The sequence below is a fragment of the Camelina sativa genome, chromosome 12, assembly GCF_030686135.1.
Source record: "Camelina sativa cultivar CO46 ecotype springtype chromosome 12, ASM3068613v1".
Lineage (NCBI taxonomy): Eukaryota > Viridiplantae > Streptophyta > Magnoliopsida > Brassicales > Brassicaceae > Camelina > Camelina sativa.
This window is the reverse complement of record NC_141891.1, coordinates 14,976,234-15,116,951: the sequence shown is the minus strand read 5'-3', so window position 1 is coordinate 15,116,951 and position 140,718 is coordinate 14,976,234. Positions and strand designations below refer to the sequence as shown.

Genomic DNA, 140,718 nt, shown 5'->3' with positions numbered 1-140,718 from the left:
ACTGCCTATACCAATAGCTGAGATATATTGAGATCTAATGACCAATTAAAATTTCTAAAATTTCTGATATAATAACGTAACTAAGACCAATTATATAAGGGATGTACTGACCAATTATAATCTTTTCCCTCACGAAACAATAAGATTTGATTTCTGATTTGTAATTTTATTTCTCCATCAATTACAGACACTTATATTATTAAATAAAACTAATTATATCCAAATTAATATAATTCTCCTTAATAAAATACATTCTAGTATCTCCTATATAAAATACTCACGCTTTATATCCCATTTTATTATTTGCCCTTCTCTTACTATATTATTTACATTAAATTATCATTAGTATAACTAAGTAATATTTCATTCAATAATTGAAGAAAATTACAATTAAATGACTTGATTCACAATAACCTAATCAAAAATAATAAATCGTTAAATTCGTGTATCTCAAAAAATGAGTTTCAAATCTGGTTGTTACTAATATATAATAAAACTAAATAATTAATTTATGAGTATTATAATGTATATTGTTATGGTTTCATAAGAAACATGCAATATTGTTATTGTTACTCGATAAAATATAAAAATATAAATTTGATTATTAAGACATATAGTCATAAATGGGAGTAATATTTATTACTTTTTCCACCGTGTTAAAAAAATATCATGTTCACATATTTCATGGGTGAAAGGTATTCTTACATGGTTACGCTTAGATTTTAATTTAATTATATATTTCTTAATGATTTTTACTAATATTCCGTCATTTATAGAAAATCTTAACAAACCGAATAACTCAAAAAATTTAAATAGCATATGAAAATATTAAATTATTAAATTAGATTATCTCAGAAAAATGAGTTTCAAATCCGATTGTTACTAGTATATAATAAAATTAAATAGTTAAATTATTGAATATAATATATGTTGTTATAGTTCTCTAAAAAACATGCAAAATTGTTATGGTTACTCGATAAAACATAAAAAATATGAATTTTATTTTTAAACCACACAAAAAGACATGTCATCTTAAGTAACATTTGATCAATATTTTCTCTATCATCTTAAAAAATTTCACGTTCAAAGATTTTATGGTTGATACATATTTTTAGACAAAAGAAATACAAAATTAAATAAAACAAAAAACTTTAATTACATATTTTGTTTGACACAAACGAATCTTGGTTCCTAAAAAAATAACTTTATTTGAATCAATTTATACTTCACATAGTGCGGATTGTAACCTAGTAGGTGTATAAAGTAAAGAATGTTGAGTAATGTGAACCAAAAGAAATATCAAAATGGTTCTTTTTTTTTTCGTACGCATAATTTGATTAAAAGTCTTGTCGTCTTGCTGAGCACAAAAAATTATTAAATTATCTAATTTTGGTTAATACATGAACTTTTAAGTTTAAGTCAAATAAACTATAAATTTTGTGAGAGACCATTTAATACATCAATTTTTGTTGACTAATGATTTAAAACACTAAAATATTGTTGATGAAGCCAAAAACAACATACCATTAAACAACAAAGTAATGATGTTAATTGTTCAATTATTTTAATTTAATGATATATGTATTTTGACTTAATCAATAATATATAATATTTTAAATGGCTAGTCAACAAATTTGAGGTTCATGGTTTTTTCTTGACTAAATCTCAAAGTCAATGTATTAAATGATATTTTTGGACTAAATTTCAAAATCAATGTACCAAATGATATGTTTCCCGAAATGAAAAGGCTTTTTATATGTGACATTTCACGTTTTCTCTCAGTTCTTTCCCAGAGAGAGATAGAAACAGAACCCACCGGAGATTCTGAGTCACGTCCTCAATCTTCGTTACTGTGGTGGTGGGGTTTTCGAGGCAAGAGAGAGAGAGAGAGATACAAAAAAGGATGAGTTTTAAGGATTTAAAGGCGGGAAGAAAAACATCATTAGCTTCTTTAATGAGCTTCAAAGGTGGTGTTGGTGGTGGTCGACAAGATACGACTCAAGCTGTTGCTGCAGGTGTCTTTAAGATCAATACATGTGTTTCTACGTTCCATCGTCTTGTCAACACTCTTGGTACTCCTAAAGACACCCCTGAGCTTCGTGACAAGCTGTAAGTACTAAGTACTTCTCAAATGTTTTCTCCTTTTTCTGGGTTTATAAGGTTCTTGGAATGTAAAATGGTTTCTTAATATCAGTAGTTGTAAATGGTTCAATTTGCTTGGTTTGTGATGTGTGTGTGTGTGTGTTAGGAACAAGACGATATTACATATCGGACAGCTTGTGAAAGATACGTCAGCTAAACTTAAACAAGCTAGGGAAACTGATCATCAGAGTGGTGTTGATGTGAGTGATTCTGATTAAAAAATGATTATTTGTTCATCTCTTCATTTAATAGGGAATTTGATGGTTTTGTTTATATGTATATATATTGGTGGTGGGTTAGCAAAGGAAGAAGATTGTGGATGCTAAGCTTGCAAAAGACTTTCAAGCTGTATTGCAAGAGTTTCTCAAGGCTCAGCGTCTAGCTGCTGAAAGAGCATCTCTTCCCTCAAGGTTTGATAATGCTCATTCAAGAGTTTGAAAATGTTTTCATGTTTATTTTGTGTGGTTTTGGTGTATTGATTACTTGGCCTTGGGTGAGATTAGCTATACAGCCAGTGAGGCACCTGTGAATGCTGAGAAGGATCTGGATCTTCTTTTGGAATCAAAAAAGTAAGTTTTGTACAGACAAAAGTCTCCATATTTGTTTGGATTCATGACGCATCTACTAATTGGTTTGTTGTTGCTCTTGTTACAGAAAAGAACTTGCACTTTTGGACAATGAGGTTGCGTATAATGAGGCTTTTATTGAGGAAAGAGAGCAAAAGATACAAGCAATGCAGCAGAAAATTGGCGGGGTGCACAAAATCTTCAAAGACATGGGAGTGTTGGTACACGATGAAGAAGCCGTGATTGGTAAAACTGATTCTAAATCCTGTCATCCCAAAATGTTTTGTTTACGTATGTCCTCGTATCCTTGTTCTAACACTTTCTTTTCATAGATGTGAATGCAGAGAAGGATCTGGAGCAGCAGGCTCTTCTTTTGGAGTCAAAAAGGTAAGTTTTGTACAGACAAAAGTCTCCATCTTTGTTCGGATTCCTGACGCATCTACTAAATTGGTTTCTTGTTCCTCTTGTTGCAGACGAGAACTTGTAATTTTGGACGATGTGATTGCGTATAATGTGGCTAGTATTGAGGAAAGAGAGCAAAAGATACAAGAAATGCAGCAGACAATTGGCGAGGTGCACAAAATCTTCAAAGACATGGCAGTGTTGGTACACGATGAAGAAGCCGTGATTGGTAAAACTGTTCTAAATCCCTTTTATGCACATCCCAAAACGCTTACTTATGTCCTCGTATCCTCGTTCTAACACTTTCTTTTCATAGATGAGATTAATACTCGCATCGATAACTTTCATGCTGCACAAGGAAAATACCAGCTCGCTAGAGCCTTTATGACTCAACGATCAAAATCTTCACTGGTATAATATTCAAACTTTTCTTACATATCATGAATGGGTTTTTGGAGAATCAGATCAACCTATAAACTTCTTCTTTCCATTGTTTCTTTCATGCAGGCTTGCTTGCTCTTGGTAATTTTTGGTATTGTGCTCCTGATTGTCATTATAGTGCTTGCGGTCTTGATTATTCTGAACGGGAACGAGTTATTCAAACGATAAAAATAATTATCTAAACTATTCCTAACTAGGTACTAACCCGCACTATGTGCGGGATAAATCGATTTAAATAAAATATTATGAGCAAAATTATTATTTGAGATTTAAGATTTATTTTGTGTAAAACAAAATATGTAAGTAAAGGTTTTCTTGTTTATTTGCGTTTACTTGTGAAATATTTGAACTTGGAAAGGAATTTTAAGGTGGTGTGAAAATTTTTGATGTGTTTTTGTGTTTCTAAAAATCAAATTCACATATTTTATATTTAACATTATCATCTACATCACTATACCATTAAATAGATAAAAAAATCTTTTTTAAACTAATCGATTTAATTTAAACTAATCATAAGTTTAAAAAATGCAATGAGAAAAATGTATAAAAGTGGTAAATAAATGAATATTTTTTTATTGTTTGTGAAATGTAATTTATTTCTAATAATTAAATATGTTAAAAATTTATAATTAAATATATTTCTGGATTTTAATTGTTGATTAAATTTTTCATTTTTAAAAACTTATAGAAAAGAACATTTGTCTTATATATGTCAATGATTTATTTATGTAAATAATAATGAGGTGAGAGGAGAGGATTGTAGATTTGATTTTTTTTAATAATAAATACAATGGCACGGAGTTGTAAATAAGTAGATGTTTTAAGGGTTATTTAGTAAAAAGTGTCCTGAGCTTTGTAACGCTGACACATCAACTTTTTTCTCAAGTGTGCTTCTCTATTAATATATAGGGGATTATCAAAACACAAGATGAGATAATAAAATTTAATTTTAACTTTTAAATATAAAAAATGGATACGATAGAGGAACATATTGTATGCCGAGATAGTATTTATAAGACACTAAGACACTAAGAGTCTCAGTGATTAATAGGTCGTTTTGTATTGTGTTTTATATGCAAAGATATATATATTTTTAAAAGGTTGACTATGCGACATGTAACCAGTTACTTTGGAACGGGTACTTTGAAAATTTTGGATATTTTTGAAAATAATTAAATAGTTTTTTTGAATAATTTACCGGAGAATTCGGGTATGCAATCTAAATTTTTGACCCAATCTCTATTAATAAACATTGTCTAACAAGTAATCATTTAAAAGACGAAATGAAACGATACATGGAACAAGACGGAATGGGATAGTACATATGGGACATGAGGGGACGTATTTTCCGTTCTAAAGTAGGTACATCTAACTTATATACACACAAAAATCCAAACTAAAACCAAACTGAAATATGATATTTGGATTTAATACCAATATTGTACAAATACTTAATTTATGTATTTGAAATAATAAAATTCTAACTTACTTTTATGAATTTAAGTTTTATATAATTTTTTTTTTCTGTGTTGTAGCATGGGTTACTATACCTAGTGTCCATAAAAATGTAATTATGGAATTTCTATCACATGTATATTATTTTTCTTTGTTAATAGACAATATTATTTCACAGAAGTAAATATTATTTTTAAACATTTTTTTTGCTTTTGGAAAACATAAAATAATATTACATCAACAACTTTAACAAATCACCTCTTAAATAATATAGAAGATATAAGAATGTATTTTAATTACATAAATAGTAGATTATACAGTTTAAGTATAAATAATATCTACGTCATGAATATAATTCATGAAAATTTGTTAAGTTTAAAATATCTTCAACTCAATTGATGTAAACAAATCTTATTATATAAAGTTGGGTTTTCAAAGTTAGCCATTAACATGATCATGACACGTGTCAATTATACAGATGAGATGTTGACATGTGTCAAACAATTATTTATTTTTCAAACAGCTAATTAAAAAAATAACATTAAATCTACATAAAATTTATATGTTTATATCTTAAAAATTTTCCTAAATCAAAAAGGAAAATTAACAAAACTAATATATTTTTCATTGTACGCTAATTATATTATACATTTTTCTTAATTAGATTTTGACATGTATATATAAAAAAATTCATTAAGCATGTATATTATTATTAATCAATAAATAGTTCTGTTAAAAAGAATTATTAGTTTTGATACATAATAGGAAACCTAATTAAGAAAATAATATTATATATACATAAAAATTATGTTTGTGAAGTGACCAGTGCAGTGACTATTGGTAAGTCCAACTGTAGAGGGCACCATCACAGCAGGGATCGAGTTCCGCTCTCTACAAATGTAGGGATTTGGCTAATGGGCCGGCCTGTTGTGGCTCAAATTTTGATAAAAAAAATTATATATTTATTTTTTCTCCGCTAAAGAGGGTTTTTTTTCCTTCAAAAAAATTATGTGTTTATATCGAAAGCTTTGATCTTTGATTTTTTTTTCCCAATATAATTTTGCTGATCTATTGTGTGTGTCTTTGATTCGTGCAAGTTCTTCAATGGAAGCTATTGGATGCAATGAAATGGAATCAAAGTATATAAATCCCGCTAATTTAATCGAGGATGGAAACACTGATGGAGGTTCCAAAAGTGTTTCTACAATTAGTAGCATTATAAGTTTGGAAGATTAGTCGGTGATTGATGTTTCTGGTTAAAATTTAGAGTTTTCTCTTCTGAATAATGTTGATGATTCCGGTACTGAAAAAGAGCTGCTTGATCGAGTAATTGAGAAGCGGTTTTCAAATTTCAGAAGTTGGAATGGTAAACCATTTTAAAATTGGGTTAGAACCGGATTTATGTGGTTTTCTATCGGATTTGGTTTGTAAATCGTTTAAACCCAGGTATATGGAGAAATATATGAGAACTTTTGATTCAGATAGAAATAAGTTGAGAATTTACTATTCGAGAATATTTGAGACGAGGTCATAGTTTTAAGTAGTTTTGGTACAATATGATACTTCTGAGGAGTAAATAGGTCGTCGATCCTTAACGTGATTATGACATATGTCATGTTTGGATTGTTTATAAAGTTTCTATTTTATATATTTGAATTATCTAAGACTTATATATACCATCGTGATTATAATTTTCAAATTTTTATTTTTTATTATGTTATATTAACTTTTTCTCAGTTTCTCAACTTTTATTAGGTTGATCATAAAATCATTGTATAGAGTAGATAATTTTCACCAGTTGTTCATCCAAACATAAAATCATGGTTAAAGAAATTATGTCACAAAACAATTTTAGGCAGTGAATGGTAACCTTATAAAAAGCGTATTTGAAGATTTGTTTTTAAAAATGGGTCTATGTTACCATTCACGTGATTTCACCTGATATGCGGTATTCTACAAAAAAGAAGAAAACATTGTATGCATTTTTTGAGGGTGAACAAAATTTAGTGGACCGCAGTTAGTTTTTAAAGATAGCTATTATCCAGCGTTATTTACAATTCCGCACTAGACAAAAAATAATTCTATTCTATGTTTTGAATTTTTTTTTAATTAATAAAAAGAGTATAATTAACATAGATTCTAAGTTTCAACAAATGGTTTTATGCTATATTTAATTAAAACTGTTAGAGATTTTTGTTAATAATTTACCTTTTTTGAAGTGTTATTTTTAAGAAAAAAGAATAACTAACCCTATTCTTTTTTTTTGTGCACCTACTAACCCTATTCTTTTATAAATTATGTTATAGGAAAATCAAATTAGATGATAATAGTTTTTCGTTATGGTATATATTTATGATTAAACAGTTGAGCACTTTTTTGATTTAGAAATATATATGTCAACAAAAATTACTTAGATCAATTTGAGTATTTAAAATTTATAAATATATGAAAATATTTCTTTATCAACACAACTAATAAAACTTTACAATTATACTAGTTTTTAATATACTTATTTTTTAACATATATATATATAATATGTAATCTGCCTTTTCACTAATCAAATATTATTCTACTAGTATTTGGCCCATGCATACGCACGGTTTTTAAACTGCTGAAATCATATAATATATTCTTAATTATTTGCTACTAAATATTGTTTTTGATAAAATTGTGACATAGCAAGCAAAATTATTTGGTTAAACTTTAATCAGTTTTGTTTTTGTTACTACGCATGGTTACTGTTGGCTTTTCTTAATATTTTATATTATTATTATTATTATTACTATAAACTTAGATCAAAGTCTATAAACTTAAAATACAGCCAAATATATGTATGTATGTAAAAATCTAGAACGGTTCAAAAACATAATAATAAAAAACAATATGTATGTATTCCCGAATTTCTTCTTTAAGTCTATTGTAATTTTTAAATAACACATGCTTCTTCCAAGATTTGATTAGTTTCTTTTATGTTTTTTTTGCTTGGAATCCTGTCAAGATCGTAGACACCAAGCAGTTGAACAGACGTTTATTAGTTCTTTGAAAAACAAATGCCTCATTATAACTGAACTATTAAGGAAACTTGGAAGTAACTATGTCTACTATACCAAAAAAGCATCGAGCATGAGAATTGTTGTAAACACCTCTTAAAGTTCTCTTTTGTGGATTAAGAATTAATCTTCAGAGACATGGATATATCAATATGATGCAAGTCAAAGATAAAGTGAAATAAAATTTGTTTAAATTTATCATAAAAACAAAGCTTGTTGAATTAGGCATACTTTTTTACTCTTGAATTTGCTACAACCTGCAAAAATGATTGGTTAATGAGAACTTAACTTATGCAAATGAGAGTTCATTAGAAAATCCGAACAAAAAAGAAAAACTGAAATGAGTTTTTGATGTTATACCACAAACACTTATAAATTACAACAATCAACTTGAAGAATTTCTCTGGCTTTATACATGAAAGCTAAGACTCTAGTTGGTTTCCGTGTCACCCATTTACTCCACTCTGCAAAAATAGAGAAAAAAAATTGATCATCAATCAATTAAGTGGTTCTAAATTAGGATAGGGACAAAGTTTTCTATCAGGCTATTTCACAAATAGTTAGTAAACAGAAACTCAAAGCACAATAATATAGGGATATCAAACTTTCATCATCGATCTTGAGGCCATTTTTAAGATCACACATAATATACTCATTGCAAAGTATCAAGGAAAGAGAAAGAAGTCAAATACCTAAAATCGTTATAGGGTGTACTCTTGTGAACGGTTCTTCTGTTAAATGCTCCTTCCAATTCTTAATATTGATATTTAATTCTTTGATTGCCTAAATTTATATATGCAAAAATAAAAGAAAGAAAGATGACTTTTGACTATAAAAAGTGCAAAAAACACAAACCTCGTAGCATAACACATTTCCGGTAGTCTTCACGGCAACTATATTTGTAAATTCAGTGAAGACTTTTGTTGCAGAATAGGACAGTGATACTCTCCTATAAGGACAGCAAAACAGATTTGTTTCAGGCTCATCTCAAGGATAAAAAATCACAACGAATCATATAAGTAGATAGATAAAGCAAGAGAAAGAAGGAACCTTCATAGTACATGTGAAAGATGAGAGGAATCAAATCTTCTCCTTCCAATGATGCTCTTGTAACTGGATTTTTACCAAATTTGCTGATGTAAGGCACATTTGTTCTGCACATTCAAAAATCCAATTCCCAAAATCAGTAAGTAGTAAAGAAAAAGTAATGCCCAAGTAAAAAGTTCAGTGGAAGTAGATAAATATACTACTCACGTTATCTCGAAAACACTCTCGTGGCTTGTTTGTACACAAACGTAAGCCTGAATCAGAGGAATAGATTAATTAATATGAGGGACTGAAGCCAAAATTGCAAACGAAATCATATTGAGTGGTTATTATCGAAAACAATTAGTACTTACTTGGATTCCTTGGATTTGTTTGATCACAGCCTAGCCTTTTTTAGAATCGAGAAGCAAATAGAGGCTTTTAGAGCTCTGATATTCCATGTCCTGGCTATTAGAAGTCTGATCTTCTATTCTCTTTTTAAGAATTTAGATTAGAGAGATGAGTAAACTCGAGAGGCATGTTGCAACTGAAACAATAGAAATCAGAATTAATATGCGTTGAAGAAAAAAAGTAACGAATATGAAAAAAAAAAAAAAAAGGAACTTACCTCCGTGAGAATTGATGTTTTCAAAGGAATTTACCTTTGTGAAGTTGAAAGGGATTTCTAACAGAACATATGGATCTGGTGGGACATTGGTAATTGAAAATAAAAGATGTTTTCAGGTGCATTTTTTTGCGTTTAGAGAATGTTGAAGAACATTTATATAGAAGATGAGAATTGCTGTAACCACCAATAACGTGGTCTGTTAGTGGGAGTGAAATTAGGAATGATTTTCAGTTGTGTTTGTGTGTTTTGCAGTTGCTTCTTGTCGAGCAGAGGAAAGGAAGATGAAAAGGTGAACCACACGTGTTTTTATGCTTCGGTTAGGGTTATTCAAAGTATTTTTGATGGGCTTCTTTGTGGGCTTCATATATTGTAAATAAGCCATAAACCCAATTAGCCAAAATGGTGAACGACATTGTTAGTTTTGTTTAACAGAATTATCTATCCCACGATCGCTTTTTTTTTTTTAATTATGATTTTGGTTTTTTTATAACAAATCTTTTTTTTTTCAACCAAACATTAATTAAATTAAAATAAAACTCCAAAATTAGTTGCCCAAACCGGAGGATAAGAGTTTACAAAAGAAATTGGCTAGACAATCTGTCCGTACATTGAGCTCTCTAGTGATCCTGGTCAGGGAGAAGGAGGGGAAGCATGATATGAGCACCAAAAACTCCTCCAACAGATTCGAAAAAGCTGGCCAATCGTCAGGCATCTCCACCATCGCCACCAGTTCTGCACAATCTGTCTCGAAACTCTGATAATCCACTGCCGCCGCCAATAGTGACTCCATAGCCCAAATCAAGGCTTGTAGCTCTGCATGTAAGGATGTGGACCCGCGCCTTTGGCTCCGTGCTCCCAGAAGAAACGACGAATTTTCATCACTACAACACCACCACACCAGTCCCTGCAGAGGATATGAACCCTTCCATGAGCCATCAATCTGACAACGAGGAAACACCCCCCGGTCCTCCAGCAGAGGCGTAGTATGTAAATAGCTATCTGAGTAAGATTTGGTTTCTTCCCACAATAGCCTATCATTATTCGCCTGAAGTAAAATCTCCATCGGCTCTGCCTCTAACCCCTGAAATACTTTTTTATTCCTGTCTTTCCATAGTGACCAAAGTATCTAGGGAAGGCGGATAGCTACATCAGGATCCCCTGACTGGGAAGCTGCCCACCAGAAAATAAAATCTAAATTTGCATAGATTGAAGCATATGGAAAACCATCAGGAACTACCAAAACCGGCGACAAACCCCAAACATCGCGCGAACGAGGACAGTCAAAAAGAGCATGGTTAATCGTCTCTGGTGCAGACTCACATCGTTTGCAGAGAGTATCACACCGGACACCCCTATACGCAAGCCGTTCCAACACTGGGAGAGTGCCCAAAGCAATCTGCCAGAAAAAATGTTGGACCTTCGGGGTAACGTCAAGTTTCCACGATTGGGCCCTAAGGGCCATACAAATCGGCCCGTATTCGACATCCGTCAATAATTCTCTGGCTAGCCGATATCCTGATTTAACCGTATACTTCCCTGACTTGGTAAAGTGCCATACTAAACGATCCGGATGCTGGACTTTACTGACCGCCATACTCCGAATAATCTGTATATCCCCCGGATCTAGAAACTCCTCCAAAGTAGGCAAGTGTCAATCCTTTATAACAGGATTAATTAAATGATTCACCATCAAGCTCGGTAACCAGTGTCTTCCCCGACCATTTGATGGACGTAGTTGAATATCCGGTACCCATGGATCACGCCAAACCGAAATAGAACAACCCGAACCTACCGCCCACCGCGCTCCATGTTCCACCAATTCCTTAGTTGAAAAAATACTCCTCCAAGCGAAGGAGGGATTATATGGTTTTTTGGCCATAAGAGGGTGTTTATTTCTAAAATATCTGCCCTTCAACACCCGAGCCATTAAGGACGTCGGATGTTGAATTAACCGCCAATACTGTTTCGCTAACATAGCATCATTAAATTGTTCCAGGGCTCTGAAGCCTAGACCCCCTTCACACTTATCCTTACATAATTTATCCCAGGCCACCCAATGTAGACCACGAGTCCTATCATTGGATTTCCACCAAAAGGTGGAAATAGCACCCGTTAATTTAGATGTCAACTCCTGCGGTAATTTATAGCAGGACATCACATGGTTAGGAAGTGCCAGCGCCACTGATTTAATCATAATCTCCTTACCACCTTTCGATAAGAGCTTTGCATTCCAACCATTAACTCGGTCATCCAACCGATCTTTGACATAACCAAAAACCTTCGTTTTTGATCCTTGGAGACTTTCAGGAATGCCCAAATACGAGCCCATACCCCCCTCTTTAGAGATACCAATAACCGACTTCAACTGATCCCTTCTTTCAGAAGGAACCTTCTTGCCAAACATTATAGAAGACTTCTCTAAATTTACCTCTTGCCCTGAGGCTTTGCCATAATTTCTGATAATATCCATGACCGTCTGACATTCAGCCGCCTCTGCTTTATAGAAAAACAAGCTGTCATCAGCAAATAACAAATGTGAAATGGTAGGACTATCGCGAGCTATTGAGATGCCCGTTACTTTCTTTTCCTGTTCCGCCTTTTTCATATTCGCTATCAGAACCTCCGTGCAAAGTATGAACAAATACGGTGACAAAGGATCCCCCTGACGTAAACCTCTCCGTGGTTTAATAAAACCCCGGGGTTGACCATTGAAAAGAACTTGATATGATACCGAGGAAACACACCACATGATCCAGGAAATCCATTTCCTATCAAACCCTAACTTAACCATAACCGCTTCTAAAAAAATCCCATTCCACACGATCATAAGCATTACTCATATCCGTTTTGAAGGCCAGAAACTCCGACTTACACCTTTGATTAGTTTTCAACCCATGAAACATTTCCTGCGCAACCAAAATATTATCTGTAATCAAGCGACCCGAAACAAAAGCTGACTGAGTCTCAGAAACCAGGGATGGGAGGAACCGTTTAAGCCGAAAGCACAGGACCTTAGAAATAATTTTATAACTCACATTACAAAGGCTTATAGGCCTAAATTCCGCCATCCGCTGTGGCCGATCAATTTTAGGAATAAGACAAATATTCGTCTCATTCAAACGTGGGTCAAAACTACCTGATCGGAAAAATTCTCTAACCAGAGCCACTAAATCCCCTTTTAAGGAGGACCAAAATCGTTGGAAAAACAAAGCCGTCATGCCGTCAGGTCCTGGAGTTTTCTCCGGATGCATAGCAAACAGGGCTTTCCGAAATTCCGCTTCAGAGATATCCCGAATTAGATCTCTGTTCATAGCTTCTGAAATTAAAGAGGTGATCTCCTGTAACATCTCTGAAACACCTCGGACATCCGAATTTTGAAAAAGATTCTGAAAATATTTTGGATATCTCCCATAGCTTCTTTGCTGATCACCCTGATTCTTAGCCTGATAACTAAAAGCACTCTTTGAGCTCTCACCCATACGCATTTGCTGGTTATCCCTATCTCGGTTTGATTCTGAATTAAAATCCAGAGATCGCTTAGCAAACTTTCTTGGTTTTTCCCAACCACCCTCAAAATGTTGAGCATTCGGTTTTAACAAGGATTGTTTCCACGGACCACCCCTCCTATCACCCACCTCTCCCTGACCGCGACCCCCCTCACTTTTTCTTAGCTCGGGACAGAGTTTCACATCATCAATGGCTGCAAAAACCCAACAACTTCTCATACTCTAGCGAGGCCACCACCTCATCACCAGTATTAAACGGAACCACCAGGTGAAAGATAAGAGGATTAAAACCATTGATAGTCACCAGTAAACTACCAGTTTCCTCATCTACCTCACGAAGAATACCTATCTTCTTATCAATGGCCTCAAGGGTTGCAACCTCCCAAAGATGCATAGGAATTCCCGAAGCTTTAACCCAGAAATTGATGGCAGAAGGATAGGTATCTGAAATAATAGGCTCCCAGCGAACCAACGATAACATCCAATTATCAAAGTGGTAAGGACCGTTCCTCAACACACCTTGCAGATCCTCCTCCGTTTGAAAATTAAACTAAAACGTATCTTGACCCAAGTCTGCACCTTCAACCCTCTCCTCGAGTTTCCAAATCTTTGGCAAATTAGCCACCAAAGATTCCATGCGTTGAACAGATGGATTCATCAATCTCCCAATGAGAGTGAGAGAGAACTGTTGAATACGATGCGCCATCATAGAATCAGAAATTCTCACCGTTTCTGTTCGAACCAAAGCCGCCTTACCCTTGTTGAGATTCAACTGTGCCATGGTAACCCTGACAATAACCGACACACCAAAAGAACCCTGAGACCAAAGAGAAGAACACCAAACGAAGAACTTGGAAACGAAAAACCCTCGACTGAAAATTGATATACCGAAACAGGATGAAGAAAGCTCGATGATAAAACCGTACATTCCAAGAAGCTATTTAAATACCCAAAGACCTGAATCGGGAGACACTAACGCCATTAAACAGAGAATCCTCACCCCATCCACCAAATCGCATAACAGCAATAAAGGGGATATTTGCTTACCCGAAACTGATTGAAACCAAATCCCACTCTTTCCAATCTCACACCCGATATGCCCATTAAATCGCCATTCAAATCCCGAAAAAACCAAAGCAATATCCAACCAAATCGTATCCACCACAATCTGGGGTACGAAATCCCTCAGTCCCCACAAACTAGCTGCCTGATCCCCCTGAAACAGCACTGTCACCGCTGGAATCAAAGGAAATTGCAGATCCCCTGTCCGAAGATCCATAAACCCAATAAAAGAACCCCAATCCCCATCTTGCAATCCACCGCCGTCAACCATGATAACAGAAATCTCATTGATCCACAGGATCAAGATGAGATGCGTAATGACCTGAACCCTCAGAAAAGGAAACCTCAAATCTCCTCGATCATTAACGCAGATCCCACCAGTGGGACAAAATAACCACAAAATCGTACTCCTCTCCCCATGAATCCTAATCTCACACTGAATCCTGATCTCCAAAACCCACGATTCCGCAGATCCCCCACATGGGGCCAGAGCTGAAATTAAATTACCTCGTCGATTCAGTATCGAAAATGGGAAACCAAATCCATCCCGATATCTACACCCACGAAGAGCAACCGACAAACCATCTCTCGTCCCTCTCCCCGAGCCGCCGTTAATACCCATCTCAGACCAGAACCCAAAAAATCGCTATCGCCATCGCCATCTCTCGTGAAGTGTTTTTTTTTCGTGGTGTTTGTGTGAAGTAGCTAACTTGTTTTGTTGAGTTAATTTTTGTGGCCACTAGATTAACAAATCTTTTTAAAATAACTGATTTGGCACAATTTTACTAGACAGGTGACTTGTGCTTTATAAGATAAAAGATAATTATGCCAAAATGAAAGTAAAGCAACATAAAATTTATTTAATTTCTTCAGAAGATATCTTATAGGTGGTGATAAAGATCATACTTTAACAATAAAATAATTTTGGGTGTAAGAACATATTTTTAATGGTAAAACATAGAGTAAAATTGTACATGCTTACTAATTAGATGTTGGTTTGATAAACTTTTTGCATGTAAACTATTTTGTAAATAAGTTGTGTAACATTTTTAAAATTTGACAATAATAATATTCGTAATGATAAGTATTTGGCAAAAAATTTGGTGGGACATAATTTAGCTTTAAATTATTGTAATAATTTTTAATAATATATTTAAAACATATAAATATAAATAAATGTATAAAGGTAAATACAAATATGATTTTTTCTCTAACTAAAATTATTTATATATTTAATTCAGGAAATAAAATTTCTTTTTATATTTTCAATTTTTTTTAAGATTTAGGATTTATTTTCTTCTACAATTTTGAAACTCGCACATCGTGCATGCCCTTATCTAGTAATACATATTTTTCAATTCTAGCCAAAAATATTACTGCAAAAAATATTTGTTGCACATGTACAAATAACATTAAACTGTATAACAGTCAAATTAAGCTTGATTTTACATTATACATGTATAAAGCAAATAATGTTGAGTAATGTAAACTAAAAGAAATAATCAAAATGCATTCTTTTTTTACGTATGCATAATTCCATTAAGAGTCTTTTTGTCTTGCTGAGCACACAAAATTATTAAATTATCTAATTTTAGTTTAATACATGAACTTTCAAATTTAGGCTAAAAAAATTATGAACTTTGTGGGAGGCTATTTAATACATTAATTTTTGTTGACTAGCCATTTGAAACACCAAATATTGTTGATGAAACCAAAAATAATATGCCGTTAAATGGGAAAGCAACCGTTGTTATTTGCTTAGTTATCTTAATTTAACAACATGTGTATTTTGCCTTGGTCAATGATATTTGGTGTTTTAAATGGCTAGTCAACAAAATTTGATGTACTAAATGGAAGTTCATGGTTTTCTGGCTGGAAGTTCATGGATTTCTGGCCTAAACCTGAAAGTTAATGTATCAAATGATATTTTTCCGAAATGAAAAGATTGTTTTTTGACCTTTTATTTTATTTTTTTCTTCTCCTTCATTACAGGTAATGTGACATTTCACGTTTCTCTCAAACTCTCTTTCTCCGCCGTTCACGTTTTCTCTCAGTTCAGGATGGAGTTACTGTTCACTCCATACTAACATGTATTTTTTTGGTCTGCACTTGGTCCGACATTAGTATGGAGTTTTTCAAACAAGTGCGTGAATGATAGAAAAATAGCGGACTGGTCCGATTTTAGTCCGGTCTAGAGCATACCAACCAACCATTCAAGGTTTTAGTCAATAATATTTAATATTTTAAATGGTTAGTCAACAAAATTTAAAATTCATGGTTTTTTCTTGACTAAATCTCAAAGTCAATGTATTAAATGATATATTTGGACTAAATCTCAAAGTCAATGTATTAAATGATATCTTTCCCAAAATGAAAAGGTGCTACAGGCTTTTTATATGTGACATTTCACGTTTTCTCTCAGTTCTTTCCCAGAGAGAGATAGAAACAGAACCCACCGGAGATTCTGAGTCACGTCCTCAATCTTCGTTACTGTGGTGGTGGGGTTTTCGAGGCAAGAGAGAGAGAGAGAGATACAAAAAAGGATGAGTTTTAAGGATTTAAAGGCGGGAAGAAAAACATCATTAGCTTCTTTAATGAGCTTCAAAGGTGGTGTTGGTGGTGGTCGACAAGATACGACTCAAGCTGTTGCTGCAGGTGTCTTTAAGATCAATACATGTGTTTCTACGTTCCATCGTCTTGTCAACACTCTTGGTACTCCTAAAGACACCCCTGAGCTTCGTGACAAGCTGTAAGTACTAAGTACTTCTCAAATGTTTTCTCCTTTTTCTGGGTTTATAAGGTTCTTGGAATGTAAAATGGTTTCTTAATATCAGTAGTTGTAAATGGTTCAATTTGCTTGGTTTGTGATGTGTGTGTGTGTGTGTTAGGAACAAGACGATATTACATATCGGACAGCTTGTGAAAGATACGTCAGCTAAACTTAAACAAGCTAGGGAAACTGATCATCAGAGTGGTGTTGATGTGAGTGATTCTGATTAAAAAATGATTATTTGTTCATCTCTTCATTTAATAGGGAATTTGATGGTTTTGTTTATATGTATATATATTGGTGGTGGGTTAGCAAAGGAAGAAGATTGTGGATGCTAAGCTTGCAAAAGACTTTCAAGCTGTATTGCAAGAGTTTCTCAAGGCTCAGCGTCTAGCTGCTGAAAGAGCATCTCTTCCCTCAAGGTTTGATAATGCTCATTCAAGAGTTTTGAAAATGTTTTCATGTTTATTTTGTGGTTTTGGTGTATTGATTACTTGGCCTTGGTGAGATTAGCTATACAGCCAGTGAGGCATCTGTGAATGCTGAGAAGGATCCGGAGCAGCTGGCTCTTCTTCTGGAATCAAAAAGGTAAGTTTTGCACAGACAAAAATCTCCATCTTTGTTCGGATTCATGACGCATCTACTAATTGGTTTGTTGTTGCTCTTGTTACAGACAAGAACTTGCACTTTTGGACATTGAGATTGCGTATAATGAGGCTTTTATTGAGGAAAGAGAGCAAAAGATACAAGCAATGCAGCAGAAAATTGGCGAGGTGCATGAATTCTTCAAAGACATGGGAGTGTTGGTACACAAAGAAGAAGCCGTGATTGGTAAAACTGATTCTAAATCCTGTCATACCAAAACGCTTACTTATCTCCTTGTATTCTCGTTCTAACACTTTCTTTTCATAGATGTGAATGCTGAGAAGGATCCAGAGCAGCAGGCTCTTCTTTTAGAATCAAAAAGGTAAGTTTTGTACAGACAAAAGTCTCCATGTTTGTTCGGATTCATGACGCATCTACTAATTGGTTTGTTGTTGCTCTTGTTACAGAAAAGAACTTGCACTTTTGGACAATGAGATTGCGTATAATGACGCTTTTTTTGAGAAAAGAGAGCAAACAATACAAGAAATGCAGCAGGAAATTGACGAGGTGCACGAAATCTTCAAAGACATGGCAGTGTTGGTACAAGATGAAGAAGCCGTGATTGGTAAAACTGATTCTAAATCATGTCATCCCAATACGCTTACTTATGTCCTCGTATCCTCGTTCTAACACTTTCTTTTCATAGATGAGATTAATACTCGCATCCTTAACTTTCATGCTGCAAGGAAAATCCCAGCTCGCTAGAGCCTTTATGACTCAACGATCATATTCTTCACTGGTATAATATTCAAACTTTTCTTACATATCATGAATGGGTTTTTGGAGAATCAGATCAACCTATTAACTTCTTCTTTCCATTGTTTCTTTCATGCAGGCTTGCTTGCTCTTGGTAATTTTTGGTATTGTGCTCATGATTGTCATTAGAGCATGGCCATTGCATATCCTCAAATGAGTGTCTCTATCTTTTAATAATATGAAAAATAATACTAATCTCTTCACATCTTTGTTTTTAATTTTTGTCTTCTCATTAGTCATCTTTGGGTGTCTAAATTTTTTTTTAATTAAAAATCTGTTTAAAGTATATTTTATAATGTTATAAATGTTGGTTATATAATGTATGCCAAACACATGTTTTCCATAGTTAGATGATGAACAGGGTTGATTAAGAAAGCTGAGGCAATATCAATAACAAATAATAGAAAACCATGTAAACTAAAGCATCTGGGATAGATTCAAAGACAAAACATGTAAGGAATATATATATATATATATATATATATATAGTTGTGAAAACCAGCAAGGAGATGCACATATGAACGAAACTTACAATCATGTAGAGAGAGCTAGCAGCCAAGGCAAGAGGAATAGCAACGGAGGTGATCTTGTCCATTGGTCCTTTCAAGTAAGTGTGCCTTTGAATGAATGCTCTGGAACAATCTCTGCTTCTCAAGAAGCTGTAAAGGTATAGAGAACGCAGATCTACCAAACCGCTTGGAAACGCGCCAAGCAAACACTTTTATTCAATCTTGTAAAAACCTACGTTTGTTACAAGCTATGAACCTAAGCCTACTCTCTTGTCTATCTATCACAACACCCTGTGTAGATCTAAAAGAGTAAAATGAACCTAAGCCTACTCTCTTCCAAGCTCTTTTTGATTGTTTGAAGGTTTACAAATCTCACAACTTTTATCCCACGAGTGCTACCTCTTTTTGCGGCTAGCCCTCGTCTCTTTATATCCTACACAAACGATCTCTAACCTAGATCTTTGTGAATCCCTAACTAAAAGGAAATATTCCTTATCCTAAGAAATATCCTACCTTATCTCTCTCGATCAAATATACTCTCAATATCTTCGTGTATATCTTGATCCTCTTCTTCCTTCCTTCTCACGCTTCTTGTCACGGCATCCCATAAACTTTCTCCACGTCAGCTCTTCTGCCACGTCAGCATATCAGCACTCTGAGACACTTCACAAGCTCTTGTCACCTTCAGAGCTCTGATGCACTTTCAATCTCCCCCTTTTTGACTGAATCTTGCCACACAAGCAACCACAACATCAAACCTGAAAATGCACAAACAACACAGCCAAGACAAAACACAACCGTACTAGCAAAATATTCCAGCAATCAACACAAGACGGTTAACCGATAAGGACTTGTTAAAATAAATTGTTCAAAACCAAAACATAAATAAAATAAAACAAGTCTCAAGTTTTAACAGGGGAGAAACACATATAAAATCAACAAAAACTGTGAGCAACAAAAACAACTGCTCCCCCATAGCTTAATCTCCCCCTCAGGCCTCTAAATCAGACTCATCTCCCCTTGCTTGTTTGGCACAGTTTAGTCAAAAATACCAAGAAACTAAACCAGAAATTTGAGCGAACATCAAAGTGAGAAACTACTTACCAGCTTCCAAGGCATCTTGCAGGATCTTGATTGCCAACCGGATGGCTTTGCGCTCTGCAGATGACCCTTTTGGAGAAACAGGTTCAACAGGGACGGATGCTGTCTTCTTCCCCTTTGTCTTTTTTGCATCTTTTGATGACAAACTAGGGACAGGTCTCTGAGAAGTCAGCAACTGATAGATGAGACTGGGAAACGGCAACCGGAAGCCAGACTGAGCTTGCAGTCGTAGATCATCCGTCCAAAATTGAACGAAATCCCATGCATGATCATGTAGATCACCAGAGTCCTATTCGTCGAGATGTACCCCGTGTTCACCGTGGGAGACCAGTTGCTATAGCAGATCCGATGCAGATCCTTGATCACTGGGTTCTTGATTGCAGTGGACACCAGCTGCTTGCAGGATTTGACCCTTCCATCAGAGAGAAACAGAGCCAGATCCTCCTCCAGAATTGCAGTTGTCTGCAATCTCTATTCACGCACATCCACAGACCTCAGACCAAACAGGGCATTGATACGGCTTGGAGAGAACTCATAGACCCAGTCTCGGACAAGCACGTCGACAGACTCCCCCTCAATTTTAACCGTTGGGAGATTCGCCTAGAATTCATAGACCACCTCTGAGTCGTACGAGCCAATCTGAGTAACGGTTTTAAGCAGCCCAGCTTTGTCTATGAACTCCCTAGCCTTGTCTGCAGCATCTAGTGGATAACAGACCTCTGGAGCGAGCGTTCGAGAGGCAAAGAACCCATATCGTCGAACAACTTATGAGGAGATGAACCGTTTGGCATCGAAGTCCTTTGACGAAGCTCCTCCAGATGCGGTGGATGTGCCCTTATCTCTGTGAAGAGATGGGCGCTTGGAGTCATGACTGTCGAGATCAGCAGGCGGTTGTCTTTTGCGTAGACGGGATGAGACTCCCTGAGATGGCAGAACAGGTACAGGCACATCACCGGTAAGATCTACCACCGGAAATCGAGAAGTCACCTCTCTTGGCGCAGAAGACGAGGAGTCGCAGGTCTCTTGATTCCCGTGAGAAGGCGAGGGAATCTGATCCACCCGAGTCGGAGATGCAGTGACAGACTCCTCGCGAGGCTGGTAAACCACCATGGCAGTCGCAGGATCGATCGGAACATGTGGAGTTGGCGGAGGCAACGAACACGGTGGAGTGTTGAGCTCCTCATCTGAGCTGGAGTCATAGTGGAAACCACTAAAGATGGACTTCATGATGGTTAGAGGGTTAATCGACAAGAGAAGAGAGAGATTTGAGCAGAAGTTTAATCGACACAGGATTGAAATCGCAGAGGTGATGAGGAAAACGCCAAAACCCTAGCCGCTCCTTTTTATACACATCCGTGAGTCTCAATGGGCTGCACAAACTCAGCCCAAAGAATTAAAGATTTCCTGAAACCACTCAATTAAACATCCGTGTACACCACATCTATTTCCTCATTTGACTGCATTCAATCGTTAATTCATTCAATCACAATTAATACCAGTGCATTAATAAATCTCATTCTTCCTCTTTTACAACCCAATTTAACAGATTCATGAATCAAACACACAGATACACACAGCCACTAATGATAGATTCTGAGGGACCCAGACCGAGAATAAACACACATGAGCATCAATATTATTATTTTATTTTATTTTAAATATTAAACAGTGCAGAAATCAGAACACTAACCAGACCTTTGTCGTATCAGCCACTTGTTCAGAACCTTCACTAGAAACTATCACAACCTCTTGAATTGGCGAAGATCAGAGGACTGTTGCATGTGGGTAGTCTTTCACACTGGCATGCCTTTAGCCTTCAGTCCATCCCAACATGTTAAAGCAGCTGGAGTTCATCTCTTTGAAGAGCACACAAATTTTTTTTTTGTTTTTTTATTTTATTTCTCCAAACAGCCTTATGATGACTGCTTCAGCATCTTGAGCTTCAGTGACATCATTTAATTGTGTCAGCCACTGATTCGGAACTCATCATTCCTTAGGTTATTAAACCTTAGAATGACTGTGCATGTCTCTTCACAGCTCTTTGACGTCCTTAAATCATGACAACGTTTAACAGGATGGACAGACCGGCATGACAGGCAGCTATTTCCCACACTCTTTCAGATGTTGATCTTCTATATATTCTAGGATTTCTATGATCTGTTGTAGCTCCAGTTTCTGCTTTAGACCAACACAACTCAGAGAAATAGTTAGAGTTCACAGACACCAATAGACTTCCTCAGATTTATGAATCTGTTGAAGTCCAAAGGCTTAGTAAACAAATCAGCCAGCTGAAAATCAGTGCTCACATGGTCTATCTCAATCAGTTTCGCCTCAACAAGTTCACGAACAAAGTGGTGTCTAATATCTATGTGTTTTGTTCTAGAATGCTGAACAGGATTCTTAGAGATGTTTATTGCACTCAAATTATCACAAGGAATTAACAGAGTATCAGAATCCATACCATAGTCAGAGGACATTTGACACATCCACAGGAGCTGTGCACAACAGCTGCCTAAAGTAATGTATTCAGCCTCAGCGGTTGATAGTGAGACACTGTTCTGCTTCTTGCTGTGCCATGAAATTAGGTTGTTGCCCATAAAGAAGCATCCCCCACTTGTACTTCGACGATCATCCACAGAACCTGCCCAATCAGCATCGCAGCATCCGCTCAGACTGGTGTTGGTATCCTTGGTGAAGGAAATACCAAAGTTCACTGTCCCCTTGACGTATTTGATGATCTTCTTGACTGCTAGTAAGTGGGACATCTTGGGCTTGGCCTGGTACCGTGCGCATATCCCCACTGACAGACAAATGTCAGGCCTACTCGCTGTCAGGTAGAGCAAGCTTCCAATCATACCTCTATATAGTCGTTCATCCACATCCTCTCCTTCCTCATCCTTTGAAAGCTTGTCATTGACTCCCATAGGTACCTTAGCTTCTTTACTCTTCCCTAAACCAAACCGCTGTACCAATTTTTTGGCATAGGTGCTTTGAGACACAAAGATCCCATCAGCTGATTGTTCTACTTGCAAACCCAGGAAGTATTTCAGCTCTCCCACCATACTCATCTCAAACTCCTGTGACATGTTTTTCACAAACCTTTGCACCAGAGATTGACAGGTAGAACCAAAAATGATGTCGTCCACATAGATCTGAACAAACATCAATGCATTGTTGCTGTTGAGAACAAACAATGTCTTGTCTACACTTCTACGAACATATCCTTGATCCAGAAGAAACTTAGTTAACCTCTCATACCATGCTCTCGGAGCCTGCTTGAGACCATATAGCGCTTTCTTCAGACGGTACACATGCTCAGGATGTTGTGGATTCTCAAAGCCTTTTGGTTGTTCTACAAACACTTCTTCTTGTAAAATCCCATTCAGAAATGCACTTTTAACATCCATCTGATGTAATGTGAACTTGAGAGCACATGACATACCGAACATGAACCTGATGGATTCTAGCCTTGCTACTGGAGCAAAGGTCTCATGAAAGTCAACTCTTTCGACTTGAGAGTAACCTTGAGCCACAAGTCTCGCTTTGTTACTCACAATACATCCATTGGCATCACTCTTATTCTTGAAGATCCACTTCGTTCCCACTACATTGACATTAGCCGGCCGTTTAGTGAGTTCCCACACAATGCTGCGCTCAAATTGTTCCAGCTCATCTTGCATTGCAGCAACCCAGAACTCATCCCGAAGAGCCTCTTTGTGATTCTTTGGTTCCATAGTGGAAACAAAACAGGCAAATTGAACGATCTCAGAGTCCTGAGAGACAGTGTCTGGAACTACAGTCTTCTGTTTCTTTCCAGCCAGTTGAGCAAAGTCAATCTGTTTGCCCCTGGTAACTCTATCCCCCTGAATCGCACCGATAACATCGCCTGAGGAGTGATTCCGATGAACTTGAGAAGATGGAGGAAGCTCATCTGTTGACAATCCAGGGCTGGCATGATCACTAAGACTCCAGAGGCTTGCTCAGACTTCTCATCATCAGTTACCAGATCCTTGGCAGAGAGAACATGCACCATATCAACTCGTTGAAAAGAAGTATCATCAAAAACAACATTTACCGTTTCGTGAACTGATCTTGTGCGTTTGTTGTAATCACGGAAGGCAGTGATGTGTCCTGAGTAACCAAGAAAGATCCCTTCATCACTCTTTGAGTCAAATTTACCCAACTAATCATTGTCATTCAGAATGTAGCATAGACAGCCAAACACATGAAAGTAGCTTACAGTTGGAGACTTTCCTTTCCATAACTCAAAGGGAGTCTTGCTGGTCCCTGGTCGGACATACACACGATTGATAATGTAACAAGCAGTGTTGACAGCTTCATCCCAAAACCGATGTGGCACTTGATTCCCATGCAGCATAGCTCGCGCCATCTCTTGCAGTGTTCTGTTCTTTCGTTCGACAACACCATTATGCTCTGGGGTTCTTCGAGCAGAGTACTGATGAACAATGCCCTGATGCCCGCAGAATTGATCAAACTTGTCATTCTGAAACTCTCCTCCATGATCACTCCTAATAGCTTGGATGGAACATTTTTCACTTTTAATCTGCAGGGCAAGAATGCGAAAGCATTCAAGGGCATCAGCTTTTTCACGAAGAAATCACACCCAGGTGTAGCAAGTGAAATCGTCCACCATGACAAAGATGAACCGTCGCCCAGAAATGCTCTGAACTTGAATTGGACCCATCAGATCCATATGTACCAACTCGAGTGCATGACTAGTGCGAATATCTATCACTGGCCCATGAGACGACCTGCTTGCCTTTGTTGCAAGGACCACATATGAAATGTGGATCACCTTTCAGCTTAGGAATTCCACGCACAACATCTTGATTAGCCAATTTCATCATTGTGCGAATATTGAGATGACCAAGTTTCTGGTGCCACAGCTCTGTGTCCAACTCAGCAGTCGTGTTAAAACACTGCATTGATGATTTCCACATGTAACAGTTGTTACCAGATCTCCTGCCTCTGAGTCGTACTGACCCTTGTTGATCAACAGCCTTGCACCCCTTCTTGGTGAATGTGACATCCAGACCTTCATCACACAACTGGCTGATACTTATCAGATTTGCCTTCAACCCTTCGACCAAGAAGACATCCTTAAGATGTGGTTGAGAATCACCGCCAGTTGTACCTTTTCCTCGGATTGTACCCTTTCCTCCATCACCAAAAGTAACTCTTCCTCCAGCAACACCTTCTAGATGTGATAGATTATCAAGGGCACCTGTCATATGCCTGGAGCATCCACTGTCAAAATACCACTTGGCCTGATCAACCTCTGTTTTTTCTGCTGTGAAAGCCACATGACAGTAGAGATCATCTTTCCTGACATATCCCTGTGTGTTTCTTCTTACAGCTGGATAAAACTCACCGCGTTGCATCAGGCTAGACACACGATTCTGGAACTGATAACACTGGGCGTTGTAGTGAGTTAGATGCCCACAGTACCAACATCCTCTCCTTCTACTACGCTGAACAGGTCTTTCAGCCGTCTGCCAAAACCCACTCGAGGCATATGGCGGCCTAGTATTCACTTCAGGAAACACCACCATCCTTGGGTTTCTTGAATTCTGCTTCACAGGAACCTGATCATACATTCTAGTCGTTCGAGGGAACTTCCTCTCCTTCAGCTCGGGCTCAGACTCCACTCCTTTGACAAATTGAGTGGTTGGGTTGGTGTTTGTTCCTTGATAATCCAGACCCCATTTCAGATTGCTGGATCTTCCAGTGCTAAGCAGTGTATCCAGATCTTTGGTTCCTTTATTCAGCATTCTGATATTCTTCAACTGTTCTTCTAACTGCTTCTCAAGTCGCAGAGTCTTTGCCTTTTCTTCACTTAATTCTTTAGAGATCATTGCAACATGAAGCTGTAAAGTATCTCTCTCAGAAGTTAACTGTGTGTTGTCTTGAGTCTTCTGTACCACCATCTTGATGAGAAGCTCTATCTGATCTTCTACTGACAAATCAGCCTCTTCTCCATCTGAATCAGAATTCACTTTCTCATCTACGTCCTTGGTTTCCATCACCACATCATCTTCTTCATCTTCCTCAATGACACCAGATTTGCTCAAAGTAATCCCTAGAGCTACTCTCTCAAATTAAGAGATCACTGCAGTACTTAGGGGTCGAATTCCACAAGGACTCAAAACTACACAATAAATTATAGAGTTTTTCAATTATGCTAAACAAATTAAATTGAATTAAAATAAACAATGCAAAATATTAAATAAAAGCTGTGAAAATTCAGAAGATCAAAAAGCTAGGCTTAGGGAATTTCTCAGGAAATTATGAAATATTAAATCAATCAATAAATTAGGATTCAAGCAATTAAGAACAGATCTAGAACTCTAAACAATATTGTAAATTAAATCAGTTCTCACTGCAAATAATAATATCTAAATTAAAAACCAGAAAATTCAAATCTCTTTGTAAAATTTTAGGTCAAAAATCAGCTTTAAAAACAGGTTTAGATTGTTCACAAAATTATTAAATCAAATCTCTTTGCAAGAAATAATTTTGCTCATCAAAAGGTTTTATCAGGAAAACAAATATATTCTCATATCAATTTATTTTCCTAAGTTATTAATTCTAGATGGCCAATCAAGGATTAATATGAAGAACAATCTAAGATGAAGATCTAGAAAGATAATGAATCCTAAATAAACAGATCTAATAATTTATAAAATCCTTGTGAAAAACCCTAAACCTAACAAGCAAACTACTCAGACATAATCAATGAAGAACAAAACATCTTTCTGAATAATAAGCAATTGAGATTATAAAGAGTAAGAAGGAGTTTAGAAATTCTTCTCTACAAAGCAGATCTGATCTCTCTCTCTCCAAAGCTCTCAAAAATCTCTCAGGGTTGCAGGAAAAATAAAACTTGATAGAATACAACTTCAGGGTTTGCAAAAACCTAAAAACACTATCTATATGTCCTAAAACACGTTAGGGACTTATGTTGCAAATATGGAAAACTTTGGGGCAGATTTGTAAAACTTCCAGATTTGTGATTCTTCATCGCCTAAAGAGGGTGTCGATCGATGCTAAGGCAGTGTCGATCGACACTCCCTCTCTGTTCTGACTCCAAGTTCTTTTCCTCCTAATTATTGCTCCAAACTAATCCAAATCGCTCCACTTTGCTCCATCCATGCTAAAATCCTAGAAAACCTGCAAAGACTCCAAAAACAATCTAGAAACAAATGAAAAGACACTAAAAGACTCCTTACATCATGGTTAAAAACCACAAAAACCATGATATATCAACTCCCCCAGACTTAGTCTTTGCTTGCCCTCAAGCAAAACATAAACTTAGACCTGTGAAAGAGGTTTGAAAACAGGGAACTCACTCAACTGCATGATGATTCTTTATTTGCACTCTTCATTTACCTGACTCAAGAACTTACATCTTATACTCAACCATGATTAGCATCAGCATTCCTTACTCAAATCCCACAATCCTTTGGAATCTCTGAAATCTCCATTGTCATCTCATTAGTCAATATTAAAGCAAGTACAAGTGAGTTCTTACCTTGGGTGTATCGAACAGTGGCATATGGATTCTCTTCAGGCCAAGACATTCTTCTTACATCTCCTTTCTTCTCCCTTTTCTCACTTCCATTATTTTTCTTTTCTTATTTCTTAATCAAAGGTGTAAGCGAATACTAGGGTCATCGGTAATTTACCTACCCCTCGCTTCCAAGCTTTGTGTGATCATTTGACTCAAGAGTAGAATAATGAGGTCAATGGTAATTTACCTACCTCTCTAAACTGATCAAAATCATCTCATCTTTTATTCTCTCTCTTTTTTTATTTCTGATTTTTTTTTAAAGCACTGAAGGGAAGAGAGAGGGGAGACATACTTTGAAAAATTGCACTGTCTTGTATGGCCTGAAGAAGAAGTCTAGTCCACTGATTTCCAACCCCAAAGTAAGAGATTAAGTTCGGTTAAAATCCTGATAAAGGTTGAGACAACGTTAGATCAATCAGATATCCATTGAATAAGGGCTTTCAGGATTGTTGATAAGGCTCATAGTCTTTCTAAGCTTCAGTTCTGAGATCAAGCATAAACAAATAATCATTAGAGTGTTAGCCAAATAAGAGAAATCATTAATCAAGATCATAATTCCCAAAGACAAAAAGAAAATTTTTGAAAAATTTGACTCAAACTTTATGGTTTTGACTGACACAACTGAAACTCAAAAACAGAAAACATAGTTAGTAACTAACCTCCCCCAGACTTAAACAACACTGTCCCCAGTGTTATCAAGTAAGAGGAAAGCAAAAATAAAAAATAAAATAAATAAAAATCAAAATCAAAAGAAAAAGAAAAACCTACCAGTGGGTTGCCTCCCACTAAGCGCTTGTTTTCAGTCATTAGCTTGACTGTGTTGGAGCTCAGGCATCCGGAGGAGCAGAAGATGGCATTGAAGTCCTCTTCATCCAAGGTGGTGTATAAGCTTTAGGTGCATGAGGCTTGCCAAGTATGCGAGGAACAGGACCAGGGCGGGATTTAGGGATGGGTTTGCTTCTTTTAAGCCCTGCAAAATCATCAACAGAAGAAACAAGCGCTCTACGATAATCTCGTGGCTTGGTTAACTGCAAAACAGTTTTTATCTCTTTGAAATTCTTGTTGATGATAGGAGAAAGTTTAGGAGAAGGAGAAGCATACCTTGGCCTTACCTGAGGGCTCTGGAGTGTGGATTGGGAGACTTTCTGTTTGGGAACAGGTTTCTGACTTGGAGCATCAGTTTTGGAGCTGTTCTATCTCGGTCGTGGAGGGGTGTCGATCGATACCATCTTGGTGGTGTCGATCGACACTGAGCCTATTGCTCGTGTAGCAGAAACTTTTTCAACAGAAAAAGTCCGTCCATCAATAGTAGGAGCTCTCCTTAGTTTATCCATCTCAAAGTTCATACTCAAACCATTCACATATAGTGCTATGTGCCCCTTCTGCACATCTATGATGGCACCAGCTGTAGCCAAGAAAGATCTTCCTAAGATGAGAGGATCTTTAGGCTCCGTATCATACTTCAGCACCACAAAGTCAGTGGGAATCATGAAGTTGCCAACCTTAACTGGAATATCCTCTAAAACACCTTCAGGAGTTCTTCGGGAGCGATCAGCCAAGATAAGAGAAATCTGAGTTGGCTTGAATTCTGTCATCCCAAGTCTCACAGCAACAGAATGTGGCATCAAGTTGATGCTAGAGCCAAGGTCACAAAGTGAGTGAGAAAACCTTCCTGCTGAGATTGAGCAATCAAGTACAAAGCTTCCAGGATCTGGTAACTTCTCCGCAGTCCTACATTGAATGATTGCACGCACTTCCTTTGAGACAACCACCTCCTGCTTCTTCTCTTTCTTCCTTTGTGGAGGCTGGTTTAACAGAATTGCACTAACATCCTTAGTAAGCAGTGCTCCTTCCTCAGGGCTCAAACCATTTGATACCATTCTCTTCACATACCGCTTAAGAGGTGGTGAAAGCTTTACTGCATCAATTAAAGGCATCTCAATCATCACCTTGTCCATTATTGCTTTGCATCTAGCTTCCTCCATCTCTTGCTTAGACTTTCTTGGCTTGGGAAAAGGAACCTTAGGCTTGTAGACCCTTTCAGCAGCTGGAACCTGAGATTTTGCAGTTTCTGGGTTCGTCTGAGAGGAGTATCGACTGACACCCAGGTGGTGTCGATCGACACCATCATCTGGAATCGAGAGATTGGTCGATTTCTCTTCTTTTTCTGCAGAAGCAATTTCACCATCATCTTCATCTCGCACTGATATGGCATTGCAAGCATGTCTGGGGTTTGACTCAGTTCTTGCTGGAAGAACACTCTCTTGTCGTTTAACAGACCCAGCAGTCTGTGCAACTTGAATCTCCAGCTTCTTAACATGAACATTCAATGCATCAATCTTCCCATTCAGCTCAGTGTAGACATTGTCAATCTTCCCATTGAATGTCACTGTCAATTGCTCCTGTTCTTGCAAAAGCTGCTCAAGCATGGCTTCCATTCTACTCTCTGAAGAATTCTTAGGAGGTGGAGACTGATAAGATGAGTTCCCATATGTCCTTGTATAGCCATTGCTCTGTTGTTGCTGCTGATACTCTGGCTTGGAAGTGTAGCCTGAAGAGTTCCCACTGTAAGGCCTATTGCCTTGCTGATTTCCAAACCGCTGTCCCTGATTCCCATACACATAGTTCACATCTTCCTCTTGGTGTCCTTGATCAGGTTCTGGCTCATATGTCTCAACCTCAGCAGCAAAATGAACAGATTTCTTACCCATAAGGAGATTATGCACTGAATCCAGCTTAGCATTAACAGAAGCTAACTGGTTTGAATCAAATCCTCCATGCAATCTCTTCCTTTCAGCATCTGCTCCCTTAGTGCTATTGCTAGAAGCCAAATTCTCAATCAAAACTTCAGCATCTTCTGGAAATCTTGTTTTGAAATTCCCATGACTTGCAGCATCCAAAGCTAACTGATACTTCCAGTCACACCCTCTGAAAAAGATACTCAGCAATTGTACCCTTGAAAAACCATGGTGTGGACAATCCCTCTGATAAGCTTTGAATCTTACCCAAGCTGTCTTGAAAGCTTCATCTGGTCTTTGCTTGAAAGTGGATAGCTTGACTCTCAACTCATCTGACATTGCATCATCATAGAAATGGTTGAGGAAAGCCACTTTGACTTGTTGCCAAGATGTCAAAGATCCAGCTGGCAACTGCTTCAACCACTGAGATGCCTCTCCTGCAAGTGAGTATGGAAAGAGCTTGCAGAATATGAAGTCCTCAGTCACTCCATTAGCCTTGATACTGGTCACAAGATCCTCAAAATGCTCAATATGGTCCAGAGGCTTCTCATTGGGCAAAGCAGAGAAAGGTCTCTGCCCAACTAGTTGAAAGTACGCAGGTTTCAACTCAAAATCGTTCCTCTGGAATGGAGGAGGAACAATAGCAGACCGGTTCTCATACACCAGATCAGCCCGGTTGTAGTCATCAATGGTCCTGATCAAGTCCCGGTTTTGCTCCTGTCGTCGAACTGGGTTCTGTACGTGGTTGGCAGCTCCACGCACGTCTGCAGGTGGGTGTCGATCGACACCAAGGTTTGGCTCATCAACGACACCAGCTTGCTGGTTCACGACAGCCTGCTCGTTGACAACAGGTTCAGCAATCACGTTTCCTTCCGCATCAAGATTTTGGCCCTGCTCATTGCGCAAGTGGCCCTCTTGATCCCTCAAAACACCAGCCTCATCACGCATTAGAATGATCGTATTAACCATCTTCAGAGATTTGGTTGCTTTTCTGTTCTCACGCTCAAGTTTTCCCAACTCTTGGTTTGAAAGCTTCAGAATTGGACCAATCTTGTTGCTCCTTGTGTTAGGCTTATTAGGCATACACCTGAAACACACAAGAGAGAAGAAAACAAAAGCGTGTTAGTTTGAAAATAAAAAGAAAAAATTTAGACAAAATCAAAAACTCAAATCTAATGGTAGATCAAAGAGTCCCCGGCAACGGCGCCAAAATTTGATATGCTCAAATTAATCCCTAGAGCTACTCTCTCAAATTAAGAGATCACTGCAGTACTTAGGGGTCGAATTCCACAAGGACTCAAAATTACACAATAAATTATAGAGTTTTTCAATTATGCTAAACAAATTAAATTGAATTAAAATAAAAAATGCAAAATATTAAATAAAAGCTGTGAAAATTCAGAAGATCAAAAAGCTAGGCTTAGGGAATTTCTCATGAAATTATGAAATATTAAATCAATCAATAAATTAGGATTCAAGCAATTAAGAACAGATTTAGAACTCTAAACACTTTTGTAAATTAAATCAGTTCTCACTGCAAATAATAATATCTAAATTTAAAACCAGAAAATCCAAATCTCTTTGTAAAATTCTAGGTCAAAAATCAGCTTTAAAAACAGGTTTAGATTGTTCACAAAATTATTAAATCAAATCTCTTTGCAAGAAATAATTTTGCTCATCAAAAGGTTTTATCAGGAAAACAAATATATTCTCATATCAATTTATTTTCCTAAGTTATTAATTCTAGATGGCCAATCAAGGATTAATATGAAGAACAACCTAAGATGAAGATCTAGAAAGATAATGAATCCTAAATAAACAGATCTAATAATTCATAAAATCCCTGTGAAAAACCCTAAACCTAACAAGCAAACTACTCAGACATAATCAATGAAGAACAAAACATCTTTCTGAATAATAAGCAATTGAGATTATAAAGAGTAAGAAGGAGTTTAGAAATTCTTCTCTACAAAGCAGATCTGATCTCTCTCTCCAAAGCTCTCAAAAATCTCTCAGGGTTGCAGGAAAAATAAAACTTGATAGAATACAACTTCAGGGTTTGCAAAAACCTAAAAACACTATTTATATGTCCTAAAACACGTCAGGGACTTATGTTGCAAATATGGAAAACTTTGGGGCAGATTTGTAAAACTTCCAAATTTGTGATTCTTCATCGCCTAAAGAGGGTGTCGATCGATGCTAAGGCAGTGTCGATCGACACTCCCTCTCTGTTCTGACTCCAAGTTCTTTTCCTCCTAATTGCTCCAAACTGATCCAAATCGCTCCACTTTGCTCCATCCATGCTTAAATCCTAGAAAACCTGCAAAGACTCCAAAACAATCTAGAAACAAATGAAAAGACACTAAAAGACTCCTTACATCATGGTTAAAAACCACAAAAACCATGATATATCAACACCCAGCAATGCAAGGAAGCTGTTAAGAACCTCTCCTTTGCCGACTTCTTCATATGAGTCACTTTCGCTCCAAGTAATGTAAGGCTTCTGCTTGTTCTCACGTGAAGGACAATCAAACTTGGTGTGACCATAACCCTTACACCCATAGCACTGCAGAGAACTCTTACGTCTGTTGTTTGGACACTCAGACTTGTAATGTCCAAAACCCTCACATTCAGCACACTGACGTTCTTGCTTGTCACTCTTCCTGATCTCCTTATCAGCATCGGATTTCATGAGCGATGATGTTCCCTTCCGCTGACCCCTTTCCATCTTGCGAAAGTACTTCTTAACCAACAAGCCCATTTTTTCTTCATCTGCAACTTCCTGAGACTCTGCAACCTTCTGTTCTTCAATGGCTTTAAGGGCAAATGATTTCTCATTTACCTTTTCCTTCTTCTTCAGCTGTATCTCAAATGCCTACATCATACCAACCACTTGATTGTACTTGAGCTCATCAGAATTCAACGACACATCTATAGCAGACCTGTGTGGTTGAAACTTATCAGGCAGACTTCTGAGGAATTTCTTGACCAACTTCTTATCCTTGTATCGTTTACCCAACACTACAGCTTCTTGAGCAATTCCACTCAGGCGGCTGCTGTAATCAGCGACTGACTCAGTTTCTGTCATGTGAAGATTCTCAAAATCCGATGCAAGATTATCCAGCCTTGTACGTTTGACCCTGCTTGTACCCTCAAACATAACCACCAGAATATCCCATGCTTCCTTGGCAGCTTCACATCCTTGAACTTGATTGAAGATAGCCCTAGGTAGAGACTTGAAGATAACTGACAGAGCCTGTGAGTTATGTTTGGACTCCGCTTTTTCTTCGGCTGTCCATTTCTTCCTGTGCTTAAGAACCATTTCCCCTTTCTCATCCTTTTCCGTTGGATGAGACCAACCATCTTCCACTGCAAACCAAGCCTCCATGTCGATGCTAGAGATGGCTTGCTTGATTGACACCTTCCAAAAACCAAAGCACTCAGGATCGAGTTTCAATGGTGATTGAACCGCAACAAAATCCAGTGATTTCTCCATACCCTTGTCGCAAGATCTCACCTGTTGAAAAAGGATATCAGAACTTTTTATCAGGTGCTTGCTCTGATACCAATTGTAAAGGTATAGAGAACGCAGATCTACCAAACCGCTTGGAAACGCGCCAAGCAAACGCTTTTATTCAATCTTGTAAAAACCTACGTTTGTTACAAGCTATGAACCTAAGCCTATTCTCTTGTCTATCTATCACAACACCCTGTGTAGATCTAAAAGAGTAAAATGAACACACTCACCTTCAAAGCTCTTTTTGATTGTTTGAAGGTTTACAAATCTCACAACTTTTATCCCACGAGTGCTACCTCTTTTTGCGGCTAGCCCTCGTCTCTTTATACCCTACACAAACGATCTCTAACCTAGATCGTGAATCCCTAACTAAAAGGAAATATTCCTTATCCTAAGAAATATCCTACCTTATCTCTCTCGATCAAATATACTCTTAATATCTTCGTGTATATCTTGATCCTCTTCTTCCTTCCTTCTCACGCTTCTTGTCACGGCATCCCATAAACTTTCTCCACGTCAGCTCTTCTGCCACGTCAGTATATCAGCACTCTAAGACACTTCACAAGCTCCTGTCACCTTCAGAGCTCTGATGCACTTTCAGAAGCTTTCTCGTGGCCTAAATGGAGTTTCAGTCAACATGTTATGCAAATATCCATAGATAGCCACACAAAAATATCATGACCTTCAAGACAGCAATCTTTTTTGTAACTTGAGGCATCTCCCACAATTTCGTAACTCCACTTAGAGAAGTAGACAAAGAAAAAACAAATTACTAATCACAAGAGAATTACACAAGTCATGAACCTCGAGAATGTGTAATGCAGTTAGAAAGGGCATGCTTCTCAACTGATATATGAATGAAACTGAGGAAAATATGCAGGTAGAATGTAGTCTAGTCCAGGTAATTCTAATCAACTAGAGACGAGCAAAAATGTTTCACATCTAAGAAAGTATATGTGGAGAATAAGTAAGTTTGTGCTTGAGAGTATGAAGGAGATAGAAGAGAGACATACCATGTGGCTTTAAGCTAGCCTGTTGAAGCTGCATGCGTAATGGAGATCAGGTGCAGTCTTCGTGATGGTTCCTGGAATATCTGTAGGTTTGTTGAACCTGCAAAGTCAGTCAATAAGGCTCAAGTTTTGACATATGATCCACCATTTCTGGTTAAAAGATTTCACAGCAAAGAGAAGAGATTAAACACACCTGAGAAAGCCTCCACCTTCTGAGGAGGATTCAACCACCAGCACCTACATTCCATTTCAAGAGATTAAACACACCTGAACAAGTTCCATTTCAAGAAAGCACATTATAAGAGAATAGAACCCACCATTTGTTTGGCTCATCTCTAAGAGAGACAAACCCATCAGCTACCGAGACAAACCCATCATTCTAACTAAATCCCTAGCAATTTCAAAACTTCAATCGAATTCAACACCCAAAACTAAACATAGTGATTAGTATCAATACAGAGCAAACCTCACAAAGCAGACAATCAAGTAATCAATCTCAACACCAAAGTCGAAATACAATTCTTGTTCGACTGTTGATACAAAAAAAATACAGAAACAAATAAAACACAATGTACCTGCTTCTTGACTTCATGTAGCTCTCTTCACAGCCACAGGTCGTGCTCTTTGAGTATCTGAAATTCAAATCATAGGTCGTTGCTTCTTGACTCACTATCGAACTCTGGTTGGAGACGAAGCTGCAGCGCGACGATTGTGTCACCAAAAATTTTCTTACCTAGAAGAAGTAAGCGGAATCGGAGAAGAAGAAGATGTCGATTTTGATAAATTGATATTTGCTAGCCTTTTAAAAAACCAAAACAAAACGTATAAATATAAAGGAAAATTATAAATAAAGGATATTTTTCCAAAAATTTGGCCATCTACACTTTTTTTTTAAAGTTTGGTCAAATAGGTTTTAGGGGTTAAAAAAAAGTTAATAATACCCTAAATAATATTTTCAGATATAATTTGTTGATTTTTATTAACTGAAATTAAGAAAACAGTTTGAACAAACTATTTGCTTTTGTTGGGTCTTATTTTGAAATCGAGTGGGCCTTATTTGGGTCTAAACTTACAATTGAGAATACAAAAAATTAACGAAGAGTTAAAAAAATTTTTAATCGAAACAAAACCTTGTTTCGCCTTCCGCCGTCTCTCTCGGTCATCTGGTTCTCACCATCGTTTCGCCGTCCGCCGTCTCACCGTCTCTCCGTCTTCACCATATCTTTTTCTTTCGCTGTCCGCCGTCTTTCTCCGTTGTCTGGTTCTCACCATCGTCTCTCACCGCCTCTCCATCTCACCTTCTCTCCGTCTTCACCATCGGTTCATCTCTTCATGTATTGGGTATGTAGAATTCTTTTTTTTTTTGCATGTCGATTATTTTGATGTATTAGTTTCTTGAGATTATGTAAATTTTATTACTTGATTTCAACCCAGATTTGTGTAAATATAAGTTTAGATCCGTTTTGCATTTTGACCAAATAATTCTTGATTTTTTTGCATGTTGATTATTATGATGTCTTAGTTTCATTAGCTTATGTCATTATTTTAAAAATCGATTTCAGTCCAGATTTGTGTAAATATAAGTTTTATACAAAAAATTTCAATGATTTTATTTAATAATGTGAATATGATGAAGTTGAAGCTCTTCGTTTGTTTTATTTTTAGTATTCTATTAACTTTAAAGTAAAAATTGTGTACCAGGGTTGATGAAACAAGATCGATAAAGCTAGTTAACAAGAACAAGAGTGATGATCGAAACATGTGTGAACAGGTTTGACAAAAAAAAAAAAACATGTGTGAACACTTTTTTTGAACGATAAGGTTAGTGAAAACGTTTGCATAAATCTCTTTTTCATATAAAGTTCTTCGTTTTTTTTTCTTAGTTTGTTTGATTCTAAGTAGGGTGATATGAGCTTAGATATGAGTGATTACGGTGTTGATTGAAGCGTATCCACACTTGTAGCAGCAACAGATTGTAACGTTGTTTTGTTTTTATCATCATTTAGTGAAAAAGTTTTCATACATCTCTTGATTTTAGCTGTGTTTGAGAAAGTTTGCATTAATCACATGGACCTATTGACTGCCTGTCTATATCAGTCATGACCCTCTTTATATTCTCTTTGCAGTCAATTATATTTGTCAGAGATTGACCTTGGCTGAGAGCAGAATTGGATCATAAGGAGTTTTTGTCAATGTCCTCAACAAAAGCACCATCAGATCCTGATACAAGTAAGAACCGTGATTTTTTTTTTAAAAGTCGTATCTCGTTTGTTCTTTTTTTTTTTTTTTCAAGTTCCTGTTTGCATCTAAATGATTAGTAGTCTTAGTTTTCATTTATGCCAGATAAAAAAGGTTTGCGTATGTTACTTGTGAATCATTTTATTTAACTGTGAATTATTTTTTGGGTTTTATATATCTGGAATCACGGTTTGGTTCCTTTTTGCATATGTTATTGTTTTTAAAATCATGTGTTGCATCTAAATGATTAATAAACAAAGTTTTTTTGTTCTTAAATCATAGCTTTAGTAATCTGTATTTTCTTAAACTAAATGCTTGTTTGGTAGGAATTATATCTTGTTTGTTGACCTTATAAGCATTATATTTACACAAATACATTATCTCAAGAAATTGAGTAAGCATCATCTCACGGTTTGCTTCCTTTTTGCGTATGTTGCATCCAAATGATTAATAAACAAAAACAGATTTTTTTTCTTCTTAAATCATAGCTTGCAGATGGAGTCCTACAAAATGAGTTTTTTTTTTGAAGGGGCACATGTATGGTTACCCACAAACTTGTTGATTTTGAAATATGTAGACGCTTGTAAACACTCAGCCCGGAGACGCCAGTTACAAACACTATCAATGCAGTGTATACACCACCATCTCTTAACAGATTTTGTAATCCTGTAGTCGCAGTTATATTTCATTGCATACATTTCCATAGTAGCCTGTAAAGCTTCCTTACTGCTGAAATATTCACCCTTTTTTTACCATTGAATCTTCCAACTTAAAACCAGCAGCATCAACAAGATTAGCATCAGTACGCTTTTCTAATACATCATTAGTCGGCTTTGGTGAATTCCTTGAAATAACACCTACTGATTTTCCCACATCAACTTCCACATTACAACCATCGCTACTATCAACTGGGAACTTATTCAGATCGAACTGGACTTTACTCCTATCACCTTCATCAACTACTCTTTTGAAAGTAACACACAACCGAATCATGTTTATCTTTTTTAGATATGCAAGAAAATTTTTCATACCTCTATCATTTGTCACAACAACAGGAGGACAATCAACTTTAACCTCTGTGGGTAGATAACTGAATTCCACATCAAACATATTTTGCTCTATTTCATAGTCTTCTGAAACCATAACCTTCAACTCTTCAAGAGATGTAGTGGGTTGCAAAGTCAGTAATCTAGCACGTTTTTCTTCATCATCAATAAATCTCCACTCCTTCTTGGCATCCAGTGTCCATACACCACAAGTGACATAGATTTGCATCATAAACAGGTAAGTGAAAGCTTTTGTGAAAGGTGGAAGAGATGGTGATCGATCACGTTAAGGTATAATGTCGGTTTTTCTTAATTTGTTTATCTTCTAAATAATTTAGAATACGCATTCTAAAATGTATTAGAACAAATCTAAACAATAATTACGAAATCTTAACCATAAATTAAGAATATTTAAAAAATATTTAAAATTATTCACTTTCCTTATTTAAATTATTTTCTTTCTATTTTAGGGTATTCTAAGGTTTACAGATTACAAATTCTAAACATTTCTATGATATATCTTCTACTTCTTTTAGTATATAGGGTAAAACGTAGAAAACGAATTCTGAATTGATGTAGAATGAAGAAAAACGTAGAATACATATTCTTAATTTTGTAGAACATACAAAATTCAGGTTCTGAAATTTTTAGAACAAATTTTCCGTCTAAACTTCTTAGAACATGTACAAACTGTAGAATGAACAATCTAAATGTTTCAGAAAGAGAAAAAATCGTAGAAAGTCTATTCTAAACAATTTAGACCAGAAATCAGCAATTTACAAACTGATTTTTGACACCCAAAACATTTTTTTTTCAATTTTTTTTTTAACAGTTGTATACTAACATGGGTTTTCTATTTGTTTATTGGTTCAAATTTTTCAAAACTTAACTATTTTTATTAGTAGGGGCATTTTCGTCACAATTGACAATCTTGAAAAAAAAGTGTCGATGGTCAAATTTTTGGAAAAAGCTCCTTTATTTATAATTTTCCCAATATATAATTATAGTGCTCGCGGTTTGATTATCTAAACGGGAACGGGTTGTTCAAATAATTATCTAAACTATTCCTAATTAACAAAACACAAGATGAGATAATGAAATTTAATTTTAACTTTTAAATATAAAAAATGGGTACAATATTGGAACATATTGTATGCCAGAGATAATATTTATAGAGTCTCAGTGATTAATAGGTTGTTTTGTATTGTGTTGTCTATACAAAGACATATATTTTTAAAAGGTTGACTATGCGACATGTAACCAGTTACTTTGGAACATGTATTTTGAAAATTTTAAATATTTTTAAAAATAATTAAATAGTTTTTTGAATAAATTAAAGGAGAATTCGGGTATGCTATCTAATTTTTTTACCCAATCTCTATTAATAAACATTGTCTAACGCGTAATCATTTAAAAGACGGAATGGGACGATACATGGAACAAGACGGAATGTGATAGTACAGATAGGACAGGAAGGGACGTATTTCCCGTTCTAAAGTAGGTACATATAGATTATATATACACAAAAATCCAAACTAAAATCAAACTGAAATTTGTTATTTGGATTTAATACCAATATTGTACAAATACTTAATTTATGTATTTAAAATAATAAAATTCCAACTTACTTTTATGAATTCAAATTTTATATAATTTTTTTTTGTCCGTGTTGTAGCATGGATTACTACATAGTGTCCATAAAAATGTAATTATGGAATTTCTATCACATGTATATTATTTTTTTTTGTTAATAGACAAACGTAAATATTATTTCACAGAAGTAAATATTATTTTTAAACATTTTTTGCTTTTGGAAAACATAAAAGAGTATTACATCAACAAATTTAACAAATCACCTCTTAAATAATAGAGAAGATATAAGAATGTATTTTAATCACATAAATAGTAGATTATACAGTTTATGTAAAAATAATATCGACGTCATGAATATTATTAAGTTTAAAATATCTTCAACTCAATTGATGTAAACAAATAATATCTATTTTTTCAATTCTAGCCGAAAATATTACTGCAAAAAATATTTGTTGAGATGTACAAATAACATTAAACTGTATAACAGTCAAATTAAGCTTGATTTTACATTATACATGTATAAAGCAAAGAATGTGAACTAAAAGAAATAATCAAATTGCATTCTTTTTTTAACAACATGTGTATTTTGCCTTGGTCAATGATATATTTGGTGTTTTAAATGGTTAGTCAACAAAATTTAAATGGCTAGTCAATAAAATTTGATGTATTAAATGGAAGTTTGTGGTTTTCTGGTCTGAATCTGAAGGTTAATGTATCAAATGATATTTTTCCCAAATGATTTTTTTTTCTTCTTCTCCCTCGTTACATTCTTGAATTGGGGTATATATCCATAAAAATGTAATTATGGAATTTCTATCACATGTATATTATTTTTGTTTGTTAATGCTTAATAGACAAATAAAATTTAGCACAACGATTCTCATAGTATTTTACAAAAGTAAATTTTTTTGGAAAACGTAAAAGAGTATGACATCAACAAATTTAACAAATCACATCTTAAACAATACATAATATATAGGAATGTATTTTAATTACATAAATAGTAGATTATACAGTTATTGTAAAAATAATATCCACGTCATGAATATAATTCATGAAAATTTCTTAAGTTCAAAATATCTTCAACAACTTAATTGATATAAACAAATAATATATTTTTTTCAATTCTAACCGAATAGATGCAAAGGATATTTGTTGCACATGTACAAATAACATAGTTGTATAACAGTCAAATTAAGCTTGATTTTACGGTATAAATGTATAAAGCAAAGAATGTTAAGTAATGTGAACCAAAAGAAATAATCAAAATGCATTTTTTTTTACGTATGCATAATTCGATTAAAAGTCTTTTCGTCTTGCTGAACACAAAAAATTATTAAATTATATAATTTTGGTTTAATACATGAACTTTCAAATTTAAGCCAAAATAAATCATAAATTTTGTGGGAGGCTATTTAATACATCAATTTTTGTTGACTAACTATTTAAAACATCAAATATTTTTGATAATACCGAAACCAACATGTTGTTGAATAGCAAAAATAACAGTTGTTAGTTGTTCAGTTATCTTAATTTAATTATATGTGTATTTTAGCTTGGTCAATGATATTTGATGTCATAAATGACTAGTCAACAAAACTTGATCACAAAGTTTATGAATTTTGGACTAAATTTGAAAGTTAATCACAAAGTTCATGGATTTTGGACTAAATTTGAAAGTTAATCCACAAAATTCATGGTTTGTTTGACTAAATTTGAAAGTTATTATATTAAATGATATGTTTCCCAAAATGAAAAGGTGCAAACAGGCTTTTTTTTTTTCTCCTTTAAATGTGACATTTCACGTTTCTCTCAAACTCTCTCTCTCTCCGCCGTTCACGTTTTCTCTCAATTCTTTCCCAGAGAGATAGAAACAGAGCCCACCGGAGATTCTGAGTCACGTCCTCAATCACCGTTACTGTGAAAATAAAACAAATAAAAAATTCAAAATTTTCATTTTCTTGGGAATAAAGAGTAGGATTATTTTAGTGGTGGGGTTTTCGAGGCAAGAGAGATACAAAAAAGATGAGTTTTAAGGATTTAGAGGCGGGAAGAAAAACTTCATTAGCTTCTTTAATGAGCTTCAAAGGTGGTGTTGGTGGTGGTCGACAAGATACGACTCAAGCTGTTGCTGCAGGTGTCTTTAAGATCAATACAGTTGTTTCTACGTTCCATCGTCTTGTCAACAGTCTTGGTACTCCTAAAGACACCCCTGAGCTTCGCGACAAGCTGTAAGTACTAAGTAGTTCTCAAAGTTTTCTCCTTTTTTTTGGGTTTATAAAGGTTCTTGGAATGTAAATGGTTCGATTTGCTTGGTTTGTGATTTGTGTGTGTGTGTTTTTTAGGCGCAAGACGATATTACATATCGGACAGCTTGTGAAAGATACGTCGACTAAACTTAAAGAAGTTAGTGAAACTGATCAGCAGAGAGGTGTTGATGTGAGTGTTTTTGATTTAAGGAATGATTCTTTGTTCTTCTCTTCATTTAATAGAATAGGGAATTTGATGGTTTTGTTTAATATATATATGTATTGAATGATGGTGGGTCTAGCAAAGGAAGAAGATTGTGGAAGTTGCAAAAGACTTTCAAGCTGTATTGAATGAGTTTCAAAAGGCTCAGCGTCTAGCTGCTGAAAAAGAAACTGTGTATGCTCCTCTTGTCCGCAAGCCATCTCTTTTCGCAAGGTCTGATAATGCTCATTCAAGAGTTTGAAAATGTTTTAATGTTTATTTTGTGGTTTTGGTGTATTGATTACTTGGCCTTCGTAAGATTAGGTTTACAGCCAGTGAGGCAGATGTGAATGCAGAGAAGGATCTGGAGCAGCAGGCTCTTCTTTTGGAATCAAAAAGGTAAGTTTTGTACAGACAAAAGTCTCCATCTTTGTTTGGATTCCTGACGCATCTACTAAATTGGTTTCTTGTTGCTCTTGTTACAGACAAGAACTTTTACTTTTGGACGATGTGATTGCGTTTAATGACGCTAGTATTGAGGAAAGAGATCAAAAGATACAAGCAATGCCGCAGAAATTTGGCAAGGTGCACAAATTCTTCAAAGACGTGGGAGTGTTGGTACACAAAGAAGAAGCCGTGATTGGTAAAACTGATTCTAAATCCTGTCATCCCAAAACGCTTACTTATGTCCTCGTATTCTCGTTGTAACACTTTCTTTTCATAGATGTGAATGCACAGAAGGATCCAGAGCAGCTGGCTCTTCTTTTGGAATCAAAAAAGTAAGTTTTGTGCAGACAAAAGTCTCCATCTTTGTTTGGATTCCTGACGCATCTACTAAATTAGTTTCTTGTTCCTCTTGTTGCAGACGAGAACATTTACTTTTGGACAATGTGATTGCGTATAATGATGCTACTATTGAGGAAAAAGAGCAAAAGATACAAGAAATGCAGCAGGCAATTGGCGAGGTGGACGAAATCTTCAAAGACATGGCAGTGTGGGTACACGATGAAGAAGCCATGATTGGTAAAACTGATTCTAAATCCTGTCATACCAAAACGCTTACTTATGTCCTCGTATCCTCGTTCTAACACTTTCTTTTCATAGATGAGACTAATACTGACATCGATAACTATCTCGCTAGAGCCTCCAAGACTCAACGATCATATTCTTCACTGGTATAATATTCAAACTTTTCTTACATATCATGAATGGGTTTTTGGAGAATCAGATCAACCTATAAACTTCTTCTTTCCATTGTTTCTTTCATGCAGGCTTGCTTGCTCTTGGTAGTTTTTGGTATCGTGCTCCTGATTGTCATTGTAGTGCTCGCGGTTTGATTATCTAATTGGGAATGAGTTATTCAAACGATAAAAATCTTATTATATAAAGTCTGGTTTCAAAAGATCGCGACATGTGTCAAAATCTTATTATGTTGTAGATTATTTAAATAATAAAATTATTAAAATAATAATAAAATCTTACTATTATATTATAAAAGTTACTAATTCATAATATCGTGACATGTGTCAAAGTTACTAATTCATAATAAAATCTTAGTATTATGTTATAAATTATTAAATAATAATAAAATCTTATTATTATATTGTAAATTATACAATTTTGTAATTCTAAAGAAAAAGTAATCGTCCAAACAAAAGAAAACTATAATTCAAAAACATAAAAGAAATCATACATATAATTTTACAATAAAGATACACGTAGTTATCCTAGAGAAAATCCTAAAAATTCTACAATAATTAAACTTATACAAAGACAATCCTATTTTTCTTTGGGCTAATCTTAAAATAAAAATAAATAAATATAAAGATATATATCACTCATATCTTTGTCATATATATAGAGAGAGGAAGAGGTCATTCCAATGTATCAAACTCAATTAGAATTTTCAAACATGAGCACTACAGATGGAAACCAAAACTGTGAAAGTAACGAAAAGTCAAGATCATACAAATTGCTTGGGATAGAAAAAGTCTCATACGATATGTGGGTAAAATAAACATAATAAAATTTGTTTACTTATTTTAAAATACATTCAGTAATAGTTAACATTAGTATTGTAACTAAGATATATTAACTTTTTTTTGTCAACAACTTAAATAGATTAGCTGAAAATAGCCAATTGGTATGAACACTGTTTACGTAAGTGATATGAAGCGGTATGAACTAAGATATATTAACTATAAACTAAAAATCTAATAGATTTTATGAATTATTATCTAAAACTAATTTTTTAAATTTAATATTTATAAAATATATCAAAAGAAACAAAGTACAATATTGATACACAAAATAATAATTCTAAACAACATTTACTAATTTCAAAACATGAACAAACAATAGAAACGAAAGGTAAAAAAGATACGAAAGACCTTGTGTCTCTTTTAAAAGTGAGAATGTGTCATGTGCCTTAGACCTTCTTCATTTAGCCTTTTTACATATGCTCCAAAATTTTGACTCTACTTATTTGTTTCAAACCCTACAAAAGTCACATAAAAGAGAAAAAATATTTTAGCTAAACAAAAATTGATATTACTAAATTTAAAAATTTATGTGAGAGGTAGAATATGATGTTTGATAAGAATTTGTCTTGCTATTTACAGAGAAATCAATTTCCTGTACGAGTTTGCTATGCAATGACTATCAATAAGAGGCAAGGTCAAAGCTTTTTAAAAAGGTTGGTTTATATTTGCCAAATCCAGTATTTTCTCAGAGAGAATTATATGTAGCCCTCTCCAGAGTCACTACAACTACATGACTTCAGATTCTTAAAAGAGACATAAAACACTACGACAATAATGTTCTACAAAATATTGTCTACCAAGAAGTTTTCAACAACATATGATTTTCATAAAAAAAATTCGACTTAGTTCTATTGCTTTTATTTACCATGATATTGCTTTCAACTTTGTTCTATTGGTGAAACTTTTTTAATGGAAAGACAAATTTTCCTTATTTTTAACAAAAATATACTCATACTTTCTCCATTTTCAGTTTGGAATAGGTAAGATTAATATGTTTACCAAAAAAATGGAAGATTAATATATGCATCTTTTTCTAATACTGTATTTTAAAATTTATTGTAATAGTTTTAGAATGTTTTATTTAATTTATATTTTCATCTTTGTACATCATGGTGTGTCAAAGAAACTTCCACGAATACATTGGCAAATTTAACATTAGTTACTATCAATAGATTTTGTAACGTTGGAAAATGGTCTTTAGTTTCATTGGTTGTTGGACCAAGCCACTTTGAGATAGCTAAAAGACCTGAACATGTTCTCTCCACACAGGAGGAGGGCAGAGCCGAGGTTCTCTCTATGGTGGAGGAGGTTGGACGCAAGGTTATCTCTCCAAGGGAAGAACGTGGGGGAGGTTGGATGCAAGGTTATCTTCCCATGGGAGGAAGGCGGAGCCAAGGTTCTCTCCATGGTGGAGGAGGTTGGACGCAAGGTCTCCCCATGACGCAGGAGGGCTGATCCGAGGTTCTCACCATGGTTTGTCAAGCACTATTGTGATGTAATTTATTTTTTATTCGAAATATTTTTGAGCTAACAATTTTAGTGATTAAAGAAGTTATGCAAAAGTGAAAGTAAAAAGACATATAATAATTGGCTTAATTTGATCATATAGACATTTTCTAGGTGGTGGTAAGTAATACTCCATTTGTAACATACAATATACTTAGGTGTAAAAATTTCACTTTTAATGGTAACATATATAAACGATTTGTATATGAGATATAAATCAGTGTATTATAGGAAAACAAATTTATAAATAATGTACAATAAATTTTAATATATTTTTATTAAATTTAATTTTAATTACAATTACTTTAAACCCGCACATCGGGCGGATCCTAATCTAGTAATTATCTAAACTATTCCTAATTAACAAAACACAAGATGAGATAATAAAATTTAATTTTAACTTTTAAATATAAAAAATGGATATGACATTGGAACATATTGTATGCCGAGATAATATTTATAAGACATTAAGAGTCCCAGTGATTAATAGGTCATTTTGTATTGTGTTGTCTATACAAAGATACATATTTTTAAAAGGTTGACTATGCGACATCTAACCAGTTACTTTGGAACGGGTACTTTGAAAATTTTGGATATTTTTAAAAACAATTAAATAGTTTTTTGAAAGATTTAAAGGAAAATTCGGGTATGCTAGAATTTTTATCCAATCTCTATTAATAAACATTGTCTAACGTGTAATCATCTAAAAGACGGAATGGGACGGTACATGGAACAAGACGGAACAGGATAGTACAGATGGGATAGGAGGGGACGTATTTCCCGTTCTAAAGTAGGTACATCTAGATTATATATACACAAAAATCCAAACTGAAATCTGATATATGGATGTAATACCAAGATTGTACAAATACTTAATTTATGTATTTAAAATAATAAAATTGTAACTTACTTTTATGAATTTAATTTTATATATTTTGTTTTTGTCCGTGTTGTAGCATGGATTACTACCTAGTGTCCATAAAAATGTAATTATGGAATTTCTATCACATGTATATTATTTTTAAACATTTTTTGCTTTTGGAAAACATAAAAGAGTATTACATCAACAAATTTAACAAATCACCTCTTAAATAATAGAGAAGATATAAGAATGTATTTTAATTACATAAATAGTAGATTATACAGTTGATGTAAAAATAATATCTACGTCATGAAAATTTATTAAGTTTAAAATATCTTCAACTCAATTGATGTAAACAAATAATATCTATTTTTCAATTCTAGCCAAAAATATTACTGCAAAAAATATTTGTTGCACATGTACAAATAACAGTAATGTGAACTAATAGAAATAATCAAAATGCATTCTTTTTTTAACAACATGTGTATTTTGCCTTGGTCAATTATATATTTGGTGTTTTAAATGGCTAGTCAACAAAATTTAAATGGCTAGTCAGCAAAATTTGATGTATTAAATGGAAGTTCATGGTTTTCTGGCTGGAAGTTCATGGTTTTCTGGCCTAAATCTAAAGGTTAATGTATCAAATGATATTTTTCCCAAAATGAAAATTTTTTTTTCTTCTTCTCCTTCGTTACAGGTAATGTGACATTTCACGTTTCTCTCAAACTCTCTCTCTCTGCCGTTCACGTTTTCTCTCAGTTCTTTCCTAGAGAGAGATAGAAACAGAACCCACCGGAGATTCTGAGTCACGTCCTCAATCTCGCTTACCGTGAAAACAAAACAAATAAAAAATTCAAATTTTTCATTTTCTTGGGAGTTTTCGAGGATGAGTTTTAAGGATTTAGAGGCGGGAAGAAAAACATCATTAGCTTCTTTAATGAGCTTCAAAGGTGGTGTTGGTGGTGGTCGACAAGATACAACTCAAGCTGTTGCTGCAGGTGTCTTTAAGATCAATACAGGTGTTTCTACGTTCCATCGTCTTGTCAACAGTCTTGGTACTCCTAAAGACACCCCTGAGCTTCGTGACAAGCTGTAAGTACTAAAGTAGTTCTCAAAAGTTTTCTCCTTTTTCTGGGTTTATAAGGTTCTTGGAATGTAAAATAGTTTCTTAATATCAGTGGTTGTAAATGGTTCAATTTGCTTGGTTTGTGATGTGTGTGTGTGTGTGTGTGTGTGTGTGTTAGGCACAAGACGATATTACATATCGGACAGCTTGTGAAAGATACATCGGCTAAACTTAAAAAAGCTAGGGAAACTGATCATCGGAGTGGTGTTGATGTGAGTGATTTTGATTAAAAAATGATTATTTGTTCATCTCTTCATTTATTAGGGAATTTGATGGTTTTGTTTATATATATATATGTTGGTGGTGGGTTAGCAAAGGAAGAAGATTGTGGATGTTAAGCTTGCAAAAGACTTTCAAGCTGTATTGCAAGAGTTTCTCAAGGCTCAGCGTCTAGCTGCTGAAAGAGCATCTCTTCCCTCAAGGTTTGATAATGCTCATTCAAGAGTTTGAAAATGTTTTCATGTTTATTTTGTGTGGTTTTGGTGTATTGATTACTTGGCCTTGGGTGAGATTAGCTATACAGCCAGTGAGGCAGCTGTGAATGCTGAGAAGGATCTGGATCTTCTTTTGGAATCAAAAAAGTAAGTTTTGTACAGACAAAAGTCTCCATCTTTGTTCGGATTCATGACGCATCTACTAATTGGTTTGTTGTTGCTCTTGTTACAGAAAAGAACTTGCACTTGTGAACAATAAGATTGCGTATAATGCGGCTTTTATTGAGAAAAGAGAGCAAGACATACAAGAAATGCAGCAGGAAATTGACGAGGTGCAGGACATCTTCAAAGACATGGCAGTGTTGGTACACGATGAAGAAGCCGTGATTGGTAAATCTGATTCTAAATCCTGTCATACCAAAACGCTTACTTATGTCCTCGTATCCTCGTTCTAACACTTTCTCTTCATAGATGAGACTAATACTGACATCGATAACTATCTCGCTAGAGCCTTTATGACTCAACGATCATATTCTTCACTGGTATAATATTTAAACTTTTCTTACATATCATGAATGGGTTTTTGGAGAATCAGATCAACCTATAAACTTCTTCTTTCCATTGTTTCTTTCATTCAGGCTTGCTTGCTCTTGGTAATTTTTGGTATCGTGCTCCTGATTGTCATTGTAGTGCTCGCGGTTTGATTTTTCACAACTCATGAAAGCATGGACAAGTGGCCTATCATCTATCAAGAAGTATAATGAGCGTATGCTTGTCACTTAATAGTGCTCATGCAAGGATTGAACTATTTTTCTTTTGTCCCTTAATGGATTTAATTCTCTTGTGCCTTTGACCAAGAAAACATTTCTACACTATCCCCTTTTATTCTACATTCCTACCTCTATAATAAAGACGATTTTCAATTTTACCCTTGATTGTTATATTTACTAGACCTACATGGCTACAAGCCGTTAGTGCAGCGGTGAAAGTGACTGGGTCAGGTTTAAACCCTTCATCTTTGCATTTTTCTTGAAGTAGACTAAAGATTTATGTGCGTTTCCATTAGGAGCAAAACCAACAATGACTGGAATTCCACGAAACTACAGTTCGTTTCTCCATCTTGTCAAATACTTCACGAGAAAACTCAACACACCCGCATCGACAATACAAATCAACCAGTGAATTACTCACCCTGACATTGGTTTTTGAAATCCTGACTCATAACATAATCCAAAAGAGAGAGCACCTAGGAGGTTTGTGCAAGCGTTGAGAGAGTAGCAATAATAGCAACGTAATCTGGATTCACTCCTGAAATCTGCATCTCACGGAACCATACCAACGCTTCATCGTGAAAGCCCCCATTTATCATAGAGCTGTCCAAGAAATCAAGTCCCGTTCAGGCATGTCGTCGAACTGACTTAACAGCGTTATCGACTTGACCACTCCTCATGTACCCATCTGTTTGTACTAAGGATTGCACAACACTAAATAAATATCGATTTTTGGGGAAGAGTGAAGTTTGTTCTTTTATTAACGATAAAGATGTGAGGTCGTCACTAAAACGAGTCAAGATTGTGCTCGTCAGTTCACAGGAAAACTAACAAGCGAACAATGATGAGCTCGAAAGCTAACGAGAATTATACAGGAAACAATAACTATGATTAGACACAAAGTTTTGCTCTCGGGGTATTGTACGTGAGTCTGATGGATATTCTCCAGTGAGTATTGTTGCTTTATATAGCGGACTGTAGACCGAGGATTTTCTAGGGTTTCCATCGTGAATTCCCGAGATTGCCCCTTCACGAGTTACTAATGACTTTCATCCAATTTTGTCGGGCCGAAATCACAATTATCTTGTCTTGATGGGCCGAGTGCCATATTGGGCACAGCCCATGTCCAACAATAGTTCCCCCCTTAGTCCGGAGAGCGTCAGTTTTTCTGCGATCGGCGGGCGTGCTCGAATTGTCTGTAATGTGCCTGCTCGGCACAGATCGTCTCGGATTGCTTTTGGGGAATGAAATTGCTACAGTGATTCTTCTACAATTTCTTCTGTAACTTGTTGGCTCGTTTTCCGAGAGACACTGGAAAAATCCTTCGGTCTTTATTTTGAGCGCGGTTTTCAATGACATTCCCGAAAAAGAGAAGAGAGTGATTGAGATGACGGATTTGACAGTAATTTTTCCATTTTATTTACTTATTTATGCACCTTCCTCTTCTCACTTCCTTCTTAACTCCTCCCATTCCACAAGAAGGTAACTTTCTCTCTCTATCTCTTTACTTTTATGTTTTTGCTTTCTCTCTCTACTTTCTCTCTTTATTTTTCGATTAGATTTACCTAGTTCGGCCGCCGCCGAGCAAGCTTCTAATTGAGGTCGTCCATGGTCGGCGAACGGCAGGATCCGTCGATTAACCGTCCTTCTCGGGTGGCGCCGAGAGTCATGGTACTGGAGGTTAGTCAAAGCCGCGGGATCGGCGGAGATGATGGATCCGGAGGTCGGCAGGCAAAGGTTGGTGGAGATCGGCGGTTTGAGGTTGATGCCGACCTGGATTGCGGTGATGTCGATCTCATGAGAGGTCAAGAGGTCGGTTTGAATGCAGAATGTCGGGTTGGCTGCGAGACCAGCTCAAGTCTGGATGAAACCGTGACCGCCAGTCATCGTGTCGCGGTCGCCGCGGGTTTAAGAGGAGATGAGCTCGGCATAAGGGAAATAGGGGTCAATGAGGAAGGACTCGGGGTCGACACTGATAAGCTCGGCAGTGGTGAAGTCGACGGTGAGATTGACAGATCCGAGATCAGCGGTCGGCGAGTGGGAATGAGTTTTGAGGTTGACGTGGCCGAAGCTGATGCTCAGGTCGGTCTTGAGAGCGGTGAGCTGGTTGATTACCGGGTTGAGACTGGTCTTGAGAGCGGCGAGTTAGGTCGAGTTGTATTGAGCGGTGATGAGCTCGGCAACGGTAAGGATGGTTGCGAGCTCGGCGATAATGGGATTGATGGTGAGATCAGCATTGATGATGCGATCGACGGTAGTGAGCTCGGCGGCCATGGAGTCAACGGTGCTCGGCGAACTTGTGAGCTCGGCGGCCATAGAATCAATGGTGCTCGGCGACCTTGTGGTCATGAGCTCGGCGTCGATGATGTGATCGGTAGTGAGCATGGCATGAGACCTATTCGGCTGACAATTCGGAGCTCACGAGTTCACGAGACTGCGGACAATGCCGAGCTGGATGATCGGCAAGATAGATCTCGTTCGTGCGGAAACGAGGTCGGCGCAGAGGAATTCAGAGGTCAAATTGATAGTTTTAGTCGCGTTTGTTCCGATTCTGACGCTTACTCTAATGATGGCGATGCCGATCTTATGATGGGAGGCCGCGAGGTCGGCTTGCTTTGCAGGAAGGTTGGCCGACCTTCCACGAGCTCTCATGTTCCAACATACGCGCGTGGTAAGACTCTTGCAGGGATCCGACGCGCTTTCTCGAGAGAATCGGGTACTAACTATAAGAATGCTTTCGATGGTGTTGATATTGGGGCAGAATGTGGAGACCTTGGTGTTGATAGTTTGGCCAACGATTTCAACTTTGATGATATTCCCGAGTTTAGTGAGGGTAGCGAAAGTGGTTCTGGTGGGAGTCCTATGGACGTCGTACCAACTGAGGATGTCGTTCCAAGTTCGGCTGTTCTGGGTCTTGGTGTTGTTCCTGTTGGTTCTGATGACGAGCTCGCCGTTGGTCCGATCGATCAGGGTTCTTCATTGTGCACATCGGACACCATTGCTGAGATGGCGCAGTGGTGTAAGATGCCTGATGGGTTGGTATTCCAGATTCCTAAATCTCACGAGCGTCCTTGGACGCCTCCAGCAGGTTTTATCACTCTCTATACGCATTACTTCACTGATTGCGGCCTTTGGTTTCCTCTGCCGGAGTTCTTGATGCGTTACTGTGCGAGACGCAAGATTGCTATTTCTCAGCTTTCTGTGGGAGGTATCCGCAACGCAGCTGGTTTGGCGATACTTGGTACCGATTGTGGTGTAGAGGTTGACGCGCATTTCCTCGAGGAAGCCACCAGATTTACGAAAGTCAGAGGTAGTCTTGGATACTTTTATACTAGTGCTAAGTCGGGTTATCAGATCATCACCGGAGCTGAGAAGAAGATTCGTCATTGGCAGCGTTACTTTTTCTTTGTCAAGCTAGATGAGACTTCGGTTGACAACCTCGATATGTTTTATGCTACCGAGTGGAATTTGGTTCCCGGTAGCCTTGCTGTTTCTTATCTTTGCTCGTTGATCTTCTCCAATTTGTTTCTAACACACCTTGTTTTTGTTGATGTTTGCAGAGCCTGTCGTTCGCTTGCGTGCTCATCCTCCAGGGTTTTTCGACAATCTCAGGAAGATCAGAGCGAGAGGGGCGATTGATTGGCCTTCCCTTACTCAGAGATCTCGTGAGTTCTCTATAAGCTCTTGTGACTTTCACGGTTACGTTTGGTGGTTATTAAGTTGTCTCACTTTGTTTTTCTTTTCAGGTCTACCACGCTTAGGAATGGGAAAGGTTAACACTCGTCTTCCTCGCTATGCCGATCAGTTAAGTAGGTGCATTGTCGTTGTCCCTTCTGCGCGTGCTGCTGATGCCGAGGTCGCTGATCCTGTCGCGGGAGTTGATGCCGAGCCGCAACCTGCCAGTGATGTTAGATCGGCGGAGATGGCTTCTGCTCGTGCCGACAAGAGAGCTGCTACTGTTCCTTCTGCTGCCCCCCGCGCACAGAAGAAGTCGCGCGGCGAGACTTCTGAGGCCTTAGCTATTGTTGTTGCTGATTCTGGGCGTCCTACTCCGACGAGGAAGAGAGCTTCTCTTGGCGAGGTGATTGTTTCTGAGCCCGAGTTATCCAAGAGATCTAGGAGGGACGGCGTACCGCATGATACCACTGAGACCGATGACTCGTTTTCTTTCTCCAACAAGACGAAGGAAAAGTCGTTCTTCAACAATAGAGTTTCTTGTGGCGAGCTTGCTAGCAAGCTTCGCGGCTCTTCTGGTCCGCTTCCTCCTGTGGATTCTCTTCACGATCCTGAGCTGTACCGATCATGGGCTCGGCGATACTTTCAGGTTGGCATTTCTCTTCATATTTTGAGTTAGCACCTTCAATCGTTGTCTTGACTTCTTATCCCTTATGCTTTCAGGATGGCGGTTTTGTGAACCGTATGGTCATCTCGTACGAGCGCCGTCTTGCCGAGCTGGCGAAGCAAGTTGCTGATGCTCGCCCCTGAGCCGCCCAGGAGGTTGGCCGAGGAACTTCGCCAGGATTTTGAGAAGGAGCGGGGGGTGACTGCTGCCCAGACAAAGCAGGCCGCCGGTTATCGGAAACAGTTGGCTGATCACAAGGCTTCTCTGGCCGAGCACAAGGCTTCTTTGGAAGCTTCTCGTTCCCGCATCGAGCAGCTTGAGGCAGACAACACATTTAAGAGAGGGCAGCTGCAGCAGTTGCAAGCAGAGCGGCAGGGCTTCGATGCCAAGCTTGCTGGCTATAGGTCTTGCATTGAGAGACTGAGGAGGCACATCCTTGATAACAGAGCAGCGCATGAGTCTCTGATGTCGTTGAGTCAGGTGTCGGGTACTTATGAGTGTCTCCAGGAGCTGATGACGGGTGGCATGGTCATTCCGCCGAAGATGTTGCTTACGTTGGAGACTGATTCGAAGATGTTGGAGGACAAGGTCGCTGGTTTTGATATTACCGAAGTTCTGGATAGCGATCTCGAGGCCTTTCCAGAGACTACGCTCGGCCTGGAGAGCATGCTCGTCCACGCGATTCCTCAGGTGGCACCGGTGAGCGCAGATGTTCCTGTGATCATGGGGGGAGAGGTCGCTACGGCAGGGGCACCCGCGACCTCGGACGCTCAGGTCGATGCCGACCAGTGACTTGTCTTTGTTTCCTTTGTGTTATTTTTTGTATCTTTGGACCTTATCTCCGTGATGTAGCGGATGTTGAGCCTTGTTAGGCGTTGTACTTTTTTCTTTTTGGGACCTTGCATTATCGTTCGATTGACCGGATATTGAGCCGTTTAGGCATTGTACTTTTTCTTTTTGGAACTTGCTATGTTTTACCCTCTGGTCTTTGACATGTGTTGATCGTTTGATGGATGTGGTTTTCGAGGATCACTGTATTGGTTACTTCACCTCGAAAATTGTATCCTTTGCTCTATAAATTGCTCCTCAAATGCTCACTTCTTGCCATTCCACTTCGTTCTGTTTCTTTTTCATGAAAGGTCTCTCTTTTGGTTTTGAGCGGTTGAGGTTGGTACTATGGCGCTAGGTCTAGACAATGTGATTCGCTCCGAACTCGAGTTTTATCGTTGGATCCAGAGGTTAAGGGCCTACACTCTAGCTACGCGCCGTAAGTTCGAGCTTTGCTTCCATTTTGATCGTGTGGACGGGACTGTTGCGTATCTCGAAACTATGATCGATGAGGGGTTCTTCGTTCCAAAGTGGAGATGGGATCGTTTGCTCGAGGAGCGTTCTCGTCGTGAAGCAGCAGTGGATGCAGTGGAGGTTCCTAAACTTGAAGAGGGTGATCTTGAACCTCTCAACACCAGACCTTTCGAAAGTAATGCAGAGATCGATGCTTGCTGAACTCGGATCGACGTATTACATCGATACATTATTCAGCTAGAGTGTACAGACCATATCTTCATTGAGAGCAGCCGTGCTGAAGGAATCTGCTCATATCTGGAGAGTATGGCTGCTAGGGGTGTAGACGTCCCAATGTATACGCTGGAGAAGTTGCGTGAGGAGTGCCTGGCTTGGCGGGAGACGATCGACGGGCTAGAGTTTGATGTTCCCTCTAATGCTGATCTGGGGCTAGAAGATTGAACGCCTGTGCGTGATGCATATGCCGAGCATGGCCTTTGTTTCTGTTCTTTGTGCCGAGCATGGCCTTTTGTTGGTCGTTCCTGTTATGAAATAAAAATTGTGTTTTGCCTATCTTTGGTATCAATTTGTACTTTACGGTGCGAGACGTCTCTCGGTTTATCCTATTACGTATCGATTTCCAAGTGTTTAGGGTGGTAGTCAAGATAAGCTCGTCGTACCTTTTAGGTGCGGCCCTGGTGTCCGGCTTATCCTGTGTGTGTCACGAGGTCGGCAAGAAAGTGCAAGTGAGAACTTGGCTTATACAGACTTAACCGCCTGCTAGCTGAATGCGAGACTGGGCTCGGCTTTTTGGTGCGGATTATTTCACTGCTGCATCCATGAGGAACGCGTTCTAAATCGTTCCCTTGGCCAGAGGGTTGATGTATGAGCTGGACATCTCGCTGAGACGGACTCGTTCGAGAGAGCTCGTTTTGGTTTTGAAATGTTCAAACTTTTGTTTTTGATTTTTTGGGATAGCTGTGCCTTTTGACGGGCTGCCTACGTACCCTCAGAGAGGGATCAAGCCATTCGTAGTTCATATTGCTAGTGGTAGTAGCGTTTCAAGTTTCCGGAATTCCATGAACGGGGAATCGGGGTGCCGTCCAAGGTGAGGAGCTGGTAGACGCTAGGGGTGAATACCTTGGAGATCAAGTATGGGCCCTCCCAGTGAGCGCCCATCTTTCCCGCGTTGAGCTCGGCTGTGTTTTCAAAGACTTTCCTGAGGACGAGGTCACCTTCATCGAAGTGGCGAGGCCTGACTTTCTTGTTGTACAACTTTGCAGCTTGCTGCTGATAGTTCTGGATTCGGATAAGGGCTCTGCCACGCTCTTCTTCGAGGGTATCGAGAGTATCGAGCATCATTTCCGTGTTTAAAGCAGGATCATGAACGAGCATGGAGCGTCTCAGTGTTGGCACACCGATTTCCTCAGATGCAAGTGCTTCCATTCCATATGCAAGGGAGAACGGGGTTCGTCTTGTAGATCGGCACGGGGAGGTATGGTGCGACCACAAGACACCATCGAGTTCGTCAGCCCAAAGGCCTTTTTTGTCTTCGAGCCATTTTTTGAGTCCGTCGATGATTGTCTTGTTGGTCGCCTCAGCTTGTCCGTTCCCCTGCGGGTAGCGAGGTGTGGACTTGCTCAGGCGAATTCTCCATTTTGTGCAAAACCCTTCAAATTGTAGCGAGGTAAACTGCGTGCCGTTGTCAGTGAAAATTTCATACGGGAGTCCGTGCCTACAGATGATGTTTTTCCACACAAATTTTTGGACGTGCGGAGTTCCGATTTTTGCGAAGGCTTCAGCTTCGACCCACTTGGTGAAATAATCCGTCATGATGAGGATGTATTTCTTTTGACGAGACACGGGGAGTGGTCCAACGATATCCATTGCCCACCTCATGAAGGGGTAAGGCGGTGTTGTTGTCCTTAGAAGCTCGGTTGGCGCGTGAATAATAGGAGCGTGGCGTTGTCATTTTCGCACTTTGCGACTAATTTCTCGCAATCTTCGTTCATTGTAGGCCAATAATGACCATTGTTGCGTATACGCATTGCGAGCACGCGAGCTCCAGAATGATTGCCACCGGAACCCTCGTGGAGTTCTCTCATTGCGTCATTGACCTCTTTGGGACCGACACAAGTCAACAGTGCACCAGATGCGGTCCAGTGGAAAACGTTACCATCCAAGAGAGTGTAATGTGCGCAGCTAGCTCTAAGGCGCCGGGCTTCCCATTTGTCGGACGGCGCAATGCCATCGGCGATGTAGCAACAGATTTCTTCTTGCCAATCAGGTGGTCGATCTTTAGGTTCGGAACTGGTTTGTCCTCGACTGACGGACTCGTGCTCGGCAGATGCTTGTCCTTGATTGACGGACTTGTGGTCGGCAGATGCTTGTCCAGTTTCTTTTCCGGCGGATATTCGTTTGGTGGATCCTTGCTCGGCGGACTCTGATCCTTCAGATATTTGTTCGATAGATATCAGTTCGGTGGATCCTTGTTTGGCGGATTCCTGCTCGGCTGAGCTTTCAATAGAAGTTGATGGGGCACTGGCCGATGGTTCAGAGACAAGCAATGTTAGCACGGGAGTACCGTTGTTCGTTCTTTGTTTTTTTGAGACTGGAACGTTGAAAGTTTCATCTTCCATAACCTTTTTCTTTTAAAGATCTTCAGCAATGGGATCGATGTTCGCAGGAGAAATGATGCTTGGTTGATCGATTTTCTCGACTGGGATCACTCGACGGAGGTCGGGATCAGATGTAGACGCTAACACGGCCAGGGCGTCGGCTGGAGCATTGTCACTGCGAGGAATTTTCGTCAACTCAAACGACTCGAATGAACCGGATAGGTTTTGGACAACTTTAAGGTAAGCGTCCATTCGGTTGTTCCTGCATTCGTAATCACCGCTGAACTGGTGGGTCACCAGCTGCGAGTCGCAAAAGACTTGTAAATTCTTGACCCCAATTCCGCTTGCCAACCTCATTCCTGCGATCAAGGCTTCGTACTCGGCCTCGTTGTTTGAGGCAGCAAAGGCGAGCCGGAATGATTGTTCGAGCACTTCACCTGTTGGTGAAACAAGGTGTATGCCGATCCCAAAGCCGTGTCGGGAGGAAGCACCATCGACGTGCAACAACCACTTCTCTTCGCGCGGAGTGCCTGATTCTAGTTCGGGAGAGAGCTCGACCAAAAAATCAGCGAGTACTTGAGATTTCGCACAAGTGCGATTCTTGTATTTAATATCATATTCGCTTAATTCCACTGCCCACTTGGCCAAACGACCTGATTGACTTGGACTGTGCAAAATGGTCCGAAGGGGCTGGTTAGTCAAGACTTCCATGGTGTGGGACTGAAAATACGGACGTAGTTTCCGAGCTGAGATAACTACGGCGTAGGCGAGCTTTTCCAAGGTTGGATAGCGGAGCTCAGCTCCATCGAGACTTTTGCTGACATAGAAAATGGGATGCTGTTCTCCCCTGTCCTCTTTAATAAGCACCCCACTGACCGCCGAGCTGGAGACGGCGATGTACAGATAGAGCGTTTCTCCTTGATCGGGCTTCGCCAGGACTGGGGGAGTAGCTAGATAAATCTTGAGTTCCTGGAAGGCGGACTCGCACTTATCATCCCATTCAAACTTTTTGTTGCTGCGCAGCAGCTGGTAAAAGGGTAAACACTTATCGGTGGAGCGTGAAATAAACCGATTGAGAGCAGCAATTCTTCCCGTAAGTCGCTGCACATCGCGAGTGTTTCGTGGAGATGGAGTGTTTGTGAGCGCCGAAATCTGTTACGGATTAGCTTCGATACCCCTCTTGGTGACGAGGTATCCTAGGAATTCTCCAGAAGTTACGCCGAACGAGCACTTTGCTGGATTCAGCTTCATGTTATATTGGTTGAGAACTTCGAAACACTTAGCGAGATGTGAAACGTGATCGGCAGCATGGGTCGATTTTACCAGCATATCATCGATATACACCTCCATTGTTTGGCCGAGCTGCTCGGCGAACATACGGTTAACGAGGCGCTGGTAGGTCGCACCAGCATTTTTCAAGCCAAACGGCATGACGTTATAACAGTAAGTGCCTTGATCAGTGATAAAGGCTGTCTTCTCTTGATCGTTTTTGTGCATCATTATCTGACTATATCCTGAATAAGCATCCATGAACGATAGAAGTTCATTTCCCGCAGTTGCCTCGACCAGCTGGTCAATTCTTGGGAAAGGAAAGCTGTCCTTTGGGCACGACTTGTTAAGATCGGTAAAATCGATGCACACCCGCCACTTGCCGTTCTTTTTTTTCACGACTACCGGATTGCTTAACCACTCGGGATACTTGACCTTCCTGATGGATCCAGCAGCGAGCAACTTTGTGACCTCCTCGTTTACGGCAGCGGTGCGCTCTAGTCCGAGTTTACGGCACTTTTGTTTGACCGGTTTGAACGTTGGGTCTACATTGAGCTCGTGGCAGGTTATACTGGGGTCGATCCCGGTCATACTGCTCATATTCCACGCAAAGGTGGTGACGTTCTGGCACAGAAACTTGACGAGCTCGTCCTTGATAGCTTGTGGTAGGTCGGCACCGATCCCTACGCAGTGAGTCGCGTCGGAAGGGTCAATGTTCACTTGGATTAGCTCGGTGTTCGGACGGATGCGACCATCTAACTGCTCGGCGGGGTCTGAGATTGCGAAGGTGCGAGCACTACGCTGCTGCCGTTCGACGATGAAGCAAGTTCTGGCGATCAACGGGTCTCCTTGCAGCGTGAATATACCTCTTGAGGTAGGAAACTTTACGCACTGGTGGTACGTTGATGCTACAGCTTTCATCTTATGCAGCCATGGATTCCCCAAGATGACGTTGTATACGATTGGTTTGTCAACAATGGCAAAATTGATGCAGTGCATCGTTCCGCCTACGTAGACTGGAAGCATTATCGTGCCGACCATCATAACTGTATCGCCATCGAAGCCGGTGAGGGGTTGGACTTCATGGTCGGCTGTGCGCAGTTCGACCTCCATCTGAATCAACACGTCTTTGAAAATGACAATTACCGAGCTGCCAGTATCAATTAAGATTTTGGTGACGATGCTTTCACCAATTGCCATCTCAACCACCAATGGGTCGTTGTGCGGCCCTGCTAGGCCTGATGCATCGTCTTCTGTGAATATGATTGGCTCGGAGTTTGTGATGGGCTGCGTGCTTTGAGCCATCCAGTCCCGCTTGACCTCTAGACCCCGCCTGTAAGCTTTGATGGAACGAACCGAGTCTCGACAATTCGTTAGGCCGCCCATAATCATATTAATCCTTCGGCACGGGGCCGGAGCGTTTGGGTCGTCGGCCGGCTTGGGGTTCCTCTTAAGGGTTGGTGCTGGGGGCGGGGGCAGGGCCTCAGTGACTTGCTGTGGGGCGAGAGCTGTATTGTATTGCCTACTTGGGTTCTCGTTCTCATGGTTAAAAAATTGATTATCCCTGTGGGCCGTTATTAGTCGTCGCTCGTGTTCGACGTCAATGTGGCCTTCCTTAAATTTATCGAGCAGTACTTGCTGGAGCGTGCGGCATTCTTCAGTGGTATGCCCTGCTCGTTTATGGTAGTCGCAGTACTTTTTACCACCCTTGCCCGATGGGTCCCGGACCCATTTGTTATTCCAGGGTTTCGATGATGACGCTTGAGGGTCCTGATTGCTAACAGCGAACGCTTGAGCTTTCTTCGCTTTTTCCAGCTTGTCAGCGTACTCCTTGTCGAAGTGTTGACGAGGCTCGTGATGCTCGTCCTGTGCCTTTTCTTTTCCTTTGGCCGACTTAGAGGTCGGTGGTTCCGGCAACGGTCGGTTCGCTCTCGATGCGCTTTCTTCATCCAGCTCGATATATTTGTTGGCGCGGTGCAGCGCGTCGTCCAGAGACAGGGGCTCATGGATTATAATGTCTTCCCTAAATCGGGAACCGTGAGCGAGAGCGTTGCGGAGAGCTGATATCGCTGTATCGTCAGCGATCGAGAGCTTCGAAACTATTTTTTGGAACCTTTCCATAAAATCTCGGAGCGATTCGTTGGTTTGCTGAAACATGTTCCACAAATCGGCATTCGAGGCACCTCGAATCATAAATGTGGAGTGGTGTTGTAGGAAAGCGGTCGTCAGCTCGTGATAGCTTCCGATTGAGTTCGGCGGGAGCCGGGCGAACCATCCCAATGCTTCGTGAGCTAAGTTCTCGACAAATAGCTGACAGCAGCCAGCTTCGTATTCCTCTTCACTAAAATGAGCTCGGCTTATAGCAAAACTCATTGAAGTCAGAAACAGCTTTGGATCATCCAATTCATTATACGGGATGAATTTGAACTTGTTTACGTAACGAACACGAACACGAACACGAGAGATCCTTGCTGTGAACGGCGAGCGCTGGACTTCTTCGAGTACTCGGTCGAGATTGGGGGCCGAGCTCGTTGCTCGGTGAACTCTCGAGGAGAGGTCTTGGACCATCATCTCAAGGCGCCGTATGGTTTCGTCCTTGAGATCTGCGTCGGATTGTCGGCTCGGCAAAGTTGGGGTCGGCGGGCTTCCGCTTCGTCTCTGCGTTCGGTTTTGGTCCTCGGATGGGACTTCTCTGGGGCGTTCTTCCATGGAGCCTACGAAGATCGACGCTGGTGGGCGTCTATGGCTTTCGTAGCGTTCTTTTACGGACAGTGTCGCAGGGGGCGGTGGATTTGCATGCTGATCGCCAGGGTCTTTCTCGCTCCGGCGTTCGCTCCTTCGTTGCTGGAGCCTGCTAATTTGATTTTGCGATGCTTCCTGCGCTGTCACAATCGCTTCGAGCCGCTCGTTTGTTCGCGTTTCCTGACCATCGAGTCGATCGAGTATGACTTGCATCAGGTCGTCGAGTCCGCTCCTTTGGACGGGCAAAGCATTGAGGAGAGCGGCATTGGAGTGATCGGCAGTGTTGGTGAGAGCGGTGCCGGGGAGAGCGGCAGCGTTGGTGAGAGCGGCGCTGAGAAGAGCGGTGGCGTTAGTTACCAGCTGGTCAGGGGCAGGTCCGGATCCAGCTGCAGCAGTTGTAAGAGGCTCGAAGGATGCGTCAGGCGCTGGCGGAGGTGTCGTGTTCGGAGGAGGGGTCGTGCTCGGCAGGGAGCCTTCGGTTGAGATTGTCGAAGAGGGTTAAGGCAGGACAGTTCGTGTTCTCGTTCGCCCCCATCGCTGCTCCATCGGCTGCTCCGTTGCTTCGTTGAGATCATCGCTAGGGTTCGTCATGGATCTTGAAACTTCGAGGAAGTGAGGACCGTCGGTATTGATTCGTCAAAAAGAAGTGTTCTGCTCTTGCCCCACGGTGGGCGCCAATTGTTTGTACTAAGGATTGCACAACACTAAATAAATATCGATTTTTGGGGGAAGAGTGAAGTTTGTTCTTTTATTAACAATAAAGATGTGAGGTCGTCACTAAAACGAGTCAAGATTGTGCTCGTCAGTTCACAGGAGAACTAACAAGCGAACAATGACGAGCTCGGAAGCTAACGAGAATTATACAGGAAACAATAACTATGATTAGACACAAAGTTTTGTTCTCGGGGTATTGTACGTGAGTCTGATGGATATTCTCCAGTGAGTACTGTTGCTTTATATAGCGGACTGTAGACCGAAGGTTTTCTAGAGTTTCCATCGTGAATTCCCGAGATTGTCCCTTCACGAGTTACTAATAACTTTCATCCAATTTTATCGGGCCGAAATCACAATTATCTTATTTTGTTGGGCCGAGTGGCATATTGGGCACAGCCCATGTCCAACACCATCGATCATTGTATTCCAAGTAACCGAATTTTTATATATTCCAAGTAATCGAACACCAATCTAGCCTCCTTCTTAACACGACCGCGTTTTGAGTACATTCAGAGAATTGACATGGGTTCTATCGAGACCAAGTTTACAAGGCTTCACTTTCGGAGTGTGAATATCACCACAACCAGAGAGTATAGCGATAAAAGTGATGTGGTTAGGCTCTACGCCGGCGAGTCTCATATTGGAGAATTCTTTGGCTGCCTCCGCTAACCGACCATTGCGTGTGAGGAGATTGATGCGACAAAGTCCATGAAACAATGGTTTCGGAGGTAGATTGATTAAGTTTCTGGATTTTTTGATTGGCGTAGTTTTTACGGGTGATGAAAGGTACTTGTTGCGGTAGCGCCGGCGAAGTAACTCCGACGACGGGAAGGAGACCCATTCGTGTGAGACGACGGTGATGGATTAATTATTTTTCTTTTTTTTTTTATCTCAAATTAAACCAAACATTCAACTTAGAAGACCGGGTAAAATCGGATCCGGTTTGGTCCGGTTTCAAGATTGCTTCAAGCAAAATCAATAAGAAAACATTAAGAACCCTCCTCCTAATTAACTAACTTTTAAATAGGAAAAACCTTTAAAACCCTAACTAACACAGCACGTTTCTAGCTTAGCTGCCAAGTAATGCAGCATCGGTCACGCAATCCTCCATATCTTTGGCGGCATCAATCCTGATAAGTACTACTAACTAGCTTCGCAGCCTCAAATTTGTCTTGACATACCATGTTCATCCTTTTTCTGCATCAAATTAACAAATATTTGCAAATTTCTCATTACATGGCAGAAACGGAGAGTAGTTATGGTCTTATGGAATTAGTTAAGGACCTTTTAATTTTTACCTGAAACTTGGCCATCTCGCTATCGAATCGTTGTTGAGAATTGACAACGAGAACACAGCAGAGCTCAACACAGTTATTTGTCACATCTTTCAATTCGTTCTTCTTTTCTCAAAACTAAGCACTCGTGTGTTGTTGGTGTTGGGTTTCGACGATCATAAGGACCACCAAATAAGCCCATTAGGGCGTACGCGCAGGCCAGGAAAAGAGGCCCAGTAAGGACCCATGGAGGAAAACCCGAGCAGGAGGATGAAGTCAACCTGGAGAAGAAATCGGGATTGGGGAGCCGAGATTGCAGCGAGACGTTCAGGAAGGGTTTCGAGGAATTTTAGTTTAAATAGCAGATGAATGTGAAGGACACAACACATGTAATCAAGCTCAGAGCGAATCAATAGAAAAAGTAAATACAAAAGTCCAGTTCGTTGTTTTTCACAGTTCTAAGTCGATTTGTACCGAAAGTCTGCCCAGATCTCATTTTACAAACTTATTCTTCTAATTGTTGTTTCTAGCCCCAACAATTTGGCGCCGCCTGTGGGGACTTAGGTCTTTCTATTCTCAAAAATCGACTGCTTTGAACTCCAGCGAAATGGATCCATCCACCGCTAACACAATCATCTCAGAGACTGCTCCACCAGCGGCAGTCCACGGATCCACCTCCATCAGTGCACCTTCCCAGGGTGCACCCGCGTCAGCCCAGTCCGATAACGAGGTTACAGATCTAGTCAGACCCGGGACAGGCTCATCACTTGACGACAGTCAAGCACCGAACCAAAGTATTTTGGGAGGTTCGGGTCTCACTCATCACAGACCCACCCAAACTCAGAATCTCGGTAGTACAAACCCAGGGGTTACCGTCGGGGTTGTTCCCACGGCCCCCGCGATCTTGACAAGAAACAGGAATCAGTCCCGAGTATGGACTCGTTCAGAGAATAACGGAACGAACCGACCCGGACAGCACCATGCGCCGGTGGTCTCCTCCGGGACCCCCGTCAGCAACGATCTGTCCGAGATTCGCGGAATGCTCGCCGTTCTGATCGATAAGACCCAAAGTCAAGATGCGACAAATCGGGCCCTCATGAACAGAATCGAGCGGCATGAACAAGAGCTCGCTTCTCGCGCAAATCTCAGACCCTATCGGGATTCCGCGTACTCTTCGGGAACAGCTTTAACCAATCCCACGGAAAGAGCGCTTCCCCGGACTCGTCTCGACTTTGAGGCGGTCCACGTTACCCGTTTTCGCGCCGTCAGAGAGCAACGGAGCTTCGAGCTCGTCGGTCTTAAATGGTAATGCGAGCTCGCGACGTGACGAGCATCCCCCATCCGGGGAAGTCAGGTCAGCAGGGCAGGTCCTCCGCACCTCGGGGGCTCTGGAGGGCTCCTCGGTGAGACTGGATCCAGTCCCGACAGGAGAACTCAGAGATGGGGCGTCACGAGGAATAACGACCGAGGATCTCGGTCTTCCCGGACCACCGAGTAGCGGCGCATTCAGCGCGCAGTTCCTAACCGAGTACATGAATAAGTCAAGCGCAGAGATGGCCCAAATCCGCTCTAAGGTGCACCTGGCAACAAGCGCAGCCCCAGACATCGATCGCGTGATCGCCGAAACAAGGCGTACCCCGTTCACAAACCGAATCGCGAAGGTTCGCCTTCGTGACGTGGGCAAGCTCCGCCTTCCCGAATACGCGGGCATAACGGACCCGGGAGCGCACCTCCGAGCTTTCAGATTAGCCATAACAAAAGCTTATCTCACCGACGACGAGTGTGAAGCCGGCTACTGCTGTTACTTCGCCGAGAACCTGGTGGGACCGGCGTTGGAATGGTTCGCCTCTTTGGAATCTAACTCCATTGACAGCTTCGATCAGCTCGCCTCGGCATTTTTGAAGCAGTATTCAGTCTTTTTCCAAGCTAAGGTGACCGAATCAGACCTTTGGCTTCTCGTCCAAGAAAAAGACGAACCGCTCCGCGATTACATCAATCGCTTCAAGTCAACCAAAGCCAGGATAACCAACCTAAACGACGAGGTTGCCCTGGCAGCCCTTCGGCATGGCTTATGATACACCTCGAAATTCCGCGAAGAGCTCACCGTTCGACAACCCCCGTCGCTCGACGACGCACTCCATAGGTCGATTAATTTCGCCCGAGCAGAAGAGGAGCGGGCCGCTCTGGCCGAGATCCATAAGTCATCAAAAGCACCGTAAATGGTTTTAGTAGTACACCTCGGCGAAGTCAGGCTGGGACGCTCAGCTCCCCGGAGTATTGTGGGCCACCCGAACTACGCCGCGTGGCAGCACGGGCGAGACCGCGTTCTCCTTAGCCTACGGAATTGAGGCCGTAATACCGGCAGAAGTTACCATAGGCAGTATTCGCCGAGCTGTTTCCCCCGAGAATGAGGAGGAAAATAGCGAAGCGCTGCGCGATCACCTCGACGTCATCGACGAGAAGAGAGAACAAGCCTACGTGCAAGTTCAAAATTACCAGAATGCCATCGCTCGCTTCTATAACTCGAAGATCCGACCTCGGCGTTTCACCGTCGGGGACCGAGTACTCCGTCGAATGTTCGATCACAGAAAAGAAAAGAACGCCGGCAAAATGGGAAGGACCTTTCCGTATCACCGAGGTCGTTCGCAATGGCATATATCGCCTCGTAGACGAGAGCAACGGTAAAGCCGAGCTCCGGCCTTGGAACGTCATGAACCTCAAAAAATACTTCTAAGAGGTATCCATAATAATCGAACTACGACCTGGCTTGATCCCCTTACGGGGTACGTAGGCAGCTCAATATCCTGAGCGCAGCCACCTTCCCAACTCGATCCGCTCCGCAAAATCTTTCCAAATAAAACGCGAATTTTACCATGACCTGGTGCACCGTTACCAAATATACCAAATCAACAAACAATAACTCTTTCTAACGGCGCGACGAAATTGCCTACAAATAAACGTACCTACGACACCAAACAGCACATGCGAATTTCGCACTGTCTTGCAACCGTTTCAAGCTTTTTCGAACACTTCATCAAAAACAAAAACAAAAACAACAAGGTCAACACAGCTCTAGCTAACGGTCCGCACCCCACGACCTCACGTGAAAGCAAATAAGATTTCACTACCCAATTTGGAAAACCTCAAAGGACTTCATCCCCAAATAGCAAATTTTTAGTGAATTCTACGGAGTTCACAAATTAAGTGCCCGGGGAACATTTCCCGCTGTCCGTAAGCCGGCCTAGGAGAGTTCCGTATACCCCGAGTACATATTAGAACTCACGCGTTTCGACCCGAAACAGTTAACAAAGATAATATGAAAAGAACAAGGGTTTAAATGCCTCCCCAGGCAGTTGATTCCAAAAAACGAAAAGAAATAAAGTCTTGGGAACCCCCCCGGGCAAGTCATAACAAAAGATTTAAAAGCCCTTTCGGGCAAATAACGCAAGTTCAAAACGATAAATAAAATAAAGACGCCATAACTCAAACGTCTTCTTCCCCGGTCCCAGCCTCCGGATCCTTCGCGGCACTCGCGTTGCTCCCATGCTCGTCCAGACCGCGCGGGACCCCGGTTCCGGCGTCAACCTCCATGGGCGCGACCGAGTCTTCCGAGATCTGAGGAAGGTCCAATTTGCTCACCGAAAAGTCCGAAACCGCCAAGGAGTTGGACCTAACCGCAAGGACCGCCCGCTGCGTCTCGAGAACTTGCACCTCCTCCGCAATTGATGTCCTCCCCTCGTCGATTTGCTTGATCAAAAGAAGGTTGGACTCGATCTCTGCGAGATCGCTCTCGACCGCGGTCTGCTCTTTCTTCCTCTCCCACTTGCTCTTCACTGAATCCAGCACCGCCCGGTAGTCTTGGGACATCCGCTCCTTGGCCTCACGAACAGCTCGACGAGTCGCCTCCGCATGTTTTGCCCCTTCCCCGAGGAAGATCGCGAAACCGAAACGACATGAAAGATTCTCTGGATATTCGCCTTTCAACCCTCCCAAAAATAGGTTAAAAGGCTGGGGGGCAATTGTTGGTGTTGGGTTTCGACGATCATAAGGCCCACCAAATAAGCCCATTAGGGCGTACGCGCAGGCCAGGAAAAGAGGCCCAGTAAGGGCCCATGGAGGAAAACCCGAGCAGGAGGATGAAGTCAACCTGGAGAAGAAATCGGGATTGGGGAGCCGAGATTGCAGCGAGACGTTCAGGAAGGGTTTCGAGGAATTTTAGTTTAAATAGCAGATGAATGTGAAGGACACAACACATGTAATCAAGCTCAGAGCGAATCAATAGAAAAAGTAAATACAAAAGTCCAGTTCGTTGTTTTTCATAGTTCTAAGTCGATTTGTACCGAAAGTCTGCCCAGATCTCATTTTACAAACTTATTCTTCTAATTGTTGTTTCTAGCCCCAACATGTGTGCACACTTAAAATAAGCTTGCTGCAATTCATTGTTATGCAAAAGGGGCATGAATCTTATGGCAAACTCAATATATATTCTGAAAACAATACACTCTCATAAAACTCTTGTTACGACCTGGTTTATTACAAGATCGAGCAATACTTGAACATAGGTTTTTCCTAACTCTTACTCACATTGCGACATTTGACATTCTCTTTTAGTGACACCTGTCATCTTTTATTTCAATTTTTTTCAACAAATTTATATCATTTTCAATTCCAAATAATCATACTTCTCTTATCCAATTGGTACAATTGACATATATTTTTAAATCCATTTTTGTGTCTTAAGTTCTTTTGTCAAACAAAATCAGATTGTTTTATAATAAAATCTCATATTATATATTTGATACAAAATCTAATATTCTATAACATTTACTAATAAACTAACTGATATTTGATACATCTGTTTTACACATTTTCTTACATTCTATTTAATTTTTCTTTCATCCTTTTAAGTGAAAAAATACACACTATTTTATAATAAAAGAAAATATCATAATAAAAATCATATCTTGGATGAGAAATGAAATAGTTTAAATACATGATTATGATTATGCCTTTATGTAATTTTATAAACCTTAATTATTACACATTTTAAAATCATATATATATTTCTTTTGTTAATTGAGTAGGCAATAAAGTTAGTCAGTTCCACTAAAATCCTATTAAATAATGAGAAATTACAAAATAATGTATAAATTACACAATAATAGCTTTTCCTTTGATATCAATGCACATATCAACATTAAATCGATCTGTCAAGAGCATTTCAGAATTGTTGTCATGTTTAAAATCATATATATATATATATATATAAGATTTTGATATATGTTGACTTTTCTTGATTTTCTATCTATTTATTTCATTACACAATTGTAAGTGACATATTTAAAATAGTATTAATTAAATCATAAAGTTTGAATATTTCTTATATGGAAAATATATTGAAATTTTATATTTAATATCAAGTAGTGGGTTACAAATTTCTTTCACCATGCATTAAAGAGAGATGTGTTTTTATAATTTCAATAACCATGCATTGAACTGTATTTAATCTAATGAAAATATTTCGGTTGCAAATATTTATGTTACAAAAGTTATGACACTAAATTCCATAATTCCCAAATTTGTAATTGTCAATAAAATATTTTGAACCTAAGAATAACATCTATTTAACATTCAAATAGTGTACGTATATATAGCCATATGTAGACATTTACTTAAATACTTGGACTCAAATTTACCCTCAAATTATAGACATGCTCTAACGTATCATCATCGCTGCAAAAGGAAAACAGATTGTCAAGTTTCTTGATATGAGGGTACTCTTCTCCAATCCTCGAAGATCAAACAGAGGTTTGATGTCTAGCAAGGGGTCCTTATAATTAATCAAAATATATTTACTCTTTTTCTCCCTAATCAAGATATATTTCATGTGTTCTGTGTTTCAAAGATACGAAGAAGAGTGAAAAACATGGCCAAGTCTTTTTCAACTTTTATAGTTACGTAGACGCATTTTATTTTTGGTAGAATAGTTACATAGATGCATTAACAAGGTATATTTTGTAAAATAATTTTGTCCTATTAAATAATATGTTTTCTTCACTAAAATCTACTCCGTCCATTCCTTATTAATCCATTTTCTAGAGAAAAAAAATGTTGCACAAAAAAAACAAATTTTAGGTTTTCTATATATTTTTAATAAGTAATTAATGACAAATTGTAAACTTCAAAAAAGAAACTGAATATTATTGGTTGAAATTTGTTAATCGAAAAAAATAATGCGACTAAAGTCAGTTTCTAATATGTTTTCTTAATATATTTGAAAATCCTAAAATATGGATTAATCAGGAACAGAAGGAGTATTGTCTAATATAACCATTTAATACAGTCCCACATAATTTTTAAACTAATTTACTGTCTAAAATTTTCAATGATAAATGGAAAGAAGACTGGATTATGATTTCCGGCAACATTTTCATTTTGTTGGATGAAAGGGATTTTGTTTTATATTACAATATTGGACAGGATGGATTGTGGAGAATCACTATCCATGAAGATGGAGGCATATCAAAGGCACTTCAAACATTTGGACCGAGCAAAATAAAAGTTAATTATACAGAGGTGAGTCGTAAAAAAAGCAAGCACTAGAAATAATGGTACATCAATACTTATGAAATCATTCACAAAACAAAAAAAAAGTTGAGGCAAGTTCATTCAAGAGTGATGGAGAGATAATGTTTAGTATGTTTAGTATTTGAAATTTAGAGTTTATAATTTAGTTATTTTGTATATATATATAAGGATAATATTGAAAATGGATTACAAAAGAGGGTATTTCTTTTAAAATTATTTGTTGTTAAGTATTATTTTTAGATGATGAAAATAAAATTAATATATAGAACAACATTAATTTTTTTTTTCCACAAATGATATATATTGATTAATAAGAATCATTACAGAGAGTTTCAAACAACCAAATTGGCACAAATACAGAGTTAGAGTAATATAGATTATCAGTACAACCAAATTTTGCTATAACATGTGCCACTCTATTACTTTCTCTCCTATTGAATACAAATGAAATTTGATGGAATTTAGAAGACCAAAGTTTTATATCATTGAGAAGGTTCGATAGAGTAACATTCAGGAGTTGTCCGTTAACCGATTTGATCAAAACTTCGCAGTCTCCTTCAAATATCACGGTTCGATATCCTCTTATCCATGCTTGCTGCAGTGCAATGAGAAGACTTTTTGTTTCAGCTTCCAGAGGTGATCCAGCATAACCTAATTTTGTTGCACCCCATGCCTTAGCTTCCCCTTGATGGTTTCTAAAGATCCAGCCACTTGTTGCTTGACGGGTCTGCGAATCATAACTAGCATCAAAATTACATTTGAGATACGGTTGCAGTGGAGGTGACCAAACGGTTAATGTTTGTTTCAGTAGATATCTGTCTACTCCTCAAAGGTTGTAAATGTTTTATCCATTCCTTTGTATCAGACTGCGATTGTAGTACTGTTTTAGATGGACTCTCCCTGTAGGCATTAAAGACTTGATTGTTCCTGGCTTTCCAGATCCGCCAAAGTAGAATGAAAGGCATAATAGAGTTAAATATGTTAGCACTTTGAGAGTAGTGGGAAACAAGTTGAGAAATAATATCCTCTACAGAATCTGGTAAGTCATTGATGTTTAAAACAGAGATGCTTCTGCATAATCTAATTTTAAATGACGGAGGCGTTAGATCGTGGGACACACACCAGTTATCATTAATAGTCGATCAGCAAGAAGAGGTGCTAATCAAAAACATTTACCTTTCCCAAAATGAACAGCCTGACAAACTCATTTGGAACTATACGCGTTCGGGAGAATATACAGTCAAAACCGGCTACTGGTTTATCACACATTATCCATTTGATCCAGGAGTTGCACCCAATATCCCACATGGTTCGGTTGCTTTAAAAAATAAAATTTGGAAACTTAAACTTGTTCCCAAAATAAAACACTTTCTCTGGCGTATCGTTTCACAAGCTATTCCAACAAAAACAAGATTGCAGACGAGAAGTATGAATATTGATCAAATGTGTTCAAGATGTCATCAAACTGAGGAAAGCATCCATCATGCACTGTTTTCATGTCCTTTGCAAAAATGGCCTGGAGATTTTCAAATAACAACATTAAATTATCTATTAAAGTAATTATATAGTAAAGTCTTACAATTTTCTTTTTAGATTACTTATCAGTTTTTTTTCAAAAAAAATAAAAATAAATATAATTTATTTTGATTACTTAACGAAAATACAAAATTAAATTGATTTTGCGGTAACTAAAACAATGGTCCTATTATTATAGTAACATATTGTCTAAATATTTTCAACAATTTTGTGTAATTTAAATTTTTTAATTTTCTCTATCTTAAAATGACTTTTTTATGAAGCATCATATAACAATTATATATTAAAATATTATAGTTAAACTGTTATATTATGAAAATTAATTTTTAAGACATATGTTAACAATTATATGTACATTTCGTATACAATTGAATAGAAACTTGATTCTTTATTTCAAATTAATAATATATACATAACCCACTCGCGTGGGCTACTTTATAGTATATTATTAAAATTAGGATAAACAGTAACGCTACGCAAACATATACTATATGATCGTAAAAATATATATATACTTGAAGGGTGAAACTGTTATGTTCTTGTATAGGAGAGAGCTGCGACTGCCCAGCTGCTTTTACTTCCTCGATTTTTCTCCTAATCCTCTCCAATACGATTTGCTCTTCCGCAACTGCCTTGTGATCCATCGTCTCTCTTTCTCTCTGGAGATTTTAGGGGTTTAGGTTTAGCTGCTATTCAAACTGGAGGCATCTATCTTATAGGCGTGTTTCTACGACGACGACCAACAAGACAAAAACACCCCCTAAAGGATAAACCGACACCGAATAAAATCAGCAGTTTCGATCGGGTTGGTTTGATTCAAAATTATCTATTCGGTTTGGTTTATCTAAAAATCTAAGACCAGCAATTAGCTCCTCAACCTCGTGGCGATCCTCAGAATACTCAAACAATCACCAATAACAGAGAATTGCAATTTGAAAGTATCAACGTTTCTTAAGAATCTCAACTTTAAAGAGAGAACAACTACAGGGTTTGCTTTACGGATTCTTTGTCCTCCTCGAAGCACATTGGTTTTTAATCTCTGTTGAACATTTACAGATCCGGTCTCTGAGAGTCTTGACATGTTTATTATATAGGGAAAATGTCATGAAAACCCACTTTGGGTGTGAGTTATGTCACAAAAACCCACTTTCCACTCATGGTAACTTTCCTAAATTTTTTGCTTATGTGTCTACTTTCCTTTTACATTTTTGCCCCTCTCCTCTTTCTCTCCTTCTTTTCTCTCTTTTTCTCTTCTTTTTTGTTGTTAACACTTTAACAAAGTAAAATATATTTATTTGTTATCATAAAACAAATTTTCTATTTATTTATATAAAATATGTTATGATTATATATTTTCTACATTTTAAGATACATATTGCTATATTTTTTATGAATTTTATGATTATACAGTATCCATCAGTCGTTGAACATTTGTTCAATTATAAGTGGATAATCAATTGCAGTATTGTTAATAGATAGTTACTTGTGTTTATTCATACAAAATATACATACATAAATTTGGTTAGCTCTTTATCCATAGCATATTATCCATAACACAACATAGACCAAATAAGTACAAAACCCTTTAATTCTAAATTTTAAATCCTAGAACATAAACCCTTGAACCTAAAACCAAAACATTCACTTTAAAAAAAAAAAACAAAGTTTAGTGGATAGAAAAACTATGGATAGGTCTCCATGGATTTACAAAGCATATCTAGACATTAAGCTGAAGAATAGCAGTTGAATGGTGGCTATGGATGTGATCATGTGGATATTTTTTTGTGGATACCAATGTAAACAGACCAAAGAATCATCATACAACATCCACACAATTAAATCCATAGACACCATGAGCTCCTTGCTTCATATTTTGTGTTGGTTCAGAAACATATACACTCATAAGTGGTTAATAAACAAAATAAAAATTAATAACATTGATTTATTTAGAACATTGAATATCAATCATGTGGATTAGTAGTTATGGATATTTATCTTATAATATCTTGCTTATTCTTTACATGAGCAGAAATTTGTCCAAGATAAATTAGCCACATAGATTTCTTTTAGCTAAATGTTTTTGTACTATTTTTCAGCTAGAAGTAGGTATATTAGAACTTAGAAGTGTCACTAGAAGCATACTACACAATAAACATGGTCATTATTAATCTCAAAGCCTATCCACCAAATTCTGACCACATGGACAAGCAATGCAGATGAAATTTATTGACAAGTTTGTTGCATGTTCAAACATCACTATAGTTTAGCCACTTAGATGTCTTTTAGCCAAATGTTTTTGTACTATTTTTAAGCTAGAATTAGAGATATTAGAACTTAGAAGTGTCACTAGAAGCATACTACACAACAAACATGGTCATTATTAATCTCTAAGCCTATCCACCAAACTATGACCACGTGGACAAGCAATCCAGATGAAATTTATTGACAAGTTTGTTGAATGTTCAAACATCACCATAGTTTAGGGTTTAGACTTTAGATGGTATATAGATTCAATGTCTATGTTTTGAGTTCAAGTTGTATTGTCTAAGGTTCAAGGTGTAGGATTTAGAGGTTAAGGTTAAAAGTTTAGGTTTAGGTATGTGGATGATGTGTCTATATTTTTAATTCATGGTTTAGGATTTAGGGTTCAAGGTGTATGGTTTAGGGTTTAGGATTTAAGATTTAGGGTATAAGGGCATCACCATCGGTAGTCTCTATGTGGGTTTCTCAAGTCAAGTGTGAACACAACTTTAAACTAAAATATAAATTATAATAATATATATTTTAAAAGTAATTCAATAGACCAATAATAAGAGAACAGCTGTGAAGATGGTTTCTCATGTTTTGGTTGACAGTCTCTTAAAACTCTTAAACGGGAGACGTCTCTTTCTCTCTCTCCTCTTTTTTCTCTTTTTTATATATTTAAATGGTAAAGAGATGTGTGAGAGACTACCGCTGGAGATAACCTAAGGTTTACGTTTTTGGGCTTATATGGATTTAGTGTCTATGTGGTGTTAGGATTTAAGATTTAGGGTATAAGGTTAACTTTTTTTTGTTTGTCAACAACTAAAGTTACTAAACTTAAAATTTAGTATGTTTATCACCAACTAAAGTTACTAAACTTAAAATTTAATAATGAAAATGAAAAATAAATGTTAAAGAAAAAAAATATTAGAAAAGAAAGAGAAAAGTTAGAGAGAGAGATGAGAATGAAAAAAAAAGTAGAAAGAGAAGGTTAGTTTAGTTAGAGGGTGTAAGTTGTAATTTGACATAAGAAAAGTATAGGGATAGTAGAAAGTGGGTGTAAGTGTCAATACTTTAGGAGAAAGTGGGTGTGGGTGTCATTTTTCCTATTATATATGCCTCATACCACATATTGTGAAAAGCTTGTTGTTCAAGATCTTTATAATCTTATATAGAGTAAAAAAAAAAAATTTTAACATTCGGTATGATAAACTTAACCATACCCTACTCCTCCCCCCCCCCCCCCCCCCCCACAAATTGTGTTTATCTATTGAGTGATAATGGAAAGACATAACTATGATTAGCAAATATGCCCCTTTTTCCCAACAGGGGACTATTATTAGTCGACAATAGAGAATGACGTCTTCATTCTCTGCACAATATTGTTAGAATATTGAGAGGAAGAAGAAAAAACAGAGCAAGAGACCTTTGTCTCTTCTCTTAGATAGAAGGCAAGAATGAAATTGAAATATTTATTAACATGAAACTTGTTACAATTTTGTTTTACAACACACCACAGTTATATATAAGTCGTACAGTCATAACCATTCGTAACTTGTCACAACCGACAACTTGAAACAACCACTACACGAAAACACGGCGTTTGGGACTACTGGAATCGTCTCAAATCAGTCACTAAGTCGGGATGTGCAACTATTGAAGGACTGTTATATTTGGTCGCAAATATTTGGTCGCAAATATTTGGTCGCAAATTGTTTTGGTCGCAAACCAGTCCCTTATTTGCGACGCATTGGAGACAAGGGTTATGGTCGTTAATTAGCGACTACGGACAGACCGAAACGTACCGTCGTAATGAACGACTCTATAGTGACTCACCGGCGCAGTCGTAATTGGCGACTACGGACAGACCGGAATATACCGTCGTAATTAACGACAGTATAGTGACTCGCTTTGGCAGTCGTAATAGACGACTTCTTTTAGACGACATGGTAGTCACAAATTAGCTACGTTTGGAAGACTGACTTAATACCACAGTAAACTTTAAAAATCTGAATTTTGGTCCTAAAGTAGTCGCTGTTTATTCACAAGGTAGTCGCAAAGGAGTCAGAATTGTTTGTGACGGACTGAAGACTAAGTTTTTTTAGTCCCAAAATCGTGACATATACACAACGAATTTGGTACTTTGTTTGTGTTTATTTAAATTATAAATGGTCGCAAATCAGTGAAAATATACCTAGTAATTTGGGACAGTATACAATAAATTTTGAAAATAAAAACCTGAATTTAAATTAAAATCCTGATTTGAATGATCTTAACAAAAAACATACAAATCATTCAACGATCATATACAGAAAATAGTTTTAGGCTAAGGATCTAGAAACACTACTACACAATCCAAAAAATAGTTATAGAGGCTTAAGAGAGATAGAATTAGTTTGTTAAGCATGAGAAGATGATACTGACAAAGGTGAAGTGGTTGGTGCAGTCGCAGGTGAAGTAGATGGTGAACTAGCTCCTGAAGTGGTTGTTGCAGGTTGGTTGACATTGGTCGCAGTGGCTGGAGTGATGTTGGTTGCTGGTGCTGCTGTGGTTAATGGCGCATTGGCTGGTGGTTGAGTAGACAAGAATTCTGCAACCCCCGGATCACTAGTCTTCAAGTAGGATACGAGCATCTCCAAGGTTGCAATGCGGTTTTGAGCGTCACGTTGCTCCTCATCACGTCTAGCATCTTCTCTGGCACGTCGAGCATTTTCTTCATCTTGATCAACGAGCTTACGACGAGCAACCTGGAGTTGTTCTTGAATCTCTAACAGCGAATCTGGACTAGAGCTTGGATAAGTAGCCTTTCTTTTCCCTTTGGTGATTATCTCCGAGAGACTTCCAAGTCCAAAGGGGGTTCCCTTTGCATTCGTTACAGTACACTAAGACAAAAGAAGAGATGATCATTCACAAAACAAACATAACAAACAGAAATATCACACAAACCCAGATACAAATATCACACAAACCCAGATAATCAACATCGAGTATTCTCAAGCATCAATCAAAAGTATATCAATATCAAGGATTCTTAAGCATCAATCAAAATCAGATACTTAGCTTAGCAAAATAAGACAATTATCATAGGCACAACAAAGACAATTGTACTAGAAATTACCTTTAAGAAAATGTCATCTTTTTCTTGAATGGGGAGGAGGGTTGCATGAGGAGAATCTGGCGAGGAGTGGTCTGTAACATCAGACTCCATTTGAGACATTACCTCCTCTATGTTCTTCTCATATGTCTCCACAACTTGTTTGGCCTTCTGATCAACAAAACTTCCATCTGCCTTTGTATGTGTTGCGACAAACACCTCTCCAAGCGAGACAGGACGTCCCAACTTTTCTTCCTACAATGGATAGAAAGAATGTTAATTGTGGATACTGAAATATTTAAATGAAATAATTAGAGTTAGTTTAGAGCATTTACCAACTCTTGTTGAATTCGCAAGTAAGATTTCTGGCCGGATAGATGTTTGTGGATTCCAAGACCGTCACGATCAGAATTACGGGCTTGGGATGCATTAGAGCTCTTCTCCTTAGCCTCAGATGTGTCCCAATGCTCCCACATTTGTTTCCAAAGTGTAGGATTGATCCAAATCGGTGGCTCATCATACGTCTTTGCTTGACTTACAATTCCTTTCATTCTGTTTTTCGCTATCTTCACAAATCCTTCTCTCACAAGCTCAGTAATCGCAACATCCCAATTGTATTTCCTCTACACAGTACAACAATGTAAAGTAAGTGTCAAGTAAGTAAACAAAAGACAAACTCATTAACTTAGTTTAGTAAAAAAAGAAACTGTGTCTAAAAAGAAACTCATTACCGCAAAGGATCTAAAATATCTCTCCCGTATGTGTAATGGCGTAACCTTCCAGCTAAAGTATGGACCATCGAACTTTCTCCTTAAAATCCCAGAAATAACACGAGATAGCTTTCCTTTGTCTCGTCCAAACCTGTTACATAAATATGAGAGTGTTAAGTTATAAAATATAAGCCATCAAACATAAGCGAATGGATCACAACACAATAATCTAATGGAAATTGAACTAAACTTCACAACACAATACAACACAACACAACAAACTTTGAAAACAATTTAGAAACTTTGAAAACAACTAAGAAAACGAACCAAACTTTGAAAACAATAAGAAACTGAACCAAATAATAATCTACTTATTTTATCTAAACGATAACACAACACACAAAGCGTTATTCAAATGGTAAAAGAAATAAAAGAAAAAATAAAAGAAAAAAATATTTTACCAAAAGATAATCAAATTATCAAATTATAAAATAAAAGAAAAAAATATTTTACCAAATGATAAAATGATAATCAAATGATAAATATTTTACTTATTTATCAAAATAATAATCAGATGATAAAATAAAAGAAAAAAATATTTTACCATATGCTTTTAGTGTCGGGGATGGGATGCGGACTCAATATCGGGAGATGGTGTCGACCAGGAAGTGCAAGCAACTCATCCAGTTGCTGTTGGAAGTCTTGATTCTGAGCCGGTGGTGGATGCTCTTGACCGTCCTGATTCGGAGGCGGCGACGGTTGGAATCCTTGATTCGGAGGAGCCGGCGGTTGATACACCGGATTCTGAGGATTCGGCGGCAGAAACCCCAGATCCTGAAGTGGCGGTGGATAAGCCGGATGGTGAAGCGGTGGTTGATATCCACCGTTGTGAAGCGGCTGGTTGTATCCCGGATTCTGAGGAGCCACCTGTTGATACACCGGAACATGAGCATGCGGTGGTGGTGGCTGCTGCATCTGGGAGTGGAGCTGTTGTTGAAAGTCTGGTTGTTGTGGCTGAGGAGAAGCTTCTCGAGGATACTGGGGAAATGATGCTTGCGTATACCGAGATGGAAGCGACGGTTAAGATTGTTGGGAGTGTGAAGAATTTTCGTTGTGAGAGGAAGGGTTAGAGGAGTGAGACGACGAAGCGACATCTCTACTTCGTCTCGCAACGCCGCCAGATCCACGACCACCACCGCCAGATCTACGACCACCACCGCCAGATCCACGACCACCACCGCCGGATTTCATCGGAACAGAAGTCGGAGAAGAAGTCGGAGAAGAAGTCGATTAGAAAACGAAAAGACAGAGAGAAAAGAAAAAAGAGGGTTTCGGGAAATTATGAGGGTTTCGATATTTACTAAGAGTGTTACTCAGAGTGTTCAATGTGATGGGGGGAATAATTAAATTGGGGGGAATAATTACCGCTAATAATTTTCACTAAAATTTGGGGAAATTTTAATCCGTAAGAAAGTAGTGGTACTTTAAGACTACTTTGTGACTGTCGTAAACATTAAACAAAAACTATACTTAGTGGCAGAACAGTCACAAATTATAAACCCAGTCACCTACACGTCTCAATTTGTTGACATGCACAATCTAAATAGTGACAAAACAGTCGCAAAATATAAGTTCAGTCAAAATATAGTCTCAATTTGTGACGTCTTTGTGACAATAAAATATTAGTCTAATTTTGTGTTAAGATTTTTTAACCAAAAACATATTAGACATGACCCTTTGATCATGTATACTCTCATTTAAGAGTTTAGTTTTGATAAAATATCAAACATAATAATTTTTATATGTTTTTGTAAATATATACAACCTTCAGTACTCTAACTTAATTAAACACATGTAACCCTAATACATGTGTTGGAGGATATAAACATAATTGTCTAATTTGGTGTTTTATTTATGTGATTATAGAAATTTAGTAAATACTAGATGTCACATATAAGTAGAAATGTATAAGTTGACATTTTTTGTACTCAAATTTGTAAAATTCTAAAATTAATGTAAGATACTCGCTAAACCGTTGTACTTTAAGACTCTATTGCGACTGACAGAAACAGATGCACAATCACTTCAGTGACAAAACAGTCGCAAAATATAAGTTCAGTCACAATATAGTCTCAATTTGTGACGTCTTTGTGACAATAAAATATTAGTCTAATTTTGTGTTAAGATTTTTTAACCAAAAACATATTAGACAAAACATAACAGTCGCACTATAGTCTCAATTTGTGACGTTTTTCTGACTATAAAATATTGATAAAATTAGAGAGAAAACATCATCGAAATTTCAATAAAATTATAATAACACTAGTGTTTGCGATTTCACTAAAATTACAAATACACAAATAATAAACATGAAAATTATTCATATTCCTCATTTTCATCTTCTTGATCTTCATCCTCATCTGAAGACGAAGACGACGACGAGTAGTTGCCACGAAATTCGTCTTCTTGTTCAGCATCGTTGATCTCAAAATCAAGTTCTTCATTAGGATGATTACCATCTACGAAACTGTCAACTATGATCTCCTCTATTGAATCTGTCATTCCATCATCAACTGTTTGCTGCAATATAACAACCTCCTTTTGTTTTAAGTTCCCTTGTACAGCATGCCTTGGATTAACTTTCAGAACGTTGAGCCAAAGTTTTCGAGGTCGTTTAGTGTGAGGATATGAAAGATAACAAACTTGATCAGCTTGAGAACCTACACATACAAAATGGTTCTCCAATTAGATGTATATATATATATCTATAAATATATATTTAAAATAGAACATTACCTAATATAAACGGTTCATAATGTCGGTATCTCCTTGATGACAACACGTCAACAATGCCTCCATCGCGTATTCAAGTGCCTTTGTCAATTGTAGAGTCATACCATTCATAATAGAAAAGTGTGACCCGTAAATTCAAAAATCCTGGATAGGTAAGCTCTATGATATTTTCAATGGTCCCGTAAAAATCGTCCTCGTCAGATGAATCGGAATAAGTTTGTCCTCGGACACATACCCCATAATTCATTGTTTTTTTAGTGAGACCGTGAGCTTTTGTGTGAAACAGATAACCTCTTGTAAAATATATAGGCCAAGACTTAACTTTATTTTCAGGACCGTCCACGATTTCATGGACCCATGGAGGAAAACTTTCAAAACCACCACGCACCTGTGCCAAATATATATACAAAATTTTAGATCACAATATTTATCATGTTGATATAATTAATTGGTGGATAGTAAAACATACATATTGCTTAATCCATTCATGGAAATCTTCTTCTCTTTTCGACCTAACATCTTCATCAGATAGTTCTGGATATTCATATCGAATTTGCGCCTCCAACAATCTGTATTTTATCAACAAAAAGTAAATATTTTAAAGTTTACCTAAGAACATATGGTTATAAATATACTTGGTAAATCAAAAATACCTCTCATGTTGCTGGAAATAATCACAATTGCGCAGAACATATGCGTGTGCACATTTATAATCTTTTTCAGTTAACCAAAATTCACTACTTTTTCCGCCTGGACGACCAACTTGAGTGAATATATCTGGTACTGGTATAGGATATACAGGTACTTCACCTTCTTCATGCCGAATTAACCTGTTAAAGTTTATTTTGTAAAACTTTTTCACAATTTTAGAAGTTGATAGAAAAATTCAATAATCATATTTGAAGTTTTACCTTCTTCTCCTTGCTGTAGAAATGTGTGAAGCAAAATAGTGTTCTGAGAAATAAGATATCTCATCATTCAAGTAGGATTGAACTATTGAGCCAGCTGGATATCTTTTGTTCTTCGCTTTCCCTTTTAAACGTTTAAAAAACCTTTCGAAAGGATACATCCACCTATATTGCACAGGACCACCAAGTTGTGCTTCATAAGGTAGGTGAATAGGGAGGTGCTCCATTACATCAAAGAATGAAGGAGGGAAGATTTTCTCCAAATTACACAAGATCATGACAATATTATCCTTCAGAATTTCGAGGCGGGATTGCTCCAATGTTCTACTACATAGGTCGCGGAAAAATGCTCCAATCCCTACAAAGTTATAACATGTTATGTTGTTACATATAAATATAATATCAACAACTAAACCAAATTAAATGTTTAATTTATATACCTGAAATCGCCAGGTGGACATTACGCGGTAAAAGCTCTGCAAATATGAACGGAAGCAATCGTTCCATAAACACATGGCAGTCATGACTCTTCATTCCCAAAAACTTTCCATTTTTCATGTCAGCACAACTAGCTAAATCTGCGACATATCCGTCTGGGAATCTAACATCTTCTTTTACCCATTTTAATAAAGCCTCTTTCGCTTTGGTTTTCAATCTCCAAATAGGGAATGGGGCTCTCCCTTGAGCATCTAGATGTAAATCTTGCCGGGAACAAAATCTTGCAATATCCAATCTTGACTGCACGTTGTCTTTTGATCTATCTTTTACATTCATAGTGGTGTACATCAAGTTATCAAAGACATTTTTCTCGACGTGCATCAAATCCAGGTTGTGCCTTAAATTCAGATCGACCCAGTACGGTAACTGCCATAATATGCTTTCTTTATGCCAATTATGCCATCTTCCGTAGCCTTTAACTTTCTTTTCGTGACCATTCCCACCGCAAATAGATGTTTTAGGTGCTTTGGCTTTCCTTATACGCTCATAGATAGCTTGACTACTCAGAGATGCTGGTGGCTCGTCATTCAATGAATCTTTTCCCTTCAGAAAGTCCTTTTTATTCTTCCGCATCGGATGACTTGTAGGAAGAAATCTCCTATGACAGTCAAACCAACATGTTTTCCTCCCAGCTGGTAATTGAAAAGCACTAGTGTCATCCATACAAATTGGACATGCTAATCTTCCATGTGTCGTCCATCCCGACAACATACCGTACGCTGGAAAATCGCTTATTGTCCACATAAGAACAACTTTCATGTTGAAATTTTGATTTAGTGAGATATCATAAGCCTCAACCCCATTATACCATAACTCCTTTAACTCATCGATTAATGGTTGGAGGAAAACATCAAGGCTGGCTCGTGGGTGGTTTGGTCCGGAGTTCAGAATCGTAAGAAATAAATACTCGCTGTTCATGCACATATCCGGAGGTAGGTTGTATGGAGTTAAGATCACAGGCCACAAAGAATGATTTTTGGAGACCCCAAATGGATTAAAACCATCTGTACATAACCCAAGGTAAACGTTTCGTGGCTCTTGCGCAAATGTGGGATGTAAATGTTGGAAATTCTTCCATTCAGGCGCATCAGATGGATGACACATTACTCCATCTTCTGAATCATGCTCAGCATGCCATCTCATTGATGATGCGGTCTTCTCTGATTGGTACATCCTCTTCAATCTATCTGCAATAGGTAGATACCACATACGACTGAAGGGTATTCTAGTTCTACCCCCACTACTTTTGTACCTTGGCTTCCCACAGAACTTGCAATGCTCCAAATTCCCATCTTCTTTCCAAAATATCATACAATTCTCTATACATACATCAATTGTATGGTATGGCAATCCTATCTTTCGAACTAAAGTCTCTGTCTCGTAGTATTAACCAGTAGCTTGATTACCCTCTGGTAAAACCTCCGTAAACAATTCAGCCCAATCGTCCATGCATGCCTCAGACAAATTATTATCAACCTTGATGTTCATGAACCTAGACGCCAATGATAGTTGCGAATGACCTTCATGACATCCATCATAAAGTGGAGTATTTGCAGCATCTAACATGTCGTAGAACCGTTTCGCCTCTTCAGTGGGTTCTTCATGGATATGATCATATCCATGATCATATCCACTTTCATACTCATGATACTCATTAAAAGGCGTGGTACCATGAAATGCATCATTCACCATCTCAGCATATACATTTCCCTCAAATCCTATTGGCTGACTACCAGGTTGACTACCATGCTGACTACTAGTACTAGTATAATTTGTATTAGGATAATGACTACTAGTTCCTACCCCTAGCACGTCATAATCTTCACCATGTTCAGACCATACATAATAATTTGGCATAAATCCTTTACTATGCAAATGATTAGATATTGTCGTACCATGCAAAATAACATCGTTCTGACATTTTACGCAAGGACAGTAAAACCTACCTCCACTGTTTTGTGCCATAGGCTGGCTGTTTGCGAAATTCATGAACTGCTCAACTCCCGCCAAAAATTCTTTAGAGATATTATTTGTTCTTCCATCGATCCGATTATACATCCACTCTCGAGATGAATTCCACATAGCTTTTTTTTTTTCTTTTCTTCTAAAAAAACAAATCTTCTTTCTCTCTTTTTTTTTTCTTCTCTTCTAAAAAAAAAAATATATTTTTTTCACTACTTTTTTTTTATTCTGTCTCTCTACTTAGAAATGAATGAGAGTGATATGAATGGAATGGTGAGAGTGATCCGTTATATATAGTATAAATTTTGCGACTACTTTGCACTCCAGTAAAAACAGTCGCAAATAAGGACTCCTTTGTCACTAAAAACTACATAATTGAGACAAATTAAAGCTCGAAACAGCTCAATACAAACGCAAACTGAAACATTTATCACGTTTTTTGCCGACATCAATAAGTGACTGCTTTGCGATTGCTTTGCGACTCTTTTGCAACAACGAACCTATGTGTCGCAAATAACAACGCATTTGTCACTGTTTTACCACGTAATCGAGACTCAAAAAGGGTCACAAAAGTTCAGTACAAACCCACACTACCACATTTACCACGTTTTTTACCGACATAGTCACCGACTGATTTGTGACAATAAAATTAAAAGCAAAACAAAAGTGGCAAATACGTCGTGATTTGAAGACAGCTTTGCGACTAACTTTACTGACTTAATCTTCAGTTTATAGTTTGTCATAAATTGCGATTATTTTGCGACGCTCTATTTTTTCTCGATAAAATGTCCCAAAGTAGTCGCATAATAGCAACGAGTTAGCGACTACAGTTAGTCGTCGTAAATTTGCGACTGTTTTACGTCCATTGTATTCGTCATCGTTAGTCCATGGCAAAAGTGTCACAAAGTAGTCACAAAAGTTTGCGACTATAAATTCAGTCACAAAAAGTAGTCCCAAACGCCGTGTTTTCGTGTAGTGGACATATTTAATAACACACCCCTGTATACACACTTCTTCACTAACTACAGACACATTAATTCTTTGATTATAAAACATCATAAGACCAAACTCAATTACAAACTAACAAATATGAGGCAATGTATCGAGATTATCCTGAGTGGATCTGTTCACACAACCCTCCATAGCTCTGACGGCATCAACTCTGTTCTGATGGAGCTTTGCAGCCTCAAATTTGTCTTGACAGACCATGAGAGATCTGTTCATCCTTTCCTGCATCAAATAACAATTGCAAGTTTGTCAGTACAGAGCAAAAGAAAGTATGCAGTCTTTGTGAGTTTTTGAAAAGCATATTAACCTGAAACTGAGCCATTTCGCCTTCGAAATGCTGTTGAGCATTGACAACTGGATGACTGCAGCGCTCAACACGGTTGGCTATCTCCTCTTGCTTCCTACTTCTGTCAAAGCACTCGTACGCACATTTGAAATATGCTTGCTGCAATCAATCATTATTACGGGGGTTTCAATCATTCATTCACGAGGTCATCAACTAAACAGATTGATATGAAAACAATACACTTTCATAAAACTTGATTTATATAGTTGTACAGAACAGATATAATCAAATCTATCAAGGTTTCAGTTTTCAGGAACTACAAGAAGACACAGCTTCTTATCAAGATTGAACTACACAGATTGTATAAAAATTCAGCTAAGAAAGCTTAAATAAAGCATCACTGGAAAGAGATTCAGCACAAGAGAACTTAACTAAAACAGACCTTTGAATTCAGCACATTTCGTTATTATAAGTTTAATTAATTTGGTCAACGAATGTAAATTTAAGCAATATATGCCCATGTGGGGGTTTCGACGTAATGTAATGTGTTGGGATGTTAACCCTCTTCTAAGCATGCATGCATGCATCTCTATTGAAAAAGGTGATATGGTGAATATAAATGCTTACATATTTTTAACTTAGAAAATTGCTTACAAATAAGTTAATTACTTAAATATGGTGGAAGAATTTTGTGTGTGTAAAATGCCAAGTTAATTAATTTATTTGTAATTAACTTACAAATAAGTTGATTACAAAAATTGCCAAGTTAATTACACAAATAAATTGCTTACATATGGTGAATATAATTGCTTACAAATAAGTTGATTACTTAATTCTGTTAAAGAAAAAGATAAAGGTTCATTTTCTTTTAGTAAAGAATAAAGACAAAGACAAAGACAAAGACAAAGACAAAGACAAAGACAAAGGTTTGGATCTACTGTCAATATTTTGCTTACACAAGTTCATTTTCTTTTAGTAAAGAATTTGAAGTTTTCAATGGACATTAAGGAAAGGAAAGAAAAAATAGTAGTGTTTTGTTTTTATCCCCAATTCATTTCATCGTCGGTTATTTTAATCTTCTTTAATTTGTAATAAATTGTAGGATTAAACATATATAGCTAGAATATTAAACACTTCTAGAGTTAAACTTCTGATTGCGATTGAGACAAATCTTTTATGGGTATTTCCCAAGAACTCGATAAACGATCAAGAAATGAGAATATATGTTTCAATTATAGAGTGTGTCACTGATAAGGAACAAGAAGAGAAGAAATGCAGAACCAAACATGAATATATATTATAGGGATATAAAATTCATCAGACTTTAGAGACAACAATTTCTCAATTATTTTACTTACAAGAAAGTCTCCCTGAACTTAAATTTCTCATTTATTTCACTCGCCCTGAAGATCAATATCTCGGTTACTTCTTTGGGGCTTCCTTCTTCTCGAGGAGTTCTTTCATTTTCACTTCGTGATCGTTGAGCTTCTTTCGGGTCTCTTCCAACTTCACTAACTTCTCTTTTTTTCTTACGTTCCAGCTCTTTCATAGTGTTTACAAAATTATCCATTTTTTCTCACAACAATTTCAAAAAAAAGAAAGAAAAAGATGACAAAATTATAAAAATGCGATATTGTGAAAGACTTTTGTTTGTGTTGCAATGTAAAAAACTTCTTCTAAACATCTCCATTTATAGCTGAAAAAGGTGATAATGTGCAATTGCAACCACTAATTGAAGTACGCAACTAATTATACCACTAATTCTAATAGGAAAGTTATCTATTAAATTACTAATTTCAATAGGAAAATATGTGCAATTAATAAGGAGAATATTTGCAATTATTATTTATTATCTTATTATATAAAGTATGGTTTCAAAAGTTACTAATTCATAAGATTTCGACATGTGTCAAAATCTTATTATGTTGTAGATTATTAAAATAATAAGATTATAATAATAAATCTTATTATTATGTTGTAAATTGTACAATTTTGTAATTCTAAGAAAAATAAATTGTCCAAACAAAAAAAAATCCATAATTCAGAAACATAAAAGAAATCATACAGATAATTTTACAATAAAGATACACGTAGTTATCCTAAAGAAAATCCTAAAAATTCTATAATAATTAAACTTATACAAAACAATCCTACGTTATATCAAATTCTTTGGCCTAATCCTAAAAGGAAAAGAATCTTATTATATAAAGTATGGTTTCAAAAGTTACTAACTCATAATTTGCGACATGTGTCATAATCTTATAATGTTGTAAATTAGTAAAATATTAATAAAATCTTATTATTATGTTGTAAATTATAAAATTTTATAATTCTAAAGAAAAAGGAATCGTCTAAACAAAACAAATCCATACAAATAATTTAACAATAAAGATACATGTAGAAAAATCCTAAAAATTCTACAATAGTTAAACTTATACAAAAACAATCCTACGTTATATTGAATTTCTTGGCCTAATCTTAACAGAAAAAAAATTATATATAAAGATATGTATTCTCTCATATTTTTGTCATATATACAGAGAGAGGAAGAGGTCATTCCAATGTATCAAACTTAATTAGAGTATTCAAACATGAGCACTACAGATGGAAACAAAAAATCAGCCAAAAAAAGGAATAGAACCATTATGAATAATGATCAGATTGTTATGATGGAGAAAGCGTTTACCGATGAACCTCATATGCGGCTGAAACTAGCTACACTTCAGGCATTGGTGGACAAACTAAATCAATGCGTAAGTATAAAACTCATATTCAGCTTCACATACATATTTCTCCATAATTGACTAATATTATTTTACAAATATAGGGATCCCAGCTTACAACTATGCAACTAAGAAAATGGTAACAACTTCAACTTTTTAACTTTTCCCCCTTTTTTCTAGAAACTTTCATCTAACAAAAACATATATTTCAGGATTTATTACAAACAATCAAAAGAAGTTAAACTAGCAAACATTCGAACCCATCAAATTTAACCACAAATATCTTGCTAGGGAATCTAACATAAAAAGGAAACTTGAATATATTTTTGATGGCAATCCATCTAATAGAGTATGTATTGATAACAATCAAGATAATCACGCTCTAAACCAAAAACGAAGATGTCTCTGGAATAAAATGTCACGAGATAACAATTCTATCCTATATTATGTTGTTCAATATCTTTAATTATAATAATTATTAAATTAATAAAATTACGTTAAAAATCATGTTATTTTATAAAAATGTATTGTTATTTTTATTTATATTATAATTTTAGAATAAAATATAATTTATGATTGTTAAAAGTTTTTTTGGATAAAATATTATGCAATAAAATCATATGCTAAATATGATGGCTTGAAAAAAAAACACCTATTTTGTATGTTTTATATTGTTAATTTGTAATTTTATGTATGAGAAATGGTTATGTTTGACCAAGCGTTGATAGCTCAATTGGTAAAGACTCTCTGGCAAAGTCTAGAGGTCGCTGGTTCGAGGGACGGCGCTTGGAAGGGGACCGTGGCCCCTGGCCCGAGAGGATGTACGGGCCTAGGCCCGGAACCCTTAGTAATTAAAAAAAAAGGTTATGTTTGTTATTTGTTTTTATTTTAAAATTTGAACATGTTTGGTGAAAGTTTAATATGACCCGTGGTTAGGTAAGATTTTATTTTTAGCTGCAATAAGATCTCACAAATCACGGTTAAGTGTGATAAATTATCAATATTTTATACTTTTTTACGCCTAACCGTATATTTTTATGCCTAACCGTATATATTTTGTAACAATACATGGAATACTAAAGATTTTATTTTGAAAATTGTATAAATCATTGAAATATTCTCATTAAGAGGATTCTTTGGAATATTTTTAAGTGTATTCATATAGCCCACGGATTGACCAATTAATCTATAACCTTTTTTTGTAACCAACCTATATTTAATCTATAACCTATTTTGTAACCAACTTATAAAAATTATATAGTCTACAAAAAAAGTTGTGTATTTCCGTTTTATTATATAGGGGATAGTAGGATGCAATTTCACAACAACATACAAGCATATAATTCAATGCTTGCTTTTACATCAATGGGTGGAAAAATTGATTACGATATCAGTTCAGGAAATGGTCATTTCACTTTTCGTATGTATGGTCAGAATTACCACAAAATTGGATCTCTACTACCAGGCAAAGGAGATCCACCACGTTTTGCGCAACTATATATATATATATATATGATACTGCTCATGAACTTCAAAACCGTCTCAATGCACTTGCCAAAGGAAAAAATAATGAGTTGAATGAAAGTATTCTCATCGGATTGATTAAAATGCTTGACGAATACAACTAGTTAGCTTAAGTGTTCAGAATAGCTAGAGATAGAAACGAATCTGGAACAACTGAAGAATACTCAATTAGATTAATCAAAAATAACGAATGCGGTAGAGAGTTTGACCATCCACAAGGAGATGAGATTGCTGGACCTATTGTGGGTGACATGTCTATTCCAAATTGTGAGAGAGATATAATAGTGCATCCTAAAATGGACAAACCACAATACGTCAGTTTTTTACATACATCTTATATGTCTCTACAATATCCTTTATTATTTCCATATGGTGAACAAGGTTATATGGAAAAAAATCATTCCATATAGAAAAGGATATACTACGAAGAGGTCATATGTCACAATGCGAGAGTATTATGCATACCAAATACATGCAAGATTGACATCTCCAGGAACAATAATACGTTCAGGCCGTCTTTTCCATCAATATGTGGTTGATGCATATATTGCTATCGAACAAGAACATATGAATTTTTATCTGTATAAACAGAAAAAACTTAGAGCGAATTTGTACAATAATGTATGTGATGCAATTGCAACAAAACTACAGTAACAATAAAAATTTGCTTACTTATGAAGAAATCTAACTCAAATTTTCTTACTAAAGAAATATTATTTCTTTCGTGTAAATGGTTGAAAAAAATAAATATAATATAATTAGTATATTACATATAATTGTAGAGTATAAATATATGTATGATTAGGGGTAAGCCATTCTTATCTTTTTAGTGATTTGTGCATTATTTATGTATTGATTGGTTTAAAATTATATATAAAATCTAGAGAATTTGTTAAAAATGCCCTTTTTGATATACCACTTTTCAAAAATACCATCTTTTCTAGCCATTTTTATTTTTGCCCTCTTTTAATTTTTAATGACCATTTTACCCTTAGATAAAAATTATTTTATTCAATAAAAAGAAAAACAAAATTTTCCCGCCAAAAAATTTCCGACAGATTTTCCCGCCAAAAATTTTTCGAAAAAATTTTCCGCCAAAAATTTTTTGACAAAAAAAATTTTGATAAAAAATTTCGACAAATAAAATTTTCCGCCAAAATTTTTCCCGCCAAAAAAAATTTACAAGGTTTTTAAAAGGTTTTACAAGGTTTCTACCTTATAAAACCTTATAAAAACCTTATAAACACCTTGTAAAAGCATTTACAAGATTTTTTAAAGAGTTTTAAAAGGTTTTTTAAACAACTTGTAAACGCTTTTACAAGATTTTTAAAAGGTTTTTAAAACGTTTTCAAATAGTTTTTAAAAAAAAATTTAAAAGGTTTTTAAACACCTTGTAAACGCTTTTACAATGTTTTTAAAAACCTTGTAAAAGTTTTTATAAGATTTTTAAAAGGGTTTTAAAAGGTTTTTAAACACCTTGTAAACGCTTTTAAAAACTTTTTAAAAGCGTTTACAAGGTGTTTAAAAACCTTTTAAAAGCATTTACAAGCTTTTTAAAAGCATTTACAAGGTTTTTAAAAGCGTTTACAATGTGCTTAAAAACCTTTTAAAAACCTTGTAAACACTTTTAAAAGTTTTTTAACAGCGTTTACAATGTTTTTAAAAGGTATAAATTTCAATATTTTTGGCGGGAAAAATTTTCGATTTTGGCGGGAAATTTTTTTTTTGGCGGGAAAAAATTTCGATTTTGGCGGGAAAAAAAATTTTGGCGGGAAATTTTTTTGGCGGGAAAAAAGATTTTGGCGGGAAATTTTTTTTGCGGGAAAATATTTTCGATTTTGATGACTGTACATTCTTGCTGTCACTCAAAAAAGGGTAATTTGGTCATTTTGTATATAAAGAGGGGTAGTTTTAAAAATGGTCAACATGAAGGGGTATTTTTAAAAAGGGGTATGGAAAAAGGGGCATTTTTGAGAATATCCCTAAAATCTACTGCTCAAAATTAGAATAATATGTTATCAGTTAACATATAAGATAATTATTGACTTATATGTTAGTCAAATAATTATTAACGAAACAATCACGAAATCCAAATGATTGTATCACTTAGGTCTATTTGGTATTAAAAAATTACATTATAGTTCATTTATAGCAAAACACAACGTGTGGTTCTAAAATTGTCCAATAAAATTAAATTTGTCCAATATAAAATCTTAAAATTTTAATAAAATTAAACACATGACATGTTGTAATATAATCACCTTTAAAGTTATGAGGTTATATATTGGTTTGAATTTATAAAAGAGGATTATAGTTTAGATTTTACAGTTAAACAAAATTATATGTCGATTTGGGTTTATAAATAAGGATTAGGATTTAGATTTTACAATTTAATGAAATTAAGTGTATTAAGACAAAAAAATGAAATTTTTTTTCCTCTAGCGGAAAATTATATATATACTTCTTAAAATTAACTTTATTTATAATAAATTATTAATATATTTTTTTTGAATTTAATTTTATTTGACAAATTAAAAACCCGTACCACGGCGGGTCCTAATCTAGTATATATAAATTTCAAAAGATACGAATATTCGAATAAACACAACTTTGCAAAACAACATATTCATACCAAAATCAATTTTAATTAGTAATGATAAATTAAGGGTGTGAGCAAAACAATAGTGGAACACTTTTATATGTGACTTCAGAATGATTATGTAATTATTTGAAACACAATTGTTCCATCATGGTACAACTATGTGCAACTGTTACAACTAAGTTTATTAGCAAACCAAAAATACAAAATAATATTTGTTGTATAGTATTCATTTTTATATTAGTAACTATAAAAAAATCATATTTCGGGGATTAAAATCTAAATTATTCAAATTTATATTAGTATCTATCTTATTCTCATATTTTTACTTCAACTACCTTATACATTTATGATTACTTTGTAATTAATCACTACATTATTATGAGAAACAAACAAATAACATATTTTAACAAATATATTGATATGTAAGTATAGTAATTGTACTTTAATTACCGAATATCATAAGTACAATTGGAAAAAATTGTTCGGTAATTTTGCGCATGTTTTTCTTTAATCATAAATGAAAAAAGTTATATGTTTTTATCAATATCTAACTTTTTTTAAGCATGTTTTTCTTTTGCGGTTTCATGTGTTAGGCAAAGTAGTATATTATTTATTTTATTTACATGTGACACATGTTTCATTTTAATATAAATTTAAATTCTTCAATAACTAAATTCATTTATTTAAAATTTCATCAATTTTAGTTTCATAGGCCACATTGTGTCTCAGTTGTACATAAGAGTTCTAGTTGTACCGAAATAGTCTCAGTTGTACGTACAAAATCCAGTTGTACTTATGAGATCCATTTTTTTGTAAATAATTCGTCTCACACTACATCATACACAAAGATACTACTATGTATGGGAGGGAATTCAATTTTTAATTTAAACATCAAGTTTCATTCATGTGAAATCCTTGGTGTCTTCCTGAATTTTTGCAGTACCAAATCTCTTTTCACAAACTCTAAATTTACAATCAAATTTTTTTTTGATAGTTTTTAATTTCGATGATGTTTGATTGTCAAAGAGTATGACGAAAATTGATTACGGAAAAAACGAAGAAGATTTTGGAGAAGTAGAAGTGTAGAACAAAGAGAAAATAAGAACAAATAGAAGAAAAAAAAAAAGAGAAAGATGAAGTTTTAGAGTTTTAGATCTGTATAAAATATAATTAGACTAAAGTAGATTGTAGATCCATTGGTAATTAGATTTGGGTGGAGGATCCGAAAAAGTAGTGGTTGGATCAGTAAATATTGATAAGTCTTAAGGGTTACAAGGTAGTTTTGTAATTTTCTGATTAAAAGGAAAACAGAAAATAAGATAAATCTGATAAGGAGGAGATTTGAGAAATGTTTTTTTGGTCAAAGGGCACAAGAGAATTAAATCCCTTAATATAGGAATCAATGTCTTGAAAACCATAATTTGTAAAAGAAAGAGCTAGAATGCCAGCGTTTTATTTTTAATTTATTTTTTAATTTATTTTAAATCAGAAAATACAGAAAAGACCAAAAACTCCTTATTCTATTCATTTAACCTAATGACTTAAAACACGTTTTTTCACCAACTGAAACAAAATCAGATCTAAAACAAAGAAGAAGATGACGAAATCAAGAGAGATGAATGTGAAATCGAACGAATGAGTGAAGAAAGGTGATAAAATCCTAGTCGCTGATGGATCTGTTTTGGCTTCAGATCCGGTGAAAGAAGACTTGTTGGATTTTGCGATGGATCTGTTAATAGAAGATGAGGAAGCAGTGAAGAGGAGTAGTGAAGGTTGACGCTGGAGGAAGCGGTGTAGTGGAAGGTTGACGACGGAGGAGTAGTGGAAGGCTGACAGCAAAGAATCGGCGATAACAACAGTGAATGAAGCAAGAAGAAACGAATTAGTGAGTCTCGCGGCGCTAGGGTTTAGAATTGTAAAAGTTGCGTCGGCAACATTTGTACTATTTTGTACCAGTTGTCCTATTATGTCTTGGTTGTACCAGTTGTCCTATTTATATCTTGGTTGTACCTGTTGTCCTATTATTTCTTGGTTGTACCAGTTGTCCTATTTATCACTCGCTTGTACCTAGTTGTCCTATTATATCTCAGTTGTACCGTTGGTTCTATTATATCGAAATTGTACCATTTGTATTAATTGTCGTGTTATAATATCTTTTGTACCAGTTGTTCTATTATCATTTAGTTGTACTAGTTGTACTATTCATTAAGGATATTTTTGGGAAATGCATTTTCAATGGCATATAGATTAAAAAATGGCACGAAGTGCAAGGGGTAAACTCGGACTCGGATGGGATTAATTTCTTTCATTTTATGGCATTCTAGCCTCGCGCATAGAGCATTTTGGTTTGGTTTCGGTATCAGTTTGGTTTTGAACGTGTCTGACTGTTGGTTCTGTGAGAGAGTGCTGTTGCTTTCTCTATTGACTTGTTGCAGATCCGATTGAATGATGAAGGGAAAATCCTCTGTTTGTGCTTAAATGTGAAATTCCTGATTTCGATTAGTTAAACATGAAGCTATGTGAATCTTCAAAAGAATGCAACAGTTGAGTCAATGAATTTCACTCATATGATATTCAGAACAAAGTTTGAACCAATCAAAATTAATCATCTAGAAAATAGCAGGCCTTGATTGAGATAACAAGCAGCTGTAGGATCCTTGAGGCATCCACAGAACGCCTCTTCATCTTTTGGAAACGACTTTGGCAATGGATGATCAGGCGTAACACCGACCTATTCAAAAACCAGCAACGAGTAGAAAAAGAACAGACTGTAAGAACATGTTTGCATGTAGTGTAGTGTAGACACAGAGGGAGTCACTAATACTACATCATAATATGTGGAAGAAAGTAGTTTCAGACCTTGTCTATATCTGTGTGAGCTGGTGTTTCATATCGAGCAACTGTTACTGCCAAGCCTGAACCATCAGAAAGCTCAAAAACTGACTGTATCTTCCTGCAAAATGTGTTCAAAGTCTCAAGAATATTACAAAGAGTCAGTAACTGAGAAGAAGAAGAAGAAGAATAAAAATCACGCCTTTTGTTTACCCTTTTCCATAAGTTGGTTCTCCATAAACAAGAGCACGTTTGTTATCTTTCAATGCGCCCGCTAATATCTCACTGGCACTTGCGGTGCCCTTGTTAACCTGGATAAGAGAAAGAATGTGTGAGAACTAAATATTCCATGGCATTTACAATAAGGACTAGATTTAAGGAAAGGAAGGATGGAAGCTCGTACGAGAACGGCAAGAGGCTCAGAGGTTGCAATAGCATTGCTTCCATCAGTATCATATATATCTCTAACACCTCGACTATCACAAATATACACAATCACTCCTTTATCTAACCTGTGGACAGCAACAGTTGCAAGTTTCTATTATATTAGCTGTGGATCTTGAAAATTTCTGATTTGTTGGATGTAACAGTTTATAAGGTTATACCAAAATTTAGCAATCTCAATTCCTTCTGGGAAAGAACCTCCACTGCAACAAGAAAGAAAAAGAATACCAACTGTTTAAGAAAGGCTATTGCAGAAACAACAAGGAGTTTTTCAATAGTCATCACCTATTGTCTCGAAGGTCCAAGACGAATGCATTTACATTGTTGCCTCTCAAGGTTTCAATTGCTTCCCTTACCGCACCTACAAAAAAAGTGTTCTGACTTTAAGAGATACGTAATAAACCAGAGAGAGTAGACAAAATTGTAAGAAGGAAACAGTAATGCCAAAGAATACATACTAGAAGCATTTTGATTGAATGTTGTTAGCTTGATATACCCTATCTTAGGGGAATTACTCCCAGAACCAGGAAGTTCACATAATCTTGACTTAACTGGATTCACAGAAACCCGCTCTCGCCTGTAATAAACAACAATCTTAGTTACTCAATGAACGTGGAAAAAGAAGATAAATGTAGGAAAATGAGAAAAGTACGTCAAAGTTAAAAGTCTCGTTTCAGGTCCACTGCGGATCGCTAGCTCCACTGTGCTTCCTTCAGGTCCCCTGCATTTCAACCAAAGCACGAAAAGTTTCCTCATTTCTAACTTCAGAATCATTATCTCGTCACAGTCAGGTTTTTCAAAGTAAAGGAAAGATGGAGATGTAAACTCACTGCAACATCTGTGCAGCATCGTATATGGTCATAGGTTGTGTGGTTGTCTTATCAATTTCTTGAATAACATCGCCGGGTGAGATTCCCGCCCTGCTTGCAGGACCTCCTGGAGCAGCTGATATAACAACAAGTCCAGCCGGTGAGCCATCTGATGCAGCAGGGTAACCTATCGACAGTCCAACACCCGTAACCGCACCTTGAGTCCCTGACTGCCTTCAACCAAACCATTTCATTACTAAATCTTACATACAATCTATTTGCTAGATTCAGGACAAGCCTATTTTTCAAATGTTCTTACCCGCAAACTCTTAAACTTTCCAGGCTCCAAGAATCGAGTAAAAGGATCATCTAGTGTTGCAACCATTTTCTTGATAGCCATGTCTAAAACACAAACAAACACCAAAATCAGAAGCAAATTGTACTAATATTGTAAAAGGTTAATGAAGCATTTGTCAAAAGATTAACACATACATGTCTCTTCTCGATTGTTCATAGGCTCATTTCGTAAAGCAGTCTCTCTGTAACGAAACCAGCTTTGTCCATTGAAGGTTTTATCTATATATGCACGATCAATTGTTCTCCAAGCCTCAAGGAAGAGAAGATTCTCTTCACTAAGACCCCCTTAGAGAAAGAAAAAAAGCCAGACAGATGAAATCAAATTGCATTCCTCAGTTTGTTTTGACATGGTTTCTCAATCATGTAGAAACAGAAACTTACATGATGGTGAATCAGTGGTAACAACAGAAATGGAAGAGACGAGCAGCACAGAAACTAGCCGAACTAATGCAGCAGACAGATTCTGTCTGAAATTGACTGAAGATTTCATCATAACCTTCCCAGATAGTTTCCTACGATCGTTTCTTTCGATAACACACAGAAATCTATTACAGACGAGCACGAATCCCGGGTTTGTAGCATTGCTCCTTTGTTTGTTACTACGAGTTCGACCATATCTAAAGTTGCTAGCTTTCACAATCTTTGGAGGTTGAGTTACCCACAGTTTCACCTGCAACGCTTCAAAAAAATCTGTTACACAAATTGGGAATTTCAGGAGAGAAACTAATGAAAGATTCAAACTTTATGCAAGAAAAAGTACCTGGATTGAGAAATTAGGGTTTGTTTTGTTAGGCTTGGTAAAAATTGGGGATAATGAAGAGCTCGCAAGGACCTCCATTGAAATGAGCTTCCCCCGGGAAATTCCCAACTCTGTTTTTTCTTATCGAAAATATGATTCGACAAGTTGTCACTTTCTTCTTTACTGTATAACAATTAATAAAATAAAATAAATACATAACTCTTCTATTATCCAAGGAAAGGTTTCTGAACAAATTTGCAACTTATTTTTTATACAAAAGAGACTTGAAAAAACTTTTTGTCTCAACTCCTAACTATAATGTTAGTAGAGAAAGACTTTACATTTGATACTAAACATAATCCTTTACAATTGCTCTGTCTTTGATGTGACAAGACCTAACTCTTCTATAAACTTATCCATATGTCTACCATTTGTGTCGTTGCTGTTCTTAAGTGTAGCTGTTTCATCTCCAAGAACTGGGATTTCTGCCAGACATTCTTCAAGTAATTCACAGTTATCCATCAGTTCATCAATGTCGGGGTCTTCTATTCCGTCAACGAACGGGCTTGGAGAGATGAATGGCTCTGAGACAATATTCTCTGTATCCATGTAGTTTTCTGTAGGGAAGTCGTTGATGCTCTCTCTTGTCAATTGTGGCATTACGGTATCAGGTACGGGAGTTGATGTAGAGGGTAAATACGACAAATGCTGCCCTGATGCTGCGGGTGCATATGCTTGTGAAGTTGTGGGCAGTACCTCTTGAAGAGTGACTCCTGATACCCGGTTTGGCGATGAGAACCCATCAAGAAACGGGTACTCATCATCTGTTTTCATCATGTTCCACATCATTGAATCGCTTCTTAGAGGCTGGTACTTAACAATCTGTCCATGTCCATCTGATGCAGCCGAGCTATGGCTATGGCTCTGATTCTCAGTAGTATCTTCTCTGAGTCTCCGCTTCTTATTAGCCTCGGTCACATGCATATTGTTACTATCAGCCTGCTTTTGTATAAACTGAGAGAGGAAAGTGGGGTTCTGAACAGCTTTAGCAAGGAAAGACATGATCTGTTGTTGCCTCAGCTCCATAACCTGAAGACGTTTAACCATAACCTGAAGTTTATTATCTGTCGTTTGTTGCTGCTGCCTTAGCTTAACAAGTTCCTGCATCAAAACGTTTTTGTCTCTTTTAAGCTGTTCAACCTCTTCCTCTAACCCAAACCTCCCAACCTCTACACATGAAGATAACGCAGCCAGTGAACCTTGACCCTGAGACAACTGCTGAGTTTGAGTATCACTAGTACCACCACCATGACCACCCTGAGCAGATCTTTTCCTGCTTATCTTCTTCAATAGATGCTTTTGACCTCTTAAGAAATCTTTATTCGCAAATTCATACCGTTCTGAATCCACTTTTCTAAAACCCTGTTCATCAAAATTCACCAGAATCAGACTTAATTTAGTCAAATGAATCACTGAATCTTAATCTAACGCATCAAGCGGTAACAAAATTATTCCGAGAGTTCAAAAATCAATGGAAAGAAGAAGTTGATCGTGGGGGAAATTAGGGCGCGAAAATTACTTACATAGGTGTTCAACTGGCGAATAAAGCTGGAGAGATTATTGTGTTTGAAGTGTTTAGGTAGAAGATAACGAGAAAACTCCGATTGATCCCAAATGATGAAGCTATTGTTCGTCGGACTCCATGAAACAATCGCGTCCGTCGCCGGATCTTCCACCATGTCATACGTCTTACTAAGGAAAGGAGGTGGTAAAGCGTTAGCACTAAGCAACGTCGCTGGATGAGGATTCCGCGGCGGCGCAGACTCGCCGCTATTCGCTCCTCCGCCGGCAACAACACCGTCCATACTCGTACGGATTAGAGAGAGAGAGAAGAGAAAAGAGAGCGACAAGAAAGGGAGAAAGTGACTCGTAATTTACAATAATACCCTTTTATGTTCCCTTCTGTGATAATGAGAAGACACGTGTCGGGAGACTGTGAGGTGGATTTGTATAAATAATGGGCCTGCTTTATAATATAGCCCATTATATCATTACTTTTTTGGCGGGAAAGCGAAGCTGAGGGAGAGAGAGAGAGAGAGAGAGAGGGAGTCAGAGAGAGATGAGCTTGTCCTCGTCGCCGGCGATTGATCCAGACGCGCCGGATCTTATTTGCCAGCTCGATAATGTTCAAGGAATGGTCGATGCACTCACTTGCGTCCGATGGAAACGCCACCAGGTCTTTTTTTATTAATCTCCCTCCTTTGGAAAATTCCGTCTAGGGTTTTTTTTACTTTCATCGATCGTCCCTTCACTGATCTCTCTGCGAATCCAGGATGCTTTAGTGGAGTTATCTGAGCACGGAATAGTATTAATCGTGGAGGAATCAGGTTGTCTTCAAGCCAAGGTTTATCTTCAACGCGAGGTATCGATTTCTCAGTTCCTCTAAAAAAAAAATCGATTTCACCATGTTTGTTTGTGGAATCTGAAATGTTTTGAGGTTTAATCTGAGAAAGCTATTCACGAAATACGAGTATGGAGCTCAAGGGAGACCGAGATTTGGAATTAGCTTAGGTCTTTTTGTGGATTGCTTGAACACATTTTCATCACCTGGACATTCGAATACTATTGAGATTAAGTATCCGGGTCCTGATATGGAGCTTCTTCTCAAGTATGTACTATGATCCTCTGCTTTTGTTATTTCAGAAATATCTGATGCTAATTTCACTGCCACTTTTGTGAATATTACTGATTGAGTTAGCTGATGTGTGTGTGTGTATATGTTAGATCTGTGGATACACTAAACGCTTGCATCTACTCTGAGATAAGAACGAGAATCCCAGAAACCGTCACATGGGACTATAACTTTGAGCAGGCAGGAAGTGTACCACTTACTTTTACCGTAAAGGTTAGTAGTAACATAGTTTAGTATTGCTGTTCATTGAAGAGTTTTAGTCTGACCTTTTTCTCTAATGGTTTTGTTGATGTATCAGTCAGCGGCGCTGAAAGAAGCAATAGATGATCTTGAGTGGCCTGGATCAAGTGTACAGATCAGCCTTCAAAAGGAACCTCCTTGTGTTACCTTCAGAGGAGAAGGACATGGAGACCTACAGGTTTGTGTTTCTCACTTGTTTCTTGGTAAAATATCGTCTAAGAATCAAGCTATTACATTTGACATATCCACTTTTGCAGATAGACTTCATGTATTATGCCAACACAGATCTTCTCCTTGCCTTTCATTGTGATACCGAAGTCTCCTACAGGTAACAATGAACTCAATTCATTCTAGTTGATCAAAAAGAAGCTTTTACTAATCAAGAGTTGTAGCCAGATATGTACAATCGCTAATGATCTTGGTTGATTATAGGTATAAATACAAGTTTTTGAAGGCAACAACAGCAAATATACCAGGAAGCGTAGTGAGAGAAAACAGAGGAAGCAAACTGACAATAGGTAGAGGAGGAATGCTGAAAGTTCAACACTTGGTTTCGGTTGCTAAAGCTTTAGCTCCACAAGTGGAATCTGCAGGGTATCAACCACCAAGTCGGATTGCTTATATAGAGTTCTTTGTGAAGCCTGAAGAACCTGCTGATTGATGAAATTTCTCAACTCCGTAAATTTGCTGCTGTTTGTAATGCTTGTTGTTCTTAGTACCTCAATAGTATATTTTGCCTGAACCAGTTTGTTAAGAAGGGAAAGAAAAAAGTGCCGGATTGCGTGTCGTTTCATTATATTAGAGCTCAGATGTTTTCTGTCGTTTCGCTGTTCCCCACTTGCATATCGTGCCGGTTAGGAAAATTAGGAAGGAACAAAAAAAATTCCGGATTATATGTTCGGGGGATTGAACCCGACGTCAATCGAACACGCAACCTTCTGATCTGGAGTCAGACGCGCTACCATTGCGCCACGGATCCGGATGTCTTATTCTCTAATTTTATTATAATAACGTCATAAATACGACTTAATTTGTACTCATTGTGATTAATCTGTGATAAAGAAAGGTTCTCCAGTAATCTCCACTATAATTTGATATCTGATTATGATTTGCGAGAAATATCTGAGAAGGGTAGGTGTTGGTTGCATCAAATTAAAAAAAAAAACTGTAAGCAAAGCTTTTAAATTGTTCAAAGCTTGACACGTGGTGCTAATACAAACGTCCAAGTAGCTTTCTCCCTATTTTAAAGTTGGTTGGACTTTTTCTCATGATTATTAAAATCACACTCAAAAGAGAAAAAATGTAAATGACTCTCGAGGCAACAAAACAAAAGAAGTCTGCAAAAAAAAACATTTTTAGAAAATCATATGAGTATGTTGACAAGAAGAGAAAGAAAAGTAAATCGTATGATTAGTGATTTTAATCTTCTTGAGAAAATGATTACGTTTGTTAAAGAAGAGTTTGGCTGATGATGTTATAGTAAAGTTGGCTTGTGTGTGTTTTCTTTCTTTAATCATTTTTTTGTAAAGGAAATTACTAATAATGTTGACATGATATCATATATCACCACCATTATTGGAAATAGTTTATAGAATGCATTATAGAAGAATTATTAATGTATTGACAAAAGAACTCACACATACATACTGTATACACAAATGTCATGTATGTGCACGTATTGTAGGTGTGTATATATGTGGTGGGGACGTGTTACCATTTATATTGACATTAATGATGGTCTTGACTCTTTTGTGGACCTAATCATGTTACAAACATATATAAATCAATCCTGCTTATATATGTTTATAATAATAATACATATGTCTATGTCGCACACGCCCACCCACACATATAGACGGTGGAAATTTATCGAATGATATGCTCATCATTTGAGACTTTGAGTATATTATACGTATAGACTATACGGTATAGTATATCTCATTTATGTATATATATATATATATATATATATACTTATAAACCTCTGTATAGATCGACCAGAAAAGCATTAAACACATGAAAACAATCACTTTAGTACCAGTTTTTAGAAATTAACCTAGAGAGTCGTTAATACATGCGAGGAATCTCTCCTTTTTGAATGAACTATATAAATCAATAGCATATTTATTAAAATATTGGCAATTTGCACCAATTTGATAATCTAATCATATATTCTTTGTCGGGTTGATAATCTGAAAGGACAGTATTATAAAATATAAAATCATATTCTATACGAAACTATAAACAAATCATTCCTTTAGAATCTTGACAACCAATAAATCCTTCCCTAAAAGAATTAACTATGTAGCGATTACAGATATATATTTGTATTCTTCGAAACATATGCTCAAATCTATGAAAGGTTTAAACCATACGCGCCTGAATAACACGATATAATGGGTTTAAAACTTAAAAATATTCTAACTTACTTTCTTGGGTGAACAAACTCTATTCGAATTGACAACGTAAGTCAAATTTATTAATTCTTTAAATCCACTCGACGTGAAAAGTTTTTAAATAGTTAAATACATACTATAGTAGTTGAAATAATATACCTATAATGAATGATGAAGTAACCGCAGTAGTTAAGATTTGATTTAACCATAGTCAACGAAACTGAGAGTGATTAATCTTGACTTACGAGACATAAGTTTAGCCCTTTAGGTTTTGAAATTAGAGTTATGACCATTGCAGTAATTGTAGCAATCTAAGCTAGTTTATTATTCAACAAAAAAAATTTCCAATAATGTTCATGTATTCAAATTTCTCGTATCATTTCTGTTATTAGTAATATGCATTTTACTATATTCATATATAACTAACCAGCTTGACCATTATTCTTTTAGCTAGTGTAATTATAATCCAGTATGTAGTTTTGTTGATGGCCACACTCTACTCTTGTGCTACGAACCCAAAACTATCAAATAGATGCAATTACATGATACTAGTCTTTTTACCTCTGATAATCAGCATCCTTGTTTTTTACAAGACGAGGTACACATTTTTGTCAACAAAAGTTTATTATTTCATCTAATATATGCTTTAAACTAACACATATTTTTTTCTATAGAAACTTAAAAATTTTAAGAACGGACTTTACAATTGAGACACAAAAAAGAGTGTTTGGTCATAATCCGCACAAAAGAATAATATATTCTATACACTTTAGATGTTCTATAAAAATTTAGAAGTTACTTATATTTTACAGTAATTAAAATACTAGTTTCCTACGAAATTTAGAATACATATTCTATATTTTGCTCTTTGTTCTACAAAAATTAGATTACATTTACTCATGTTCTAAAATTGTTAGAAAAATATGTAAACATAGTCCTCAATTTTTCTATATATTATATGAAAATATACTATACATAATAATAATACAAAAAATGGCGAGATTCACGAAATCTTCATTATTTGTAAAGATGTTTTTCTAAAAAAATGGTGAATCTCGTAACTGAAGGCAGAAATTAGACCAATTTTGAAATGTATATACCTCAAATGAATTACGAAGTAGTTAGATTTAATTTAACCATAGTCAACAAAACTAAGGTTGATTAATCTCGACTTGCGAGCCTCTTCACATAAGGTTTTGAAATTAGAGTTATGATCATTACAGTGATTGTAGCGATCTAAGCTAATTAATTAACTCATCATTCGAATTTCTCATAGCATTTCTAGTTAATTTGGACTGTCCAATTTCTTTTACTCTATATATAATTATATATATATATATATATGACTGATATTTCTGTTACTAATAATATGCATTTTATCGAATCTGAATTTGAGTTGTGACACAATTATGAAACTAATACAAAATTTAGAAATTTCGTATTGATTTAGATAAAAACAAAAAAAATATTCTTTAGCATAGAGATAAATTTAGTTTTATGGATCTATAATTCAGAAGCAAATTTAAACTAAACAATCCTACTATATTAGCTTAGATTTTACTCACTATAATGACTATTCCAAACAGGGTAACACCATTAGCTCAATTGCCTTAACCCATTTAGAACAGGGGAGAAAGACATATCAAAGAGATTCGACCTGTGTTCCCCAATCTACAAAGACATCAAGAGGTTTGTTGTCTTTTCACTCACGAATTATTAAAGTTAAACATCAAAATTATTACTCAAAGAAAACGACCACTAATCAACATTAGTATATCTTCTTGCATTATTGTGATGCTTAGCTTATTATACACACCCAACTAAAAAATCTATCATTTTCTAAATCCCAACCTTAAAATTAGACATATATGTAGAAAACAAATGAAAGTAATTAATTACATATGCTTAAATACACTTTTTCTCCTTTGTTTGTTTATGATCACTTGCTTTGCTTGTAAATATCTTCCTTCTTCCTAAAACATTTGTCACAAGTATTATGCTCGTGTATGCGTTACAAACCATTAACGGACACAAAATTTCCGCATAAAAAGATGATTTTAGAAAGAAAAAAAGAGTTAACGTGTAAAAAAAGGTTACATGTGCCAATCCATATGTTTTATATGCGTTTATACGGATCATCCTATACTTTTAACTTCTATTTTAATGATCATGTATTAAGTATAAACTACTTAATTCTACTTCATATGTTAAATTAATTTCAATTAAACAAATCTAATTAATCTCGTCAATTACAATTTAAAAACTTTAAAATAATATTCATATTCTTATACAAAAATCGACATTTTTCTTTTGATATATAATCATGTCTACTCATTGTCATTTGAACAATCATAAACGTCCATTACATGATTGGTCATAAAAAACCACAAGGCTATATTGCCTTATGAAGAGAAAGAAGAAGAAAAGAATCTTTCATTTAATGTTAAATCTTGAGAACAAATAAAGCCATACTAGCAAAAGCAAAATCCCAAAGTCCAAAGCTCAAAAACAAAAACAAAAAGGTTTCTTTTTATTTTTTTAAATAAGAAAGAAAAAAATAGACTTTTTTTGTAAAGAACAGTGAGGAAGTAACAGAAGAGAGCAAAGAGAAAGATCGGAGAAAATAAGAATCTTTTAAGGCTCTCTCTCTCTCTCTCGCAGTCTTCGCACTCACACTCACTTCCATTACTCCAAAAAAGTGAGCTTTTTTCCCCGATCATCCTCTTTGCATCTAATGGGGTTCTTCTTCTGTGTCACTATAGAATCTGACTAACTTTTAGTAACTCAAAGTTTTGTTTTTTTTGTTTCTCCTCGAGCTCTGTGTTCTGATCTTTGCTTATATAACTGTAAGCTCTGCCTTAAGCTTTTTTCAAAAAAAATTCTGACTATAAGACATGATTTCTGACTAGTTGTAGTAACATTTATGTCGCATTTTGATTATTTTCTTTGGTATTTTTCCCCTTTTTTTGTTCTTGTTCCGGCATGGGTTTTTGTCTTTTTGATAATATAAGCTGTTCAAGGTTTTGATAAATTTGTTCTTCTGATTCCAGATTTAGAGTCTCCACCACTTTTTAATATTCTTCATTATGCATCTCCTATGTCAAAAAATATCTTCTTTAGATTTTGGGTCTAGAGTATGAGATCTGCTGGTTCTGTTTTCAGTTTTTGGCTAAAAAAAATGAAACTTTCTACTTGAGATTTTTTTGGTTTCTTGTAATGTTTAAAATTAATGAACTTTGATTTAAAAGATTTGGTCTTGTGTGAATCAGATGAATTAAATAATTGATCAAAAGTTCTGATCTTTGATGTGTTCTTTGTGTTTCAGACATTGCACTTCATTTACTTGGTGTAGAGATAATGGTATCAAGATCTTATTCCAACCTCTTGGATCTTGCTTCTGGAAACTTCCATTCGTTTTCCCGGGAGAAGAAGAGGTTTCCAAGAGTAGCAACTGTCACTGGTGTCTTATCTGAGCTAGATGATGATAACAACAGCAACAGTGTCTGCTCTGATGCTCCTTCTTCAGTCACGCAAGATCGAATCATCGTAGTTGGGAACCAGCTTCCTATCAAATCACATCGAAACTCTGCTGGTAAATTGAGTTTTAGTTGGGACAATGACTCGCTTCTCTTGCAGCTTAAAGACGGTATGCGTGAAGACATGGAAGTTGTCTACATTGGTTGTCTTAAAGAACAAATCGATACAGTTGAGCAAGACGATGTTTCTCAAAGGTTGCTTGAGAATTTCAAATGTGTTCCTGCTTATATCCCACCTGAGCTGTTCACCAAGTACTATCATGGATTCTGTAAGCAACATCTATGGCCTTTGTTTCACTACATGCTTCCTTTGACGCCTGATCTTGGAGGTAGATTTGATCGTTCGTTATGGCAAGCTTACCTTTCGGTTAACAAGATCTTTGCTGATAAAGTGATGGAAGTGATTAGTCCTGATGATGATTTTGTTTGGGTTCATGACTATCACTTAATGGTTTTGCCTACTTTCTTGAGGAAGAGGTTTAATAGAGTAAAGCTTGGTTTTTTCCTTCATAGCCCGTTCCCTTCTTCTGAGATATACCGTACTCTTCCAGTACGAAACGAGCTCTTACGCGCACTCCTCAACGCAGATTTGATTGGGTTTCATACCTTTGACTATGCTAGACACTTCCTTTCTTGCTGCAGCAGGATGCTTGGTTTATCTTATCAGTCCAAACGTGGAACCATAGGTCTAGAGTACTATGGTCGAACGGTAAGCATCAAGATTCTCCCTGTTGGGATCCATATCAGCCAGCTTCAGTCAATTTTAAACCTCCCAGAGACTCAAACCAAAGTTGCTGAGCTAAGAGATCAGTTCTTGAATCAAAAAGTTCTTCTCGGTGTCGATGATATGGACATCTTCAAAGGAATCAGCCTCAAACTCTTGGCAATGGAACAACTTCTCACTCAGCATCCCGAGAAGCGAGGTCAAGTGGTGCTTGTCCAGATTGCAAACCCCGCAAGAGGTCGTGGGAAAGACGTTCAGGAGGTTCAGTCTGAAACTGAAGCCACGGTTAAAAGGATTAATGAAATGTTTGGAAGGCCTGGTTACCAACCTGTGGTTCTGATTGATACACCCCTTCAGTTCTTTGAGAGGATTGCTTACTATGTGATTGCAGAGTGTTGTCTTGTTACAGCGGTAAGAGATGGTATGAATCTTATACCTTATGAGTATATTATCTGCAGACAAGGCAATCCGAGACTCAATGAGATTATAGGCCTTGAACCTTCTGCTTCAAAGAAGAGTATGCTCGTTGTCTCTGAGTTTATCGGATGTTCTCCTTCTTTAAGCGGCGCCATTAGAGTGAATCCATGGAACATAGATGCTGTGACTGAAGCCATGGACTATGCATTGATAGTTTCAGAAGCAGAGAAGCAGATGCGTCACGAGAAGCATTACAAATATGTGAGCACACATGATGTTGCGTATTGGGCGCGCAGCTTTATACAGGATCTTGAAAGGGCTTGCGGTGATCATGTGAGGAAGAGGTGTTGGGGGATAGGTTTCGGGTTAGGCTTTCGAGTTGTGGCGCTTGATCCAAGTTTTAAAAAGCTCTCGATTGAGCACATTGTCTCAGCTTATAAGAGAACCAAAAACCGAGCCATTTTGTTGGATTATGATGGCACAATGGTACAGCCAGGGTCCATTAGGACAACACCAACCCGAGAAACAATCGAAATCTTGAATAATCTGTCTAGTGATCCCAAGAATATCGTGTACCTCGTCAGCGGGAAAGACAGAACGACGCTAACTGAATGGTTTTCTTCATGTGATGATCTTGGTTTGGGTGCAGAGCACGGATACTTTATAAGGTAACACTTGGTTTCACATGTTCCTTAAATCACTATAGTAAAGTTTATGTTTTGAATATAAAGTTACACTTTTTCACATGAGGGTTCTTGAATTTCATTAAGATACCTCAAAAGATCTAGCTTATATATTGGAGTTGCTTTCTTATCTTCTTGAATCGCTCAGAGCACTTGAAAATTTTAATCTTTTGGATAATAAAGTTATTTTGATTATTGCACATGGGACTGCTGCTTTTAGATCTTTTACAATCTCATTATTGAAAAGATGGATGTTTTGGATATAAAGTTTTGATATTTTTGTTCTAATGGGGACAGGCCAAATGATGGGACAGACTGGGAAACGTCGAGTTTGGTATCGGGTTTTGAATGGAAACAAATAGCAGAGCCAGTGATGAGACTGTACACAGAGACTACAGATGGATCAACAATAGAGACTAAAGAGACTGCACTCGTTTGGAATTACCAATTTGCAGATCCTGATTTTGGATCTTGTCAAGCCAAAGAGCTTATGGAACACCTCGAAAGCGTGCTTACCAATGATCCAGTCTCTGTCAAGACTGGACAACAACTCGTTGAAGTTAAACCACAGGTCAGATGTTCAAAGAGTTGGTCTATTATTGTCTGTTTTTCTGATTTTCTCATTTCAAATCTCTCAAGTCTATTATTTTGTCGTTCTGATATCAGGGTGTGAACAAAGGTCTTGTGGCCGAAAGGCTTATAACAACGATGCAAGAAAGAGGGAAACTTTTGGATTTCATTCTCTGCGTTGGTGATGATCGATCCGATGAAGATATGTTTGAGGTGATAATGAGTGCAAAAGATGGCCCGGCTTTGTCTCCTGTGGCTGAGATCTTTGCTTGCACCGTTGGACAAAAGCCAAGCAAAGCAAAATACTATTTAGACGATACGGCAGAGATAATCAGAATGCTTGAAGGTCTAGCCACCTCTAACGCACCTATCTCTGATCAAATCGGTTCAATAGCTGCTGTACCGACGAAAGATCTGTTTTAAGGATTTGTGAACAAAAAAGTTTTAATGGTTTGTTGTTGTGATTTGTGAATGGTTTTCAAATATAATGGATTAAGTTAAGCAAATCTTTTTGTGTTACAGGACAGGCATGGATAAGAATCCACTTAATATCATTATCTGAGAGAGGAAGAGAAAGGAGTAGCAAAATATTTCTTGGATAATAATTAGTTTTGTCACTAGATATAATTAGGACTATTAGAGAGACAACCAGTACTATAGTAGAGTGGTGGTCAAGACAAATTATAGGATCCCGCATTCATTTGATCTCGAAGACAGGAGGGGGCATCTGGATCTCCTGCGCGGATGAGGATACGGAATGATTGATTTCAAAGGAAGTGGTGCCAAATTTTCAAAGAATGGAGATATAACACAAGTGTCTGAGGAGAGACACATAATATGGCATTTTCCTTGGATAATATTTGAAAAGTCTGTTATGATTATCATAGAAGACAAGATTCCCTTGCTTAGAAACCGACACCGGTGTGAACCACCTGTTCTGTCTTGCCTGGGAAACAACTTTGTTCTGTAAATGTATGGAGTAAGTCTTGGTCCATCTTGTGACTTCTGTATCCATGCTCCAAATCTCTAGTTTCCATTCAGCCTTAGTATAGGTATTGGCTATGGCCAGGCGGTCATCAAGGTTCACTATATTGGTTTCTTGCATGACACTCATAGTCGGAACTGAGACGTTATGGAACTCTTCTTTGTCAAGATCCAAGGCTAGTATTTTCCAAACCGTCCCGATAGTGTTGTGTAACCAGTAAATCGATCCATTCACACACACGGATCCTTTTACGGCAGAGACCGTACAAGGAGGTGGACTCAACATCCGCCATTCACCAGTTTCAACATCAAGAACACTATACTCCACCTCAGGATCGCGTACACTAGTTTTACCGAAATATAATAAACACATCTTCACTACTTTGTAGTTGCCCGTAACTCTGTCCTTACCAAATCCCATTGCCCAATTTTTTGGAGAGAAAGCCGAAGATTCTCCGATTATGGTTCCAAATCCAAAGCCGTATCGCCGGAGTTGTCTTGTCCAAGGGTTCAAAACGTCGATCCAATATGGTTCGAGGATGCAGACCAAACCGTAGCAAGTCAACGAGGGTCGTGTGGTGTTGTAATGCAGATATACTATCTGTTCGCCACCTTTGAACCGCGACTTCTGGAGTAGCCTAGGCTCCCCCCGCTGCAGTAGCAGTTGTAAGCAGCCAGGATTTTGTGGTTCTTTTGAAGACTCATTCGTCTCTCCACGAACGTATTCGATTCAAGAATTGATTTCCATTGCCTTGAGACGCTTTTCGATATGAGAATCGATTTTAAAGGAAGTCGAAGGAATATATCTTCCAGTAGATCGGTCACTATGTAGATCGAACTAGGGTTTTTCTCTTCTTCCTCCATTGTTGGCGCTTGCTTTCTTTTTTCTTTGTTAGTCTTTTTTCTAGATATATACATTTCCTTATTGGTAAATAGGTATAGCTTTTATAAAACTTGTGAATCAAGTTAGGTTTTTGTATTGGTCAATGTTTCCTCACTTAATATATAGAGTTGTTTGATTGCATGTATAATTAGATTGAATGTTATTATATGGGGAGATAGATAACTAAAGGTGATGGTTACTCTTACAAAATGTGTTTCTTTACACAACAACCAAACCAAATAAGAATAAAAACAATCACTCCTTGACAAAAACAGAACTTTAAAATCAATAATTAAGAACAAACAAAATTAATAATATTAATCAAATATCTTGTATGTATGTATTTTCTTTAAAACTATGAGTATACGACCCGCACAAAATCCAGCTTTTACCATGGGAGGGGTGACGATGTGGGTGACGTTAAGCTGCAGATTTAATAGTTAAACTCTGTTAATAAACATTTTAATTTGAGAAAGTTATTGTTATCACATATAAATATCATATACTATAAATTAATGTGGAAAAAAAAAAGCTTACTCTAAGAAACCTTTCCAGCAAGAATCACTTGATTCATCATCAAGGAACTTCTCCCAGTCTTCTAGGACATCTAAACCGGGTGAGTGCTGAACCGTACCAGGATGGTTCAAACCAGATTCTACAGGAGAAACCGATACCGAACCAGAAGATGGGATTTCACGTGATTGATCACCATAGTAACCCATCATCATACCGGTTCCGGTATGATCATTTGCCTCGGTGGTAGTACTATTACCCGGTTTTGCTGCCTTCAAACTCTCTTCAGAAACCGTAATCAGACGAGGAAGCTGGTTATCTTCAAAACCATCCCAAACCTCAGGAGTGATTCCACTTTGGTTTATGAAAACCTGTTGTCCAGCCGTAGTATCCGGTTTAGGATTCACTGAATTGGTATTGAAGCTACTGACTACCGGTTCCGGTTTGGGGGTGTTGAAGCTATTGATGTTTGGTACAGCTTTGGGGGTTATGATTTGAAGCATTTTGTGGATCAACTGGAGTTTGAGAAGATCCTCCAAAGCAGTAGTACTATTGTTGAAGAGGTTATTATTGTTACCAAATTGGCCATTGTTGATTGCGGCCGCGAGCATTTTAGAAACATCGAGGATAGGGCTAAGCTCGTTGGTTCTTGGCTCGTGTGTCATTGGATCAATCCCCATTTGCAACAACTTCTTCCTCATATGGGTGTTCCAATAGTTTTTTATTTCATTATCGGTTCTTCCTGGAAGATGACCCGCTATTTTAGACCATCTGTATAGAAAAATTCAATTTCAAACGTTAATAAAATGAACCAACCTTTAATTTGTATGGTTAGAAAATCTTAAAAAAATAGCATAAAAAATTTTGATAGAAAAAAAATGTCTTACTTGTTGCCAAGAAGGGCATGGAGTCTAACGATAGTACTCTCTTCTTCATCGGAGAACTTGCCTCGCCGGATATCAGGCCGGAGATAATTCATCCACCGGAGTCGACAGCTCTTGCCGCAGCGGTTTAGTCCAGCATGCTTAGGAAGCGACCGCCAGTTCCCATAACCGTTCTCGTTTATATAAGCGGTGAGCTTATCATCTTCTTCTTGCATCCACGGCCCTTTCGTCACGCCTTTGTCTTGATCGCAACACGGTGATCTTCCCATTTTTGTTGATAGATGTTTATCTTCTGATCAAGAATCCTAACTTATATCAAGAGGTTTTTGAAGATATGATGATCTTTCTTTGTTTCGTCGCTCCCTACAATTAAGTTTGTATGTATATATAGATATGCGCAAAGGAGCCATGACATAACTAAAGTAAAGTTGTGTATGCATTCGTCAGAATTTTATGTAAATATATATTTTTTAATAATGTGTCATAAGTCTGCAATATATGAGTCATTCAATGAATAAGTTAATTAATTAACTAAAATAATTATAACAAAAACAAGATTAGGTAACGATAATATGATATGTGTCATTGCGTTCGAACTTTGAAGTGTAATTCGTGGGGGGTGATGATTTCAAAGTAAAAATGTTTATATTAAAAAGAAAAACAAGTATAATCGTTAATGGATGCTGTTATCTGTGGGTTAGATGTATTAAATATTTGCCCTAGCTAGCTAGAATAGATAAACAAAATGCAGAATATGTTACGAACTGTTACTTGTATACAAATTACATAACAAACTATAGTATAATTTCGTTAATCTGAAACTCAAACTAATCTTGTTGTAAATAGGTTAAACCCCCGCATTTCAAATTTGAAAACGTAACAAGTTTGAATACTGTTTCCATATATTAAAGCCTACTGCCTACAAATATTTTCTTTTGCTTATATGCATGATGATAAATTAACTACTTTTCTTCAATGGTATATACAATGAAGAAATATTTAATTGAAAAGCAAAATTATGTTCTCATTGCAAAGTTCATCAAAATTGGAATCTTGTATTTATCATTATGTGATTGCTTCCACCGCATTCAAAGAATTATCTCTACCTGCTTCAATATATTTCTCATGGTTGATCAAAGCCTACTCTTTCGCTTCTTCTTCCGCTCTGTTTGAATTCAAACAAAGATTATTATTCCTTCTCCTTGTCGTAACCAAACCCTCTGTGCCTACCGTTCTGAATTTCTAAGTCACAAAACAATTACCTATGTTATTAACATTTTTTTAAGTTGTTTTATTAGTTTTTACGTGAAAATGTAAAAACGGAATGAAACTATCTTTATTGCATAGGTTACATATCTTAATTGGTAATATAGATTTGGAATACATCTGTTTAATGCGAGGTTTACGAAGTGATTTGCATTAATAATGTAACTCGATATAAAAAATTCGATTGATTAATTTATTTATTTTAAAGAACTTTTCTCGAGGATTCCAAACATTTACTCGATAGCGTGAGGAACACATAAACTACAAATTAAGTGTATTATACTAGAAGGTGTAACTACAAAGTTGGTATCATATGATACTATTGGATCTTTTAAAAAATCTTACATATATATAATAGGATCTTTGTTGTCGTCAAAGTTTATGAGAAGGATCACGAGTCACGACAATTTAGAGAAAAACATGAAACGAAGTTTCCTACCGTTGGAGAAAACGCTCACATAATTTTTAATAACGAGGTCTCACTCTCACAGAAGATCTTGATTATATACTTAATTACTACTTTAACCGTTAAATTACTGTCATGGATTAAAGGGTCAATGTGCTGCCTTGTTTCACATTGTCAAATTAAAACCAAACACTTACCAACTCTCTATTTATCTCGTTGACTATACGAACAGTCGTATAGATTAAGGGTTCCATGTAAGTAGTAGCACCATATAGTATAAAATTAAATTGCTATATTTATTTGACATTGTCAACGAGTAGAGAGATAAGACAAGGCTTAAAATTCTACGTAATGTTATTGTTACGCGGCTTACGCCACAGGCGTATCTTATATAATATGAGAAGGTTTTTTTCAACTTTTGCTAAGGTGATGGCATGTTATTTATCTAACACCTGTCTAATTTTGTTGTTTCTAATTTTGTTGTTTGGACCTAACCTGTCTAATTTTGTTGTTTGGACCTAATTAACTAAATTTATTTGTACTTTGGACCTAAGTAACTACTGGCCCATAAAACAAAACAAAAAACTCTCAACATTTCATTTTTCCCTTCTTCAATAAGAACCAGTTGTAGACTCTTTATGATCTAAAACCACCATTTATTAGTTTGTGGTTTCATCCTAGGAAAAAACTGATAGTTTATTTTAAAATGATAAATATGAGTTTCAATCTTATGTATGATTCAAAGGTAAGAACAAATTCGAAATTATGTATAAATTTTATTTCTGGGTTTCAGTCTTATAAATGATTCATAGGCAAGAAAGGATTCTAGATTATATTAGATTGTGGGATGTTTATGTGTTCTCAATTCTCTTATCAATTCATAAATTTTTGGCTCAAAGTTTAAATTTTGGGTTTCCATTCCTTCTTAGTTTCTGGCCTTTAATCTTATATAATCTAATGGTGTGATGTTTTCCGTAAGTAATTTGATAATTGCTTACTCATTTATTCTTCATTAGATCTTACCAATTTTTCCCAAAAAAGTATAATTCATTCTGTTTTCCATAAAATTAGAATTCAATCCCTAATTACTCTAATGTCTTTCCAAAAATATAATGACTGAAAATAATAATAAGAATGATATTAATAGGTCCATGGGCCGGTCCGGCAATTTTGGATGTCATACGCCAATGGCTTTTAAAAACCCTTTTTATTATTGTAAATAAAATTATAAAAATAGTAATATAAAAATTATTTTCATTGATTTCATGTTGTAGTCCGTTTTCATATTTTTTTAAATCTTTTCAATGTTTTCATGCTCATTTAAACATTTATAAGAAAATAAATATCATATTTCCTAACAACTCATTATTGTTTTAAAACTTTTCGAATAGGGAAAATTTTTTTATTAGAGTTTCAAATTTGTTTTCCTAAATTAAGTTTTACTTTAAATCTCAGTAACAAGAGGTTTAATTAACATTAATCTAATGCTCATTCACCAACAATTCAAAAGATGGAATAGGGTCTTACATAAACCTATTAAAAGTTCATTCTTAAATTGGATAAATCTACATGAATAATATACTGTTTTCTTATATAAAACTTGGACTTCTATATTTTTTCGAATTTATAAAAAAAATCTAATAATAACTAAACTTATAATTTTTTTTCCTAAATAAAAGACCTAAAACTTTTGGCCTAAAATATACTCCAAAAAAATTGATTCCCCATACTTGGTTTCACTTGATTGGCCTATGGGTCGGGCCTTGAAACATGTTTTATTTTTACTTCAAGTTGTCGTGTTTGTTGGTTGTATTAATATTACTATATCATAAAGAAATGAACTATCATGATATAATATGTTGAACATGTTAGGTTTTGTTCCTTTCTTATATTTTTGAATCTCTATTTTTTTTTTTTCTTTTGAGCATTCATGTTCTAAAGCAGGCTGAAACTTCTTTTTATTGGACGATGCATATGAGTCTCTCCATTGTAAATTTAGTTTCTTATTAGTCTTCATCTTTAAGAAAAAAACTTATTTTAAACTATTATAAAAAAGGAAAATGTATGTTACTATCATATGCTTAAAAACATGTTGTTAAGCTTATGATGTCTTTTTATATCATGGTAAAGATATGAGTTGCATTTTTCTATACTATATCTGATTAGTTTGACTTCTATAGTTTTGAGTAGTATATGTTAATTGTATATTGGTATTATATATTTTTAGGAATCTTTAGTATCAAATAACGCATTTTCAAATATACCCCTTTTCATATATCACTTTTCAATAAAAACCCTTTCATGTTGTTCATTTTCAATAATACCCATTTTCTATGTATAAATGACTAAATTCTAAATTCTAAACTCCAAATACTAAACCTTACCCCATCAAAACTATATCTTAAATGTAAAATAGAGAACTCAAACCTAAAAAAAAATTCAAAAATTAAAGTAACATATTGTAATTTGTGTTGAAGAGGACAAAAATGAAAATAAGAAAAAGGTATCTCAAAAATAATATTTCTAACAAATTCTCATATTAGAAAGAGGTTCTTAAATTTCTCTATATTAAAAAAATAATATTATATTTTGAGAAATTCAATGGATCTCTCACCAATGCACATGCTCTAATATGTATTGAAAATCTAAAAGGAGAAAAAAACATAAACACTCTACTATGCAATCAAAGATTTCTTCATGTGTTGAAATACTCTATAAAACTATATATAAAATGAAATTAAACTCAAGTAACATCAAACAAATGAACCCAAAAAAAATTAAGATGACTAATATATCTTAAAATCACAAAAATAACCATTGCTTGCTGACTAATAATCTCCAAATTACTAAAATTGAATAACAATGTAAGCTAAACTCGTGCGTAGCACGAGATGACTTCTAGTAGATAATACATGAATTAACGACATTACAATGGCCATTGAATTAAAATTATAATTCAATGACTTCATTTTTTCGGTCAGTATTGAAAATATTAATATGAGTTTAAATTTATTAACATGCGCTCCTTTATCGCATCAGAACTCATAGTTATTGTTTAAAGTCTAAACATTATACAGTAAAAACTATTTACATTGCCATAACAACAATATCCTTTTATTTTTATAAAGATTGTCCTTTGAAAAGATCTCAATACACATTGAGAACTTTTAGAAGGTGTTTTGAGGATAAAATATCTCTTAATTATAAGATATTTATATAATTTATTTGGGTTAGATATCGGGTTATCATGATGGATCGACATATTATTTATCAGTCTTTCGCGCGCACGAGTCACGAGTTAGTTTCGGCGCATGTAATTCTCAAAAATATGTTATCAGAGCATATGCGTGTTGAGTTAGATAGCATAATAATGTCTTTCGTACGGTGTTAGAAATACTCCATGACTTGTTCCATCACTAGTTGTTTTTTGTGTATAATGACGAGAATCGTGAACTCCTTCTCTCGCTGGTGAATGGTGATTATAATCACGCTATTTTGGCCTGGAATTGGATCTTTGACAGAACTTCGTGATCCCAATCCATACCATATGTCGTATCATTATTGGTTGAAAAATCGATATGTCATATCATTATTGGTTAATTAGATTATCCTTTGTAGTTATATCATATTCAAATTCTGAATTGGGATCGTCCAAAACGGTTGCGAAACTCCGTAATCCGTAAGGGAAAAGACTTTTCCGTTCACTTAATACTATAATAAATAAATTTTGTGTGAGTCAAAATGCCAAAGTTAAAAAAAAAAAAAAAACACAATAACACAGTAGTATTATGATGATATGGTCAAAATAGTAAAGTAGGAGGAGCTTGGGATAATATTTTCTCCTGGCCTTATCTCACTTTCTTGACGAGGAAGTATATAATTTGGTAGATGGGAAAATCTTGGAATAACAGTTAACTTGTAAATTTATATCAACGACCAAGGGTTAGTCTATACGTAATTAAATAAAGAATACAAACAAAAGTTAAAAAGAAATAAACATATTTGCATAAGATATCCATTTGCAAAAAGTTCTAAAGAGTTATTCTAGCTAAATTAAAGCGAAACATCCGTGATCGTGTCTCTTGGGGACGTATATGTTTGGTTATTTCCAGCAAAACAAACATTATATGTCATATTATTAGTTGTCTTGTCGTTACATAACGAATCCGTATATTAATTACAGTATTATACTCTTATACAACAACAAAGTTATTTCGGCTGATAAATAGTTAATTGTAAGAAATAAAAGGTAAAACCATTTAAAAAGATTTCCAGATGTGTGAATGCGCGTTTTTGCATACAAACGTACAATAGTAATAGTAAACATTTAAAAAAAAAAAAAAAAAACTTATCGACAAGAGTTAGGGTAGAGAATCTCACCCAAATAAAAAGAGTTAGGGTAGAGAAAGATTACTCTATGGGCATTTGTTTCAAATCTCACCTTACTTAATCTAGAGAAAAGAAGAAACCCCTATCTTACTCTATGGGGCATTTGTTAAAAAAAATTGAGAATTAGAAACTACTCGTTTTTTTATAAATAAAAAAGTAAAATTTATTTGAAAAAATTATGGTTTACAACAAATACAGCCTTTTTGTTTAACTTTTTACATCAAAACATTATGCTGAGAAAATTGAGAGAATGATAGACTGATGAGTTCTCTTGATGCAAACCAAGTCAACAGACAACTATCAAACTTGTCATCCCTTTGAAGCTGAATCGAATATATCATGTTTCGAACGTGTTGATCTAGGTCGAACCAATTGCTCATTTATTTAAAACTTTAAAAGACAAGTGTTTAAAGATTTTACTAATTAAAAAATAGAAAATTCTTATATTTGTTGGGCTTTGTTTGGTGATTTAATATTTACGTTTGTATAGTACTGTACAGTGCCGTGCCCAGGTTTATCGGGGCTTAAGGCGAACTTACATTAGAGGTTATTTAATATATATATATATATATATATATATATATATATATATATATTTAAAATAAATAAATATTAAAATTCAAAATTAGAATAAAATAAAAATTAAAAATTAAAAATTATATAAAATTTTCAAAAACTAAAAAAAAAAATTTTAAAAACTAAAACATAATCGTTTTTCTTTCTATTTCAATAACTTTTTCACCAATTTCTCATAATCTTTCTTCCTTCTGTTTCACGACCTTACTCCGTATTATTTTCCTTTTATATTTTTTTTAAACATATCTATATATATATATATATATATATATACTCAAAGAGTCGTACATGGTTTGTTTAGAAAATAATAAGACTCTCAAAACCGTAATGATACACCGTATTTTTCAGAATTGAGGGTTCAAAAAACAAAACAAAAAAACTACATATATTATATATATAGGGCCTGAGGGAAATGCCTTTTTTTCTTACCCATAGGCACGGTCCTGGTACTGTATTTAGCTAACGATTAAAATCGTATTATAAAATAATAGTAATACAAAGATATGCTTAAACACTACAAAAAAAGTCCACATTCATAGCACATGACAATAGCTCGATTTCCTCAACTGCTATTAAAGATTGTTTGTAATTTTGGTTATTATACTATAGCTTTTATTAAACGCTAAGATAGAAAATCTCTAGGTGGGAATCTAAAATTGTTTTGTCCGCCAATACTTAGCCAAAATAATTCACTTTGTACCGCCAAAACACTTAAAAACCTAGAAAAAAAATCACTTATTAGTTATTACCAATTAAAACCTAATTTCTCTCGTTTGTTTTCTATCGTTCTTCAGTTCTTCTCCTCTCCTCAAATACCTCTTCGCTATCTTCAGATTCAGATTTTTTTTTCCTCTTTAAAATCTTCGCGATGATTACACTAAACCCTAGATTTGATTTACAATATCGTCGCTTTTTGCCCTTTTGTGTTACCCTCGAGGCACCGACGAAAAGACGAGACCAGCCACAGATCTGCACTTGAGGTAGTTGGTAGAGATTACTAAGATCTCTCCTATTGTCCCAGATATGGCGTCACATCTTTCAGCTTTGTTGAATATTTTTTTTTTTTAATTTTTGGTGGATTCAGATTCGTGGGTCTCTTAACATGTTGGTGTTCTTCTCTCTCGTTAAGTCTTTGTCTTAAATTGTTGCCTTCTAGGTCGCTTTAATTGTGTGTGAAAGGTGAAAGCTTTTAGCTTTGTTTCTATCTCTTTGAGAACAATGGTGTTTGGCTAATTCTGACACTATCACCGTATTGGTGTTCCAGCGACGGTGGCTAATTGAGACTTTACTGTCATAAACCCTAAATTTAAAATCGATTTGTGATATCTTAGTCTCTCTCTTGCCAAACTTTGTGTGCAGGTAGAACTACAAGACCAAGAGCCTTCTTCTTTCATCTCCTCCTCTATGCCTGTTTTTTTATTTACTCTGCTGTTTGCGTTTACTCTCTGATGATAGTAAATTGAGAATTATTGGGGAAAAAGATTGAGTTTCTTTAGTTGATTTGATTTCAATATTCCTGGATTAGGTTTTGAGCAATCAGTAAGTGTTTTAGAATTACTGTAACAATCTCAGATTTAGGGGATTGAACATATTTCTCAAGTTTGATTTTGTTTTTGCAATTAAGTTAGTTTACTTTTCGTTGTAGAGTGTCAAATGTGATAAGAGTAGTTGCTGTAAGCTTTTGAAGTATTATGATGATTGAATTGTTACAAATAATCTCACGAGATAGAGATATGTTTGTTTTGGGTTGTTCAGGTTCAAGATTGTTCAAGAAGAAAGGCTTTAAGGATCATTTGCAGATGCAGGGCAGTCTACAAAGGTACACACTCACTCTCATCTTTATGCTTTTTGCTTATATGGCTCTTCCACGAAACTGAGTATTGATTGCTTTCTTTTTGTTCAAGACTTTTGCTGTTTTATCTGGAGTCCATAGTTTGGTTGTTTGCCTTCTCAAGCAAGTGCGTGGGAAAGATGACGGTAAGACTCTTCAAATCTCTTCCTCTTTTTAAGTTGCCAATCATTAGTTCTTACATGAAATTGTAATGTCGCTCTTACTTATATTGTTATTTGTTCTTGTTTTGCAACCATTAATGTTGGAGTTGCGGGATGCTGCACTGGTCTTGCTCTTAGTTTCCCCGGTAATCCAAAATCCATCATTCTCATCGTATTTTCTAATATAGCATTGGGTCTCTTAAATAGACTGATCCTGCAAGCATTTCAGCATCATATAAGTACTTTTAGTCCTGACATAGAAGAGAGCTAACCGGTAATTTTATGGTATGTGTTGCAGGTGCTCCACAAGCTCTTCTACAGAGTTGTCTCACTTTTGGGGCATTCTCTTTTATCCTCGAGGGACTCAACAAAAGACAAACAGCTCTGGTGAAAGTTAAAACTAGTGTTACTGCTTTGGAAATGCTGAACTTTGTTTCGTTTCTTCTTGTGTGCACCAAGTTCTGGAGATAGAGAAGTTTCTCTTTTCTTGTAAACACAAGACATGTTATTTTATTTTAATTAAGATTGTTATGTAAAACTTCTTTTGGTTAATCAAATAATAATTTTATGTATGTTGGTGATTTTATGAAAAACAAATTATATATATATATATCCAATTAAATAAATTCTGTAAAATAGGATTCAAATATACAAATTATAAAATTTATATAGCAAAAACAATAACACTAATTTGGTGTTACCATAAAATGTATTATAGCATTCGATTAGTGCTATAATATGAAAATGCTATCGTATGTAGATATTTATTATAGCATGTCAAAAACGCTATTGTATGTAGGGGGTCTACCATGGCTGCCGATGTCTCAGCATTTACGATAACGCTATGTAATATCTATGATAGCAGTTTTCTCGCGCTAACAATGTAAATATTTGTTGTAGTGAAAATTGTATCATAATCGTAACATGCTCTTCTCCTTAATGAAAAAGTGATACTTCGTATACAAAAATGTGAAAACTGTAAATGATTTTCGTTTAATAAATATTGTGTTGCGATTTACGAAATAAAACTATGTATTAATTTCATCGAGGTTAAGAGAAAATAGGAAAGAACAACACGCTGTTTGATCTAATTGGAAAAAAAAACGAGTTTTGAAACCCAAACCTTTCCTTTTTGTTGATTTTATGGCAAATTATGGTCATACTATTTTAATATTGTTCGACCACATTTACTATTTTAGTTAGAAAAAATAATTTAACTAAATTAAATCTGGAATTAAGTGCAAAAACTCTAAAAATAACTAAATATTCTCTTCTGTTAATTTACTTATATCATCAACTCATCACGAGGTACTCTAACGAAAGGGCCAATTGTTTCTTCGTCAAAATGTTGTCGTCTTAAATGTTGATAAAGTTAAACTATCTACAACAAATTGTAGTGTTATTTCCAAACGGTCAGATGTTGTGTATAGTATACAGTAGTATGTATATATGTTTTACCATGCACAAAAATAAATACAACACAAATTCCAGCCAAATATATAAATATAATACGTTTTTCAATATTTTCCAAGTAAAAAAAATTTGAATTTCAAGAAATTTTGGTTCGGCTGAAAGTAGTTTGGTTCAGTCAGTTTGTATATAAATGAAACTGAACTGGTTGCAAGAACACTATATTCCATTTGTGATTCCGTTCGGTTCAGTTATCTCGTTGGGAGTAAAAGAAAAAAAAAGCAATGCTGGTTTTGTCGAAAATTGAACCAGAACTTGTTTTGGTCAGAGAAAAAAGCCTCTTTAATTCTAGAAAGCTAAAGGGAAAGTCGAAAGAGCCCACGACCCAAGGAAAAGATAAAGCTGTGTGACTGTGAATCACATATGCACCAGCACTATTGAAACCTTTTCTATGAACTAAGCAAACATCAAACGGTGACAACAAACATTAAAAAAAACATCGACCATTATGTAGTAATGTAGTATGTGACTATATATCTATTTGGCTACTTCTTTCAAAACGATCGATCCCGGATATGTATATAAATAAAATGGCATATGAACTTGAATATCGAACGTTAGGAATTTTGATATTCATGATACTTTTTAATGTTAAAGATCCATATATAGAGGACTCTTTGCAATATTCAAATCGTTAGAGGACAGTTTTAAGTTATTCTGAGCCAATATGCTGAATAGAGGTGAAGGCATGAACTCGGTTCAGCTATAATAATAGGAATATCTTAAACTTATTATCGAAAGTGAGAAAGTTTACGAGAAACAACTTGAAAAGTATTAAACTAAACTAAAGTAACCTGAAGTGTTGCACGCTGTGTCTGTCTCTTTATTGCCTTTACCAAAAGAGAATCCATTTTGATCTCCATCTTACATTATCCTCTATATATAATAATGGTGTAGATAAATAAGTTTAGCCCACTTATAAAACTAAAGCAAATTTTTTTTTGTTTGTGTGCAGTATTTCAAGTACAATTCATATACTATAAAAGCTTTTTATGATAAGCATAGATATATTTTTTCAAGTTATTAATTTATTTTATATTTGCCTTTAAAATCCACCTTTAGTTCCATCTTTTGAATTCTTTTTTAAGTAACAGCAAAGTAAGTCTATTAGTATTTTTCTCCTCTATATATATATATATATATGTACAACAACCATTCCTCTTACACCTATCTCCACAATTTCTTGACCAAAAACAATGGCCACTTTCTCTCTGGTTTCATTCTTTTTTTCCCCCAAATGATACACATTTTGATTTTATTTAAGCCAAGACCAACGTATACGCTCACCACCATTCATATTAAAAGGTTTTGTTTGTATACATATATTCCATATATATAAGGATTTATATATAGTCGTGCCTGGCTCCCTGTATGCCACAAGAAAACATCGATTTAGTTACAAAATCGATCACTAGTGGCGTACAGAGTAGTCAAGCATGACCAAAACTTTTCTTGATATATAAGTACTGTGTCTCCATAAAACAGCTACGTACTATGCATGGATGGTACGTCTAATTGTCTATAAGCTTTCTGTTAAATATATATGCATGGATATTGGATTGTGCTTGGGTCTCGAGTGCTCTTTTTTTGTGGTACTCATATCTTCATCATTTTTCAAACATTCTTTATTTTGGCAATGTTCCATTCGTTTTAGTAATTAAAAAAAAAACGCTAACGGTTTGATATTCATTTTGTTTGCAATTATTTATGGCGGTCAAAAGTACGTTGAACAATCGTTGAGTTTGTCGGCAAAATTTTATTTTATCACGTGTAAGAAATAAGCATCAATCCCTCTTGCTTTGTTTTGCATAATCATACTGTATGCATAACTAAGCGCCCATAAATTTTTTTTTTTTTTTTTAACCAGTTATAATCGGTTCAGATCTTCTAAGTTCTAACTATGGCATCGATCACTCAACAATATATTCGGTTGGCTCTATCTAACAATAACAACTCCGATCCGCCTATCTAACAATACCATATCTGTTTAATCACTCCGAAATAAATTTTCATAAAAGCTGTGAATTACCGTATTTATGTTGTATCATTACCAGTTCAATTTTCATTCATTTTGTTATATACTTATATCCCCTTACAATAATAGCCTTAGCAGATGGATACAATCAGTGTTCAAGAAAGCGGTCTAGGCGGCCGCCTAGGCGCCGTCTAGGCGCTAGGCGCTCAGTAGACGCCTAGATGACCGCCTAAACCGCTTAAAATTACATAAATTGTATTTTAATATTTATTTTTGATTTTTAAATTACATATATTAAATTATTATGTTTTACATCTATATATGTAATTATAAACAGTTATATGTTGTTAATATAATTTAAATAAATGTATTTTTTTTACTTTTGTTTATAATTTATATTTTTTTTTATTTTTTATAACATATATTTTTATATAATTTTATATATTTAATGTTTTATGTTGTAAACGCTTAAACCGCCTAAAAACCGTCTAGTCCCCGACTAAGCGTTCTAGGCGCTAGGCGCTGGATCACCGCCCAGATACCGCCTAGCGCTTTCTTGAACACTGGATACAATACAGTGAAACCTCTATAAATTAATAATATTGGGACCAAGACATTTTATTAATTTATAGTGATATTAATTTATTTATAAATTAATAATTATTATTTTGTAATGTAAATTTATAATTATTAATTTATAGATATATTTTTAATTGTTTAAATTTTTAAAAATATGAATTAAGACAATTTTAGCAAAATAAGATTAAACTTTTGGATGTTGTAAATTTTATGGTTTAGGAATTGAACTTGTAATATTTAGAAAATATTATTGAGAATAAATTACAAATATTGTAGACAAATTGACTTATACACATGACATACATAAATTCAAATTTATGAATAATAATATCAATTCTCCTATTTTAATAATATGTCAAATTATCAAATTGTAAATGATGCATATCTAAAAATTAAAAACTTTAAAATGTCATTATTTTATGATATGTTATAAAATATTTTAGAGATATCATTATAGCTTGTTTGACAAAAAAGAGATATCATTATAGTTTGAAAATACAACATTACAATTGTTCTATAGAAATGAGCTTTAGGAGAAACATATATTATTATATCATTAGATATATATATATGTAAATTTACATGATTATTAATTTATGATATTATTGAGACCATATTTTACATGGGGATTTCAAAAAAATTATTATCTTATTATCTTATCGAATTTTGTTAATTTTTATACTGGCCCGACTTGGGACCAACAAAACTTATTAATTTATAGTGTTTATTAATTTATAGAGATTTTACTGTATATCGTTCAGGACCTTCCAGCTCATCAGTCATCAAGAGGGTCTAAGCCTGGTCAAAGCTTTAGAATGAGTTAGAGGTTCTTGACAAAGTGAATGCTCCTTTTCCTCCGAGCGGGTTTTAGAAGACATTGCATGCGATGTGTTGTATGTTGTCTCTCTTGTGTGACAGAAGAAACAGAGAACACAACACATCTGTCTCGCCTTTTCCTTTCATACATTTGTGTCCTTCCCAAATTTCTACTCTTTTTTGTTTTTTAATGTTTCTTTCCTCAAAATCATCGACACTGATTAGAGACTATACTTCTAGAGGTATGTATGTAAAGTAAATTAATCAATATTTACAAATTGTATTATTATAATATTGGAACATCGAATTTACGTTGTAAGTGGATCAATGATATTTGATAGATTTATGTCTGAGATAATAGAGTTAGTGGTAACTTAACTAACTTTTTATTGCTGCCCACTGAAAAATAAAAAGATTCCCTGAAAAAAAAAATATGACAATTTTCGTTGTCCTCTTTATATATATATATATATATATATATATATATATATATATTTTTAACTTTAATCTGGCAAATGACATTCCTTTTGTTGTTGTTAGAAAACCTAAATTTAGGGTTTTCTTAAAACAAAAGAATAATCCATATCCAAATGACGTTTTTAAAGTTTTGCATGCAAAAAAACATAAATCCCCTTAACTCAAACGCCATAAGACGAACGGCTTTGCATTTTATTTAGGTATAGTTTTATGTTATATTTTGGCAGGGAATCAAAATATCATTTGAGCCAAAGTTTTATTTTTATATTTTACTCCTACAGAATTAATTAAGTACTAAGTTTTTTCTTTTTGGGCAAAAAAGTACTAAGTTTAAGTATAGTATTCTCCTCATATATAAACTTTTTGTCGTTAAGAAACATATGCAATTATAAGCTCACATGTCAATGTATCGTTTGAACGTGTCATCTGCCATATTCGGTGGGCGAAAGCACCACACGATCACTATCAATTATCAAATCAAGAATTGGGTTTATAGATTTATTGTTAATACTCACAATAAGAGAATGTTGATTTTGTTTTGCTTAAGTGTATACAATGTTTATCATAATGGTAAGACTCTACATGTAAGAGACTAACATAAGAAACGATTTTCGTCCATACTTTTGAACTCAACAAATCATGGATATCCTCCTTTTATATAAAGAGAAGTAATTAATGAAATTACAAAAAGAATAGAGTACTACATTAATACTACCAAATGTAATCATCTACATATCATAGTTTATACTTGTGCATATCAATTATTAAAAGTTTCCACTAATACGGACAAAATTACAAACTCATCATGTGTCTTTGAAGTTATTGGAGGTAACATGAATTATGAATATCATAGCTTAAAAGTGATTTCAAGCAAACTATATGTAACATAGTGCGATTCCATCACCATTCGGAACAAAAGTCCACCAAAAAATAAAAAAGAGTTTTATTGCTTAACGGGACTCTCAATTTCCTAACAGACAAATTATTAATTTAATTTGTCTGCCTATTCTCTACGTAACCTAAACTAAGAACTTTGTGTTTATCTATCTTATAAACCATCCTTATTTCATTGTCCAAGCAACAGCTTCCTTTTTATTTTACTTAATAAATGTATCCAAATATAAATGATTAAATAATTTTGTTCAAAAAAATAAAAGAAAAATGATTAAATTATAATCAAATAAAATTTGCTAATAATTATTGGATTTATAAATACCGGGGCTAAATTTATAAACCTCGAAAAAAATAAGGGCCACTAATAGTTTTTAAAGGTACACAAATTAGTTTTATTAATTAATTTGGTTTAAGTTAGATTTTACAAATCCAAAAAAAAAAAAAAAAAAATCCTTCAAAATCAAAATTCGAATATTCCTTTTATACTTTCTTCCTTCTCCTTCGTCTCCTTCAATTCAATCTTTCAGATTTCGAGGAGGAAAAGGATTCGTGTAAGCAAAAATAAAAAAAAAAAGCTTTTAGCTTCTCTTTCTATATATCCTCCTTTCTTCTATCTCTCTCTCTTTCTCGGTCGATACAGGATAGAGAAGAGATGCAGAGAGAAGAAGGAGAAGAAACTTCAACCATCGGCGTTGTCCCGGCGGTGAAATCGCCGACGCCAACATCTCTTCTGAGCTTTTGGGAGGTTACGGCAGCTTCCGGCGTCGTTTTAGGGTTTCTGATGGGGCTCGTTTGTGTTTATCTCACAATGCCTCAATCTGATTACAGTTTCCTCAAGCTCCCTCGTAATCTCGAAGATCTTCAGATTCTTAAGTGAGGCTTTCTATCACTGCATTTAAGATTTGATTATTTCTGGGTTTTAATTAAAAATGCAAGCTTTGATTCAAAGACCGTAAATTTCGATAGTTAGGATTCTGGAATTTGTATGCTTGATGAAGCCTTGAAGCTTTAGCTAATCTCGTATTAGGGGTTATTGCTAATTTTGGCAATGTTTGAATCTTTAAATAGAACATGAAAAAAGTTTCGATTTTTTTTTATTAAATTACTAAAAAGGTTAAAAGAGTTGTTTTTTGATTTGCAGAGATAATTTGGAGATATACACAAGTGATTACACAGTTCAAGTTCTTGTTGGGTATTGTCTAGTCTACGTTTTTATGCAGACGTTTATGATTCCTGGAACTGTGTTCATGTCATTGCTTGCTGGTGCTCTCTTTGGAGTTATCAAAGGAATGGCTCTTGTTGTCTCTACTGCAACAGCTGGTGCTTCTTCTTGCTATTTCCTCTCTAAGCTTATTGGTAGACCTTTGCTCTTCTCTCTTTGGCCTGACAAGCTCGTATTCTTCCAAGATCAGGTTTGGGAAACACTATACCAAATCAATCTTTTTGCCCTGTTTTTTTTTTATATAAGGAAATGCTGAAGAGTTTTTTGTTTGTTTTTTAGGTTGCGAAGAGAAAAGATCGGTTGCTGAATTATATGCTGTTCTTGAGACTAACACCAACATTGCCTAACACTTTCATTAATGTTGCTTCTCCAATTGTCGATGTTCCTTACCATATCTTCTTCCTTGCTACATTCATCGGTCTGATCCCTGCTGCATATGTCACTGTCCGGGTATGAGAATTTTCAGGCATCTTCCCTGGTTTTTGTTTTACAGAGTATGGACATATTCCAATCATAATGTGTTCTGTTTTTTTTTGGTCACAGGCCGGGCTTGCTCTTGGAGAGCTAAAATCGTTGGGAGATCTCTATGACTTCAGCTCCATGGCGACTCTGTGTCTCATTGGTGTGCTCTCGGTGACTCCAACCTTAATTAGCAAGAAGAAAGCGTAGAAGAAGATGATCATTGGAGACATAAGACAACGCCTTCTCATGCTTACGAGTTACGATGATGAATTGATTATGATGATGATGATGATGATGAAAACGAGAGCATTCATAAGCCTCTTTGTGTATATATTTAGAATGTTAGGATCAATTTCAAAACCCACCTGTTATCTTCATGTTTTAAATAAAAATGTACTACTAGACTACATCTCAAACGGGTTTCATGGGCCTTGGCGTTAAGTTTATGGGCCTAGTTATCGCAAAATACATCCACAATAGTTCCCCGGATCGGAAAATTATCGTTGCTTAGGTTTGGAACCGATACGAATGATCATGCACGACTATATCACCTATGAATAAATCAAATCTAAATTGTTTAGCGGTACAAGTTTTTTTAACGAGTATAAGACATCGTAAGCACGAGTATAAGACATCGTAAGCGATAACAAAATAGTGAAAACGATAACAGAATAGTGGTAGGAGCGTCTAGGAGAAAATGAATCACTACAAGAAAACCTGTATTTTGGAACTTCAAATTGTGACTCCTTTTTTGGTCACAAAAAAGAGTGACGCTTATGTAACTACTTTGAGACGCAGTACAAACAGAGGAAAAAACGTTGCTAATTAACGATAAAATAAAGTTGTCGCACAAGACTCTCATCTTAGCGACTAAATTGCGACTCATTCGCGATGAAAACTGTTTAGTCGCAAAATGATCGCAGTTGAGAGTTCTGACTTCATCTTTCACTTGTTCAATCTATCACTTTGTAATCTGAGAGTTGAGAGTTCCTTTTGTTAAGAGATATTGACCTTTAATTTGTAATCAAACATTGGTTCATTAATGGAGGTTTGATTTGGAGTTCATAAGGTTACACTATTGTTCATAAGGTTTCGTGGGTAGAACTTAACATGTTTCTCTTCTTAAAAAAACCAAACGTTTCTTCAATAAAAAAAAAAGATCATTCTTTAATTGTCTACATTGATATTTCGGATCACAAAGATATTGATATTTTCTTACAACCCGACACATACATACTTATACTACTTCTACTAGTTGGACCTCACACATGCACTCATACTTTACACACTAGACCACAGTGTTACACAAGCCACATTAGTACAACAACTCATAACAATTACATTTATACTCTAGACATAACTAACACTTGGTTGTACTCTAACTAAACAACATTTCTCCACTTGGGCCTTATTCGTCTCTGCTTACAACAAAACACAAAACCCACCTTCTTCTTGTTGTTAGCTCAGGATCTTTGTAAGAAGTTGGCACAAACCTCTGCCCACAATAAATAGGGCTTTAAGACCCTTCTGATGGAAAAATAACAAACTGTTCAAATTTCAGAGGCATAAGTAAGTTATTGGATCACTATAATGCAAGAATCTCATATACTTACTTTTATGATAAAATCTTTCTACATCTGCAAAATAAAATGATAAAATTCAAAATGATAAAATTTCCCAGCAAAACTGATTATATGCAATAAACATTGATTCTATCGTCCAACGACAAATCTACTTTCTTGCTTCTATAAAAATTTCGTAGATAGAATTAAAAAATATTAATTACATCATAACATGTGTTTGCAATGCAGTAAACATCGATTCTATCGTCCAAACAACAAATCTACTGTTATTTAACATAAAAAGGTAAGCATATTAGAAAACTTTCTAAAAGACGTTTCATAGTTTTTTCTTTTAAATCTTGAGAGAAAAGTTGTAACGAAAGAACTAAAAATGAAGCAAAAGAAAAAGAGACAGAAGAGAGGTAAAAAGAAAAACAATCGTGTTGCTATAACAAGAAATCAAAGAGTGAAGCTTGCTCGATAGTCAACCAAGATCCAGACTTCACAAAAATCGTGATGAGTACAGGTAATTTGCAAATTGGTAAGAATTTTTGATAATCGTTGGGCTATGGAATTTATTGATATAAGAAGATGATCTCGTAAAAATTATTGTTTGGAAAAATTATCATGTGGCGATGTCGATGAGATGGTATTCATAAAATTTCACCTATTTAATTAAACAAGAGCTTAGTCAAGTTTTTAAAATCACTTTCATAATTTAGAATTTTCTAGATTTCTACAGTTGATTTTACTTGCATGTATAGAAAACTTTTTGTTTCTTCAAACTGTTTTAACTTGCATGTATAGTTTTGTTAACATCTTGTAAAGTTCTTAAAAGCTCAAAAATTTTCAAAGCTCTTAAAAGATCAGCTTTTCAAAGTTTTCTATTTTCAATTTTCATATATTAATGCTTCGAAATAGTATAAGCATAAGTTTTCAAATTAGGAATTTATAATATCCTTAAACATCTTTTTTAACATAAAAGGAAAAACACAAAAATAGTTCTTGAAAGAGACATTAGTATTTATATAAATCTATATTTTTTTATGATTAAGAGGTTATATTTGCATGAGTGCCTTACTTTATTCTCATGCCGGAAAACTAGAGTATATAATATAGTCATCTCTTAAGTGTTAGTGACAATCGAACCTATGACCTCTAGGATTCGTCCTTGATGTCTTTCAGTAGAATTAAGGACACTACGTAAAATATAAATATTCAATAGTTTCAGAATCTAATCAAAATTTTCTCATCAAAATATCTTTGATTTTACAACACACAATAAACTTCTAAAAACACATCTACTCTCTTATGAATTATGATTGAAACAAAAGTCCAGTTTTTAAAAACATTTGTGACGTTAGTTGGAAAAAAAAATATGATATGGTGATAATCAATATCTTACACATGCCAAATTATATTATTTGATAATCAATATCTAACTTTCCTTTGTAACCGTCTTGGTCCCACTCTTGGAAATTGCACACAGAGCCGGCCCAAACCACAAGCTGGTGAAAGCATGTGCTTGCGGCTCGGTTCTACATATTTTTCGGCTCTATTTTTGTCAAAAATTGTTTATAATTCTACTGGTTAAGGTCTGGGTGGAAGAGTGTTAGGTGATGGGTTTGATTCTCACACTTGCACGAAGTCCTGAAATAATTGTTTAAGGTATGAATTAGGTTTTTTTTTGTTTTGGGCTTGTGGCCTTCTAATTGTTAGCGGTGGCTTTGATGGCACATATCAAATTCTGTGAAATGCTCATTAATGTATTTCAATAAACATTTTAAAAGCAGATATTATGTTATGACCAAACAATTTGAGTTTTCAGATTTCCGAAACCTTCATCCAGAAGATGCAACATTTGTACCTCAGGTCTGAGCATATCGTAGAAAGACTTCAATTAGAAGCGAAAGGATCAATTTCCAGGTCAAAACGCTTGGCAAGGAGAGAATGGTTAAAGGAGTTGGATCCACCCACAAAAATAGGGAGTTTCCCTCTCGAAAATACTTTAGATATAGACAATCTCGCTAAAGAGCAAAACTATATTGGGGTAAGTTCACTGTATTCTGGGTGGAACTCACCCAAAAGATGGTGTCGAACTCTTCCTTGCTCATGGACTGGGATAAGATTTGTTGCAATCTCTATCCTGCTATAGATTTGCATTTTGTCTGAATTGATGATATTGCCGGAGAAATGGGAAGAAAGTTTGCCTATGAGGAGGTCGTTGCAGGCATGAAAATAAGGACTTGTATGTTCTTGAAAAAAGCAGAAAGCAACAATTTTGAAGCTGATAAGAGGCATTTGGGAATTCAAGAGGCTTGGTGCCATGACAGCCATTATGGCGAGCTAAAGAAGAGTTTGGCATCATTGGGAAGAGGAAGGTGTGGCATAGAGATTTTGCAGAAGAACATTGTGGAGGAAAGCGTTGAAATTGTTAACAGTTTCTTGTTGGAAGTATAGTTTTTTGAATTAAATAATATAAATTGTGTTAATTATTTTGTAATTTGTGTGTGAAAAAGAAATAAAACTCTATTGTGTGTAAAATGAATTTTATCTTCAAATCACATTAGAGTATATTTCTTCTTACCACACAAATTACAAAAATCTTGACACACATTTATGTTATTTAATATATAAAAAAATCTACCTTCCATCAAGAAATTGTTCATAGTTTTCATGTTTCCTCCACAACGTCCTTCTGCCAAATCTCCATGCTATTCCTTCCTTCTCCCAATGTAGCCAAACTCTTATCCAGCTCGCCATAACGGTCTTCATGGCGTCAATCCTCTTGATTTTCCAACCGCCTCTTAAAAACTTCAAAATCTTCGCTTTCTGCTTCTTCACGAGCATACACGTCCATACTTTCATGCCCGTCACAGCCTCCTCTTGTTCCGCCCTTCTTCCCATTTTTGGGTGAGATCATAAACTCTGACAAAATGAAAATCTACAACGGGATAGAGATTGCGACAAAGCTTATCCCAGTCCATTCGCAAGGTGGAGGCTAGCACCATCTTTTGGATGAGTTTCTCCCAAAGAACGGTTAACTTACCTCGAAAGAGTTTTGCTCTTTTGCGACCCTGTCCTATTATAGTGGGTGGATCCAAATCCTTTAACCATGCTCTCCTTGTCGAGCGTTTAAACCCGGAAACTGATATTATCACTCCTAATTTAAATCTTTCTATGATAAGCTCGGACGTGAGGTACGAATTCTACATCTTCTATATAGATGTTTCGGAGCCAGTTATGTTCCAGCATGTGTGTAACCGCGTCGATCAAATGCTTGATTCAGGACTGTTCGAGTAGCTCGCAGCTTTCTATGACCCTATAGTAGATTCAGGGTAGAGGAGTTTGACTGATACTTTAGAGTGTACCCAAGAGAGAGGAACATGGGATCGTGGGACCTGAGAAGAATGGAGTCCTATGAGGAGACTGTGGTGGGCATGAAAGTAAAGATGTGTATACTTATGAAGAAGCAGAAGGCAAAAATTTTGAAGCTGATAAGAGGTGGTTGAGAAATCAAGAGTCTTGATGACACAGCGGCCATTATGACCGAGCTGAAAGAGTTGATATAACATTTTTGATGTTACTTTTGTAATTGATAATTATAGAAAACGGTAAGTGCCGTACCGTTACGAGGTTACCAATCAGAAGCATAACAATAATAAACTGATATCATATTGTACTCTCAAAATATTAAATATACTAGGTATCAACCCGCACTATGTGCGGAATAAATATATACAGATAAAATTAGAGTTACGTGTAAATTTATTTTCTGTGATCTAAAATTTGTTTCAAAAATATATATCTATAAACTGTGAAAATATTTTTAAATTAAACTATTATGTATCAACTAAATATATGTATAACCCGCTCTTTTGTTAATCTATGCCAGATTTTTTATTTTTAAATATTTTTTTATTTTGTGTAAGAATATGTTTCACCCGTGAAATATTATACCAATGGTATTAAATAAGTCAATTCCCTAATCCCTATAATAATGATTATTGTGATATTTTTTTTTTGGAAACTTTAAATATGTGAATAGTAGTCAATTTTTTTAATACGTAAATAATTTTCGGTTTTGAAAACGTTTTAGATCTAATGATTTTATATTTTAATAATTAAATATGTTATAAAATGATTAAAATAAATTTTAAATTTGAAAAGTTTGAATAATTAATTATAAAGAAATATAGCTTAATCATTCAAAAGCAATTATGTGTAAATATCCATAAAAATGAGGTCAATAAATTCATTGGTGTCATGAGCTCTCTAATGACAACACATCAGCATTTTCTTGAAAATGTTTCTCTATTAATATATAGGGGATAATTTTAGAAAACAGTAAGTGTCATACCGTTACGAGGTTACCAATCAGAAGCATAACAATAATAAACTGATATCATATTGTACTCTCAAAATATTAAATATACTAGGTATCAACCCGCACTATGTGCGGAATAAATATATACAGATAAAATTAGAGTTATGTGTAAATTTATTTTCTGTGATCTAAAATTTGTTTCAAAAATATATATTTATAAACTGTGAAAATATTTTTAAATTAAATTATTATGTATCAACTAAATATATGTATAACCCGCTCTTTTGTTAATCTATGCCAGATTTTTTATTTTTAAATATTTTTTTATTTTGTGTAAGAATATGTTTCACCCGTGAAATATTATACCAATGGTATTAAATAAATCAATTCCCTAATCCCTATAATAATGATTATTGTGATATTTTTTTTTTTGGAAACTTTAAATATGTGAATAGTAGTCAATTTTTTTAATACGTGAATAATTTCCGGTTTTGAAAACATTTTAGATCTAATGATTTTATATTTTAATAATTAAATATATTATAAAATGATTAAGATAAATTTTAAATTTGAAATGTTTGAATAATTAATTATAAAGAAATATAGCTTAATCATTCAAAAGCAATTATGTATAAATATCCATAAAAATGAGGTCAATAAATTCATTTGTGTCATGAGCTCTCTAACGACGACACATCAGCATTTTCTTGAAAATATTTCTCTATTAATATATAGGAGATAAATAAACATATAAATGAATGTGTTCAGTAGAGGTTTTCGATTGTGATTTCACTAATGATTTATCATATATATGATGTTTTCACAGATTAGCTAGGATTAGTCAAATTTTGGTGTGGGATTCTTTCATTATAAAAACCATATACACGAATATATTTTGTGCATGTGTTAGTGTGTTACTTTAATTTATGTACATGTATTGTTGGTTTTGTGTATATATAACCCAAATTATTATTGATAAGGGCCCAATTATCGTGTTATGCCTTGTGTTTTGCTCATCCGATTAATATATATAGTCAATAATCTTTTTTTTTTTGAATTTAATGTTAAATTATATTCAAAAGAAAAATAAACGTTTTACAAAATTTGTGTTGGAAAAAACTTTAGAACATGTTTTAAAATCTCATTCAATAAAATCTGGTTGCAAACCAGACTTGAATGATAGTGTCCTTGCCTCCGTTAATCGTACTGAGACGGTTTTGTATAATCTTGTCTATTAGCTTTATCAGTTGTTCCGTCGTCGAAAGGGGTTCACCGTGCCGTCTCCTGTTTCTTTCTCTCCAAAGTGAATAGATGGTGGTTTGAAGAGCATATCCCAGAATTAGTTTGTGCGTTTTGTCGAGAGCTGTACCAGCAAGAAGAGCAAAAACATCGTTGAACTGGTTTGTGTGCTTGTCCCCTAGAAGCAATTTGATTAATTTTTCCCACACCAACTGCGAATATGAACGCTGGAAGAAGAGATGCTCCATCGTCTCCAGTGGGTGACTGCAGAAGATGCAACTCGTGTTAGCTTGCGAATAGCATAACTGCATTCTTTCGCCTATCGCAACTCTATTTTTAACGACCAACCAGGTAAGAAAGGCATACTTAGGAGTGGCATGTGTGAACCAGATCGCTTTATATTCAGCCATTGGTGGCCGAGCAGCGTGGATATAGTACTATGTCTCCTTAGTTGAGAAGTTGTTCCAGTAACAGTCATTTTTCCCTTTCCACAGAGGTATATCTTTGCCAGGGGATCGAGAGAGTTGTTGTTTCTGAATCTCCGCCTCCACTGCAGTAAGGGAAGGGAGCCTATGTCTTCTTCTTCTCTGCATAGCCATAACTTCAGCCAGAGTACTTTTTTCAAGATTCCCAGATCAACAAATCCCCTGTCACCCAGTGTGTCATGCAAACAGCCCATAGAACACCAGTTATCATACCAGAAAGATGTTAATTCACCATTATGAACTTCCATCTTAAAAAAACTGCTTTGCCAATCCCCTGTATTTCAGTAACTTTCTCCAAATCCAATAGCCATGATATGTCTGTATTTTGCATTTCCTTAGCTTGTATTTGTCATGCATTTAGCTAGGACAACTAGTTGTTTTGCATCATTTTAGAACCTCTTTCGTACATTTTGCATGTTTAGCATGTTTCTGCATCATCCTTGCATACATTGCGCATTTCGGTGTTTTTCAGGTGTCTAGGAGACGTTGGAAGCGCAGAGGGTCGAGCCACGCTCCTCACTTCCACAATCGAGCCACGCTCCTCATTTCCACAATCGAGCGCTCCTCACTTCCGCAATCGAGCGCTCCTCACTTCTACAGTCGAGCCACGCTCCTCACTTCCACAATCGAGCGCTCCTCACTTCCACAATCGAGCCACGCTCCTCACTTCCACAATCGAGCCACGCTCCTCACTTCCGCAATCGAGCGCTCCTCACTTCTACAGTCGAGCGCTCCTCACTTCCACAATCGAGCGCTCCTCACTTCCACAATTGAGCCATCACTGGAGCCACTCCTACTCACTCCACTCGACCTCACTCTAGGGAGAGACGACACGCGATTGGACCGCACATGTCAGGAAGACGTTCCGTCTTACGCGCTTCAGGAGATTCCCAAACCGACGCTTCACCTTGTCGTTTTAAGTTTTAGGGATTTACATGTTTTTACTATAAATACATTTTGTTAAGTCTGGACGGAGGACATCTTAGTTTTTATCTCGTTTTCTTTTGTAAGGTTTCCCTAGCCACCAAAAACGTACTCTGACTTTGTATCCTGAGATCTTTGAACTTATTCAGTATTTTAATTTGATTCCTTCTACAAAGTTGTTCTTCACATTTTTACCTATCTAAGAATGCTTGTTTCAATGTTTTCTGAGTTTGTATTGTTGATGATGATTTTCGGATCTGAGTAGTGCGTTAGTTCTTGAGGATGGGATAGAATAGGTGGAGGATCTTAGGATGTAGAGTGTTTAAGCGTTGATTGTATGATTCCCTTCTGGACTAGAGTTAGAAATACTAGTTTCTCTCTGATCAATTGGAACTAGGTTTTAGACATTTCCGCACCCAAAAGGTGTTTGATGAAATGTCTGACCAACTAGTGCCAGAGACTTACGTTCCTAGCCTAAGAGATTAGTTGTCTAGGATGTTTGTTGATGTGAATGAACTTGTTTTTCATGCCATGCTTGATCATGTTTCTCTAGCGAGAGCTAGGTTTGGAAGTGGTTGAGTTTGAGTAGCTTTTGTCAAGAGATTGGATTAGCTAAGAAGTGATGTTCATTGTTTAGGGATAGATTGCTTGTGGCATGTTAAACACTCTGTAGACTAGGATACTCCACCGACATCAATTACTCCCATCCTTAGGACTTCTTTCTTTCTGATTTTTATTACATTCCTGGAACTGTTTCGTTTCTTGCTTTTTAGTTCATGCTTAGACTTGTTTACGTTTTTATTCACTTTCGCTTCTTGTCATGCATTCTTGTTTCTAGTTCTGTGACTCATTTTTGTTTCGCATTTTGATCATTCTAGGACTGTTAGATAAAAACATTTTTTGAATTGGCTTAACTTGTGACTTCTTGATTGCATCTTGAGTGATAGTAAACTTTCCCAACTGGATTGACACCTTAAGTATTACAACGCATAAGGTTAATTGAGACCTACTAGGAGATACAAAAATCTAAGTATCAATTTGGCGCCGTTGCCATTTGGGAATCTTTTGCTACATTTAAGATTTCAAGTTTTGCAAGATTAAGTTCTGTTACACAATCATTCTGAGTACTGACTTGCTTTGGTTTTCTGCTTGTTTGTTTTGCATCTCAGGTACCTGTTGATTGCAACCTTGCATGCACACCAGATCAAGAGGGCATCAGAATCTCCTTCCTGTGATCGACGAAATCAATCGGTTGCAACGCCCACGACAAGCTCGTCAACCCACTGATCATCCCGCACACGTCACTATGGAACACCAGAATGAACCACATCAGGGACCGCGAAACATTGGTGCTGGGGATGCACCGAACACTTATACTCAACGTGCTGGAATCGTCCCTCCCGCCGTGCCGAACAACAACTTCGAGATCAAAAGTGGTCTGATCACCATGATCCAAGGAAACAAGTTTCACGGGTTGCCTATGGAGGATCCACTCGACCACTTGGACGAGTTTGACCGTCTTTGTGGTCTCACCAAGATCAACGGCGTGAGTGAGGATGGTTACAAGCTGCGCCTCTTCCCATTCTCCCTTGGAGACAAAGCTCATCAATGGGAGAAAAACCTTCCCAAGGGATCAATCACCACCTGGGATGGCTGCAAGAAGGCATTCTTGGCCAAGTTTTTCTCCAACTCTAGAACAGCCCGTCTCAGGAATGAGATTTCCAGCTTTACTCAGAAGAGCTCAGAATCATTCTGTGAAGCATGGGAGCGTTTCAAGGGTTACCACAGTCAGTGCCCACACCATGGTTTCAGCAACGAGTCATTACTGAGTACTCTCTACCGTGGTGTCCTTCCCAAAATACGTATGCTGCTTGACACCGCTTCTAACGGTAACTTCCTGAACAAGGACGTCGATGAAGGTTGGCAACTGGTGGAGAATCTCGCTCAGTCCGACGGCAACTACAACGAGGATTATGACCGCACATTTCGCGGTGACGCTGGGTCTGAAGAGAAGTACAAGAAGGACCTCAAGAATGTCAATGAGAAGCTTGACCGTATCTTGCTAAGCCAGCAAAGGAGCGTCCACTTCGTCTCTGAGGACGACCCTTTCCAAGTTCCAGATGGGGAGGGTGAGCAGAGTGAAGAGATCAGCTATGTTCAGAATCAGGGTGGATACAACAAAGGTTACAACCCCTACAAGACGAACCCCAGTTTGTCTTACCGAAGTACCAATGTTGCTAATCCACAAGATCAGGTGTAGCCGCCTCAACAACAACAGCACGGGCAACAAAAATCTTTTGTGCCTTACAATCCGGGATACGCTCCAAAACAACAGTTCCAGCAGGGTTACCAAGCTCCCTCAGGACCACCGCCAGGATTTCGCCCTCAACCAGTTCAGCCTACACCAACCCCAGATCAAGAACTGAAGCAGATGATGCAACAAATTCTTCAGGGCCAAGCTAGCGGTTCCATGGATACTGCATAGAAGTTCGCTGACCTTAGTCAGAGGATGGAATGTTCCTACAATGATCTGAACGTCAAATTCGAAACTCTGAATTCGAAGATAAGGTACATGGAGGGCCAATCGGCTTCTACTTCTGCACCAAAGCCTGGCCAATTCCCAGGTAAAGCTGTTCAGAATCCCAAGGAGTTCGCCGAGAAGTGGGAAAACATTGCCTCCCAGGCAAGGAGTTCCAGACGTCACTGAGAACAGTGCGGAGTTGGATGGGGAGGATTTTGGTCAGGATGACACTCAGACGGAGAACCCCGTCGAGGCAGTCAAAGATCCAATCGAGCCAGTGAAGCAATCCGAGCTTGAAGCTGTTAAGGAGCCTGCTGTTGCTGAAGATAGACCTGCGAGGTTCATCCATCCACCGTACAAGCCTCCTCTACCATTTCCAGTGAGGTTCAAGAAGCAGCTTACTGAGAAGTACAAAGCCTTGTTCGAAAAGCAAGTCAAGGAGATTGAGTTGAGAATGCCATTGCTGGATGCATTCGCACTTGTTCCTCACTACCAGAAATTCCTCAAGGACTTGGTGATGGAGAGATCAAAAGAAGTTCAAGGCATGGTGGTACTAAGTCTTGAGTACAGTGCAATCATCTAGAAGAAGGTTGTACCCAAGAAGCTCAAAGATCCTGGATCATTCACTCTTCCCTGCTCCATTGGACCCATGTCTTTTGAGAGGTGCTTATGTGATCTTGGCGCTTCAGTGAATCTGATGCCATTCTCTGTGGCTAAGAGGTTGGGTTTCACAATGTTTAAGGGATGCGACATCTCCCTCATCCTTGCAGATAGATCAGTGAGACTTCCACATGGTATCTTAGAGGACTTACCTGTCAGGATCAGAGACGTGGAAGTACCAACTGACTTCGTGGTTCTGGAGATGGATGAAGAACCTAAAGATCCTCTGATTTTAGGAAGACCGTTCCTAGCGACTGCTGGAGCCATCATTGATGTCAGAAATGGCAAGATTGATCTTAATCTGGGTGATGACTTCATCATGAAGTTTGACATCAAGGATACTTTGAAGAAGCCAACAATAGGAGGACAAGTCTTCTATATTGAAGAGATTGATAAGTTGGCTGATGAGCTGTTGGAGGAACTAGCTGAGGAGGATCATCTCAAAACTGCTCTAACCAAAGATGGAGAAGAAGGGTTCCTGCATGGGGAGACCACTTGTTACAAGAATATGCTAGATTCCCACAGAGAAATGGATGGATCAGAGGAATTTGAGCAGCTATCTGACGCAAAGGAGGTACGTGCAGTTGAGACAGAGAGTTCAGAACGTGATATCTCCCACTCGACCGCGATCATTCTAGACTCCCGTGCTGACGACTGGTCGGAACTGAAAGCTCCGAAGGTAGAACTCAAAACTCTCCCTTCCGGACTCAGGTACGTTTTTCTGGGAACAAATTCTACTTATCCTGTCATAGTGAATGCTAGGTTGAGTGATGATGAATTGGGGTTGCTAGTAACTGAGCTAAAAAAGTTTAGAAAAGCCATAGGTTATTCTTTAGATGATGTCAAAGGAATCTCACCTAGTCTTTGCACACATAGGATCAATCTTGAAAATGAGTCTTATGCTAGTATTGAACCCCAAAGAAGATTGAACCCTAATCTGAAAGAAGTAGTAAAGAAAGAAATCCTAAAACTCCTTGATGCTAGAGTTATCTATCCTATCTCTGATAGTACTTGGGTATCTCCAGTGCACTGTGTACCTAAGAAGGGAGGCATAACTGTGATCAAAAACGACA

At 36.4% G+C, this 140,718-nt stretch overlaps 13 protein-coding genes, 4 long non-coding RNA genes, 2 other non-coding genes and 3 pseudogenes across 36 annotated transcripts; 10 read left to right on the top strand and 12 right to left on the bottom strand.

Annotated features, from left to right (window-relative positions):
• The first annotated feature begins 1,758 nt into the window (after positions 1–1,758).
• On the top strand, positions 1,759–3,938 carry LOC104731785 (syntaxin-23-like). The gene is made up of 9 exons (XM_010451266.3): positions 1,759–2,109; positions 2,249–2,342; positions 2,443–2,552; positions 2,646–2,711; positions 2,797–2,954; positions 3,041–3,095; positions 3,182–3,339; positions 3,427–3,521; positions 3,618–3,938. Exons 1-9 carry the CDS (start codon positions 1,904–1,906, stop codon positions 3,717–3,719), a joined length of 1,044 nt encoding a protein of 347 aa, XP_010449568.2. The 5' UTR covers positions 1,759–1,903; the 3' UTR covers positions 3,720–3,938.
• A 4,173-nt stretch (positions 3,939–8,111) lies between these two features.
• Positions 8,112–10,013, bottom strand: LOC104731784 (uncharacterized). Of its 7 annotated transcripts, none has more exons than XR_758649.2 (8): positions 9,712–10,007; positions 9,458–9,630; positions 9,312–9,358; positions 9,108–9,211; positions 8,913–9,006; positions 8,750–8,840; positions 8,418–8,521; positions 8,112–8,314 (listed from the first exon to the last, which is right to left on the bottom strand). It is a non-coding gene; the product is annotated as an uncharacterized LOC104731784 (long non-coding RNA). The 7 variants fall into 7 exon arrangements; XR_758650.2 differs by having other exon boundaries at positions 8,750–8,810; XR_015573894.1 differs by having other exon boundaries at positions 9,746–9,979.
• Positions 10,014–16,695: 6,682 nt separating this feature from the next.
• Positions 16,696–18,736, top strand: LOC104731783 (syntaxin-23-like; annotated as a pseudogene). Its single transcript, XR_015573999.1, has 9 exons — positions 16,696–17,028; positions 17,168–17,261; positions 17,362–17,471; positions 17,563–17,637; positions 17,723–17,880; positions 17,962–18,016; positions 18,102–18,259; positions 18,341–18,433; positions 18,530–18,736. The product of XR_015573999.1 is annotated as a syntaxin-23-like (transcript).
• Positions 18,737–24,796: 6,060 nt separating this feature from the next.
• Positions 24,797–36,188, bottom strand: LOC147930547 (uncharacterized). The gene is made up of 10 exons (XM_087476926.1): positions 36,091–36,188; positions 35,650–35,715; positions 35,492–35,548; positions 35,434–35,446; positions 35,110–35,153; positions 34,939–35,016; positions 34,589–34,646; positions 33,379–33,906; positions 32,836–33,264; positions 24,797–26,173 (listed from the first exon to the last, which is right to left on the bottom strand). Exons 1-10 carry the CDS (start codon positions 36,186–36,188, stop codon positions 24,797–24,799), a joined length of 2,748 nt encoding a protein of 915 aa, XP_087333052.1.
• A 5,366-nt stretch (positions 36,189–41,554) lies between these two features.
• On the top strand, positions 41,555–43,753 carry LOC104731782 (syntaxin-23-like). Its single transcript, XM_019233383.2, has 9 exons — positions 41,555–42,024; positions 42,139–42,232; positions 42,345–42,478; positions 42,569–42,643; positions 42,730–42,887; positions 42,969–43,023; positions 43,110–43,267; positions 43,349–43,419; positions 43,516–43,753. The coding sequence occupies exons 1-9, from the start codon at positions 41,819–41,821 to the stop codon at positions 43,579–43,581; spliced, it is 1,017 nt and encodes a 338-aa protein (XP_019088928.2). The 5' UTR covers positions 41,555–41,818; the 3' UTR covers positions 43,582–43,753.
• Positions 43,754–47,205: 3,452 nt separating this feature from the next.
• Positions 47,206–49,142, top strand: LOC104731780 (syntaxin-22-like). Its single transcript, XM_019233796.2, has 7 exons — positions 47,206–47,746; positions 47,899–47,992; positions 48,093–48,202; positions 48,296–48,361; positions 48,447–48,604; positions 48,686–48,756; positions 48,853–49,142. The coding sequence occupies exons 1-7, from the start codon at positions 47,541–47,543 to the stop codon at positions 48,916–48,918; spliced, it is 771 nt and encodes a 256-aa protein (XP_019089341.2). The 5' UTR covers positions 47,206–47,540; the 3' UTR covers positions 48,919–49,142.
• On the bottom strand, positions 49,097–62,791 carry LOC109127953 (pentatricopeptide repeat-containing protein At1g05750, chloroplastic pseudogene; annotated as a pseudogene).
• LOC147930546 (uncharacterized) lies at positions 57,259–62,233 on the bottom strand. The gene is made up of 4 exons (XM_087478636.1): positions 62,153–62,233; positions 62,060–62,084; positions 58,385–61,709; positions 57,259–58,240 (listed from the first exon to the last, which is right to left on the bottom strand). Exons 1-4 carry the CDS (start codon positions 62,231–62,233, stop codon positions 57,259–57,261), a joined length of 4,413 nt encoding a protein of 1,470 aa, XP_087334762.1.
• Positions 62,792–75,991: 13,200 nt separating the features above from the next.
• LOC147930545 (uncharacterized) lies at positions 75,992–78,647 on the bottom strand. Its single transcript, XM_087476925.1, has 6 exons — positions 78,557–78,647; positions 78,001–78,448; positions 77,418–77,547; positions 77,022–77,309; positions 76,711–76,941; positions 75,992–76,474 (listed from the first exon to the last, which is right to left on the bottom strand). The coding sequence occupies exons 1-6, from the start codon at positions 78,645–78,647 to the stop codon at positions 75,992–75,994; spliced, it is 1,671 nt and encodes a 556-aa protein (XP_087333051.1).
• Positions 78,648–80,262: 1,615 nt separating this feature from the next.
• On the bottom strand, positions 80,263–82,974 carry LOC104759948 (uncharacterized). The gene is made up of 5 exons (XM_087476924.1): positions 81,538–82,974; positions 81,101–81,455; positions 80,843–81,019; positions 80,659–80,758; positions 80,263–80,577 (listed from the first exon to the last, which is right to left on the bottom strand). The coding sequence occupies exons 1-5, from the start codon at positions 82,904–82,906 to the stop codon at positions 80,263–80,265; spliced, it is 2,316 nt and encodes a 771-aa protein (XP_087333050.1). The 5' UTR covers positions 82,907–82,974.
• An 11,270-nt stretch (positions 82,975–94,244) lies between these two features.
• LOC104731779 (carboxyl-terminal-processing peptidase 2, chloroplastic) lies at positions 94,245–97,393 on the bottom strand. Of its 2 annotated transcripts, XM_010451262.3 has the most exons (14): positions 97,223–97,393; positions 96,903–97,064; positions 96,524–96,812; positions 96,278–96,427; positions 96,105–96,187; positions 95,807–96,015; positions 95,629–95,697; positions 95,435–95,553; positions 95,262–95,337; positions 95,138–95,179; positions 94,936–95,044; positions 94,746–94,843; positions 94,560–94,653; positions 94,245–94,431 (listed from the first exon to the last, which is right to left on the bottom strand). In XM_010451262.3, the coding sequence occupies exons 2-14, from the start codon at positions 96,978–96,980 to the stop codon at positions 94,306–94,308; spliced, it is 1,542 nt and encodes a 513-aa protein (XP_010449564.1). In that variant the 5' UTR covers positions 96,981–97,064; positions 97,223–97,393; the 3' UTR covers positions 94,245–94,305. The 2 variants fall into 2 exon arrangements, with proteins under 2 accessions (XP_010449564.1, XP_087334121.1); XM_087477995.1 differs by lacking the exon at positions 97,223–97,393 and having other exon boundaries at positions 95,807–96,019.
• On the bottom strand, positions 97,085–98,752 carry LOC104733535 (heat stress transcription factor A-1a-like). The gene is made up of 2 exons (XM_019234213.2): positions 98,465–98,752; positions 97,085–98,303 (listed from the first exon to the last, which is right to left on the bottom strand). The coding sequence occupies exons 1-2, from the start codon at positions 98,744–98,746 to the stop codon at positions 97,245–97,247; spliced, it is 1,341 nt and encodes a 446-aa protein (XP_019089758.1). The 5' UTR covers positions 98,747–98,752; the 3' UTR covers positions 97,085–97,244.
• Positions 98,753–98,782: 30 nt separating this feature from the next.
• Positions 98,783–100,635, top strand: LOC104731778 (uncharacterized). The gene is made up of 7 exons (XM_010451261.3): positions 98,783–99,117; positions 99,214–99,303; positions 99,395–99,549; positions 99,666–99,786; positions 99,872–99,991; positions 100,071–100,141; positions 100,246–100,635. The coding sequence occupies exons 1-7, from the start codon at positions 99,001–99,003 to the stop codon at positions 100,472–100,474; spliced, it is 903 nt and encodes a 300-aa protein (XP_010449563.2). The 5' UTR covers positions 98,783–99,000; the 3' UTR covers positions 100,475–100,635.
• Positions 100,636–100,720: 85 nt separating this feature from the next.
• Positions 100,721–100,792, bottom strand: TRNAW-CCA (transfer RNA tryptophan (anticodon CCA)). The gene has a single exon. It is a non-coding gene; the product is annotated as a tRNA-Trp (tRNA).
• A 3,760-nt stretch (positions 100,793–104,552) lies between these two features.
• LOC104731777 (alpha,alpha-trehalose-phosphate synthase [UDP-forming] 5) lies at positions 104,553–109,147 on the top strand. Of its 9 annotated transcripts, none has more exons than XR_015574173.1 (5): positions 104,553–104,907; positions 105,535–107,554; positions 107,867–108,140; positions 108,249–108,485; positions 108,667–109,147. XR_015574173.1 is itself a non-coding variant. In XM_087477993.1 (5 exons), exons 2-5 carry the CDS (start codon positions 105,567–105,569, stop codon positions 108,699–108,701), a joined length of 2,547 nt encoding a protein of 848 aa, XP_087334119.1. In that variant the 5' UTR covers positions 104,553–104,907; positions 105,535–105,566; the 3' UTR covers positions 108,702–109,147. The 9 variants fall into 9 exon arrangements, 6 of the variants coding, with proteins under 6 accessions (XP_087334119.1, XP_087334115.1, XP_087334118.1 ...); XM_087477993.1 differs by having other exon boundaries at positions 108,236–108,485; XM_087477989.1 differs by having other exon boundaries at positions 108,236–108,485; positions 108,662–109,147.
• LOC104731776 (putative F-box protein At4g17780) lies at positions 108,811–109,987 on the bottom strand (annotated as a pseudogene).
• Positions 109,988–110,142: 155 nt separating this feature from the next.
• Positions 110,143–111,773, bottom strand: LOC104731775 (transcription factor MYB39-like). Its single transcript, XM_010451254.2, has 3 exons — positions 111,407–111,773; positions 110,544–111,290; positions 110,143–110,431 (listed from the first exon to the last, which is right to left on the bottom strand). Exons 1-3 carry the CDS (start codon positions 111,670–111,672, stop codon positions 110,395–110,397), a joined length of 1,050 nt encoding a protein of 349 aa, XP_010449556.1. The 5' UTR covers positions 111,673–111,773; the 3' UTR covers positions 110,143–110,394.
• An 8,174-nt stretch (positions 111,774–119,947) lies between these two features.
• On the top strand, positions 119,948–120,604 carry LOC147930544 (uncharacterized). The gene is made up of 2 exons (XR_015574082.1): positions 119,948–120,178; positions 120,331–120,604. It is a non-coding gene; the product is annotated as an uncharacterized LOC147930544 (long non-coding RNA).
• Positions 120,605–122,587: 1,983 nt separating this feature from the next.
• Positions 122,588–125,225, top strand: LOC104731774 (uncharacterized). Of its 2 annotated transcripts, none has more exons than XR_015574116.1 (2): positions 122,588–122,807; positions 124,818–125,225. It is a non-coding gene; the product is annotated as an uncharacterized LOC104731774 (long non-coding RNA). The 2 variants fall into 2 exon arrangements; XR_015574117.1 differs by having other exon boundaries at positions 122,666–123,007.
• A 1,192-nt stretch (positions 125,226–126,417) lies between these two features.
• LOC104731772 (putative membrane protein At4g09580) lies at positions 126,418–128,336 on the top strand. The gene is made up of 4 exons (XM_010451253.3): positions 126,418–127,116; positions 127,385–127,655; positions 127,745–127,915; positions 128,009–128,336. The coding sequence occupies exons 1-4, from the start codon at positions 126,896–126,898 to the stop codon at positions 128,132–128,134; spliced, it is 789 nt and encodes a 262-aa protein (XP_010449555.1). The 5' UTR covers positions 126,418–126,895; the 3' UTR covers positions 128,135–128,336.
• A 1,493-nt stretch (positions 128,337–129,829) lies between these two features.
• Positions 129,830–132,075, top strand: LOC147930543 (uncharacterized). The gene is made up of 2 exons (XR_015574276.1): positions 129,830–130,015; positions 130,979–132,075. It is a non-coding gene; the product is annotated as an uncharacterized LOC147930543 (long non-coding RNA).
• A 6,091-nt stretch (positions 132,076–138,166) lies between these two features.
• On the bottom strand, positions 138,167–138,273 carry LOC147930542 (small nucleolar RNA R71). Its single transcript, XR_015576725.1, has one exon. It is a non-coding gene; the product is annotated as a small nucleolar RNA R71 (small nucleolar RNA).
• Positions 138,274–140,718: the final 2,445 nt, after the last annotated feature.

Bases quoted from the DNA above. Each gene is read 5' to 3' on its own strand.
- LOC104733535 (XM_019234213.2), bottom strand. From the start codon at position 98,746: ATGGACGGTGTTGTTGCCGGCGGAGGAGCGAATAGCGGCGAGTCTGCG. The intron at 98,304-98,464 runs GTAAGTAATTTT...TTTGATGAACAG, and splicing joins TTCGCCAGTTGAACACCTAT to GGTTTTAGAAAAGTGGATTC.
- LOC147930547 (XM_087476926.1), bottom strand. From the start codon at position 36,188: ATGGTGAGAACCAGACAACGGAGAAAGACGGCGGACAGCGAAAGAAAA. The intron at 34,647-34,938 runs GCTAGCTTAAAG...TACTTCTCTAAG, and splicing joins TACGCATGCAGCTTCAACAG to TGGAGTTACGAAATTGTGGG. The intron at 33,265-33,378 runs GTCAAGAAATTC...GGTATGATGTAG, and splicing joins GATACAAGGATAAGAAGTTG to GCATTTGAGATACAGCTGAA.
- LOC104731785 (XM_010451266.3), top strand. From the start codon at position 1,904: ATGAGTTTTAAGGATTTAAAGGCGGGAAGAAAAACATCATTAGCTTCT. The intron at 2,343-2,442 runs GTGAGTGATTCT...GTGGTGGGTTAG, and splicing joins ATCATCAGAGTGGTGTTGAT to CAAAGGAAGAAGATTGTGGA. The intron at 2,553-2,645 runs GTTTGATAATGC...GGGTGAGATTAG, and splicing joins AGAGCATCTCTTCCCTCAAG to CTATACAGCCAGTGAGGCAC.
- LOC104731777 (XM_087477989.1), top strand. From the start codon at position 105,567: ATGGTATCAAGATCTTATTCCAACCTCTTGGATCTTGCTTCTGGAAAC. The intron at 108,141-108,235 runs GTCAGATGTTCA...TTCTGATATCAG, and splicing joins TCGTTGAAGTTAAACCACAG to GGTGTGAACAAAGGTCTTGT. The intron at 108,486-108,661 runs GTCTAGCCACCT...TTTGTGTTACAG, and splicing joins GATAATCAGAATGCTTGAAG to GACAGGCATGGATAAGAATC.
- LOC104759948 (XM_087476924.1), bottom strand. From the start codon at position 82,906: ATGATATTTTGGAAAGAAGATGGGAATTTGGAGCATTGCAAGTTCTGT. The intron at 81,456-81,537 runs GTATATAAATTA...ATAACTTTGTAG, and splicing joins TGTCCACCTGGCGATTTCAG to GGATTGGAGCATTTTTCCGC. The intron at 81,020-81,100 runs GTAAAACTTCAA...AAACTTTAACAG, and splicing joins TCTACAGCAAGGAGAAGAAG to GTTAATTCGGCATGAAGAAG.
- LOC104731780 (XM_019233796.2), top strand. From the start codon at position 47,541: ATGAGTTTTAAGGATTTAGAGGCGGGAAGAAAAACATCATTAGCTTCT. The intron at 47,993-48,092 runs GTGAGTGATTTT...GTGGTGGGTTAG, and splicing joins ATCATCGGAGTGGTGTTGAT to CAAAGGAAGAAGATTGTGGA. The intron at 48,203-48,295 runs GTTTGATAATGC...GGGTGAGATTAG, and splicing joins AGAGCATCTCTTCCCTCAAG to CTATACAGCCAGTGAGGCAG.
- LOC104731782 (XM_019233383.2), top strand. From the start codon at position 41,819: ATGAGTTTTAAGGATTTAGAGGCGGGAAGAAAAACTTCATTAGCTTCT. The intron at 42,233-42,344 runs GTGAGTGTTTTT...TGGTGGGTCTAG, and splicing joins ATCAGCAGAGAGGTGTTGAT to CAAAGGAAGAAGATTGTGGA. The intron at 43,420-43,515 runs GTATAATATTCA...TCTTTCATGCAG, and splicing joins AACGATCATATTCTTCACTG to GCTTGCTTGCTCTTGGTAGT.
- LOC147930545 (XM_087476925.1), bottom strand. From the start codon at position 78,647: ATGAAATCCGGCGGTGGTGGTCGTGGATCTGGCGGTGGTGGTCGTAGA. The intron at 77,548-78,000 runs GTAAAATATTTT...TTTATGTAACAG, and splicing joins CCCGACACTAAAAGCATATG to GTTTGGACGAGACAAAGGAA. The intron at 76,475-76,710 runs GTAATTTCTAGT...CTTTTGTCTTAG, and splicing joins AAGATGACATTTTCTTAAAG to TGTACTGTAACGAATGCAAA.
- LOC104731779 (XM_010451262.3), bottom strand. From the start codon at position 96,980: ATGGAGGTCCTTGCGAGCTCTTCATTATCCCCAATTTTTACCAAGCCT. The intron at 95,338-95,434 runs GTATGTATTCTT...CTTTTTTTGTAG, and splicing joins ATTCAATCAAAATGCTTCTA to GTGCGGTAAGGGAAGCAATT. The intron at 94,844-94,935 runs GTACGAGCTTCC...TCTCTTATCCAG, and splicing joins CTGAGCCTCTTGCCGTTCTC to GTTAACAAGGGCACCGCAAG.
- LOC104731775 (XM_010451254.2), bottom strand. From the start codon at position 111,672: ATGGGAAGATCACCGTGTTGCGATCAAGACAAAGGCGTGACGAAAGGG. The intron at 111,291-111,406 runs GTAAGACATTTT...TTTTCTATACAG, and splicing joins CATGCCCTTCTTGGCAACAA to ATGGTCTAAAATAGCGGGTC. The intron at 110,432-110,543 runs GTAAGCTTTTTT...TTAAATCTGCAG, and splicing joins TGCTGGAAAGGTTTCTTAGA to CTTAACGTCACCCACATCGT.
- LOC104731778 (XM_010451261.3), top strand. From the start codon at position 99,001: ATGAGCTTGTCCTCGTCGCCGGCGATTGATCCAGACGCGCCGGATCTT. The intron at 99,304-99,394 runs GTATCGATTTCT...AATCTGAGAAAG, and splicing joins AGGTTTATCTTCAACGCGAG to CTATTCACGAAATACGAGTA. The intron at 99,550-99,665 runs GTATGTACTATG...TGTATATGTTAG, and splicing joins GATATGGAGCTTCTTCTCAA to ATCTGTGGATACACTAAACG.
- LOC104731772 (XM_010451253.3), top strand. From the start codon at position 126,896: ATGCAGAGAGAAGAAGGAGAAGAAACTTCAACCATCGGCGTTGTCCCG. The intron at 127,117-127,384 runs GTGAGGCTTTCT...TTTGATTTGCAG, and splicing joins GAAGATCTTCAGATTCTTAA to AGATAATTTGGAGATATACA. The intron at 127,916-128,008 runs GTATGAGAATTT...TTTTGGTCACAG, and splicing joins CTGCATATGTCACTGTCCGG to GCCGGGCTTGCTCTTGGAGA.
- LOC147930546 (XM_087478636.1), bottom strand. From the start codon at position 62,233: ATGGAAACTCTAGAAAACCTTCGGTCTACAGTCCGCTATATAAAGCAA. The intron at 62,085-62,152 runs GTACAATACCCC...AATTCTCGTTAG, and splicing joins AGAATATCCATCAGACTCAC to CTTCCGAGCTCGTCATTGTT. The intron at 58,241-58,384 runs GTAACAGATTTC...GCTGCTGCGCAG, and splicing joins AGGGGTATCGAAGCTAATCC to CAACAAAAAGTTTGAATGGG.